Genomic DNA, 140,283 nt, shown 5'->3' with positions numbered 1-140,283 from the left:
TTTCAGCCTGTTCCTACTTTGACTGTTTTCTGTTGGTAAACACTTATTTTTTTAAAATAAAAGTACTTTGTTGTTAGTGAATAAAGATAAAAGTATCGAAATATAATATTCAGAATTAAAAATATTGATGTATGTCCATATTAGAAATGTTTTCCGATATTAGAAATAATATCACGAGAAAAACATTATATAAATGAAATACGGCCATAAACAATTTCTTTCTGTCAAATAAATTACGGATTAAACAGGCTTATTTAGAAACATTCAATCGCGAATAACTGACTTTAAATATACAGAGGTTACAGTATGCTTGTTATGTGATAGTTATCTGCGTTTACAAATTAACAGAATTTTCCGTTTTTATACACATTATTATGCTATAATCTAGGAAACTATGTTTAATACACAAGACATACTACAGAAAGGGTAAGAAAGGAATGTCAGCCATTGTAACTAATGTATTATTGAAAGTTTCATTCATATAGATAATTAATTTTATCAAGATACATTTCTCCAGAAGAAAATTATCGATATTTCTCGTAAATATAAGTAAATTTTATTATAATTTAGATAAAAACTCATTTTTTCCCCACGCATGGCTTCTTTCCCCTCCCTCTTACTCCTATACTTGGAACATTCCATTTCATAATTTGATGTAATAATAACGTTTAAAATGATTCTAAATAAAATATTGACACTTAAAGTAGGTTAATATAGGCCTATATTGTCACGAGTCTCAGGTGTATTCATAAAAATGTAATAATCTATACAATATTACTTTCTCACATGCTCCATGTGTTAAAGTTTGAAGCTGTAATTGAAGTAACATATAAAGAAACAAAATGTTTATATTATTAATAGTTATAAAAGATATCTTATTTTCACGTAGAAAAACAAAATAAGACAGAAGAAACGGACAATCACACGATATCTCTATCCAGGACATTCTATAATTGATTTCAAATTTCTAATGTCGACATACATGAATATTTTTGTGTGTGTGAATATTATATTTCGATACTTTTATGTTTCTTCACTAAGAACATCTTAAAACATTAACTTTTTACCAACAAAAAACAGTCGAAGTAGAAACAGGCTGAAAATAACAACGAATTATAAGCTCTGTTCTGGGGATGTAAGCTTGTTTGTCCCCATCTTTGATATAATTCGTTTTTTTCTGTATTTTCACTCAATTTACGTAAAAATTATTCTATTGTCCTGTTTATAACTAATAGCTTGTCTTTGTTTCTGTTTACTAAATGGAATTTCACAGTAAAATATTCGGAAACTAAATTATAAAAGCCAAACAAATTAAATAGCTTAATGTTTACAATATCCACTTAAAATGGATAAAAGCATTATTGTATATTTATTATTTATTCGTGCATATCGACGTCTTTCGAAGAAATAATCATTTATTGTAGAGTTTTTATAAGCTGAAAATTATTCTGTTGTCTTTGATGAAATTTGTTACAATTTACTAATTTTTACAGAAACATTAAATTTTAAACGATGACATTAGTTAAAATGTATTAATTTGTACACAAACATTAAATTTAAGGCGTATTTCTTGGTGATCACGTGACCGAAAGCTATTTTTATCTTGGCGGGAATTTTTCCACAGTAATCTTTGTCATATCTAATTTGCATATTAGTGATAGTACATTACTAATCTTTATTAAACAGATCTAGACATTTTATATTATTTAAATTTGGCTGGATTAGTAAAATAATTATATAAAAATTTTCAGTATTTTGCAGGAAACTTCAATCCAGATGACGTAAGAGTCATCCATGGTTCGCGGGAGAATTTGCGCGATGATCTTTTTTATATCTAATTTGCATAATTATAATGGAAAATTATTAACCTTTATTAAGCAGATTTAGTTATTGTGTATTAATTAAATTCATCGGTTTTTGTGAAAGAATTCTTTAAAACTTTTAGCGTTTATTTAGAAACTTTTTGTCACGTGATGACATTGGACAAGAGCATTTTCGTTTTGTTTATTGTATACGACAGTTCGCGCCAGATTTCGTAAAGTGCGGTTTAATAATTCTGTGTTTCTCGTTTTTTCGAAGTTCACTGCGATAATTTTTTATTACGTGGATTCATACATTTTGCGTTGATTGCAATGGATATTTTAAGGCATAAAGTTTACTGTGAATTACTTCTAAATTCAGAAAGAAAAGTTGAAAATAATTTATTTTTCGACAATTTGGGAGAACTGATCTTTGTTTGGATGTAAATGAAGGCATGTAAATTTATTTGTGCATATAATTATCTAGTTCTAATTTCGAAACATTTATGGCATTTAGTGTTTATAAGCGTGTTATTTAGACATGTCTACTAATTTAGTGCTAAAACGTAGAACTACGTCAAAGAAGAATACAAACTTTAATTAGCAAGTAGTATCTTTATTAGAAAACTTATTTGTTGGTAGATTTTTTTACATTTAAAGTGTAATTAGATGAAACTAAATGGATGTGAACATAGAAAGTTGAATATGGCAAGAGTAATAGATAAAACTATTATTACATATTACTCGATCAGAAAAATTTACACTTGAAGAATTTTGTTTTGATAATTATTGCCTAGGGTTTATGTCGAAAATATTTTTCAGTTATATTTGTAATTACAGTTAATTCGAATAGTAATGGCGCTTAAATATTTATAGGATTAATTGAAGTTTTCGAATTTTGTTTGAGGAAACTGAGGAAGGCAAGAGTATCGACAGTTGTATAATGAACTAAATTTAAGTAAATTAGTTGATTTTGTATGTTTCGATGTAGTTTTTTATAATATTACGATATACGAACTTTCGATTTTGTAAATTGTATTATACTAAAAAATAAAGTTTTTTGTTATTCTCTTACTTAATGATGTATTTATAATGTTTCTGAACTAAATAATACTTATTAAATTGAAATCCAAGCTTTACAAAGTACTATGAATATTAGAGAAGACCGTTTTACTATAAACTACTATGTCTTACTACGGCTTACTCTAATGTTGACTTTACGAAAAGTAGGTCAGACAAGGACCGTTAGACTAATGACGTAGGCTGTTTACATTTTCGGTTGTATCGGTGCTCTCGCGATAGCGTCATCTACAGAAGTCACACCTACTTTTTTCTGACGCGAGCCAATTAGGAATATTAATTTTTTTAACCAATCAGATGACGGCGGGAAATTTAAATTCGATTTATGTCGATAGATGGTCGTCTAAAATTTCATATTTATTTTAATTTTCTCTCTTTTATTGTAATTTCTCGAGAACTAAAGGATATTCCAAAACAAAGTTGGAGAACCCAACTACTCGTGAAAATTCTACGACTTCACGAAATGGTCCAGGTATTTTATAAGAATTTTTTAACGACTATAGTCGTCCTTCACCACTGCCACTCGATCGCCTTGGACGACTATTCTCGTCCTTCACTGTTAAGAGGTTAAAGAGAACAAATTTATTACTGAATAAGCCACTATACATAGGCTTTTGTGTTTTAGAATTAAGTAAATTACATATGTATTACACATATTACGAAATATTTAAAAATTATTATAAAGATAGGGTTAAGCTCTTGTATACGGACACCGATTCTTTAGTATTAGAAATTCATACGGATGATGTCTATGTTGATTTTAAACATAATCTGGGCAACATATTCGATTTTAGCAACTATCCATCGGATCATCCGTTATTCTCTGAAGAAAATAAAAATAAATTAGGTTATTTCAAAGATGAGGCGAACTCCATGCCTATTTCGGAATTTATCGGTCTAAAAGCTAAAATGTATTCAATTTCGGGAGAATGTATTGAAAAAAAAACAGCGAAAGGTATAAGTAAATCTGTTGTTAAACAAACTTTTTACCACGATCTTTATAAAGATACACTACTTAAGAAAAAGCAATTTCGGCACACACAAACGCAAATAATAAGCAAGAACCATGTAATTACGACGCAATTTCAAAATAAAATCTCTCTTTCAGCTTTTTATGATAAAAAATATATTTTAAGTAACGGAATAGACATGCTATCCTACGGACATTATTCGATTTCTTCTTAGGTATTTAGATTACTTTTCTATCGTCTTTTTAATATTATTCATATAATTTCTATTTTAAAAATGAAAAAATGTAATCATTTTTGTATTATTGTAATCCTTATTTTCGTATATGTAGCTATTTTTTTAATTATTGTAATGAAAAAAAATGTAATCATTTTATTGTAATAATTTTTATTATAACTTTTTTTGTTCTTATTTCTAGGGAGAGAATGTTTGAAATATCAGAAAAACAAATATTATTGTAATCCTTTATTTTGTAAATGTAGTGATTTTTTTTAATTATTGTAATGATGAAAATGTATCCCTTTTTTTATTGTTAATGTAATCATGTTTATTATAATTTTTTGTAATGAAGAAAAATGTATCTCACATTTTATTATTACTGTAATCATTTTTATTATAACTTTTTGCTCTTATTCATAATAAAAAGAACAAGGGAGAGAAAAAATTGTGTCAAATTAATTTGTCGACAGATGGCGCAGGCTTAACAAAACCAAAACTTAAAAACCAAACCAAAAACCAAAAAAATAAAAAATATATAAAAATAAACAAAAATATATAAATATAAAAAAATATAAAAATAAATAAAAGAAAGAGGAGAAAAAAATATATATATATCGTAAAAGTATCGATAAAAACCAAATAGCAAACGGCGCGATCCGATTAGCGACGGACGGTTCGCGCTGTTTGTTATTTTTTTAATCGGTTTTGAAATTTCGAAGGAAAAAAATAATTTAAAAAAAAGAAATGAAGTTTAATATTTTGCCAACAGATGGCACCTTCGAGACTTAACAATTTAATATTTTGCCAACAGATGGCATTGGCTTAACGAAAAGAAAAAAAATATCTTAAATATTAAAGTTATATATATATAATAATATTAATTCTCTTAAATAAAGAAAAAAATATTGATTCTCTTAAGAGAGAGATTGTCGTATTGTAAAGAGAAATCTTAAAAACATAACGAAAAGAAAAATATCTTAAATATTAAAGTTATATATATAATAATATTAATTCTCTTAAATAAAGAAAAATATTGATTCTCTTAAGAGAGAGATCGTCGTATTGTAAAAAAATCTTAAAACATCGTTTCTCTTAAGACTCGTCGATCTCTTAAGAAAATATATAACTGTGGCGTATTCTAAAAATGCTCGCTCACATTTCGCGATGAAGTATATCCGAAGGGGCAACAAAAATGGGCGTGGTTTTAATGTCTACGAGAGCTTTTGGAATGCAAATATTGTAGAAACGCTCGAACGATTCAACGGTTTTTGCCATTTTTAGCCCCTGGTCGACGTCTTTCCCTCGGGAGGTTGAGCGTTACTAAGATAAAAGTTTAAAGTCTTAAAAGTTTAACAAATTATTCCAGAGTCTTTCTCTCTTATACTACTGTTGTCCTAGAGAATTAAGAACTGATCAAGGCTTGCAATTTATTTCGAAAGCAACACAAACATTTTTGAAAATTAGATGCATAGGCTCGAAGCATACTTCTGCTTATCACCCTCAAGGAAACGGTCTTGCAGAAAGAACGATAAGAACAATTAAAAATGTTTTAAATCATTTTTATAAGGCAAACCGTAAGAATTGGTCAGAATTGTTAAATTACGCAACCTTTGCATATAATACCACGTACAGTGAGCCTAGTGGCTTCACTCCGTTTTATTTGGTATATGGTAGAGACCCTCTATTACCGACAGATTTACATTTAAATAGAATCAATTTTGTCGATAACAACGAATTGGCCGATACAAATATTCCTGTCTGGGTTAGGCGCGCGGAGGCCGCTCGTGAAATTGCGTTAGGTTATATTGCTAACGCAAAAGACCTTTGTATGAACAAATACAATGAACGCCGACAATTTCGTGAATACTTTAAAGGACAGCTAGTATTATTGGCTATCCCGAAACAACTACAGAAGGGCAAACCTATAAAATATAGATGTCCCTTCAGAATTGTAAGCAAGCTGAACGATAACAACTATGAAATAGAGGCTATTGATTCTAAACCTTGTAGTAGCCCTTGGCATGATGTGGTCCATGTAGAGCGCCTAAAACCGTTCTACACACCGAAGTTCATCATGAAGTCCCTAGATCAAAAAGAGGACAAGGAATCGACGTTGACACAAGATAGCAGTGACTCCGACGAAGAACCAGAACCAGATGACCCGCGAGATGCAGATTAGAGCACCGACGATCTCCCAGGAACTAAGAAGAAATATTATCTTCATCCTCGAAAATCATAACTGTTATATCCTTAAGAGAAATTGTTACGAGCCGAGACGTCTCGTCCTAAAGGGGAGAGTACTGTAACGGACACTTCGTACATGTGCCTGTTCAAGTGGCTAGTGGCGCGAAGCTATTGTTCGTGGGATTATGACTAAACACCCCTAAGGCAGAAGACCCCTAGCCGAGGCAACGGAAGTCGTTGCGATAGTAATCCTGCGCGGTACGAGGGGAATCGGTAGGTTCAGACGGTTTGTGACTTGGTCCCTTGTTGATAGGACGTTGATGAGTGTGGAGCAAGAACGAACATATACCCCAGAATAGATTCGAACCTTGGGGTACGGACTCTCGAGTATCGACAACCCTGAACTTGTACTTGGCTAAGATTCCCGTTAGCCGTAACACAAGGATGTATCAAAATTCAATACAGGTCCATAACCCAAGCTTACTCCTCGAGATTGTAGACAAATCATCAAGGTTTGCTCCACAAAACAAACATCAGTAAGAAAAATAAAAAAAGAATTAGACTTGCCTGGTAGCAGCACAACAGTGTGGAGAGTTTTAAATACATCTCCAATGTTAAAATTTAGAAAAAAAGCCGTAATGCAACCACTTTCATTAAAGCACAAAAGTGACAGACTTGATTGGGCACAAAAACACATGACATGGTTTGAAGAATGGATTGAAGTTTTGTTCAGTGATGAAAAAAAATTCAACTTAGATGGTCCAGACGGTTGGAAGTATTATTGGCACGATTTAAGAACCGAAAAACAAATTTTTTCAAAACGCCAAATGGGTGGGGGATCAATAATGGTGTGGGGTGCGTTTGGATTCAACGGAACCACATGTTTAGCATTTATAACTCAAAGAATGAATTCAAAGAAGTATCAAGGCATGCTTGATGATCATTTATTGGAAGCTGGACCAAATATTTGTGGACCAAATTGGATCTTTCAACAAGACAATGCCCTTGTGCATGTTTCTAAATCAACAAAAATGTGGTTTAAACGTAAAAATATTAATCTGATGACATGGCCTGCTAGAAGCCCTGACCTGAATCCGATGGAAAATCTTTGGGGGTTGATGGTTCGTACAGTTTATGCCAATGGAAAGCAGTTTTCCACAATTCATGATTTGAAGGCAGCAATTTCAGATGCTTGGGATAAACTTAAGATTGAATTCCTTCAGAATCTAATTGAAACAATGCCTAATCGAGTATTTAATGTAATTAAGTTAAATGGTGGTTACATTGGCCATTAAATTGTAAGAAACTTTTCAATTTGAAACCTGTCCGGATAAATATGTAACAGTTTTTTTGTTTAAGAGTTTCATAAACATTATTTTCAGTGACAAAATGTTAATGTTTGATTAAAATTCTTCTTTTGCAGTGTAGAAACATGTAAATCCATATTATTTTTAATAAAACATTTGTCACTTAATGCAGCAAATTTGTGTTTCACTTTAATTTTTTCGTGTCCGTATAAATTTGAAACACACCTTATTGTCAACAAGAACGATATTTTCGAATTTCTTACACGGAAAAACGTGTTAAGCAGGAAAATTTAACACAAATCTTATGCCGTGAATGCCAAGAGAAAAGAAATTGGACTTCTTATGTGGGAAACCCTCTCAAACAGGAACTTCGTAAACGGGTTCTACTGTATTGTAAAAATATTGATGATGAATTTTATGAATAAATATTAATTTTTTTTAAATTTTTGTCTTTTTTAATACTTTGCTATAAAAAAAATTAGAGTTGATAAGAAAAGGCAATTTAGCAGCACAATACGTCTGCTAACGAAGGATGCTTTCCATGAGTAAATTCGACAGAAAACTGGCATTAAGTGTTTTAAATATGAAGAAAACAAGACATTCTACGTGGTGAGCTGTTGGTCACTTGCAAACGAAGAACGAGCTGATAGCGCTAGATATATTTATTCATAGACCTAATTATATTGCAACAAATGTCTAGCAATTATGCATTTATCAATATTAATTACAATTGTGAGAATCTGGATTTAAAATTCATTTCTTTTTCTAAATTATCAAAATCGATGTAACATTTTGTCACATACATTATACATTTTTCCACTTTTTGAGGGAAATTAAAAGAGGATGAGGAAATACAATTTCCTTTCCCAACCATTTATTTTCTTGGAGAATTCAGACCATATCCGATGACTAAACTCTGAGCTAACCCAACTCACTGTCAGATGACAAGAAACTTCACTCCTCATTGGAGATAAATTTGAGTATAAAAGGGTTTTACACGTCAGACTCAGCGCAGACCCCTTTATACCAGAGAAGCCATAAGAACCTGCAGATCTCCCGATAGAATAGTTGCCATATTTAGTCGACAGACCGCTCAAAATACTATAGAGGATAGTTACAGATTCCTCCATATATTGGAAAGTAGCCAATTATTTTATTTGTGCATGATCAACTTTGGAAGTCTCAATTTCCACCTCCATGAAATGAGTGAAAAAATATATATCTTAGAGGTATTTTACCAATTTGTGTAAACTCTCTCTCTTTACTCAAATTGGTAAACTCTCTCTCTCAAACAAACTTCTTAACTAAAGTTAGAACGCCATAATTTTAGCGTTAGATATTATTAGATTTTGTAATTAATAATTTCTATTCGATATTGTTCAATCCATTTGTAATTTTTTTTATTCTTTTAACTAATTGAATTAGTATTCACTCATTAAATTAGTTAAGTAATTGTTATCTTGATTTTGGTTCAATTTCTTAAAACGGACGACTATCGGACTTACTCACGACTCCTCCCCACTCGACTTATATGCCCTCCTAGCCATCCACTGACAAGGTGAGCGAGTCTTACCGACTGGTTGCCGATAATTGTTCGGTAGATCATCGAACTCGGCATCTCACACAATTGTGAATTTAAGTTATTTTTTAAAGCATTACTAATTTTAAAGAGTATTCATTAATTAAAAAGTATAAAGTTTAAAGTATTAATTTTTAAACTAATTTTAAATAAATAATCATTTCTAAAGAAAAATTTTTAATCTTTATCTTTAAATTACAAACTTTTGGCACTTCTGTCTCAAATAATAAAAATTATTGTATTATATCATCACAAATTATACTTGTTTATATGAATTGCTCACATAATTAATTCATATTTTAAAAATATTTATAAATTTATTTCCAACATATTCATTAAAAAATATGATAAAAATATCTTAACTGTTGTTATATTTTTATAAAAAATAATATATATATTTCTATTATTAGCACTTACATGCAAATTATTTGACTTGTAGAGAGACGAATCTCATCGTCTTTCACTTTGCAGAATTTCACCTCTGCTTTGTAAGAATCTTTCATTGCTGAAATGAAATTATAAGAGAGTTAAAGAACTGCTGATAACTTTTTATACGTAACAAAAGTAAAATAGTACTTTGGATTCTTGTAATATTAAGCATAATTTAAAAACAATTATATATACACTATATTGAAAATTTACGCCCTTTTCCTGCAATATCATCCTAAATATGCATACATAAATACATACATACATATCCTCACGCTCATAATCCGAAAAAGATAAGAAGCAGGCAAACAGTCCTACAAACTATCCCAGTGGTTCCGAATGTGTGCGCCGCGGCTTCCTCACATCGGCGCCACGAAATGTTATAAAATTTTTATAATTTTAGTTAATTTAAAAAATATTGGCTATTTTGCTATTTCGCAAATTATACTTGTTAGAATTTGACATAGGAAGCGTTGGGAAAATCTGGATTTAGCAAGGGCGCCGAGAATCAAAAAAGTTTGGGAACCACTGAACTATCCATTTAGTAACTATTTCCACATTTTCATGTTTAAACATTCCCCTATTGCTTCAGACACACTCGTGCACTTTTCTAGCACACTTCCTCACATTCTCTTTCTGACTCTCTACATTACTTTCAGATACTAATCTACTTGTTCCAACCAAGACTTTCTCGGGCTTCATCTACTGCTCTTCCCACTTAACAATCCCATGTATACTCGATTCAACAGTTCTCATCCTTTTATCTTCTCAACTTGGTCGAACCATCATAAAATCCATTTCTCCAATTTTTCAACCAAATTCTCTTTCACCCCACATGTCTCCAGCACTTGTTCATTTCCCACGTAGTCTGTTCTCGTTGTGACACGCTCATCTCATATGCAGTAATGCGACTTCTGTCATACTCAAGTTTCGTTATTATACATGAGGACAAGAACCACAACACTTTCATAAACAGCCATTTGTGCCTCTTTAGATATCTTTTTATTTTTTCTCTCTATTGAACAATGTGTTTACATTTTTAATATATAAGACCTGGCTGTAAAATCGCCCATTTTTATTATAATATACTGTACTGTACATATTCCAATAAATAGCTCTATCTCTTTCTCTACATTTTCCATTTTCACTGCGTATTGTTGCACCTACTACGAGAATAAGACAATTATCTCTATTCTTCGGATACTACATGCAACTATTATTCAAAGGAGACCATTAACGGAATAAATCCACTAACGCGATTTTATTTTATTAAGTTATTATTCCAGTAACAAAGCCAAAGCCAAAACACTCACACACATAATTTCAACATTCGAATAACACCTACAGTAACAATGACACTATTGAACACAATGTGCAATTTTTCAGTATATATTAAATTTTACAGTGCTCTAGAAGCGCGCTTACTATCAAAGGGCATTGTTTATAATTGTTTATATTTTCTTGCAATTGCGCTGTTTATTACAGAAAGTACAATATTATTATTAACTTACCCCATTCGAGAATATTTTCCACATCTTCTCGACTACAGGTGCTCGGTATACAAATATCCACACGAAATTTTACTTTGGAGTAATTGGCCATTTCAAATAATTTACTCAACGGATATGATTTCTATAAATATAAAATCTATAGAAGATTGCTTTTATAATTGTAAATTTTTGTATAAATACTTACAACAATATCTCTCATCATTCTAAGCATATTTTTAGTGTTGTTATCTACTGGCATATCACTGAATTCATATGAATTAAATCCAATAGTTAATGCACAAAATTTTCCATGTATGGTGCTTAATTTTCCATCGTTTTTTCTGGACTTATCGTCTATAACTTCAATATTCAAGCATTGATCGTAATCCCCGTGTAACCAGAATTTTCCTCTAATTATTCCGAATGGTTTTCCTAAAGAATCAATCACTGGAAAATTCGTTGTAAAATTTACATTATTATTAAGCTTTATACTTCATATTAATATTTATTAATAATCAACATTAATAAATATGAAGTAAATTTAATATATATTATTTAATATTTAATATATATTATTTATAAAAAAAATATATTAACTAAAAAATAGATAAATGTTTTAACCAATATAAATTTGGCATTTTTGCTTCATTTTAATGATTTTAATGTATAACTTAGAAATAACTGAAATTTTACAGAAAACAAGAAAAATGTAAATATTGTAATGACGTTAAATAAAATTAGAAATTTCCCAAAATAGAGGTAATAAAAATTAAAAAGAATTATTATAAAAGTGAGGAAAGAAATACTTATCAGCTTAAACAACAGTGATACATTATAGCTTAATGGAATCCAGGCATATTTGAATATTTGAATCAAGAAATCCCATTGGTTAAAACTAGTTAACTCTGCTAAAAACAATCTAGCAACGAGTTGCTTAACTTTCCCTGCAACATCTAATGGCTCCATCTGTTATCATATTTTATTTAAAAAGTTTTCATATTTTTAGCTGTAATGAAGAGGCAAAAAGCTTAAATTTGAGAGTATGGTTGGGTTTCATAAAGAAATTTGTAAATGCTAATAACGAGTAAAATCGTCATTAGCAAGGTTGAGACCGAAGTTTTAGACGCGAAAACGTGTACGTCGGACGTTCAGAGCCGCTTTCCTGTAAGCCTAGAAGTTTGACAATGGCGTTTGGAATGTCCAGCATGATTCCACTGACTTTCCAAACACCATTGTCAAACTTCTCCGCTTACAGGAAAGCAGCGCTGAATGTCCGACGTACACGTTTTCGCGTTTAGAACTTCGGCCTCAGCCTCGCTATTAAGTCAGTTCCTACTGGTAATAAGGTTCGTTTGTTTTGTTAAGTTATGACAGCACAATGCTTGGGCAATCTGTCTAGGAGAATGCCTTCCAGGAGGTCTTTTTAAAGATAACAGGACCCCTATTCAGGAGCTACAGACCTGTAGCACCGATTTCCTATTTCCTAAAACCTATTGCAAAAACAGGTCTGTTACCCCTATTCAGGCGCTACAGACCTGTTTTTGCAAGAAATCGAAGATATTTTTAGATGAGTCTAAAAATATCTTCGATTTCTTGCAAAAACGCAAAAAAACCGCATCTGCGCCCGTTAATCTTGCACGCCCCTTTCTCTTAACACCTCCATTGTTAACACTCCCATTGTTAACACCTCCATTGTGAAAGAATACACTTCTTTCATCCCCACATGGTATCCACTAAATGTGGTACCCTACTAAAACGCAGTTAAAAACAAAAAATTGCATCTAAAATAGTACAGTAGAAGCTGAGTTCTTTAGGGTAAGTCTTAATTTTTTCCCTCTCCCCCGTGGGGAGAATTTCGAAAAATCCCTTCTTAGTGTGCGTTCTCGTGACGTACCCTAACTGTGTACCAAATTTCAACTTTCAACTCCTAACCATTTGGGCTCTGCACTGATTATTAGTATTATTATGTTAGGTTAAGTGAGATATATTCGGTTAACACCGGTGGCTATGTACTATTCCGGACCAAAGTCAAGGCATAGTAACCAAAACAGAAATTAAAGAAGTGTATCAGTGTGTGTGTCTGTATTCAAGAATTTTCTCACAATATGACATGTATTCAATATAGTGGCCTTCTGTAGTGTGATGTATGTGTTTCTATTCAATTCTAATGTGCCCAGGCTTTTGTGCAGTGTGTGTGGTATAACACCTGTAGAGGAGAGAACAACAGGTACAATAAGCACCCTATCCATCCTCCACAGATGCCTTATTTCCTGGGCGAGTTCTGTGTATTTGCTAATTTTTTCAGTGCATGCGTTTTGTATATTGTGAGTGTTTGGAATGGATATGTCTATAATGTATGTGATTTTATTGTGTTTGTCAATGAGTGTGATGTCTGGTCTGTTGTGGTAAATTGTTTTATCTGTGATTATGGCTCTGTCGTAGTACATTTTGTGCGTGTTGTTTTCCAATACTGTCTGTGGAATGTATTTGTAGTATGGTTCGTGGATGTCTACTAATTTGTGTTTCTTTGCAAGCTCTTGGTGTATTATATTCGCTACTTGATTATGTCTGTGTAAATAATCTGTCTGTGCCAAGAGCTTGCAACCAGAAGTGATGTGTTGTATAGTTTCTGGCATGATGTGACATTTTCTGCATGTGTCATTTGTGAGTGTTGCATCTTTGAGTATGTGTTTTCTGTAGTTTTTAGTATTTATGACCTGATCCTGTATGGCGATCATGAATCCTTCTGTCTCCCCAAATAGGCATCCCCGAGCTAACCAGCTGTTTGACGCAGTTTTGTCAACAAAATCCTGGGCCAGATCAAAAGGATGCCTGCCATGGAGTGCCTTTTGAGCCCACGATTGCTTAATGGTGTCTATGCTTTTTATATGTTGTGTTGTGTCCATATGATGTGAGTGTAAGTTTAATGGTGTGTTATTCGAGTCTGCTAGAGTTACTGCTTTATGTAATTGTGATGTTTCTTGTTTCTTATAGAAAAACTCTCGCAGTGACTGTATTTGTTTGTAGTGAAGGTTAACTATGTCAATCAGGCCACGTCCGCCATCTTTACGTGGAAGGGTTAATTTTTCTGTGGCGGATGTAGGATGATGTTGTTTATGCTTAGTAAGTGTTGTTCTTGTTTTCCTTTGGAGTTGCTCAAGATCTGTGTGAGTCCAATGTATAACTCCAAAAGAATATGTGAGTACTGGAATGACATATGTGTTTATTGCTTTAACTGTGTGTTTTGCATTTAACTGTGTTCTGAGAATAGCATTTAACCTACTTTGGTACTCTTTAATTAGTCTTTGCTTTATTTGTGTATGTTCTGTTAGTTTGGCCTGTTGGAATCCTAAATACTTACAGAACTCATCCTCTTCTATGGATTCAATAACGTCTCCATTTCCAAGTGCAAAATCTTCTTTCTTCAAGATTCCTTTTTCTATGTGAACTGTTTTGCGTTTATCTAGGCCAAATTCCATTTGTATGTCCTTGGTGTATGAATGTGTGATTTGTAGGAGTCGATGAAGTTGTTTTTGTGTGAATGCATAAAGTTTTATGTCATCCATGTACATGAGATGTGACAGTGTATAGTGTGTTCTTTTTTCATGTCTGATATTGTAACCATATTGCGTGTTGTTTATCATGTTGGATAATGGGTTCAGGGCTAGGCAGAACCAGAGAGGACTCAAGGAATCTCCTTGAAAAATTCCTCGCCTAATAAAAATTTGGTTTGTTTGTATGCAAGTGTTACTAACCCTGAGATGTAGTGTTGTTCTCCAGTGCTGCATGGTGTTTTGAAAGAATGCAATGAGTGATGGATGTATTTTGTACATGTGTAGAATATGTAGCAGCCAACTGTGTGGAACACTGTCGAATGCTTTTCTGTAGTCTATATATGCCATGTGTATGTTTCTGTGTTGTTTGTGTGCTTGCCGTAGAATGACTGAATCTATGAGTAACTGTTCTTTGCATCCCCTGTGATTTCTACGGCAACCTTTTTGTTGTTCTGTAAGAATGTTGTGTTCTTCAACATGTTTGTATATTTTGTTTGCAATACAGGATGTCAATAATTTGTAGAGTGTTGGAAGACATGTAATTGGTCTGTATTGTGTGGGGTCTGTGGTATTGTTGTTTTTAGGTTTCATGTAGGTGATGCCCTGAGTAAGAAAATTTGGCATGTCTTGTGGATTGATGATGATGTGTGTTAGGTGTTTAGCTATTTCCTGGTGCAATAATGTAAACTTTTTGTACCAGAAATTGTGAATGTTGTCTACACCAGGTGTTTTCCAGTTGTGTGTTCTGTTAACAGTGTATTGGAAATCATGTATGCTTATTTCAGCACAGGGCATAGTTGGTATGTTGTGCAAGTTTCTGTTCTCCTCCTCGATCCAGCCTGCTTCAGCATTGTGCGTGACAGCACTGGACCAAAGAGAAGACCAATATGTTGTGAGTTCTTTTTCTGTTGGTGTGCCACTGTGCTGTGTATCAGTGTTTGCTTTGTTATTAATTTGTCGGTAAAAGAGTTTTTCATTGTTTGTAAATAATTTATTTTGTTGTTTTCGTAGTGTACATGTTTTGTATTGTTTGAGTCTACGTGCTTTGGCAGCAAGTTTTTGTTTTAGTGTACCAATATATTCTGTGATGCGTGTGTTGTGATGTTCATGTTTTTTATGTGTTTTTATTTTCTTGAAAATGTTTTTGAGCTGTTTCCTTAATTTGGGTGTTATGTTGTTTTTAGTGTATTGTGTCAGCCTGCCTAATTGCTGTCTAATGTCATTTATTTGTGTTTCTATTCTTCTCTGCCAGGCAGGCTTGTGATAGAATTGTGTTTTCTGTGTATTTGTCTGTGATTGTACTTTCAGTCCATGGTGTGTCACAACTGTGACTGCCCCAGCATAAACTAATGTATGAATGTCTGCGAGTGTAGAAATTGAATGAATGTAGTGTGATAGTAAGTGAGTGTTTACATAATTTAGTGTTTTTCTACTTCTTTGACGTGTTGATTTTTGGTATTCGTGGTCGTTGTGTGGGATCTGTACCTGTATATTTAGTGAGTGTTTCCTGAAATATAAGTGAGAGCGTATTAACTAAATCCATGTCTATGTTATCAGTGATGGATGAGGAAGTGTCTGTAGTATCATTAGTGGTAATTGTTGTATGTGTGTTATTATCAATGCTTGTTGCTGGATTATCCTGACAGGTTACATGATCTTCATTAATGTTAGATGTTTCTGTCTGTTGATGTATTTGATCAGCAACCTGTTGTTTGATAAGTTCAAATGTTGTTTGTGGAATAAGGTTGTTGTGTATAATTGTTCTTTTTTGATCAACAACCCTTTGTTCGGTGACAGTGAGATGAGGATACTGTTGTGTGAATCTATGGTGTAGTTGTTGTCTGTATGCTGTCATGTTTGTTTCGAGTTTTGTGATCGTGTAATAATTACGGATGATAAACTCGTTCATTTCTACTGTCCATTTCATCCGTTGGCGTGGTTTTCCAGCCTTTGTGGTCTGTGGATGCATTCCACAGAAACACCAAGGTTGGGTTGCTTCCTCACATGTGTTGAGGGCATTGCAGTAGCCATGCTTGGGCCGGTGCTGGTTTCGCCACCGGTAACCAAGGGAGACTGTGGCCTATTTTTTGAACGTGAGCCTCTGCCTAACCCACGAACGCGGACCTTGTTAACCCGGGCGACGTCCGAGCCAGTATCACACTTTGATCTGGTTATTACCATAATAAATATCTGCACAGAATGTGGGTGTGGTCACTCTTAGCTTCATTTCTCCCCATAGACCTTACTGGCATGGGTGTCCCTACCAGGAGCTTGTGCTCCAGCCTGCATTGCCCTATGGATCAGTAAAATTACTGGGCTCTCCTACCACGACCAGGTGGTGACCATGGGCGAGTTATTATTATTATTATTATTATTGTGTTGGGTTAAGTGAGATATACTCGGTTAACACCGGTGGCTGTGTACTATGCCGGACCAAAGTCAAGGCATAGTAACCAAAACAGAAATTAAAGAAGTGTATCAGTGTGTGTGTCTGTATTCAGGAATTTTCTCACAATATGACATGTATTCAATATAGTGGCCTTCTGTAGTGTGATGTATGTGTTTCTATTCAATTATTATTATTATTATTATTATTATTATCAACTCGTCTCGATTATATATATAGATTAACTTCCGAAATAGAATTATTTTTTCTTTTTACATTTATTAATATATATGAAGCGTGCAATGCCATAAGGTTGTAAATGCCAAAAAACAAATTTTTCAGGAGAGAGAAAAAACACTTTTTCTAATGAACGAACTTTAATCAAATGCTAGAAAAATTATTTTAACAATTTACAGTTTAGAATAAAACATTGGGTTTAATTTCAAACACCTAAGAATGATAGTAAGGAAACAAGAAAAGTTTAAAAACAGGGTTAGAGCCATAACGTTGTAAATGCCAAAATTGTGCAAGTGCATAAAGTTGTAAATGCCAAAAACGATTGCAGTTATAAAATTAATGTTTCTACAGCTGAAAAACAGTCTTGAATACCAAAAACTTACATTTAAATTATTAAACACAATTTACAAATTCAATATCAATTTTAATATTAAAAACTGACAATAATCTATTAGTGACTTGAACTGGGCTGTAATCTTTATCAATAAGGTATTAATTTAATGAAATAAAAGTTAAAACGTATTTAAAAACTTCAAATTTGAATGATTAATGGAAGTCCAAATATCATTTTGAAATATCAAATAATAAAGTGACAGGTTAACTATTAATAAACTGGCATTTAGTTATCCGGTTCTGCTAGCATCTCCTTGAAATAGGTTTGTGCTATTGGATTTAAAAATGGTATCATTTTACCAATGTCAGGTTTCTTCTTTTGAGGAATCCCAAAATGGGAGCGAGCAAGAGGAAGTGGAAGATTTTTGAAATCATCAATGCTAACTCCATTTTTTAGCACATTAAGCCCAGTGCACCATCTTGCTGCTTTACCTCCACCTTTAGCAATCATAACTTTACCAAAGTTATTTGATGAGAGTCTAATTTGGGATGCTGTTGAGATTCCCAGGTCTTTTGTATTCAAAAATGCATGGGCAATCGATTTAAAGTCATGAAATTTCTCAAATACGATGCAGGTAAAAGGGTTTTTGGTCCCTGCACTTTTAATGATGTCCACAAGATCCTTTAGTGTGTAGGCTTTGCATTTTTTCCTCCGTTTTTCAATTAGAGCAAAGTCTCGATCACAGCTGAGAAATGTGTGACCCTTTACAGGGTATTTATGTGTTATTTCTGAAAATACATTATTGGCCAATAACACCAGATACATGGCTATCACGTATTGATTTTTGTTTTGACCAACACAATTGTCTGTCCACAAAGTCAGCTTCTTTCGGTCACCAATAGCAGCCTCAGTAGTAATATAATGGTATATACAGGATGATATTTCCAAAGACCCTCTTCCTCCAAAATTCTCACTCCACAAACACATGCATCCTTTCTCTTTAATTGAATCGTGAATTCCAAGGTTGTAGCATGCCAATTGTTGAGCATAATACATTTCAGTGTGTGTTAATTGTGGTATATACATTTGCTGCTGCAAGTCAAAAGATATAACATACGAATCTGAGGTTTTAGCATTTTTTGTGTCATCAGACATGTCTTTTGTGGTTACTTCAGCTCTGTAATGATGTAATTCCAGTTCTGTTTTTGCTGATGCATCACCAGCTTTTATTCGTACATCAAGGCGGTCACAAGTTGAGCAAGTGTCCATGCGAGGTTTTTGAAAAGATAGATTGAATTTGGTCAGGAAAATTTCATTGTACCATTGTCGAGTAACTGGGGCTTTGCTCCCAGCATACTGTTGACAATATTTCTCAAGCATAATCGAGCAGCACGAGAGCACGCAAGCAGCTCGAGCATAATGACTTTCTTCACTTGAAAAACTCTTAATGTGCTCAATTATTTTTTCTGTCCACAACTGCTTTTCAGTACTTTTTCGCTGGCCTCCTCTTTGATCAGTAGCATCCATTTTTCCTTCCAAAATCTTTTTTCCAATCAACTGAATTTTTTTTGCAGTAACCCCGAATGTATTACACAAAGTCTTAAGGCAAACTCTTATTTCACTTCCACCGGGAAGAAGCAAATGATAACTGAAAGAGTGTTTCCTTCTACTTCCAGAAGGATGGTGGTATTTCCCATATCGTCTCCTTTTTATCATCTGGGGATGAACAAGTCTTTGAAGATAACTCTGTTGCTTATTGTAGTCAGCCAGTTCATAAAATTGTTGGAAGAGTTCCTGACGGTAAGCCAACGTTACGTTTTTGCAAGCGAAGGAACACTTGCATGTCACCTGTAACGTAAACAAAAAGTTTGACAAACTTGTTGGAAACAGTCATATACAAGTTGTTCACCCATACATAGACACAATGACTATCCATATCTTGCAAATCTCAAATCTACGTCTATATTTTTGAAGTATTAAGTCTTTTACTTACCCCTGTTGGTGGATCCTTTCTCGGATTAACTTTCTGTGATATAGGAGAAATGTACTCTAAGCCACTATTTTTTTGTTTCTTTCGAATGTTCTTCTTCCATTTTTCTGCACATTTCTTTCTTCTTTTAGGTATTTCATACTTTAAGGAATTCATTTCACTCGTAAAAAACTCACTGCGTTACAAATTAGAATAACAAAATGATGTAAATGTAAACCGTAACATTTTACGCGCCAAAAGTCACGTGGCTTGCGCTTTGGCGCTTAAAACGTTAGGGCTTGCACATAACGTCATCTTCGAAATATAGCCACTTAGAGCGCCACAATCGCCAGAATATTTTTTGTAGGAAAAAACATTGCATTTAAAATTCATTTCTTCAATAAAACGTATTTTGAGAAAAATGGCATTTACAACCTTATGGCATTGGACGCTTCATATATATATTTCGTTTGTGCAAAATAAAAAAATAATTGCAAACGATACAATAGCCACCATTACTTTTTTGAAAACGGGAAATTTTCGCATTGACAAAAATTCAACCTGGGGCGTCACGCAACGGAGAGAAATTTCAACATTCGATAGGTAAATTTCAATGAAAATGCATCGGGAAAGACCTCTTGGTCGTGGCTGTGGCCGGCGAAGTTTGAATGATTCAAAACCAGCGATACCAAAGATGATTGGAGAATGAGAACGAGACCCGCCGTGAGCGTCGAAGTGATCCCGCTTAGTAGTGAGTCTCCGAGACATAGTCTTGTCCCAAATACAGCGTTGCCGTTTTATTCATTGTTCCATATGATAATCTTACAATATTAATTTTTTATAGAATATTTTATTTTTTAGCAAGGTGTCTATTCATAAGTTTATTTTATTTTCGCTTTTAACTAATACCGTATTTACTCGCATGTAAGACGAAGTTTTTATTCATTTATCATAACTTCAAATTCCTAGGTCGTCCTATACGTGCAAGCGAAAGATTCTTTGCGTTTTGTAAATAATTTTTGCAAATTATGAATTCGCATTTCTTACTAGATGCTTACCCTCTTATATTTAAAAAAGTAAGTATTTTATCTGGGTCATTTGAATCGTTCTTGTGTATTGTCAGAAGTAAAGATGAATAGCAATAGGGAAAACAAAGGTTTTCAATTGAATTCCAAAATCACACGGGAGCAGGATATAAGTTTTACCCATTCCCATGATTATTCGGAAATTAGAATTCGGAGAAACTGTTAAGTCTAATCGACGGAGAGTGGATTCGAGTGGCAAAAAAGGGTTTCCGATTGTCCAGCTTTATGTGAACAAATTATGTTGTCGATTTTACAAGATTTTTCCTTGAAGTTTATAATGACAGTATTTTTGCCGGACAATGTGTGCATTTACGTGCATTTGATATTTTGCTTGTGATTGAACGAAATAAAATTAGAATTGTATTAATAAATCTAATTTTCTTTATTTTGATCTTTAAAGTCACACCTCGTCTTATGTACGAGTAAAAACAGTAATTTCGTACAAAGCATTTATAATTTATAATTATGAAATGAAAACACAAGTATTGTACCGGTATATTTTAAACCACACGAACTACATTCTATTTTATTTAACGTGTAACGAGTTCAACAACGTTGATAGTATGATAAACAAATGATAAGCATATATTGCATTCCATTTTTAACCAAGACTGAATAAAGACAAGACCCACGTGTAACCACGATCCGAAACTGACAAATCCAGTTCCCGCGACTGGTGCTGTTCGCTGTAGCGGCATAATTTAGGACTAAGATTTACCAGGGCTCTAGACCTTTGTACAAGGATGATGAAGCATTTGGTTCAATTTATAACCAAATTCTGAATATTACTTATAAAGGGAAGACATCATTAGAGCAACATCTGGAAACAGATCGTCATAAGAAAAACATTACATCAACTGGAAGCAATGTTAGGATTGAAAAATAGATTGTACCACACAATCCCAAATTAGAGGAGAAGGTTTTTACTACTGAATTAGCATTAGCTTGCCACACAGCCATACATCATTTCAGCATTAAATCTGTAGATTGCACAAATAAATTAAACTTCAAAATTTTCAATGACTTGATGATAGCAACACGAATTTCTTCCGCCGGAACTAAGACAGAAGCTTCGATTACAGGTGTTTTGGCACCCTATTCATTAGAAAAGACATTATAGGTAGAACAGTTTAAAAATATTCATTCATAGGAATTGCAACTTATAGTAGCAATCACAAAGATGCAAAGATATTTCCATTTATAATTCATTATTTTAATCACAAACTATTGGAATTGAATATAAACTTGTCCAGATGATATCAGTCTCAAACGAAAAAGCAGATACCACTTGTTAACAAATATACTGAGAAAAATTAATTGTTCTCAAAAATGTGTTGCTTTTGGGGGAGACAACTGTAACAAATTTTGGGTCATGTGGACATGCAGGAAAAAATAATATGTTTGCATTGCTAAGACAAGACATCAAGCATTTAAAAGGTAGAAAATGTACAGTGCATATTGTAAATAATTATATTTAACATGCTGTAGATTTTTTACCCATTAATATTGAGAGCATTCTTGTAAAGATTTTTAAACATTTCTCTATTTATACTGTCCAGCTTGAAAAGTTAAAAGAATTTTGTTCTTTTGTCGAAGTTGAATATAAACAAATTCTTAGTCATTCCAAGACCCGTTGGTTATCCTTATATCAAGTAATCGCACAAGTATTAGAAAAGTATGAGCCAATAAAAAGTTATTTCTTATCTATTGAGAAGCCTCCAGTTGTGCTTAAATCATTCTTTGAAAACCCATTAAATGAAGCATATCTAATGTTTGTACATTCATTAGTCTACTGTTTTCACCAAAGTTTTTAAAAAATGGAAAAAGAATCTAATTGTGTTTATAGAGACAATGTCTATTTTGGAAGAAGTTTCTGATATTTTAAAAGTTAGGTTAGAAACAAATTTTCTCCCATTGACGTGAATAAAATACTGAAGAAAAATGCAGAATTGGAGAAAGATTGCTAAAATATAAAAGGAAATTGCTTGATTATGTATCAAACTGGAACTGAAATACTTAAATCATGGCACTGTTCAATTTTTGCCATTCAAAGTTTTTAATTGGATGTCATAAAAATCCCTGTCTGGGAGGATGTTATGGAAAGTTGTTGAAATGTTATTGAATATCTAAATGAAAGGAATATCGCAGTTGACGATTCGAAGTGCGTAAATCAGTGTAGTTCTTTGAAAAATTATTTAAAGGCAAAGTCTAATTTAAATGAAAAATCAGTAACTGAAAAACGGCTTGGTTTTTTTTCAGGCAACAGACAATCCGGAATTATATACTGAATTGCTTAAAATTTGCCAATACATGTTTTCAATTCCCACACACAATGCCACCAATAAAAGAGTATTATGTCTGGTGGAATCTCAGTGGACATATGAACGAAACAGAATGGCAATTGAAACAGTAAAAAGGCTGGTGAAATTCAATTTTAACAATCGTAATTGTTTAGAATTTTATAATGAAATCTGAAGAAACAAATAACTGCTTAACAGAGTCAGCACACCAGAAAAATATGATTTCATGCAGCAACCTTAATTAAAATGTGAACAATTAAGTTTGTGTTTCAAAAATACTTTTGAAAAAATATTCACATTTCTAAAGATTTGTATTTAAAAAGCATTCGTATTTGAAAAGGTTCAATAAGAAATCTTTTTTCTACAAAATTGTCCTCCTATGTGTCCTCCTTTTTGACTTTTTCCTACGGGAATTGTTCTCTTTTCGCATCTGGTTATTTGGTAACCCTAGATATCGCGCAAATATTCTTTATAAAGTCTGTTACTGTACCTTTTATATTTTTATAAAATGAACACATTGATTTCTTTACAACTATCACAACGTCGTCCATCTTTAAAAATTACGCGCAGAAATTTTACTGATGAATGCTTATAAAAATTCTTCGTATTCTTTATTTGAAAAAGTATGAGTCACAAAAAAAGCTTTATTTTGGAGTTGTAAAAAATAACAGTTAAAACTTTAAATTGCTGTTTGTAATATTACTTTTGTTATTTTTCATTTTTTACTTGTATATTTTAAATGTACAGGTTTTTTAATATAATCTATATTTTAATAGCATAATTCATTGAGTTGTGATAATTTAGACAGTAAAATTACTGAACTATATTTTCACATACAGTACTTTTTTCTTTGCAAATGTAATATCTCTGACGAATCTATTCTTGGCAGTGCTCTGAAATAAATGCTTTGAAATAAATTTTATTCAAATTCTCTTCCTGGATAAAGTAATAACACCTATTTATTATTCTGCATAATTAATAATACGTAACAAACGTATACAATAATTAAAAATGTGTCTAGACATACATATTTGTTTGGAATTCAAAATGACTTTCGCAACACAAGTTAATATCGCTTTTCAAGGCAACTACACAGCAACTACTTACTAACACTATTCACGTCTGACAAACAGCGGTGTTATTATATTAGTCTGTTTTATTAATTTATTGAATTATTCATTACTAATTAACATATTCTTTAATTTTATATTTTAAATAGTTTACTGATAATAATTAAAGTAAATGTGATAAGCTTCATTATAGTTAATTATTTTATAGTAGACTATTACGAATTATAAGTAATTATAACCAAATTAATACGTATTTACCATAACGTTGTATCTAAATTAATATTATGTATGATATTAAGTATTCACATAGGCATTTAGTACGTTTAATTTTAGAAAGAAATGAAAATTTTTATATTTACGAATATTATAAACAGCATCAATATAAATGTGTATGTAACTTCAGCATTAATAGCTCTATTCATAAAAATGATTACAATATAAAATTATAAACTACCCATTAACGCCGATGTCTTAAATGTGCTGCAAATTAAATAGGAGTTTTGAAATTTTTTTCTTCAGATTTTTTTATGACGTGATTAAAATTAATTTGACAGATACATTATACAAAATTTTAAAATATTCCTCTACATTATTTTTTATTCGATCAGCGTAAACAGGAACAGTGCAAAGTAATGTTATGTTTCATCACTTTCGTACATAATTCAACAACGATTTGCTTAACTTTCCTGGTAACATTTAAAATTTTTGTGGAGCCGTCTGTTACAGTATAATACTTTATTAACCAACTCTTTATATTTTTAGCTATTATGAAAAAAGCACAAATCTTCGTTTTCAGGGTTGGAGTAGGTTTTATATAAAACTGTAAATTGTAATAACGAGTAAAATCGTCATTAAGTCCGAACCTACTGGAGATACAGACGAGCCCTTTTATCACCACACCTCTCGACCTTTAATCACCTAAATTTAAAACGTTAATCCCCTTAATAATGAAACGTCCCTGCAAAATTTCAGGAATTTTCGACAAATTTTCGAGAATTTACCCCTAATTTTTTTTTTTCATTTCTCGACATTTCAAGGTGTTCTTGACATTTCAAGTCCAAAATATAAAAATATTAAGTTGGGTCATGTTTTGACTGATGATTTTAATTTTCTTCTGTTATAGATAGCAACCGAAAAAGTAAAAAGTAAAGAAAATAAGTATATGAAAAAATTCCAACGTTGCAAATTTTCCGTACTGTGCAGACGTGTACACTCACTCTGTGTACAATATAATATAGTACAGATTACTTCTTAATAATAAGCTGTATTGATATCCACAAGTTTGCATGTTTTATAATAACAATATACTTATAAAGACAACAACATTGCTGATAACGTAAAAACAACAACAAAAATCGTTGTTAATTAAAATTATTGTTGGGTCTGTTGTGTTTGCACATGTGAAACTTTAACGACCAGGGCTTTGATCATGTTACACCTACGTGTAGGCGCAAAATTCGGGAATGTCTTTTGTTCGGGTCAGTTGAACGAACAGGACGTGATCGGAGTCCACTGCGGACTATAACCAACCAATTAGCAGTTCTTTGTGAGAAATTAAACGAAAATTTCACGATTAGCGATCTTTCAACATTCAAGGATCCTACAATTATCCTACGCAAATGAGGTGCATTTATAAATATCAACCCAAACGTAACATAATCATGTTATTTTTTCGAATATTACTTGTATATTTTTAAAATTAATACTGATAATTCTCCATTTATTACGACATAATTTTACGATTCATTGGCATTTTTTTATATGAAAATATACACGAATATCTACGTAACGATTTAAATTTATTGTATATTTTTTTATATTATTTTTTACAGATATAAAGAAAATACAAATCTATATCGAGTTTAATATTTTAAGGCATTGCTAAACGTCATTAAAAATCGACTATACCAATTAAGAGCATAAATATGTAATCACTTATATTTACTTGATAATTATTTAAATATAACAAATTTTAATTCACTTACATTGTAGAGTCCAGGCTTTATTTTGCTTTAAATCTTCTAATAAACGCATCCCACCTTCGATACATGAGCGAGAGACGTTTACTTCTTCGGTGATTTTCAACATGACGGGAAGCATCAATCGAGCGACATTACTCGTGACATAATTAAATATATCGTGAATATCGTTTAAAATACGGCCAGCTTTTTCTACGTCATCAGAAACTGCACCTTTGTTCGACCTGGAGGAATTTTCAACAATCGTGAAATCAGCAAAAGGAATTACCAAGACGAAAACACAGACAAGAATTATTCTATTTCTCATGATTTTAACTGCAGAAATAATTCTGAGAATACTGAGCTATTCAGTAATATGTAAATTAATATTTATATTAATTAATATTAATTTCACCAATCAGAAAACTTTTATCGAATTGGAACAAAGTCAATAAGTTTTAACCGGTAAATTTCTTTTTAAAAACACGTTTTTATCGACATGATAAATTTGATTATTTAGTCAGTATTTTTTTCTGTGAAACTTGAAAATCAAAAAAGAAAAATCTTCGATAAGTAATAGAACAAACCAATTAATGTCTTTAAGGGAAAAGTAAAATTTTCAATGGAGTCGGTTTTTTTTTTAACTCTTTTCGCCCTGTGGGCACTAAGAGGGCCTCTTTTAGTAGGCTCATTATGGGTTCGGCCAGGCCCACAATGGGGCGACGGGGTGATGAGGGACGGGGCCCGACATATCCGAACGGACCACCCCCCCGAAAAATTCCTGGGGATTTCTCGACCCATTCGGATTCGATCCCTGGTCCCCCAGAGCGGTAGGCTGCGATCTTGACCGCTCGGCCATCCGGCCCTCAATGGAGTCGGTTAACGATTAATTTGAAAAACTTCGTTCAAGAACCCGCGGCTAACAATTAAACGATAAACTTTAATTTAAACAACAAGTGAAATGGTTTTGATGTTTAAACTAACAATTTTATTTACGTTCAAATGGCAAGGTTTTTTAAAGCTTACCTCTAAAATTCGGATTTCCTTCAACACGTACTTTACATTTAATGTTTTTCGGTTGCATGTTTTAAAATACTTGCTTAATTTATAATTTTTTAAAAAATTACTCTGAATTATTACGAAAATTTCGTGTTTTAATTATTTCGATTTAGGTTTAAAAATGGTAACAAAATCGTCGTTATTTGTTATTCGTAATGCTATTAAACGAGAGTTGTGATGCTTATAAAAATGTATTGTAAAATATAGATTTGTGGTCTGTATAACAAATAATTTATGCTATTCTATATTTATATATTTATTTGTAAATATTTAAAATTTGAATAATCATAAATATCAAATCAGCTTTTTAAGATGTTATGTAACGTGCAAATTTTCAGGAAATAAAAGACAAGAATTTCGCCAGAGGTGGTTAAACATAATTAAATTTAGCAGACATTTGTATTAAACCTACTAAACTATTGTCAATAATATATAGTAAGATATTTAAAGCTTATTAAAGTAATTTTTTGGTAATAAACCCTCTGATAAACTGTTCATAATAATAATCAGAAGTTTTTTTTATTCAAAATTGCTTAAGAAGCCTCATTATAATATAACTGCAACTATTTTTCCATGTCGTTCATAGACATCTGCACTGTTAAACTACATAAACATTTCCTTACAGTAGTAAATTAAAAGAAACAAGTAAAACGGCAAAATCCTATTTGGGACAAGGTGAGTCTCCCAGACATAGCCTTATGTCTGGGAGACTCACTACTAAGCGGGGTCACTTTGACGCTCAAGGCGGATCTCGTTTTCATTCTCCAATCTTCTTTGATATCGCTGGTTTTGAGCGCGATCGTTCAAACTTCGCCGGCCACGACTACGAGGTCGTCCACGATGCATTTCCGGTGAAATTATCCTATCCAATGCAGAAATTTCTTTCCGTTGCGTATCGGCACGTGTTGAATTTTGGTAAAAGATTATTTTTTATTTTGCACAAACACTACTGGGTTGCATCCTACCTTGTCTGTTGACCTCGACCACGTGTTCTGCGTCTTTTGTTCTGTCGGTAAAAATTAATTGAGAAACCGATAATTTCCTTAATTTGGATTGGTTACGCGATATTTACAATAGTGTCGAGATATAATATAAATCGAAGATCGGCACGGCTGTCGAATCGAAAGGTTAACTAAATGAAATAAAAAGATGTGTCTTCTCGTTAGAGTTTAGGAGCGAAGTGAGGTCAAAGGGTGAAGGCGGTGGCGTCCTCTGCCCTACATGTCAAATTTTTATCGGTCCCACGATTTTAGTAATCTATACTAGATAATGTTAAAAAAAACCTCACTTGTAACGACATAAAAGCCTGTTTTAAAGTCATATTTGAAACACTCCGAAATTTACAAAATTAGATTACAAATTTTATTTAACATAGAAGATACTACGTGTTCGGTCCTAAGGTCAGAGTTCACTTGTCAATAACGAAAACATTTATAATTATTCTTTTGTATTTGGTTCAAATCCAGCAATACCACAATTATTTTAATTAAAATTAAATAAATAAAACTGATTTATCGTTTTCGTTTTTCGATTTTTCCCATCTGCGAGGAATGGTAGAGGTTATCAGATTTTCGCCGTCGATGTTATTACATTTCATCGATATAAAGACTCAATACAATTAAATTTTAAATTTGCTGATTAAGTAAAACGTCTCTTCAATCCGAAAAATTATTCGGTAGACTACCTAACAGCCAAATCAGGTTATAAAACTCCTTTATTGTTTTTTTACAGATGCATTTCGAGCTACGTTAACGATCTAGGTAAACGCTAGTATTTGTAGCTCCTCTTCTAAATTAACGCGCAAGCGAGCATGCACACTGATTTGAATTGTTGTTTATTTATTTCTCACTCTATCTGCAACATGATTATTGCTGCGTATATTTCGATTAAATACATTAAATCATTGACAAAAGATAATATTTTGTATGGAAGTATGTTTTAAAATAAATTTTAATCTTTACTTTATAATTAATTATTTAATTTTTATAGGAAAAAATAAGACTTTATATAACCTATATATGCTCATAAAAATTTTTTGATCAGAATCTGCTCAGCAAAAATTTTTTTGCTCAGAGCAGTACTTGTTCCGCTCATCTAGAAAAACAATTCGAGGGAACATTGCCTATATTCTATAACATCATAACAATGCATCATTATCGAACGTATTTTGTTCCGAAAGTTTTTGGCCTTCTATCTTAACTACAAGTGCATGAAATTTGAGGATGATGCAAACGAAGTAAAATCTAAGCATTTAAAACTGATTAAACTTTTCAATAGAATAGAAAAATTTCATTATCTTTTCCTATAGAAAATATTTTATATAACTTATAATAAAATTTATTTATTTTTTATTTGAACAAATAAGGGTAAATAAAATTACTTTTAGTTTCCAGCTTGAGATTTATTAAAGGGCTCTGTTTATCAGCGTATTTACGTTATAGTAGTTGTTAATTTGCTTGTTTGTTTCGATACTTTAGCTGTATTTGAATCAACAGAAATGGACTTTGTATATTAAAACATTTGCGAATAATATATAAATACAGTAAATTTTGCATAGTCCATCACTCGCCAATCCTACAGTTAATTTGCGTGTTACTCCTTGTTGATGTATAAAGCAGAGTGGAACCGATAAACTAACCTACGATATGATAAATAACTTGTAAAACAAATTATTTTTTTTTTACTGTACAGTACGTACACGCATGCAAAATTGAATATTAATAATTCGCCATTTTATTGTACTGAGTATTACAATATAAAAATATTTTCCAAGATAAACACAATTATTATAGATGAATACGGTATGTATAATAATCATCATTTTATATTAGTATATTATGCAATCAGTGTCTTTCGTATTAAATATTATAACTGTACTCATTTACCAAACAAAAATCGGAATGTGCCCGTCAGATATTTCCTCGAAAGAAGCAAAACACGATTTACGGAATTTCAATAATCAAATTTAAAATTATTTGAATCAAGCTTCTAAAACAGGTTTTGTATCTATGTATACTAAGTATATTTGTATTTATTTTATCGATTAAAAAATATATACTGTAATTAAAAAGTATCGCTTACTGCATGAAGCAAGCGAATAGGTGGATTTGTTTATATATTATTGATTCTGCATATTAATTAAATATTGAGACAACTGTTTGCATGCTGAATATAATTACAGCTGTTGACCTTTATCGAGAGAAATTGACTTTGACATATTTAAACTAATTATACGGAAATATCATTCTATTACAAATTTAAAATGTTGCGAAATTCAACAACTCTTCCTTATTAGCACTTGATATGTGGTAAATAAATTTTTTCTTAGAATTTTTTGTATACATTGAAACATTTCGTTTGATGTATCCATTCACAGAACTATAATATCTATAACATATATCTTGTAACATAACTGTACAGTTATGTTACAAGTAAATATAAAAAAAAAAGAAAAAGAAAGAGTAAGACGAAGAATAACGAATGTCATGGAGTAATAAAACAAATAAGATTAGCTTCAAATAACTTCTTGCTTTTTAAGCTTACGTTGTAATTAATTTTCTTAGTTTATAATAGTTAAAAGTTTTTCTTCTCTTAAGATTTTGTGAACAAATGTAAAGTAAATTCGAAAAATCATCATTTATCGTCTTCAAATGCTGTAATTTAGAAAAGTAAATAGTTGAGAATTTCACGTAATATTAAAAAAATGACTTAAAAAACTGCAATCAGCAGAGTGATTTGGCTCATGAATGACAATTACAACGACTCGTGAATAACCTTTACACAATTTACTTATTCCAATCTATTTATTGTGAATTTAAAAAACGCATTTATTTTTTGTGTGAAATTATTACTTTGGAAATACAACTCAGTTTTTATAGTCCAGTTTTTTATTCATAAAACACTGTGAGCTGTAAAATGATGACACGTATGAGTCAATTTTCGAAGACAGAAGTCCTCTGATACTATAATGGGTTACCCTTAAGTAAAGATCTAGTGATGTTGTTTCCTAAACTCCGTCTCGTCGAGTCGGGTTCCGTGTGTATCACGATCCGATAGTCGATTCAGGTTCGACGGAAAGTATACTTCCACACTCAATTCAGAGAATATTTACAGTTTATTTACAAAACAAAATACGTAAAGTGTACAAGTTCGACAACATAATATATACAGGACAACAAAGTATGGTGTCTCACGTATTGGATTGGCCTTTGGGAACTATTAAACTCAGGGGAGGCCTCAGTTAGCTTGTGGAGTTGGCTCAACTGCACTGTCAGTCCAGTCTCTTCACAAACCCATCCCTGAGATGTTTACCAGAGGCGAACACTCGTCGTAGAAAGTATTTTACAATTACACACTACAATTTAGACATATTTTTAAAATAAGCAACATTAAATGCATATTGATGACAAGAAAATAAACTCTAATTATAATCACTCCACTTTCATCTTGATGTATTTCGTAATTTCTAAGTTTTATAAAAAAAAAAAATAAATATTTAAACGTTTGTTGTCTAAAAAAGTAAGTATTACATTTCATATTATATAAGTGGCCAGAAGGGAATTTACATCTACTAATCAATCGAACCTATTCAGTCAAATCATGCTACTTAATGCTTGTAAATCATGTTTACAAATAAAAACCTAGCATTAATTCCAAATATAGTAGTCGAATAGGGACAATTACACCTCTGAACGAGACGGTTAAGACCTTATCGGAGCTATAGAGCGTGCCAGTAGGAGCAAAGAAGTCAACCGTACCTGTACATGTGACCCGTCAAAAGATGCAGCTCCCCGAATTCGGTCGCGCGCGATCACTCAGCTAAGAATACCGCGTTTAACTATTTAGCCCCACTCGACTACGCCAGCTTCGAGTAGCTTAATATTTGTGGAATATTTGATGTTATATATAGTATGAGGCGGTGTGAGGACTCGCACCTACGAGGCAGCCGATGTACGAGCGATATCGAGCACCGTAGCGCACGACTATATATGCGGAGCGGCAGTCGAAATAAACGATAGCGAAAATAATGAGTCACCTATATTTGGAGGCGAATATCTCGCAAAAGGTCGCGTATACAAGTATGGTTCCTTTGAAATCTTTGCTCGTAAGGGGGTCTCCAATTCCGTGTGGGTGCGAAAATTCTCATTCAGTGTTCACCTCTTACCGTTTAACACGCACGTTGAACAGGTAGAGGTAATAACTAATATTTTGTAATTCAACATGACCTTCAGAACAGAAGTTGCTGTCACCTTGAAGTCAGCTTACAAAATAGCTTTCTACTAATTTATTTTTTCACATAAGTCTCACAAGCAATAATTTTGTTACCCTAAAAATTTTATCAAATTGTTTAATTATTAATCTACAATTAATAACTCTTTTAATTTTATATTTTAAATCGAAAGGCGTCATTTCGACAATACTCAAAATATTAAATTTTTTGTTAAACAATAAATTTAATTAAAAATAGGAAATTTTATTGCAATTTAAGTATGGATTTTGTCAGCTTGTCCGAAACTTTGCTACCATTTCTTCTTTATCAGAGCTTCAGTTTATATATTTGTATTTTCTAATGGAGAAAAGTGCAACGAGTTTATAATGAAAGTTAATTTATGGAGAGTAGATTTAAAAATGACTAATACAGAAATAAAAATAATCGAAGTAACTTAATTGAACTGTATACATTATTAAATAGTATAACTTTATACTGTTAATAGTGTTTTAGACATTAATATATTTATAAAATTCTTGAAGTAAACATGATATGAATAGGTAACTGCAGTTTTATAATACTGTTCTAACTACATTAGAAAAGAATATTATAAAATATTCACCAAAGCAAATGTCCTAATCGGGGCCTCCTGCATGTAAGATTTGCATATTAAGATTCGCCTTACATCTATCTGGCTTCTTTTTCTAGAGTAAAGAAGGACAGACAGGCAATCAAGAGGACGATAGTGGAAATTTTTAAGTCTACTACTTTTTCAAATGCAACAAATAAGGAATGTACGGTTTTTTCTTTTATTGCACAGTACTATTTGTCTACATCCACAGAGATACGGCGGTGAACACAGGTTTGAACTCTTTGATAACAACGGTACAAACAGTTTGTATTGCCAATAATATATTAACGAAAACAATCCTCGTGTATGAATCAAATGAAATTGCATTTATAAACAACAATTTTAATGTAACACTTTTCTGCTAATTCTTTGATATTTTTATTATATACTTTTAACTTTATGTTTGTATTTTGCTGCTTATGTCCACGTTAATTCGTAATTTTCTGACATATAACAATAGAAATAAGCACAATTTTCTATACTACGACGTAACTCATATTTATTTCTAATACAATTCTTTACAGATATGTGTACAGTACAAATTTATATTGGGATTGAATGATATGAAAATGGCGATTGCAAAAGTATGAAGATAAACTCGTAATTACTTATATTCATTCGAAAACTGTTTAAATATAATAACTGTTATTCAGAACCAATGTTTATTGAACTGAAATTTTTAAAACATGTAGATCTATAAATTCCCACCGTTGTCCGTCCACGTGTCTTTCCTTAATCTCGAGAACGAAGTTATAAAGATGAAAAACAATATGAATATATATGAAAACCTTTGAAGCAATTAGATTCGAACCTCCGATGCAAAGTGGAAATGATATTATTTCAATTCAAATAATTTTTCCTGAAAGCAGTTAATAGATGAATGGCACGACGCAATTATTAGAGAAAAACTAAGACATACAGGGACATGATACTACTAATTTGAGGCGGAGAAACTGCGTTTTAAATTAAATAAATTAGAATTATAATTGAAAACTGCAACCCGGTTTTGTGCACTGTTCGTTATATTTTGCAATTCTGCCCTGATTGTGCTTTAAATCGCCACCGAGACAGGTTTACTTCTTTCTCCTTGTGTTCCCCTTGAATATGATTACTGCGATTACCCTTTAATACATTTTGACAAACATTGGTTATTATTATTATTAGTAACATATATTATTGGTTAACTGACGATCAGAATAAAACGGATATTTAAATTGTTCTATCTTTAAACTAAGGACAAAATAACTCCTATAATTTTACATATTACATAAAGCAAATTATAATTTTAACATCATTCACAACCAAAAGACCCAGTCTGTGTGTTACGCTCATAACCCAATTATAAAATATTTACAATATTTTTCAGTGTACAGTAATTATAATTACTATGGTTATAATTTCAATAATAACATGTATTAAAAATTTATATATTTCTATATACTACTTATTTACAGGTGGAAATAATCACGTGAATTCACTATAGTTTGGAACGGTGATAAATATTGATTAATAATTTTACTTTACTGCTGTTTTTTTTCTCTATTCCAAGTCACTCAGAAATCACATAATCTAGTATTCATCACAAATATCTTTGATTATGTTAATTATAACTGTTACAATTAACACAAAAAACACGAAATTAATTTACTGTAGTTGGAAACGTAACAAGAAAATTTAGTTCTTATTTATAAAGTAAGTTGTATTAAGCATTTTTCTCCATAAAATAAAAGCATGTAAAGAATTTTTAAACAGTTATAAATAGTCTATTTAAATTTTTATAAAAGTACTGCAATTAAATTACATTCACGTGTTTCAGATTAAGACATTTAACAAAAGTGTATTTAAAAAACATTCTATAAATGAATGCTTTTGGAATTATTCCTTCTCATCTCACTTTATACTTATTATAATATAATAAAAACATCATAATAATTTCAAATAAAATAGTTTATCACGCACCCTGAACACGTACAAGTTTAAATAACAGTTTGGAATTCAACATGACCTTCAGCACAGGTGAAGTTGGAGTGGCCGCTCGAGGCACTTTTCTAAGCTGTGACTTTTCAGTGATGTATGAAGGACATTGATCACTAATAAATATTATCCTTTAATTTTACATGTTTAATTAAATGGCATCATTCGGTAATAGTCTAAATAAGAAAGATTTTGTTAACGAATAATAAAAAATGTTAATTTTAAAATAAATATTAATAAATACAAGTAATTTTATTATGAAGTTCGGAGCTTCGTCGACTTGTTCAAAAACTTGTTACGAATTTTTTTATTACCAGATCTTCAGTTTATATACAAAGGTGTCTCGTACTTCGAACTTAATTCATTCGAAGTCCAAAGTATTCAAAGTTAAAGTGATTCGAATTACGAGGTATCACTATATCTGTTTTTTCTGATGGAAGAAAAGTGAAATTTAATTAAAGTTATTGACTTTTTCTTGATTTTAAACGATTACTTGTATTTGTGGGTACCGAGTAGGGACGACGAGGTCAGACCTCTGTCTAATTTCGGCTAACAAGTCGGAGGTAAGTTTTTCAATTTAAACAGAAAACATGGCCGTCTTTATAAGGTTGTCGTGTGTTCGCGGGCTAACGACACCATTTTAGCATTTTTAATGTCGCTTTCTCTTGTAAATGAAATGTATTATGGTGAATTAAAGTAATTCGTTTTGTTAATATCGATGAGTGCCTGCGTATTTCTTAATAAAGTTGTTCTTAAACGAAGCAAATAGACGGAAATAAAAAATCGTTCGTAACTTTTAAACGGTTGATCGTAAGTAATATTTTTTTAATACCAATCGATTCAGCGTATCAAATTACATTTAGATATGTCTACGTCTATTCGTTAATATGAAGTTTAAGACTATTTTTTTAGCTGGATACCTTTCGCTTTACTCTAACCAATTATTTTTCTCAATGTCGCCTTTATAATCGGCTCGCCGAATATCATAAAGCCATGGATATTTTCTAACTTCGTTTATTAAAGCTTCCGAGAAACTTTACCTTCCGCCATTTTCTAACTTCGGATAAATCTAAACTCTGATTGGTTATAGCTTCGAAGCCCTCATTGGCTGTAGCTCACCGACTGCTCCGACGCGACTACAAATATTTAACTTTTTAAATCTGTCCGACTGGAACGACCAGTCTGTCGACCGACTGCTGTTGCCATGGCAATACGACTAGGAGTCGGACCGGTCGGCCCAGTCGGTCATAGTGTGAAACAGCCCTTATTTGACGGTAGGAATCCCGTAGGGACGGGACTACGTTTCATTCGGTGGAGTGTAGGAGGGAAGGTGGAGTCGTGATAAGGCGATAAGCGAATATTCGAGCAAACAAGACACCATATAACAGGATAACAACAATTTAATGGAAAACAATATATACGTTACAAAAATCTGACATAAAAGGGGTGACATATAAAAAGCTATATATCCCTATCACGCGAAGAGAGAGAGAGAGTTCACTGATTGTCTAAGAGGGTTCCATACCTCTTAGACAATCAGTATTTACAATATTCTGTCGGTCACAAGGATCGATAATTCTTTCAAAGGGAAGGATCGGTAACTCTTGAGGCACAACGTAAAATATTCCCTTAAGCACAAAGGACAAAAATGGACGAGATCGCGACTCGATCTAAATCGATGATAGATAAGGTGACCAACTATACTCATTTACTGAGTTTTGTACTCTTTTTTCGCAAACCGTACTCTTTTCAAATCCTGTACTCTGAAAGTACTCATTTGTATAATTTTATACTCATTTGTATTTCTAAAACATTTTTTTAGATTATTTTATTTCAATTTTATTAATTAAATATTTAAAATTATTTTGACAGTGATTTGAATTTCACGCGCGCATATTGCTTGCCGTTTCCGGCACGTCAGACGACAGGGCAAACACCAGACACGAGCATGCGTAGTATGTACGGCAAAGTTTTATGGGAATTCCCTTTCTGTTTAATTAATTTGAGGTTAGAGAAAACCAACAATTTCGTACTTTTTGTTCAAGTTAACAAGATTTGAGGGGTACAAAACAAAATAAAATTTTATTTTATTTATCTAGTGAAGGTGAAGTTGCATGTAAGTATTATAGAATATTATAGAGTATTATAGAATATTATAGTTCCATTTCATTTTACTTAAATAATATCAGATTATAATATTTATTTAAAATCAAAATAAAAAATATATTACTAATATAATTTTTAGATTATTAATTCAAATATGAGCGATAACAAAAGAAGGAAAAATCGTTTAAACGAAAATTTAAAAAAAGAGTTTCCGTTCATTGTAGTTAAAAATCGAAATGATGACTCCTTGGTTAAATGCACAATCTGCAATAGGGAATTTTCAATTGCAATTCATGGACGTAGTGCAATAACGGCACACATTGAAACTAAAGTACAATTAAAACGTCTCATGACACAGCAGCGTCAACATCCAAACTGACAACATTTTTTAAAGGGAATATTTTGGAACTAATGAAAAAAAAATTGGCAGTTATGGAGGGTACTTTCGCTTTTCACACAAAAATCCATAATCAAAGTTTTCGCAGCATGGACTGCACTACTAAATTATTAAAAAAATTTTGTGACGAAAAATTTTCTTGTGCGCGAACAAAATGTGAGTATATCGTAACCAGCGTATTTAATGAATACTGCAAGAAAATGCTATCAGAAAATCTGGATTCTGTATCATATATATCTATTCTATCAGACGCATGGAATCACAATGAAATAAAACTTTATCCAATTTTAGTAAGGTATTTCGATATTAAGAACGGTATTCAAATTAAGATTTTAAATTTGGAATCAATCGAAGGGGAAACATCAGACATTTTGTCTAATCACTTATTTCGAGTTATAACAGACAACAATTTGAATAAGATAATTTTGGCGCTCTCGGCTGATAACACAAATACTAATTTTGGAGGACGCACCCGTAAAGGTGTCAATAATGTGTACACAAAATCAGAAGTCAGTTAAATCTAGGTCCTCGTGACACGGTGCGAAAATGGCGGAAAACGAGCTTTTGTGTACGTTCTCTCGTTGCTACTCTAGAAGATCTGGAAAGATTTATCGAAAATATCCGAAAGTATTCATGTATCTACGACAATAGGCATCCCGATTATAATAATGGATGCCTAAAACACGCGATATGAACGGCCAAAGGAAAATCCTTCAATTTAGAGAAGTATATAATAAAAAAGCTAAGCTTATAAATGCTGTATATTATCTTAATAATATAATAATAAAAGTCAATATATGAAAGTAAAGATATTACTTTTACTACATTTGTAATTATAGTACAGAGAAAACTCGTAGAATATAATTATTGTCTTTATATCGATATATCACGTATACATCGTAATAGTACTGTCGCCGTAAAAAGCTTCACTAGCCGGAACTCCACCTCAATCCGAACGCAAACGCAAATAGGTCACGTGATTAAAAGCTTTTACGGCGAGGGGTTTTACGGCCCTTTTACGGCTAGTGGAGTCTCGGCATAACACTTCCATTGTTGATGGAAGTGTTAAGACTTAATCCTGTCCCTCTCCCCCGTGGGGAGGAATTTCGAAAAATACCTTCTTAGCATGCGTTCTCGTAACATACCTTAACTGTGTACCAAATTTCAACTTTCAACTCCTAACCGTTTGGGCTCTGCGCTGATTAATATTATTATTATTATGTTGGGTAAAGTAAGAGATACTCGGTTAACACCGGTGGCTGTGTACTATGCCGGACCATAGTCAAAGCATAGTAACCAAAACAGAAATTAAAGAAGTGTATCAGTGTGTGTGTCTGTATTCAGGAATTTTCTCACAATATGACATGTATTCAATATAGTGGCCTTCTGTAGTGTGATGTATGTGTTTCTATTCAATTGTAATGTGCCCAGGCTTTTGTGTAGTGTGTGTGGTATGACACCTGTAGAGGAGAGAACAACAAGTACAATAAGCACCCTATCCATCCTCCACAGATGCCTTATTTCCTGGGCGAGTTCTGTGTACTTGCTAATTTTTTCAGTGCATGCATTTTGTATATTGTGACAGTGGCGTGCCGTGACATTTGATGACAGGGAAGCTGTGTTTCTGTAAGAAGCCGACTTCCAGGGGCAATCCGTTAATTGCGCGTCAGTGATGGTCTAGGGCAGTGTTTCCCAAAGTGTGGTACGCGTACCCCCAAGGGTACGGGAAGAGTTTAGTGGGGGTACACGCTGCACCATGCTTCGGCTGTTCCTGGTCAACAAACAAGTAGTTTACTTTTTTCGATTACAAACATAGAATAATAATAAAAAACTTCGTTACTTCTTAGAGGTTTCGCCGGGTGCTGTGATTCTGTGTATTTCTCCACCCTATGGCCAAGACAACAGTGTCACACAAAAACCTCCAGTATCTACACATTGAATTGTTACAATGTGCGCGTGTGCGTATTTTTAGCTTTTGTGCGATTTTTCTAACAGGAAAGGTTTGTTATGTGCTTTAGTATTAATAAAAAGCTAAAATTGCCGAATAAACCAATTTTTCTGTAGCTAGTTACTACAACTAACAATTCTTAGCAGAGACTTACTTTGACAGTGCTTCTAGAAAGACGAAAATGAGACCTAAAGTCCATATCGCTATATCTAGGAACAATATTTTCCACATAGTCTTCTATTATGGCTTTTTCGATTTTTCAATTGCAGCAGCATATAGAAATGGAATATCCTCGTTATCTTTGGTTTTTGATTTAAAGTATATGCAATTTTTTTGACGAGGGGTACTCAGCATTAAGAAAATTATACAAAGGGTACACAGATGTCAAAAGTTTGGGAAACACTGGTCTAGGGCAATGGTTCTTAACCTTTTTATACTCGCGGCCCACCAAATATTTCATAATTTTTTGTGACCCCCATTTTTTAATAATTTATATTTGATAATTTATCTATAATAAATTGATTTTTTATTATTGCTTTATTTTTTATATAATAAATGTAAATCATAACTTTATTATTTCATTATCTATTTAAATAACATTCAAACTTCACAATTAAACACGAAAACTCATTAATTTTTAACAGAAAATAAAATAAGAAACATGTCGATAAATCGATCCAATGTCGATGCTAAAACTAAACTAAAACTAAAACGCCCACTTGTCGTAAGGATTTTGCATAACTTTTGCAAAAATATTTAAATTTTCAAAGCCTACTATTTTTCCTAATTATTTTTAAAATTCCAAGCATTAATAGTTTCTTAAAATTGCTTTGGAATAAAAGAAGTAAATACTGCGGTGTAAGTAGCATATTTACATTTATTTCTTCTGTACTAACAAAGTTGTATGTAGGAAGAAATACAAAATAAATAAATAAAAACTAAATAGGAAAACTTTATCTTTCTTATTTCACTTTTCAATACGATATTCGGATTATACATCAATTTTCTTTTTATTATATTCCGAAGGAAATTTTGCATAATTTGGCGGCCCCGGCAAACTTCTTACGGACCCCCAGGGCCGCGGCCCCCTGTTAAGAATCACTGGTCTAGGGTCCATTCGTATTCATTTGTTCGATAAGCCAGTAAAAACTGTAGACTTCTCTAAATGTATTTTTAATATCACAATTACATTCCGAATCGCTAGCCACGATATAAGGGCTAAAATTAAAAATAAATTATAAAAACTTACTCGGTGAAATAAAATGTGCGATGGATATACATACCTGGTACAATGTATTGTTCGATTGTATTAATATACTTTTAAAGAAAATTATAATTAAAATATAGCTTTGTAAAGAAACGTACATAAAAATAACATAAAATAGTCTTTACTTTTTAAATCTTAAAACAATCCACTTAGTCAAATATCTCGATACGAGTAGCTAATGGATGGAACTAGTGCCGGTCCAGGTAGGTGTGTAGTGAGTGTGTGCGTGCCAAATCCCGAGGGTGCCGATACCGGTCAATGTCGAATGCCTCTTTTGTCGCATCACTAGTATATCTCAAAGGACGCCACAGGGCTGTTGTAAATTTTAAACGTTTCTCACCGTAGCTGTAAAAATCTAACTATGTTAAACTTAATAGTCATTCGTTTTCTAACTAATTCGTTTTAATACCAGGTGTACACGGAAATCAGTTTCCCACTGTACTGAGCGAGTGATTGGTTCTGTTAAGCTTTTGTTGAAGTAAAATTCTGGCTCTTTCAACAGGGTTTTATTTATGTCCCCATTCCCTAATCTCTTAATTATTTAGTCACTTCTTAAGTAGAAATAAGTCGAAACCAGTTACTTTGTACCTGAATATCTGTAGTCTTGGGAAAAACAGTGGAAAGACAAATTTTTATGACAACGAGATATATAAATCGTAAATTTAAGGAAAATAAATTCTAGAGCTTTTTTTTTTTGTACCATTGTACAGTACGTCTCATTCATTAAATTTGGCTGTAAACGATGCTGCCAAAGTAACGGTTAATTTTTATCACTGTACTAGAATTGTACACGTTTTTTCTGCATCCCCTTAGAGATGGGACTTACTAAATCGTAATATCACCGGTTTAACATCGAAATCCGTAAATAATATAAGACGGGAGAGCGGAATAAACGCGGAATAAATATATCAAATATTTTAATGGAGTTTTTTTTAAACTCCTGTCAACTATACGGAACTATCATAAAAACGTGCCAGTAAATTCCTATCGGTTGGGTTAAGTTATAAATCTAGTCTAGGGTGGGCAACCGTTTTTATAACATAAGCCAGAATAAATTTTACGTTTTTTTCCGCGCCGTAGTAGTTAATAGGGGAAAAAAAGTGAAATTTATTCCGCACGCGGCGCTAGTATCGATGAGGTCGTAAACAGACTAAGCGATACGTTGTTGGTTGTAAAGTACCATTTGTTTTTTCTTTAAACGAAAATCTAATAAATATTTTAAATTTCAAAAATGCCAAGTATGTGGTGCTGTGTACCACATTGTTCTAATAGTGGCGGTCACAAGTTTCCAAAAAATCCAGCATTGCGAAAGAAATGGATTCACGCCGTTAAAAGAGCAAATTGGAAACCAACTTCATCCAGTCTCGTGTGTAAAAATCACTTCACACCTGATCAGTATAAGGAAATTAATATCTTTGGTAAGCACATTTTTTAAAGAATTATAATAACTGTACAATATTTTTTTTCAAGCTATTAGCAATTAAGAAGCTTCAAACACCTCGCTTGAAAAATACTTGATGTTTACATCAAAAGTCTCTGTTTAGTTTTAATATCTAGGCGTGATAAGCCCTAACAGTAGAGGCTAGTTTTGAGCACTTACATAGCATTAATGCTAAGTTAACAAAGGATAAAAAATATATATAGTATCATGGATTTAATTGTTAATTCTTTATGCTAAATGAAAAATAAATAGATTTATTTTACTTTATTAGAAAACATCCCAGCAAAGAGACAACTGAAGGCTGATGCTGTATCAAATGTATTTCTTTGGTCTAAAAAAGAGGCACCTTCGGTTGTGAGCAGACGAGCAAGAAGAGAAAACCGTGAACGCAAAGTTCAAGATAATCATGATGCATGCTATATAATGGATACTGGTACATTAGAAATAGGAGGAGAAGTAATAATAGATGAGGAGGAGGAAAAGGCTACTTGTCTTATTGAAAATAATGTGGCAAGCACTATGGTCTGTGTAACTACACAGACCCATACTTTTGAAGTCCCAATGTCAGTTGAAAGATTTGAGTTTGACAACAATGCTATACATTACTATACTGGGTTAGAGAACTACAATTCTTTCAATTTTGTACTACAAAGTTTGGGACCAGCAGCATACAGCTTAAAATATTACAAGTTTCAGGTTGTAACACTTGCAGTGCCAAACCAGTTGTTCTTGACTTTAATAAAATTAAGATTGAATACAGCAAATTTTGAGTTGAGTAGGATGTTTAGTGTATCTGAAGAAACAGTACGAAACGTTTTCATTACTTGGATCAATTTCATGTATTTACAATGGCAAGAGTTGGATATATGGAGTGAAAGATCTCTTGTTGATACATACATGCCTAGAGATTTTAAAATGAAATTTCCAAATACTAGAGTTATCATTGATTCTCTAGAATGCAAAATAAGCAAACCAAAAAATCCTGTTGCACAGCAGGCTACATGGTCATCATATAAAAATGACAACACATTAAAAGCAGTTGTAGGTTGCACACCAGGTGGTCTAGTAAGTTTTGTTTCAGAAGCCTATGGTGGTTCTGCAAGTGATCGACAGATTGCAGAAAGGTCTTCACTGTGTAAAATAACAGAGGCAAAAGACTGTGTAATGGCTGATAGAGGTTTTAACATTCAGGACTTGCTAATTACTAAAGATGTTGTGGTAAATACACCCACTTTTATGAGAGGAAAAGCACAGCTGAGCAGCAGTTTGTTATCTCGAGACAGAAAAATATCTAGTAAAAGAATACATATTGAACGTATTATAGGAATGGCTCGTACATATAAGATTTTGAGGCAACACATGCATCCGACAGTAACCAAACTTGGCAGTGAAATTATATTTATATGTTTTATGTTATGCAATTTTAGACCATGCATTGTTGGCAGAGATGCTTAATTTGTTTCACTGTTAGTCTAGCTCTATTAATTCTGTATATAATGTTTTTTTCATTCTAGACCCTAGCCTAATTTAAGTTTTCCATTTATAGTATTTTTAAATTTTTGTCTGCTTATAAATTCTAAGATTAAGAATGTATACTAGCATACACAGTAAGGTCTTCATTATGGAACTTCAATTCAAAGTAATATAGTGGTTTTAAAATTTGTACTATAGTTGAATAAATGTTTGTAAATTTGTAAGCAAATAAAAAATTTTAATCTTTAAAACAAAATCTCTTTTTATTATTTAAAAAATTTACCATCTAGAAAAATTTTACATAAACTCAAATTGTAAAATAAAAATAACAATTAGCTCAATTATTTTATAAACTTAATGTTTATAGAACATCTTTTTTAAAAGAGCTGGCTTAAAATGCTCATGGAAAAACATAATTAGTGTTTCAGTCATGTCTGCAATAAATTTATCATCTCTTGGAATGATAAAAACTTTGAAGTCACTTTTTGTGTAAATAAACAGGTGAGCAACTTGTCTATTTGTCACTGCTAATTGACCTTGGATTTGATAAAAATAATCATGATTCCGTTTTAAAGTAATTTTGTCATCAGTACATTCCAAATATGGTACATTTTGCACATTCACAGGAAGTTTAAAACTGGAGTAAGGACATTTAACTTCTAATATTTTATCATCATCCACAAGCCCATCTGGACTTGCAGCTAAGAATGGGTATTTTGGATGAAGAAACATGCCACATTCTTTCACAGGAGTATTTTCAAAAGAAGAATATGCTTCAATTGCTTCTTTTTCATACCTTAAGCCATGAGAAATTGCCTTACTTTTTATTGGCCTACTTGACAGTAACGAGTCACACAATTTTAGTCTGTCTGCTGATTTTAATTTACAAACTTTTCCAAAGTTTGAAGATGTCAAACGCAACAAATGTTCCTTCTTCCAAACTGCACTTTTTCGTTGTAATCGGGTCTCTTTTTCCAAATGTTCTATGTACTCCCTACTTGCTTCAGTTACATGTAAAGCTTTTAAAAACATTTCGGACATTGTGCTTTTGCAATAATCATGATCTGACTCTAAAGCCCTCATGTTTGCTGGTTGCCTTAATTGTAATATCGGTATTGCACAACCACTTTGCATGTTCATTGCCAAATTAATAACAAAGTTTGTATAATCAGAGATTGAACTGCCAGATGGTCTGGGGTCAAATTTCATGTCTTCCAATCGTTTCCTTTTCATTCCTCTCTTCTTAAATAAATGAAATGGAAGCTCACTAGCCTTAATTGGGGAACCTTTATGTTGGCGGGTAGGCTGATGGAATGTTTGCAGAACCTGAGTGCATGTTTTGTGACACTTATAATTGCCTGTTCTTCCGTATTCTTCTATTGCCAATAGTGTTACACATACATGTTTGCAATATGCTTTAGGCCCTTTACCTGCTGTACATTCACATATTGCATTTTCTATATCCCCATCATCTGTAATTACTAAATCTGTATAATATGTGTTCCCCTTGGTTAATTCAGATTTTACATTACCTTTAAAATATGAAAATTTTTTTTCTTTTGTTCCTCTTATTGTTAATAAGAATTCATTAAAATACATCTGCACAGCAGACAGTGGCATTCTTTGATCTGACATCTCCATGTAGGCATCAATTGTATCTATAGTCAAAACTGGTATTTGTAAACTTGGAGAGAGATCCTTATATTCAGATGAATCAGGAAGTTTGAGTTCAGGAGAGCTATCACAGGATATAGAAAAATTATGAGTTTCCTGATTCCTCTCATATGCCAGTAACCTGAAAATTATTGTAAACAAGTTTAATAACTAGTTAACATATGATCACCAATATTTTATTTAGTTTTTTCTGTCTCATTGACAGGAAAGGCAAAAATTATTATTATATATTATATTCTTACCTTAATATATTACATATAATATAAAAATAAACAGTATAAGGTAACTGAACAGTATTGACAAGCACCTAAATATGGCATATATATATAGTGTATGCCAGATTTAGTAAAAGAAAATGGGCAAAAATTCACTTGTACAAAAAGTTTATTGGTGAAGAAATTAGTCTTATTGCATTAAATTATTGAAACAAGTAAGAAGACTTGTGACCAATAAAAAAGACATTTTGATTATATTTATTTTAATTACTCCAAAAATTGTTTTCTCTTGGTAAAAGATTCAGATATATATCTCTTATATTGTCTTAGAACTTCATAGAAAGTAGTTTTGTTTGTGTTGATTGTTGTTCTAAATTACAGTGATAACCTATTGGTACAGTTAACATTTCAGATACTGGTATAAATTGGTTATAATATATCAGGTTCAGTACATGACCATATTCCAAGAGGAAAAAACTTCATTTTAAAGTTTTGACCTTATGTTTTGGTTAGGCAAATGTGAAAAGAATCAATGACAACTTTACTGATCTTTAAATGTTTTTATCGACGAAAAATGTGCATTTTGTGAAATCTTATCCTTAAAACTTTCATATACTGGTAAGTTACCTTATCATGTAATAGTTATAAGGACTTGAAATTATAAATGTAATAATTAACGATAAAAATATAGATGTAGATTATTTTAACTTACCTTTCTATTAAATCGGCTTTTCTACCAGCTAACTTGGCATTGTACTTTTTTAATTCTTCCTTTAATTGTACCGTTGTTAACCTTCCTAAAAAATATTTTCGTTCTTCCATTATTATAAAGTAAGCTATCCTTCGAACGGAACAGCTTGTTTACAACCGTATCGATATGCGCGACACCTATGTCACGTGATCACTTTTTCCCCTATTGACGCCTTCTTTGTGACTCGTAATTTTTTTAGTCTGCAAATATGAAATAAATAAATAAAAAGTTTATACTACATTTATTTCTCTTATCGTTTTCGAAAATTACAAAGAATTGGAAAAATAACTATTAATTAGTTATTTTTCCAATTTAATAATCTATTAGAGATCTCGCGGGCCGGATAAAAACTTTTCGCCAGCCGTAGCTGGCCCGCGGGTTGCCCGCCGTCGATCTAGTCTGCTCGTGATTCGCATAATCGGGCGAGGGTGGCCGAATATCTAGCAGGCGGCTAACAGCCCACAACCGCTCCGGGATATAAAGTCGCGTACTCTTTACGCGTGTGTCGCTTCTACCAGCTAAACCGTGACGTTGGTGCTCTGTAAAGCGCATGTGCCAATGCCTATAATCTGGCTGCTTGGAAGTTGACAGGCAGGCGGCTAACAGCCCACAACCACTCCGGGATATAAAGCTGTACTCTTTACGCGTGTGTCGCTTCTACCGGCTAAACCGGGTGAGGTTGGTGCTCTGTAAACCGCATGTGCTAATGCCTATATAATCTGGCTGATTGGAGACTGACCCGGTTTCGACATTCCTTCCGCCACCGAATTATTCGAATATACAATAGCAATCTTATCGTTTTTTTTTCACATATAGTATAGAAATTTGTAAAAGATACGTAATGCAGTTATAATAAAATATTAATTTTAATCAATTCAAAGTACGTTAAAATATGAAAATTTATATTTTATAAAATTCAAGGGAAGGTCGTTGGAAGGTGGAATCGGCGCTTCCATCGCTTCCAATGACGGCACGCCACTGTATTGTGAGTGTTTGGAATGGATATGTCTATAATGTATGTGATGTTATTGTGTTCATCAACGAGTGTGATGTCTGGTCTGTTGTGGTAAATTGTTTTATCTCTGATTATGGCTCTGTCATAGTACATTTTGTGCGTGTTGTTTTCCAATACTGTCTGTGGTATGTATTTGTAGTATGGTTCGTGGATGTCTACTAATTTGTGTTTCTTTGCAAGCTCTGGGTGGACTATATTTGCTACTTGATTATGTATGTGTAAATAATCTGTCTGTGCCAAGAGCTTGCAACCAGAGGTGATGTGTTGTATAGTTTCTGGCATGACGTGACATTTTCTGCATTTGCCATTTGTGAGTGTTGCATCTTTGAGTATGTGTTTTCTGTAGTTTTTAGTATTTATGACCTGATCCTGTATGACGATCATGAATCCTTCCGTTTCCCCAAAGAGGCATCCCCGAGCTAACCAGCTGTTTGACGCAGTTTTGTCAACAATATCCTGGGCCAGATCATAAGGATGCCTGCCATGGAGTGCCTGTCAAGCCCACGATTGCTTAATGGTGTCTATGCTTTTATATGTTGCGTTGTGTCTATATTATGTGAGTGTAAGTTTAATGGTGTGTTATTCGAGTCTGCTAGAGTTACTTCTTTATGTAATTGTGATGTTTCTTGTTTTTTATAGAAAAACTCTCGCAGTGACTGTATTTGTTTGTAGTGAAGGTTAACTATGTCAATCAGGCCACGTCCGCCATCTTTACGTGGAAGGGTTAATCTTTCTGTGGCGGATTTAGGATGATGTTGTTTATGCTTAGTAAGTGTTGTTCTTGTTTTCCTTTGGAGTTGCTCAAGATCTGTGTGAGTCCAATGTATAACTCCAAAAGAATATGTGAGTACTGGGATGACATATGTGTTTATTGCTTTAACTGTGTGTTTTGCATTTAACTGTGTTCTGAGAATAGCATTTAACCTACTTTGGTATTCTTTAATCAATCTTCGCTTTATTTGTGTATGTTCTGTTAGTTTGGTCTGTTGGAATCCTAAATACTTGTAGAACTCGCCCTCTTCTATAGATTCAATAACGTCTCCATTTCCAAGTGCTTATTATTATTATTATTATTATTATTATTATTATCATAAACTCATCTCTATTATATATATAGATTTGCAGAACTTGGAATCTCGATTATCAAATTATCGATTATGCATGGAATTTTAAGTAATTTTTTAATGGACAAGCAAATATTTGAAGAAACAGAAAATGCTGCTTCATAAATTTGATTATTCATTAACATAATTTCTCTAAAAATCTATTATCCACAGACTTTACACGATTGTAATTTATTGTATAAGATTTTTGAATTATTTAAAATATGTTTAAGGTGGACCAAGCATTCAAAACACAAGCATACAGACACAAAAAAATGTGTTCAAGTAAAACAGATAAAAATAAAGAATCGCTGTTTAAATGTTGACTAATGCTTCCTCTTTATGTTCAGTTCATCACACTACTATATTTTCTACTACACGGAAGTACAAGTGGAAAATAATAATTTATAAATAAATTTATAAATAAATTATTATGAAGGTATTAATATATATATGACATTTTATGTATTTAAACAATCTTTGTTGTTTTCATTTCCGTATCTTATAATATAATCGAGTTGGGTTGATAATAATAATGATGATAATAATAAGCGCAGAGCCCAGATGGTTAGAAGTTGAAAGTTGAAATTTGGTACACAGGGTACGTCACGAGAATGTACACTAAGAAGGAATTTTTCAAAATTCCCCTCACGGGGGAGAGGGAGAGGATTAAAGCTTACCGTGAAGAACTCCACTTCTATTATACTGTTTTAGATGCGTTTTTGATTGAGTTTTAATAGGGTATGCCATGAGAATGCACATTAAGAAGGGAATTTTCGAAATTCTCACCGTGGGGGGAGATTTAAGGATTACCTTAAGAACTCGGCTTTTACTGTACTATTGTAAATGTTTTTTCTGCGTTTATGCGGGAAATCGAACATATTTTTAGATCATTCCAAAAATTCTCAACGATATTTAGTGTTCCATCATATATAAAGTTGATACGGGAAACGCACGCTCATAAGTTCGCTTTATTCGAACTCTTCGTCTTAATGTTCGATTTTATGTTCGAATTCATATTTATGAATGATTCGGGAAGATTCAGCTTATTTTTTGAATTTACCCGAATCTGAAGAAGAACGCAGAAAGAGTTACTAGGTCTTCTTTATCACTTTATTATTCTTCACTTAGTGGTACTACTCACCTATTAGCGATTGCTGTGAATCTTAATTTTCGTTATCCCGGTGTGGTAACCAGATATCTAAAAATTTTCTAATTAGTCTCGGAAGAGAGGGGACCTAATTCTTACACTCTGTGTAAACGGGTAAAATCGGCTATAATCTAATAATCTTAATCTTCGTTATCGTTACTTTTTGCCCGAGCAATGCTGGGCTCATCTGCTAGTATATTACATTTTTCTTTATGTTATGTGATTGTTCTGGCATTATGATTATGTTATGTTTCAATACTTTTAATATTTCAACTTAACAAATTTCAGTTGTTCTACAGTTTCTTTTTGACTTATGTCGTCACCTATAAATTCCCACTGCTGTGCGTCTGTCCTCCTGTCCTTTCTAAATCTCGAGAAAGGAGTTAGATAGATGAACGTCGAGACAAGAGGCAGAAAGATTAGGGACAGGAAACCCCTATTATCTATATACGGATTTCTGCTACTAACCGGAAGTCACGTTATTTCAATTCAAATTTTCGCGTGAAAAGAATTAGATAGATGATCGGCACGACTCAGTTGCTAACGAAAGAGTATGATGAACAAGCGCATGACACCTAATTTGAGATGGAGAAAGTGAAGATCCTTAGGTAATCCATTACGATCTTTACGCTGATTCGTCTCGAGTTTGGTTTTATGACTCGAGAATGTCCGTACGATGGTTCGAGGAAAGCTACACCTCCACACTCAGTCCAGTGAATATTTACACTTTATTTACAAAACAAATATTTACAGGATGTACAAGTTCGACAACATTTCATACACTATGCGACAATGATGTGGTATCTCACATCAGCTTGTCTATTGGGGACTGTTATACTCCGGGGAACTCAGGTCGCTTTTCGGAGATGGCTCAACGGCGTGGCCGTCCTGTCTCTGCACTAACCCTTCTCAGAGGACTTTCTAAGAGGAGAACGCTCTCTCTACACCTCAAAGGCTTACCTAGTGTCAGAGACTACCACGTATCCGGTTTCTCGCTCTTTCTCACCGTTTCTCTCGCCACCCTTACCTTTTAAGGGATTCTACGGCGACCACTTGCGCCCAATCAGGTTCTTCTTTTCCCCTGGGGGCTTCCAAAGACGTCCGCCCTCCTCCGAACAACGTAGCTTACAAACGCGTCCGTCCCTTGTTTACGTTTTACAAGTCGACCAACACGTGGCAAACACATTTACATGTATGTTTATAATCGATCAGCGCAAATCGCAACCGTCAATCTCGTAACGGTCAAATCGTAACGGTCAACTCTTTGATAACAGGTGCGTGTCTGGGAATTGTAACGGATAAGTTACGGCGGCGCTGATCGATTATAAACAAGTGAACACATCATTAGACCCTCCTGTACCATAAACGGAGACGCTACTCCCTTTGTTGTTCCCGGCCGTTTATAGCTCCAAACCCCAGGTGGGGCTAATTATCTCGGTCGCGTGGCTTTTCGACCTACGACGCTAAAAGCGGACCTTTACAGGGAACATATCTGTTAAGTTAAATAAATTACAAATATGATTGAAAATTGTAGCCCAGCATTGCGATGATGTCACAATAAATAATTGTTTCTTTGTATTTACATGTTCTTTTTCACATGTCATTTTTGCCAACTTTTTTGCCAACTTAGGTGCATTTTCTTGGTACACGCGTTAATTAACAATACATTTTTACTAAATTTTACATTTCATCTGTTATTCCATTAGTTTATTCATACACATATGAAAACTATTTTCTTATGTGTAAGTCGGTAATTCCAAACTTTGGTGTGTTACTTTACCACCTGACATTTAACATATTCTTGATGTTGATGTTTATAATTATTAGAATTTTATAAGTGTGAGATTTTACAAATTGAATACGAAACCGGTTGGAAATGTCGTACTATGTTAATTTATTATTAGCCTAAACGTAGGTTATGTAGTTATATTGTCATTTTATTATTGATGTCATATTTATTAAAAAGTATGAAGAGTAACTATTTATTTCGATAGAAACGTCGCCAGATTGTCGCTTTTTGAGTCGTGACGATTCTAGTAAAAGAGCCTCAGTAGGCTATAAATAAATTAATACATACAACTGCACACATAGCAAACAGCACTAAAGATTGGAATTTTTATCATCGATATCGGCATATTTGAAACTTTATTTCATACCAATTAAGCGAAATATGTGAAGAATAGAAAATTCCGCTTCTAATATTTCCTACTCCATTAAGAAAATTATACTTCATAATACATTGCGTGCTGTGCAAAAGAGAAATAATGATTATGTGTCACTTTTATTTATGATAATCAATGAATTTGTTGCTAAGCGACCGTTAGATCGTTTGAAAAAGTAAGTCTTGGTACGTATTTTTCCGTCATCCTAAAGAATTTATTGTAATATCGTCACAATGCCGGGCTGTAGTTTTTAATCATATTTATTTAATTTAAAATAAGCTTTCCCCTGTACATCATACTTTTCCTGCTACCATTAGAGTCGTGCCGATCATCTATCTAACACCTTTCGGGAGAAAAGTTCTGAATTGAAATCACGTGACTTCCGCTAGGCACTGGAAGTTACTGTACAATTCCTCTGGGGCTGCTTCACCTATTGTTTTCAAACCGGCTCTCTCCTTTCATCTCTCTAACTTCGTTCTCGAGATTAAGGAAGGACTGACAGACAGTGAAAATTATACGTGTACAATTTTTTCAAATTGCAGCCGAATAATGAACTCCTGTAATTGTTGCAACTGCATTTATGAACAAAATTTAAAAATTCTCCAGCTTTTCGGTGTAGTTCTTCATGTAACAAATTCTAGAAAAGAGTTTTTGAAAACAGCTTATCACTATTTCGTAAAAACGTTGCTTATTTTTAGCAATATTAATGTGTTATTTTTTATCTTACTTCAAGGAGAAGAAAGAGTACACTATACAGGAAATATTACTGAATTGTTTGGGGAAGATTACGAAATATACTGTTTTATCTGTTTATCATTTACTGTTTTTGCTTACTTTTCTTTCGTCTTGTTTCATGATGAAGAAGTTGATGTTCGTTTGAATGAAGTTTATTGTAATCTGAGTAAAATAGTGCATAACTACAACGACGAAATAATCAAACGTCAGAATGAAATTAAAAAATTTTTCTGTATTATTGTAACAGTTTTCTATGTGATTTTCTATTTTGGAGTCGGATTAGCAATATGTTATATTCTAACTGAAAAATATGCCAACATCCAGGCAATTCATTATATTTTATCACAATTAGAAGTAATGTTCGGCGTTGGATTCACAATTTTCTATAATCTGCTTATTATTGATATTTCTACAATTATAGAAAATGAGTTACTGTGTTTATATGAACAATCAGAAGGTATATTATTAGAGAATGAAGTTGATTATAATTTTGTCATCGGCCGACATGCCAACTTGTGTGACATTTTGCGAGAATTAGATAAAATTCACAATATTTTTGCTGGATCGTTTTATTTATTTCAATTGGCGACAGCGGGACTTTGCTCTTACGTGGGATTATTTGGCAATGGAAACAAAATAATCAAACATACTTTTTTGTTTATTGGAATGTGTTCCTTTGCAATTTTCTTCACTACAATATTATTCGCGACAAAACTAGCAAAATCGGTAAGATTTTATTGTTTTAAAAAATTATGTGTTTTTATTTAACAAATCAATAACATCCCAAATGAACCAATATTTAACAGATAGAATAAGTCATCAATAAACACCTTGAGCTGCTGATAAGCATTAATTTGCTATACACAAATGTTTTCAGTCTAATGTATAAGCCATCATTCTATACATTAGGCTAAAAAAATCTACTCTTATATATCGTATACTCTTATATAAAAGTAAATTGGAGCATAAATGTAGTAATGAAAAAGATGCATACTAATGTATTTGCTATACACTGTTTAGCAAACAAATGCTTCTCAGCAGTCAAAGATATCTATTGATGAATCAATAACACATTTTATTTTAGATATACAGCATTCTTTCGCCTATGGAGCGAATCTTCTTTCATGGAAAAAATCTAAGCGACCAGTTAAAGGTAACTTTCTACAGCATTACTTTCTGTAGATTAAGCGGTAGCAGATTATTAACAGATTTCTCTAAATTATATATTTCAAATAATATTTTAATTTATAAGAATGTAATGTGGTCACCGGCCCCTAAGTTTTATATCTCTGTTTTCGATTATCGTCTAACTAACTCTGTTGTGGAGATTAATAATGGCCTGGAAAATTGGAAATGTACTGGTCTGCAATTTAAAAATTGTAGAATGATTATAAATAATAAAGGCCTACTGTAGTATGTTATAACTATGATAAAATATACAAAAATGATCATCTACTTTCAGATAATTTCTTATAGGAAGAGATTAGGAAAAATTACTCTTGGAGTCACAACAGCCGAAATATTCGTCATCACAAACAAAAGTATTCCCAAGGTAAGAGTAAAGCCTCCAAACATATTTCATTATATATATATATATATATATATAAGCTTCTTCATAATATCATAATACAAATCGTAGTGCCTTGAACCATTTGAACCATTCAAGACTGCTACTGAACACAAGACCTTAATTTATAACAAGATTTTTTATTACGTTGATTAATTCACGTATAAAAAATGTAAAATGTACTTTAAAACACTAATTATAGTACGATAAAATTTTATTAGATTGATGAAAGATGCGAAGCAATTTACATAGAGGTGTTGCCTCCCCAAATGAATTTTTATGGGAATGGCCCCTATTTAGGTATTTAACATTTAATAATTTTAGTTGAGAATTGTATTTATCTTCAAGTTGTCTACCATCTGTCTGGCTAAAAGTTGAAAAAAAATTAAATTGACCAAAGTGTGTGTATGGTTGTTATTATTTAAAATTTGTGTAGTTAAAATAACTTTATGTATATAATTCGTAGTAATTTAAAAAGGAGCATTTTCGCTTTGTAATGTCAATAAAAATATTGCATTTTTGAAAAAATTTAATTTAAAAAAATCGTTTTAATATTGCTTTTATCACTCTCAATATGATTTGATTATTTCTTATACTGTTACTCATTCATATCATTAAACATTGTAAGGTTTTATCACACGTTTCAGACAATTCATAATTTATTTAATACGTAATATTTAATATTTCATTGACCATTATTCCGCTAAGCCGCTCTTCTCATTTACATTCATTTACGACATTATATATATACATTCTCGCGTGATTCTGTTTTGTCGTGATTACTCTGGACCTCTGCACTTCTCTTATTATTTTTCTTTTTTATTGTACATTATCAAGCGACTTCTCTTCGTGTTGGTCTTCTTTAATTTTGCATTACTTCACTGTAAATAACCGCGTAACGTTTTGTTTTATATGGTCCTATAATATCCTTGTAATCATTAACTCTTGCATGAGCTACTCGGTAACCCTCTGGAACACAGCATGGAAGTCATATAACTTGATTTTTCCACTTCCAATCTCAATCATTCATCTTTATTCCCACTACAATTCATCAACCACTTTCCACTTATACCTCACTCCTCTCCACTTTCTTCCAAACTCTTTCCTTATGTTTATACCAGTGAGTGCGGCCATTAACCCCTTTCTCTAAATTAATAAATATTTATTTAAAGCTCTTTTCAGTCAGCCATTTTTAGTCAATCTACCAACATTACATAAAAGCATTGTAACACAACAGCAATTGATAATATAATAAAACCCACATAAAATAGCTTTTTTCCTAGTATATACAGTAGAGAGTCGTTAATCGGAATCAATTGGGGACTGGGGTTGTTCAGATTAGTGATTTGTTCCGATTACCGATTATGTACGAAAAAATACATTAACCTGTCCGATGTTCAAATTTTTCTCCGTTGCGTGTCGCTTCGTGTTGAATTTTCGTCGATTTTAAGCCTAACGAAAATTTTTATAATAATAATCGAGGCTATCGTATCGTTAAAAATTATTTCTTCATTTTGTACAAACAAAATAAATATATTGAAAAATATAAAAACATGAAAATTATAGTTTAGAAGTAAATCTAGTATCAAAAACGTTCGATTCAGCACGACACAGTCCGCCTGAAAATCGTTCCGATTACCGGCGATTCCGATTACCGGTGTTCCGATTAACGACTTTCATAAAAGTCGGGAATTCGAAAAACGAATTCATAAAGTTATGCCTTCTTTTATAAATGCTGTTATACACTATACTTTTCACTTGATAATAACATTAAAATTAACAAAAATGTCTTAAAGATACTATTTTATTCTTTTCTTAATTACGTAGCTGTTGCATTACACTTATCAGTTCTGTTGTTTTCTACCAGTGTACCCAATGGTTTTACTTATGTTATTCCGAATCACTGACATACTTTATTTACCTCTCCATTTTAACTGTTTGTATAATCCACCATTAAAGGCTAACAAAATAGCCTTTTCTATGGTATGCGAAATTCATATTAGTATAATGGTCAATCATATGTTATAAATTACTTATTAAATGAATTATTAATGGCTTTAAATGTATGATATATGCTACATTATTAAGCTAAAAAACGAAATAGTCACATTATGCGTAATTATCACACTAATTTAAACGATTTCTGTGTTTTGTAATATTCAATGATGTTAATGACTAAAAAATGTGTTAAATTATATCTTGATAGCAAAATGATTATAATTAATTTTTACATTGTGAATATTATCAAATACAGTAGAGCGTCGTTAATTGGAACGTCGGTAATTGAAATGGCCGGAAATTGGAACGATTTTCATTCGGACTGTGTCGTGCTGAATCGAACGTTTCTGATACGAAATTTACTTCTAAAGTATAATTTTCATGTTTTTTTATATTCTTCAATATATTTATTTTGTTTGTACAAAATAAAGAAATAATTTTTAACGATACGATAGCCTCGATTATTATTATAAAAAATTTTTCGTTAGGCTTAAAATCGACAAAAATCAACACGAAGCGACATGCAACGGAGAAAAATTCAACACAAAGCCACACCCAATGGACAAAAATTTGAACATCGGACAGGTTAATATATTTTTTCGTACAAAGTCGGAAATCGGAACAAATGACTAATTGGAACAACCCCAGTCCCCAATTGACTCCAATTTTCGACGCTCTACTGTACTATCAAAAAGTATAGCAACGTGTTGCGTAACTTTCCCGGGAGAATCAATTGGAATTGCATGTGGCGCCATCTCATGATTTCTGTTATGAATTTTATTTTAAAATTTCTATATTATTATTATAACACAGCGAAACGCTTAATTTTCAGGATAGAAATGAGTTTTATATAAATTCGTAAATGCTAATAACCAGTAAAATCTTCATTATATCTGACTCCATTCGAGCGATGATATATGATTCCCTCTATCTCCCTACTCCTCAACTTTTAACCACCTAAGCTTAATAGCATTAATTTCCCTAATACACAAATCTCCTTGAAAATTTCCATAAACTTTCCACAATAGCGCAGGAGTCCAGCTTCAAAGAGGGTAAACAAACTTTGCTCTCACACTCAATAACATCTGTACATACAGAAAAACACCGAGAGTGTCTTGCATTTTTCGATGTTTTAAGTACCTCTGAGTCCAAAAATGTAAAAATCTTCGGGGATGATTTTTATCCGATCGCCATAATTTCCCTCAGTTATAAATAATAGCAGGAAAAGTAATAAATTTTAATATTCAATACATAATAGAAACGTTTTTTGTTCAACAGCAATAATATTTCTATATTTCAGTTTTAATATTTACTTCAAAAATTTCGAATTTTAAAAAACAGTTAATTACTTTATATTTACTATAATTCTCATTATACAATTCTGATTTTGCAATTTATTTCATTTAATAGTACAGGGTGGGAAAAAAAGTCACTTAACACCCCTGCTGCAGAATATAGAATGTACCCAAAATAAATTCGTTTATGTAAGGAACACAATAAGGGGAAGACAGATTGATGTGTGTTACACACACGGCCGCCATCTTGATTGAATACCACTCCGAAACTGTACTTGGGAAGGGGGTCGTATGACACATCATTTAACGTCAGAATTTCACAAAGGTCGGATTGCTAAAAGATTTTATTGATCTAGCTCGAATGGTTACAGAATTATGTACTAATTATTGTAATTAATGTAGAATTATGTACTAATGGTTACATAATTATGTAAAAGAATGTACATAATGTGCTCAATGTACATTTTTTGGATACATTCGATACTCTGTAGCAGGAGTGTTAAGTGATTTTCTTTTCCTCCCTGTACTTCACACACTTCATTCAGTGTGTAAAGTACTTTTACCCTGCTAGGGTAGATGAATATCAATTACAACACGTAAATTTTCTTTCCTATTATATGTTAATTAACACACATAGCACTTAATTATTTGTTTTTTTTTTTTTTTTAAATATTACATTCAGCAAATTTCAACTCCCTTAATTTATAGGCCTACTTCAATAATTCTAAGTACTTCATAATTTTGCTTTGACAGATTTCATTGAAATATTTATAAATTTCTTATATAAAATAAATTAACTGTGTACCTGTGATTGAAATTTACATAAAGTTAACTATTATTGAGTATTTGTATTTAAAAAAAAATTCTATTTATAAAAATATAAAATGATAATAAGAATAATTGCATATTATTTAAGTACGTTTGTTCATGATTTACCTTTAGATACTTCAGTCGATGTATTCCTTCTTCTCCAGCATTTTGAGTATCAAAAGAGAGATGAATGCCTGTGATGCTGCTTACAAGTATATAAAAATATGAAAATACGTAAAAAAATTCAACTTCTAATTTTTATTGTTTCTTTAACAATATTACAACTTATAATAAAGTCATTTTTTATTGAAATGTAATTCGTATAAGAATTTAATACTGTATGGATTAGTTTACTGCTTTTGATTATGAGAGTGTGTGAAAGATTACTCACGAGGAGATCTTTGCTAATCCGGCATTACCTACACAGAAGTATGTCGGATTAACGAGTGAAGCACATTATTGAAAGTGTCTAGTCCTAAATGCAATGAACAAACGATCCGTAGCCCTTCGGTACCGATTGTTTTCGGAGGCAAGTGCGCAAATAATACATGAAGAAATGCAATGCATTACAAAGAAATGAAACCAGAGTATAAGCAATCATACTGTATAGTATGCCGAATAATCGAGAGGCCAAATTAACCAGTGCCTGCAATAATTATTTATCTCAGTAGAACGTCGTAATTATTTTTCTGCGTACACGTCTTGTAAAATACTACTGTTGTGTGCTAGTATTGGACTAAATAATTTAAGATGCCACTACCTTCGTGTATATTTGCGTGAGCGGGTACCGGATAGTTCGAAGCCCTCCTCATCATCTACTAATTGACCAAGAGGCCTTTAGAGAAATGGTTCTGTTGAAACTCAGCGCTGGGTGATTCGCATGTGCAATTTACAATGTTTTAAATTATCTATATAAATATTTTCGCTAAGAACATATGTACCAATCAGGAAATAACGTGGAATAACTGTAGGATCGCCATGTTTTAATAATTGGAATAAAAGCAATTTGTCTTTTTTTTGAATTAGTTATTCTCATACAAATGTTTGAAGAGGTAGGCTTTTAATTCGCTTTTCATGATCAATTTAATAATCATACTTGTAGATAAATTAACAACAAAACAAATGTAATTTCCCTATGGCACATTATATCAACACGAAGAATCTTCGTGTTTTTACGAAGAACAAATGTCCTTACTAGGGATTGCAATCCAGCAGTGTTTTCAATCCAGCTGGATTTTTGCTGGACCAAAATGATTCCAGCTGGATTCAGCGCGGATCCAGCGCAGATGTATTTTTGGTGCAATAAAGTGTTATCTATCTATCTATCCAGCAATTCATGGGTTTTTTTTAAAGAAATAAAACATTTTTTTAAAATACTTAAGAAACTTTTATTATTTAGACTGGTCACTATAAATCAGTAAAACTTACACATTTAGGTAGTAAACTTAACTTTGGTTCGGTTTATCACTTGAGATAGAGATAATTAACTTTAAATGTTTAGTTAGATTATAATTATAATGTAATCTTTAACTTAAATAATAGCAAAAGTAATTCTACTAATAAATTTGTATTAATATATTATAATAATGTAAGGACGGATAATCAGTGGTTAAGTGGCTATCAGTCTTACTAGTTTTCTTATATAGGCTCTACATATCAGTCTATAGTTATTTATAAGTAATTTAATTATTAGTGTTAGTAAAGTAGTGAGTAAGTAATTAGTTATTATGACAATCATGAATCACATACATTAATATCATCATATATCTAAGATACTGATACTCATTAATTTAATTAAGAATTTACCTAACTAATTAGTCTCAGTTTCTCACTAATTTTCACAATAAAATTGCCTAGCCTAGTCCACTAACCACTTATAGAATAAAAGTTAAAAACTCTTACTTAATAGAATTAGAGTAGAAGTTATAAAATATTAGTCTTGTCTTGAATAAAATATTTTAAGGGATTAAATAAAATTAAATTAATTACTTCTGTTATTTTTTCACTTTTCTGGAAGTAGGATCTCAAGAAACAAATGGTATTGATGGTGCTGTCTCCCAACCTACTTCTTAATGAATTGCATATATATCCCGCTGCGGAAAAGGCCCTTTCTGCCTCTGCGCTAGTTGATTTCAGGGTCATTAAATAATCATAAATCGTTCCGTCACGTGATTCATTGACATCACAACCGACCGTAAATTAGAATTATGCACCAGGACTAGTAGAGGGATTACTTATTTTATTTAGCGCGAAGACACTTTATTTAGCGAGAGCGGAAAGTCAACTGGCAATTAGATCCGCAGAGGTAAAAGGGCGGGCGGTGCGGTGTAGTGAGGAGGTGTAGCACATGCTGCACTGAACGGCAACGTCACTCTCGCTGCCGAACTATAGCGCACGCAGTAAAGTGGCAACGCCGACAACGTAGACTTTTGCACCATTATTTTAGAAATTTAATTGAGTATTTGCGGATCCGCAGCGCTGGATCCAGCAGGCCGAAGAATGCGCTGGATCCAGCAATTGCAATCCCTAGGACTTACCAATGTAGAAGATAACTACAAGCAATTGGCTTCATTGAAAACACATTGAAAAAGCATATTATATTTAGATATTTTAAAAAAATTTAATTTAATTAAATTAAGTACTTAAATATAAAAATCTAACGAGTTGATTAACTTTACCGGAACATTTGGTGGCGCCATCTGTTACCATATTTTATTAAAAAGAACTTTTTATATTTTTAACTATTATAAAATGGAAAAACACTTCATGTTGAGAGTAGGATGAGTTTTATTAAAAAATGTAAATGCTTATAACAAGTAAAATCGTAATTAAGACTGACCACAGTAGAGATACACACGGTTCTGTTTATCTCTTCACTGCCTCGACCTTTAACCACCAAAATTTAAAAGCATCAATCCCCCTACAAAGCAAACCTCCCTGGAGAATTTCAGAAATGTTCGGCAAAAAGCATAGGAGTTATTAAGCTTCAAGCATAGTAAACAAATTCGTGCCCCACACTCACACGTACACACATACACAAGCACACACACACTAACAATACATACACAAAAAATCCCCCCGAACTTTTTGTATCTCTAGACGTTTCAATGTCCCTCGAGTCCAATATTGTAAAGATGTTGGGAAGGTCAGTTTTTGACCGATCGCCAGAGCCGCGCCGTGGATAACAAGCGCCGCTGTGCAAAACCTTCTCAACATCCTAAAAATAATTTTAAAAATTAAGAAATTAAAAAATAGGAACTCTCCACATGAAAATGAGTTGTATATTTAAATTGCAGAAAAGTAATAGTAAAACATTAAATTTATTAATAAGAAATATGAGGACATTTTTACAGAAATGATACAGAGATGATAAATAACGCGAATGCAAAATAAAAAGATAAAACAACATTACAAAAAATTAAACAAAAATATATAGTGACAAACATTATACATAAAGAAGTCAATTCAAGTAGTACATAATTTACCAAAATTAAAGTAATATTTTTTACATATTTATGCGTCTAGCTTTAGCTGTAACAAAATTTTGGTACATATGGGCTAAGAGGACACCAGTCGGAAATTGTAATTTTTCCGAATAATGCAAGTTTTTATTTTTTAAATTTAAAACAATTGTTAAATCAAGCAATAAATTAACGATTTACAAAAGGGTTAATTTTAATATTTAACAAATTTCAAAAACTGATTACTTCTTACGATTACAGATAACGGTTAATGTTACCTATGGTGTCAAAATGGCGACTCGTCTCTGATTCCAACAAACAGAAAAATCAGTGGGGACCCACGTTCTAACCTAACCTACCCTATTCTAATAAATTATTATAATTATTATCAACCAAATTATTAGAATAGGTTAGGTTAGATTAGAACGTGCGTCCTCACTGTTTCTTCTGTTTGCTGGAATCAGAGATGTGATATCAATAATCATCCTTCTTGCTGTTTTTTCATTTTTACAACTTAAACAGTAATTTTTCTTCTTTTTAGAGATAAATTTACTAGTTTATTGTTATTTAGATAATTTCTTTCAAAAACGCAATTTTGATCGCAATTTCTGACTGGTGTCCTCTTAACCCATAAGTTCCAAATTTGTAATATTTCTTATATCTAAGGAGCCGGGACGGATGTAGATTTTTTGAGGCCTAGTGCTTTTTGAAGTCCAATGGAGCCCCATTTTTATCATTTTTACCAAACCTAACCTAACCTTTTAACTATTTTTTACTATACGATTAAGTGCTCATTGTTAATGAAAACATATTAAAAATGTATGATAATACAGTAGAGCGTCGATAAGTGGAACGTCGGTAAGTGGAATAACCGAAAAGTGGAACGATTTTCAGTCGGACTGTGTCTTGCTGAATCGAATGTTTTTGATACTAAATTTACTTCTAAAGTATAATTTTCATGTTTTTTATATTCTTTAATATATTTATTTTGTTTGTACAAAATGAAGAAATAATTTTTAACGATACGATAGCCTCGATGATTATTATAAAAATTTTCGTTAGGCTTAAAATCGACGAAAATTCAACACGAAGCGACACGCAACGGAGAAAAATTTGAACATCGGACAGGTTAATGTATTTTTTCGTACAAAGTCGGAAACTGGAACAAATCATTAACTGGAAGCACCCCAGTCCCCAATTGGTTCCACTTATCGACGCTCTACTGTAGTTCAATTTTTCTAGGCTATTGACATTTGGAGGCCTAGGGTTTAAGCCGTATTAGTCGCTATGTAGATCCGCCCCTGCTAAAGGAGTCCATAATATTATTTTCTATTGACATAATTGATAAACTCACTAAACGCTCTTGAGACATAGTTGACCGCAAATAATTTTTTGTAAATTTTAATTTCGAAAAACTTTTCTCCTGATGCTACAGACATCGGCAGAGTTAAATCTTTATTGCTTCAATCTACTGATCTCCCTTATAAGTTCAAAGTCCTCTCTACGTTGTTTTAAGAGTGTGAATCTTTGTTTGCTTAAAGCAATTGTTGTGTCTAAAATAGCTAAGTAAAGTAAATTTTAAAATTCAGTTTCGGATCTTGTATTGTTTCATCTGAAGCTTCATAAATAAATATTTTGATTTTCTTTTTTTAAATTTCTGGAAAAGTAAAATTAATTTCAAGATCATTTGCTATTTATTTTGCAGATACAATAATACTTTCAAAATGTTGGTCTGTTCGGCATTTATTTAGTTATTGTAGGATTTTCTATGTTTCTTATATCTTAGGTCGGGTTTTGCATTATTTCGCTTACAATATTTACGAGATTTAAGATTTTGTACCAAACAAAATTAGACAAATAAATTTAAAAGAACAAATTTTCGAAATTAAATTATTAGCTTGTACTCTTGAGTATATATCTTTGGTTTCATCTTCCATAATATCAAAAAAGATCTGGTAAAATTCCTTCAAATTATTTTTAAGTGATTTTACTACTTTTATTCTACTTTACAACCTAGTAGTAAAAATAGGTTTTAAGTTTAAGCCACAAACATGCCTTCTTAATATAACCCAACGTGTCACACATCAGTACGTGAGAAACGTTGGATTAAAAATAATAAATTATATAATTCCTGTATTGCCTCAAAAAATTTACAGTTACAGAAGATATTTTAGCTGCATCATTCACTATTAAATTTAACGAGTAAGCGGCACCTGGAATACAAAAAACCTTTGAATTTATTTCGAGAATTATTTGCTGCAGTCCATTACGTTTACCTGGCATATTTGCACCTTTATCGTAAGCTTTCCCTCGTAAATCGAAAATATTAATATATAATAAATTGAAATAGTCCAATAGTATCTTCTACAGATTGAAAATCTAAAAAATGCTCGTAACTTTCACTTCAGACATTAAAAATTAATCACCAATGTAAATGAAAATTTTTGAAATTTCTAACTAAATTTAATGAAAATGATAAGCAAGTTTTTCAAAAATAGTAATTATACAATTACACAACAATATCACCAATTAATCATTTATATTTATTTTAAGAACGTTTTTATAAAGATTTTTCTTAAAATCTAAAAACAAATTCGATATTATATGATCAATTTTAATCTTAGAATGTGTCATTTAATTCTTAACAAATTATGTTATGGTTACCTTATTTTTATATTTTTACAAATTAAAAAGAGCTCGTTTATATACACTACACTCACTAAATATAAACTGTATAATTTATACTAAGAATTTTTTATTATCTCGTCTTGTAACGGCTACTTGGGAATGAGCTACTAGACTATATCGCTCCGTGGTAAAGTGTGACGTAATTGTCATGTAATGGTAGTTGTAAGCATTTATGATGGTCGTTACGTGGGGAATACGCCTTCCTGGAGGACTTTTAAGGGTAACTGGCCCCTATTCAGGGGTTACAGACATAAAAAAAACCCAAAAAACTCCACTTGGCCAGCCAGTGGAGTTGAGGCGCAAACCTCACGACCAAACTGCTAGTGTTCAAGGAACGGAACCCCTTAACCACTTGTAGGACATTTTTTTTTATTAGTTTCCGTGGTAAAAAAAACGCCCCTGTGCGGTGCACAATCTGCACACCACCATGGCGCCATACTTTCCCTCTGTTATTCATTACAACCTGCAAAGTGAAAATGTTAACTACGTAGGTAGGGAATTGTTAATTTATAAAGAATTAATTTTGGTAAAATAAATTAGTAAAAAGGAAAAAATAAACAAAATAAATAAATATGTATAATATTAATATTTATATAAGCCCTACGTAATCAGTCAACTATGAATACTTTTTTTATATATATGTTACAGTCAAAACCCGTTTTTAGTTAGAACGCGTTTTAACAATTTGAAACTAGTTTATACTGGATGTCTTTGTTAAAACTAGTTTTAACTCAAATTCATTTTTGACTAGCAGTAAATTCTAATTTTAACTAGATAAAACGGGTTTTGTCTAGTTAATTTACTGCTGTACATGCTTTGATTTCAGGTAAAACAAATTTTAACTTTTAACATTAGTTAAAACTAATTTTAGCTACATAAATATGTTTGGAGGAAATAAAGTTATGTATAGTGATTTGAGGGAAGATGCCTAACATTTTGCTTATGAAGGAAATTATAGCGATAATTTGGGTTTTGGAGGCCTCTAACGAAAATATCATATCCTTGAGTATGTTTTTCAAATAAAACTTTGGAGTATATGAAAAATAATTGTATATTGTGTTTGCAATGACGACTTTTTCACTGTCTGGCATTTTAGGCATCTCAACCCAAGTATCCGGGTGAGATGCCAAATGCCATTAGGGTAAGATACCAAATATAATTACATGAAATTAATTTTTGAATATCTTAACCAATTTTAATTTATTGCATATGTAGTACAAAGTACTTCATAGTAAATATAACAGCACAGTATAAGTATTGTTAAGTTTCCGCCCATTCTAAGGTGCTCTATAGCTAGTTGAAAGCTTTTTTCAGTGCAAAAACCTTTTTGAGAAGTCCTTATATAATTTCTATGCATATCCTGCAATAAAACGACAAAACAAAAATTTATTAAAAATAGGCATATTGAAATTCAATTAACAAAAAATAGGCATATTACCCCAAGAAAAATGTGACATCTTTCCCATTAGACGGGATAAGATGCCTAGTGGAGTCACGTATTTCAGCATGTCCGATCGGGATTGGCGGTAATTCACAATAGAAACTTTAAAACCTTAACTGCATCACACATTAATTGTTTTTCGCAATTTTTAATAAATTCTGTTTTAACTTTTAGTTTTAAAATGATTCTAGAAACATTTCGCAACAAAAACTTCGTTCTTATCTTCCTTTTATTCTTCTCAGATGTAGAAAATGAGGTAACGGTAGCCAACTACAGCTTTCCGCATTCAATATTGGCCCAACGATTCATCATACAAACACATAACAATATCTGACGTCACCGTTTGAAAATATCAAAAAGTAGGCATCTTCCCGCTTACCATCCTACTCCAAATCATTCTATATGTTGCAGTCAAAACCAGTTTTTAGTTAGGATGCGTTTAAACTAGTTAAAAATAGTTTATACTGGATGTATTTGTTAAAACCCGTTTTTTGTCTAGTTAAAACTAGAATTTATTGCTAGTCAAAAATGAATTTGAGTTAAAAATAGTTTTAACAAAGACATCCAGTATAAATTAGTTTCAACTAATTAAAACACGTTCTAACTAAAAACGGATTTTGACTGTAACATATATATTGATAATAAATCATTTATATTAGAAAATACTTTATTATGAAATTTATATTTGGTAATAATAAACGTTTCATTTACATTCCTTCTTTATTGCGTTTATATTATTTCATTTAATGTCGTAAGTAAAGATGACGTAAGGTTGGGGACATTAAAGGTATTATTAAAACAATATATTATCTAAAATTAAATAATGCTGACTGTAAACAGTGGATTTTATAGAATGATGGCGCGTGGCTGTATTATAACAGTGACAGCTAGCAGGCACCACTGATGAAATAATAGTTTTTTGTGCAAACATTTAATCGGCATTGGTTTTGATTAATTTAAAATTAAAATTTATGTTTTTATCAAAATCGTCCAGTAAAATTTTGTGTAGCCAAGTTTAAGGATAAAACTGGCTATGGTAACATGAATTTATACAGTAGGTCTTTTATATGACACTGTACAAGTGTACCTAGCACAAACACATTGTTATGCACATTTGTAAAGATAAATAAAATCTTTTCGTAACACTAGTAATAATCTCTCACTGGAAGAATAGGATCTTTAAGAAAACGAGTATTTAGCTGAACGGGCTTTACGTCAGTTTTTGTTTAGATTTTGACTTGTGCAATTAACTAATAATCATTAATTAAGTTTTTGTGCACGGATGCTTCTACGAAATCGTTTTCTGGAGGGGTTCTAGGTTAACCCAATGGGTACGAGGAGGGGCCTAGCAGTTGGGATACAACTCTGTCCCTCTCTCCCTCCACATTGAAAATGAAATTGACTTTGAAAGCGGTGATCTGACCGTCAGCACTTCTACATTGTTTATGTCCATGTATCTTGCAAGGGTGCAGGGGTGCTTTTACTCTGCTTTGTATATAAACTGATACTGCTGTTATTTGCTTTGCAACTGTCAATTTGTGCATATTCATTGTTAACGCTTTACATTGCGATCGGGATAAGCTCTCCCGACTACCATATAATGTAAACTGTATTCTGCTTCCAACCATTAATTTCCATGTGTTTATTGAATACTGGTATTAATCAGAAAAGCTTTATGAACAGGATAAGTCCTCCTGTATACTGATAAACACTTTATCTCATTGTATTCGCACTTACTAATTGTATTCGTTAAGAGTTAAGACTGCAAAACCGATATGTGGACAGGGAAGTGCCCCGTAGCCAGTGGCGTAGCGTAGTGGGGGCGGCAGGGGCGGCCCGCCCCGGGCGGCACTTTTAGGGGGCGGCAAAATTTCAAAATAAATAATAATAATATCTTGTAAAAATTTTTGTAATAAATGTGATTATTATGTTGTAAAACATATATACATGATTTTTTTATTTGTAACATGTACAATACACAATAATGATGATTGTTCTTGCCGAAAAGTTCTTTAGAATTACTGTATATTTTAGTCTTTTAAATTGAGATACCTAAATAAGGGTGGCGGCGAAATTTTCCTCCGCTCCGGGCGGCTGACACCCACGCTACGCCACTGCCCGTAGCATGCTCGGCAACACTGTACATAATGTTCTCATTTGTCCCGTGGGGGGCCCCCGGTAGCTTCTTTTCACACTTTCCTATCTCCCTGTGTTTCCTCTTCTACCTAACTTCTTACTTTCCTAATTTCTTCTTTCCGTTTCCTACAAGGTTAAGTCTGTGTTATAACAGATAGCCCTTCTTATCTTTAACATCAAATCAAATCAAATCGGGTAAAATTTATTTACCTCCTATTAAACATTGTCTATAACCTCAGCAAATTTTGTAATTCTATACCGAATTACGAATTACAGGCCTGGGTGGACATCGGAAAATCACGTGACCAACTTAGTGCTACTAGTCTGTATATCTAGCAGTATAATGTTGTGTACAGTAAATATTCTAGAAAAATTACTTATACAAGAATATCTCATGTCATATTTATATTACGAAGATATTTTGCGTTATGCTTAAACTTTACACATGAATTTAGAGTAAAATTTTACTTTTTTCGAGTTTATATAATAACACAAGCAAAGTTAAGTATTTTTATTTCTTTAATATACTGTAGTTTAAAAAGGTAAAATAAAATATAATCTTCCACATTTCAAATAAACACTTTTATTAGTATTGAAGATTACTTTACAATTACAATACATATATAGGCTAAGATAGAATTAAGAAAATTTCCAACTCAATATAAAATGAAAATAAACATGGTTTTTTAACATTGCATTAATCAATGTTTAAATACATACATTATATAAAATAAACATATTTAACTACATTGTACAATAAACACATCATTTAATACACAATACTTTTTAGATAAAATTAATGTTTTCTTTAATAATTAAAAATATAAATTCTGTTAATTTGATGTTAATTTTTAAATTTTACAACCTAAAAAAATTTATGATTTTTAGTCAAATTTGCAAAGTAATTTTGCAAAGAGATTCATGAAAAAGATTATAATTTAATATATTCAATTAAATAGTTTTTAATTGAATATAATGACTTTTATATGATAAAATTACAGAGCTTGAAAATCTTAATATTTTCATATTCTAATAACTGTTTATAACTGATATAATGAGTTTTAATCTTGTCAAATCAGTGAAACTTTTTCGGAGCCAAACCCTTTTCAGTGGCTCTTTTAATAAAGAAAGTGTACAAAAAGTTTTCTTATCATTTCTATAATTTCTTTTACAGCCACTAACTCTACAACATTTTGACATTTTGAAAAATTTTATATAGTCTGTAAATTCATGTATGTAAATTCTATTCGAAAGGAATAGAAAATGACTAAAATTATTATTTTTAGTTGATATTTCAATTAAAAAAGATTAAAACCAAAATACAATCACGTCGTTAACATTTAGGTCTAACTACAAACATTACTAATGATAAATTTGAAAAGAATACTCACTAAGAGATTATATAATGGTAAAATTTTATATATGAATTAAAACAATAGATCGTCTAAAACAAAACTGCCGAAAAGACTTCTAGTTACTTCTTTTCTTTGAACTAAAATTAACCTTTCGAAATTCGAACGTACAGTACGTGTAGCGAAAAACACAAGACAAGAGACTCTACACGCCACTAAGTTGGTCACGTGAGTAAAACGCGCCCTGGCCTGCCTTTCTCGTTGGCCTCGATACCAAATAGAAGCTTTTGTTTCGGCTTTTTTTCTGGTTTCCTCCTATTAAAATAGTAAAAATGACCGAAACTCCCGTGATATATTTGAGTATTTGAGGTAACTAGTAAACAGCCTGCTAGAAACTCAACTTCCCCCGAGGCGTTCATGTAAATGTCCTGCGAAAATCGAACAGCTATTCTCACGGTCAAAAATTTGCAAACCAGTGTTCCCAACCGTGGCGACTTGTCGCCACAATAGCGACTTTTAGAGGGACGTAGCAACGTAGCGGCGACTGCAAACGAATCAGCCAAAAATAGCGACTTTTGAAATTTTTTTATTTTTATTTTTGAGAAATATAAACTTCTTTTTATAGTTTTCAAATTTGCAGACTTTTCTCTACTTTATAGCGCTCTCTGGCAACGACTATTATTACGATAGACAAAACTGTAATTGTAGATTTTTCTACAGTGTGCACAGCTAAAAATCTGTAAAAGTAACATTTTGTAACAAAAATAAATCTGCCCGGGAAATTTTTCAAATTGTTAAAATTAATGTTGGGGAACCACTGATTAATGGTTTAAGTAAAACTGACAATGAATTATTTAGTTTGAAATGTATAAAGTTTTACGAAAAAGCAGTTAGTGAAGCGTTTAAAAGACTTCAAGTTGAAAACATTTTTTAATAAATATTTAACTTTTTGAATAAAAACGATATTTTTAATGCCAATAAAATATGCAATTTAAAACCAATTACTGAAATTATGAAAATTGACATTAACTTTAATGTCGACAAACTTGAAAATGAATACAAAAAATTAAACTTTATTTAAAATTTGATGAAGCCCCTGATAATACTTATGATTTATGGATCCAAATAGCAGAAACTAAAAATTTCAACGACGATTATTTGTTTAAAAACATTGTACAAGTGGCACAAAGTGCCTTAATTATTCCGCATGAAAACGCTGATGTGGAACGTGTATTTTCAATGTGACTGATATTAAAACCAAAAAAAAGAAATCGTCTTGTAGTTAATTTAACTTCGGCATTGTTAAGAATTAAAATTGAGTTACATAATAATACAAATTCGTGTTATATTAATTACGACAGTGTTTCTCAAACTTTTTGGACCGCGACCCCCCTTCTGCACTTAAAATTTCAAAGGACCCCCGAAGAATGAGTATGTGTCGAAAAACATCCCGGAGGGAAGGGGTTAGGCTCGTATTTAAATATTTATATTGTTTTTATTATTTATATGTGCAATTTATTAAGTAAAAATTATTTTATATATTTTTTATTTTTATTATTTCTAAACATGAATCCATAGTAAATTTATAAAGTATTTGAAAAAAAAATTGATCTGGCATCAATTTTTCAGCGATCCCCAAATATTTTTTACGACCCCCACTTTGAGAATCACTGAATTACGAAATTACTTAAGAACATTTTAAAAAACTCAACTAAACTATGTGTTCATTTAAAATAAAAGAAACTGACACTGACATACAGTAGTCAGAAGAGGAAAGTGACTCTGATTGAAGTCTGTTTTAAAACCTATTATTTTTTTCGTTTTTCCATTTTTGTTTTATATGTATTATAATTATATATCGTTCGTGTTGTTAACAATTCAATTATTTTTGTTAATTGTTTTTTAACACAACTATTATATGTACGATTTTTCTTGTATTGTATCAATAAATTTTGTTTTGTAATAAAGCCTTTCGACGATTTGAAAATTTGCTTTTTTTAAGTAGCGACAAAATAGCGACTTTTCAAAATATCTGTGGCGAAATCAGCGATTTTTATTTTAAAATGTAGCGACATTTATTTACGAAAAGTTGGGAACACTGTGGCAAACACTGTAATCTAACACTAACCGCACGAGTCTCGTCCCTTTTGTGTTGACTCGTGCAGTTAGTGTTAGATGGAAAAAAAAAATACAAATTTAATATTCCTGAAGCTATATTTTATAACTAAAACCATTTTATTTTAAATTATTTTATATTTTTGTAATAGTTTTTCTATAAAAACGCATTTCGGGAAGATGTGATTTACGCGGTAATTTTTGCGTTTTGAGTTTTTTAAATATCGTATTTGATTTTATTTTTAAATCAATATTAATCATCGATAATAAAAATTGGTCCTTAAGAGATAAATAATATAATTTCTGTTCTGGCCAACTTTGGCAATACTACTGATTTTTAGGAACTAATTGCTGACATGAAGAAAGTCTACATAGAATTTTCTAAAAGTACTTAATTTTACCTAATTATAATAATCTAAATTAGCAAAAAAACCACTCTTGCTCTGATAGAAGGAAAAAAAAAAAACAGTGACTGATTTTATATAAACAACACTTCCAAAACTAGAGTTTGATCTCTTAATTACAATCAGATAATATAAAGTATGTTAAATAAACTGATTATCTGTTATGGCAAATAATTATTACAACCACATTTATCTGTAATAAACGTCCTAAAACACCTGGGTGTAGTAAATGAAATACTTTCCATTTTAAATAAATCGACATTTGGATTAATATTATTATAAATTACTTTACGAAATATTTTCCTTTGAAATTAAATAAAAATTTAATTTCAAATGAAAATATTTCGATTTTCCTTTTATGTATGAAATATTAGTTGTAATTTATTTATTATTCTCCGGAAAACTAGATTCTTTGCAAACATAAGATACTTTAAGTTTTTAAAAATTTAAATTTAAAGTTTTATTATACAATAAACAAAGCTGACATATCATTTTATGTCATTAATTAAACGTCTATTACGTCTTGATGAGACATCAAAATTTATCAAAAAAAAAATCTTTTACATATTTAATAAGCACATAAAATTATTTTGTATTTGACCTGTTCTCAGATTTGATAAGTAATTCTGTAGATCCAGGCACAGAATATTTCAGATAGCGCGTTTTATCGTAGAATGGATCAGAAAAAGAAATACAACCCATTTGATTCAGCTGGATTAATCTCTCGTCTATTTTTCTGGTATGTAATATTATCTAAATTCATTAACATTTTAATTTTACGATAGAAATAACTGCAAATTTACAGGTCATTTCATGCCTGTTTGTACATTTTTTAAATAGTAATGCGAAAATACATAATGATGTTTGGTTAAATTGGTTTATTAGTTTGTAATTTGTAGATATATAGACAATCGTTTGGCATCTTCTTTACATTTTAATTAAGTACAAAAAACTTTTGGGCAATACGTGATAGTGAAATTTTTATTTATAAATAATTAATATACAGTTGACTAAGAATTAAGCTTCAAATTAATTTTTTTCGAACATACTGTTTACTCGAATTTTTTTTAAATCTAACTTTTATTTAAATAAATTATCAAAACTTTAGTTACATATTTGAAATATGTATTTAATGTATCAAATAAAATAATTTCTAATTTAAGTCTTTTTTTGTCAATTGAAATTTTATTATATAAATTTTTTTCGTACGACTTTATAAATAACGAAAATAGCATTATCATACAAGTAGTAATATATACAACATAACATTACCACTAAAAACGATTTGCTTACTTACTGTACTCTCCCAACATTGCCTAAAGGAGTGGCGAAAAAAAAAACTAAATTTTCTGTCCAAGACACCATACAAGCTTCAGCTTTCCAGATAACATCATATATGCAGAGCCTAGCACACCGGGAACAGTCACTTAATTTTTCACCCCAGGATTTACTGAAATCATGAATAATATCCATACAATACAATATTGGGCCTCTTTTGTCTATTCCTACATACATCTTTCGCTTTTTCCACATTTATGTTTCCTTTTCTTTTCCTTGTCTTCCACACCCTTTGCTTTCCTCCACACTTATGACCTACAACTTCTTATACACCTCATCTTGCCTCATTCTTTCCATTTTTTCATTTCTATTCTTTTTCACACCCCACTACACCAACACATTTTTCTTATTGATCTTAACTCTCCTTATCACAGTACATACACACAGCGGATATCCTATCTCAGCGGCAATCACTTCGCTCTTATGCTCTATTCCCCGTATCCACGACTCAACCGTACAGAGGGTCAGAGTAACAACCACATTGTTGTACACAGCTATACTTGTCTTATTGAAGAACACGTTCCCACAACCCAATCGTCGTGTGCAAGCATCTCCTTCATTCAAGTATTTACTCGTCTTCCAATTTCCTTGTTTATTCTGCCATTCGTTCAAAGGTTTCACCAAGTAACGAAATTACCTTTTCCATTCAAAATAATATGTTTTGTTTTTAACTCATCGAACAATTGTTCAAGTACACATTGAAGAACCCGAGAGATATCACATAGTGCTAATGCATGCCCATTCTAACAGACACCCTGATACACGCTTTTCTTTTCTCATACATTACTTTTATCGCTTGAAGCAGCTCTCTATTCACACCATACGCATGAAGAAAACACAAGAACTCTCTTTCCATTTGATCATATGCTTTCTCCAAATCCATATACGCAGGAAGAACTCTCTTATTCACACTCAAGTACTTCTCAGCAATGTTTGCAGTCCAACGATTCGATCCATAAAGACCTTTCCCTCTACAATCCCATATTGAGCATTCCAGATAGACTTTCTAGTAATTCTCATCACCTTCTTCATTAGAACTTGTGCAAATATCTTTCCTCGTATGCTTAGCCGTCTCTATAAAAGTTACATTCTGCCTTATCATCTTTTCATTTTATACTGTGTATCGATAATAGCTACTTTCCAATTATCTGGCACCTAACCTTTATCCCAGCACAAGCAAAAGGGGACCATGTTAACAACACATCGCCACGATATTTGAACCTTTCAGTACCTGTTGCCACGTATAGCTTTTTTTATTTTTAACTTGTGAAAACCTTTTCTCATCCGTTATACATTGATCTGCTTACATGCACGACCCTCTTCATTCTCAGGCATATTAACTTCATCCTTATACAACCGGTAAAAAGCTCACTAAAATGCTCTCCAAGTTTCCAATACGGTCTCACTTTACATCAGAACATTCTTATCTTTATGCTCTTTGCTCCCACTTACGCACGACTATCTTTCAGCTGTATCTTATACCTGCGGGTATAAGATACAGCTGAAAGATAGTCGTGCGTAAGTGGGAGCAAAGAGCATAATACCCGCAGGTATAAGATACAACTATTGGTTGTAATTAAATGCAGATTTTTTTGGTCATCCTTATCACAATTTCCTTACATTCATGGTTTTGCTCTTTGTACTTATATTTACTCCCTCCATTCAAACATCTCAACTACGCTTTTTTCTTTCTCTTACAGCATCAGTAACGTTTTCATTCTACCACACAGTGCATCTCACTTGTTTGACTATCTTCACAGTACCACACTTTTCTCTTGTACCACAATCTTCGATGTATCCCAAGATTCTCAGGCATAAGTCTAACATCCATGTTCAGATGATTTACCTTAACAGACTCACTGTAATTTTCACTCCAGAGTATTCAGTTTTCACACGTTCTAATATTTTCCTTTTGCTACTTTTGTGTTTTACTGACAATTGCTGAATTGCTGAATGGATGGTGTTATATTCCAGTCAGTCAGAAATTGCAACTCTGAATGAGCCTGTTAATGTTTAGATCCTATTTCAAATTTTCTCATCACTTTCGTATCGTTCAGAATCCATTTCAATGTCTCATCTTATATCACAAATTCAATCAAAAGTTTTTACTTTAGTTTTCTGGTCTCCCATGTATACATATGGATTGGCTTGTGCTCAAAAAACATATTGGATATGAACAAATCTCTTGCAGAAAATAATTCAATAAGACACTTACTACTGACATTCACTCCATCAGAACAATACCTGCCGAAATAGGACCACGAGTATCCATCACACGCACCTACATGCCCATTTGTATCACCTATAAACGCATTCCTTTCATTCACTTTGCGTTCGTTCAAGTCATCAAGCAAAATCCTCTAGAATTCCCTTTCCTTTAATTATATCAGCCTCAACTGGAGAACACAGTAATCTCCAGTTGAGGCAGGTTCAATCATACAGTCTAGTTTTACTGTCGACCAGACGATTCCATCGTTAATGCATTCATAAGATTTATCATAATTTTTCAGAAAAAAATTATTGAAGAAGCTCACTATTCTTCAAATACTCTCATAGGTACACAGCACGATACGTGTAAAAAGCCCTTCTAATCATTCAAGCACTTGCCCATATCTTTCATTTCAGAAGCACGCAATACCTTCTTTTCATACCTCACGTTTCACAGTTGTTACTCTTTCACCTCAGACAGATACTGAAAATTCCATACACTCTTCACACTAAAAATTACCTCACGTTTGCATCTTTTAACAGAAGGGAAGGCATACAGGGCCCTTTACAGAAATAACATAAAGGGAATGTTAGTCCTTTGTCGAGAGCCTATCCTGAGGACCATGTCACTCTCTTAATTGCACGTAACCTTTATCCCAGCACAAGCAAAAGGGGACCATGTTAACAACACATCGCCACGATATTTGAACCTTTCAGTACCTGTTGCCACGTATAGCTTTTTCTATTTTTAACTTGTGAAAACCTTTTCTCATCCGTTATACATTGATCTGCTTACATGCACGACCCTCTTCATTCTCAGGCATATTAACTTCATGCTTATACAACCTGTGAAAAGCTCACTGAAATGCTCTCCAAGCTCTCCAACACGGTCTCACTTCACATCAGAACATTCTTATCTTTATGCTCTTTGCTCCCACTTACGCACGACTATCTTTTAGCTGTATCTTATCACCTGCAACGTTTCTGGCAGAGGGAAACCTGCCAGTAGCTATGGCTATCACCACTTAAACGCTTAGTGTCATTCAAGTACACAAACCGCTACACCACGCTAAGACAGAAATTCCAAAATGGGAAAAGTATAATTTGCATAGTGGAAAAATCCAGAAACGATTTACTTCAGTTTTCTGAAAAGATTTAAAAGAGCGTTTTCGGCGCAATCTGTTATGATATTTTATTATTAAAAAGTTTTTATATTTTTAATTATTAAAATATGGCAAAAACTTAACTTCGAAAGTACGGATACGTTTTATAAACACATTGTAAATGCTAATAGCGAATAAAATTGTTATTGGAGATATGACACGACTTTTTTATCTGCCCACCCCTCGACAATTAATGACCAAAATTTAATAGCATTAATCCATTAATTATGAAACAAATCTCCTTGCAAAATTTCAGAAATTTTCGACAAAAAGCATACGATGATGCTTTTTGCCTTATTACGCTTCAGTAATGGTAAACCAAATCATGCCACACACATGCACACTAACATCCATACATACAGAAAAAACCTCGAATTATTTTGCATTTCACGACATTACAAGGTCCCCGATTTCACAAATATAAAATCTTCTTCATCGCCATACATTCCCTCTGTTATATATAACAGCCGCGTAAGTAAAAGGAGCTTGCCTTTAAATAATATATTTTAAAGGATGATTACATGTTTAAACATTATTTTCTTTAAAACTTTATACTTTTTAGGCTTTATACAAGCCTAAAAAATATAAAGATAATTTAAAATTAATTAGGTCATCAACCACATTCTGTCATTGAGCGGTTTTTTATATGCTTTTTTGACCTGCATATGATGACAGATGATTTTCATTGACGTTTATTGACCTCATTGAAATGAGGCCAATCAAGAGAATTATAGAACATTAAAAGTTTCTCAAATTTTTCCTCTAACTAGAATTGAAAAGGTTTAATTTTAGATCAAATTTTAATAGTAAATTTAATAGGACTTCTATTATATTATTTTAAAGTGTATTTATTCATATTTATATATATATATATATATTTACAAAAATTCGAAAGTAATCTTTCGAAAAAATTTTGAATGATAATATGACAAACACTATTTTTCATGATAATACACACCACTTATTAATTTTAAATTACCGTATGTCATATTTATTTCGCAACTTTTTTATTTTTATTGTAATTTATTATTCAAAGTACACCGTGCTTGAATGATAACCGACTTTTTGGTAAGAACATTTTTACTTTCCCGACTGTTATATATAATAGAGAGAGAGTATGGCGATCGATCATAAAATGACCCCTCAAGGTTTTTCTATTTTAGACTCGAAACATTGAAACATTGAGTAATGCGCAAAAGTTTGGGCATTACTCAATTTGGACAATTCATATTTTCAGTATGTATGGATGTTTGTGTGTGGGCCCGGGGGGTGATTTTGTTTGCCCTGTTTGAACCTTAATAACTCATGTGCTCTTTGCCGAACGTGTCTAAAACTCTACAGGGAGGTTTGTTTATCGGATGAATTGATGTTATAAAATTTTGGTGGTTAAAGGTCGAGGGGTGGGACGACAAAAAGGGTCATCTGTATCACCAGTAGGATCAGACTTAATGACGATTTTACTCGTTATTAACATTTGTAATGTTTTATAAAACACATCTCTACTCCCAAAATTAAGTTTTTGCCATTTTATAATAGTTATGATATTTTATTAAAACATTTTTATATTCTTAACAAATGGTGCCACCAAATGTGGCCGGGAAAGTTAAGTCACTCTTTTGTGGATTTTTTCTTTATTATCTATTCAGTGGGTGAATTTTTCTATCAAACGTACTGATGCTTGTGAGAACATTTGCCACATTAAAGAAGAGTTACCAAGTAATTAAATTTAATAAACCTCGAGCCATCAACTATATTCATGTGTTTATAGAATTAGAAAAGATGTGTACAATTAAAAACAAGTGCCTGTTATTGTAACAAAAAGAAAAAATAGGAGCCCTAATTACTACAATTCATGAAAATAAGAAAAACGTTCAAAGTGCAGAAATCTGAAATAATAATATGTTATAGGTAAAGCAGGAATTGACAGTTGTTAAATGATGAAGAGAATGACTAGAAGATGGACATTGATGACTTTTTATAATATGATTGACTCTAGTGTGCTGAAATCTTTCATAATGGGAACATTTATTACTTTCAGCAAGGTACAACGCCATCAGTTTATTATAAATTCAGGCGAAAATAAATGTATATTTATTTACCTTTGCACAGAGTAAACGGCTGAATCCGTTGAAAATTTCCAGAAAATACTTCCAAAAAAAACACATTAATTCACATGTCATTCTTTTTTGGACCGTAAAAATAAGATTTTATGTAAAAAATGTAAAAACAATTTACCAGAACAGATATTTAATTTTTATAATTAGAAAATGCTTTACACAGATGACTGATTACACACGTGTGGTGCATTTATTATATGTTATAGAAGTTGGATACATTTTCTTTATTTTATTAAAATTATATAAATATATATTTAAATGCTATTTTATATTGTTAACTAATATCTCTCTCTTAACGAAGTAATTTTAATTTTTTAGAAATTAACGAATATTTATTTATATATTTAACATTTTAAAATTTACAAATAATACGATTTTATTTTCATAAAAACACATTGTATACTAATATTTGTGTTTTTGCTGATTAAATTACAGTGTTGGAAAGCAAATTTACAATAGAACATAGAAAAAAATATTAAATATTTATCATTTAAGATATTACATAAAGATATTTTATTTAGTTAATGCCGGGGTTTACTTACTGATGGAATAATATACACTTGATTTAAACTACTGACTGGCGATAATTTTGATTAATTTAAAATCAAAATTAGCATGTGAAATTTTAAGTTTCTGTGATCATGAGCAGACCTGGCTATGAAAATATAAAATAATACAGTATTAAACTCAACTTATATACCATAAAGCAAACACTAGCACAAGACACATTGTTATTCACATTTGAAAAATAAATAAAATCTTTACCTGATAATAATAATAATCCTTTACTAAAGAAATATATTTTTTATGTTGTCAGAGATTATAATTTTTTACTAATTTAAGTAATATAAATTTTTCTGTGTGAATGACTGTTAGCGTGTGTTTGAGGAAGAGCACGATTTTGTTCATCCAATAACTCCTGCGCTTCTTGTCAAAAATTTCTGAAATTATGCAGGGATGTTCGTTGATTAGGGGAATTGATGCTATTAAATTTTTATAGTTAAATGTCAAGGGGTGGGAAGATAAAGCGGATCCTGTGTATTTCTAGTAGGGTCAGACTTAATGAAGATTTTACTCGCTACTAGCATTTACAATTTTTTATAAAACCAAACCATAGCCTCAAAATTAAGCTTTTTGCCATTTTATAATAGTTAAAAATAAAAAAAAAACCTTAAATGAATTATAATAATTCTCCTGCCACCAAATGCTTCCGGGAAACTTAAGCAACTCGTTGCTGGATTTTTTCCACGAACTAATTGTTGATACAAAGCATAGACAACTGCATAAAATTTTTTTAAAGTATTTAATGTTACATAATGTTTTTAATTTAACAAAAAACACTTCTACTCTGATAGAAGGAAAATATAAACACTGACTGATTTTATATAAACAACACTTTAAAAGCTAGAGTTTGATCTCTTATATCATGAATTAGTTAATCTAGCGTACTTTATATTATCTGTTACTTTAAATAATATTGATAATTACAACCGTCCTTGTCTGTAATAAACAATTAAAAACACACGTATATTATTTTTGACGAGGGTTCCATTTTAAATAAATCGACATTTGGATTATTGTTATTCAATTGGTCATTATAATTCTACGAGAAATGAGTATTAAATCATATTTGCATAATAATTAATTATAATTCTGAATAATTCTATATTATTTAATTTCGATTAAGGACAATTTTTCGAAAAAAGGACAATCGTAAAATATTTCGATTGTCCTTTTTTCTATAAAATAATAACCGTAATTTATCTCCAAACAACTAATTACTTTGCGAATATTTAAAATAATTTAACTTTTAAAAACACATTTAAAGTTTTTTTTGTATTAAAACGAAGTTGTTTATTACTTTATATGATAATTAAACAGCTTATTACATCTTGATGAAACATATATTTGAAATTTGTATTCATCTTTGATGTTTCATCAAGAATTTATGAATACAAATTTCAAACTAAACATTTCCATTTTAAACATACATTCAACTAATTTCCTGTTTGCTATTTTCTCACATCTGATTACTAATTCTATAGAGGTAGACACAAAACATTTTGTGACAATGCGCGAAGCACCCTCTATGCTTCGTCACCACGGGACCGAAGGGTAGATTATATTGCGTCGGCGAAGACTGCAATGACTAATTCGTCAGGACTGACACCACTGTGTCTTCTAGGTAGACACAGAAACCTAAGTGGTCGCTAATTTCGTATTTTCTCCGCGCGAGTGGTCGCGTTGCAGGCGTTTGGATCCGATTCGAGAGATGGCACAGATTGAGGAAGTGCACCAAACACAATTCTAAAAAAAACAAATTTCGTTTATTAAGCTAGTTCTACAAAAAAGTTATCTCATAGTAAGGGTTACGTTTGCGATATTAACTATAGTGTTCGCGAATTGGAGAGAGAGCGTTCACATATAAGGTTCATAGGTACTTGGTATGGGATCTGAGTCGAATCGAAGGATTAATAGAGTTCACCTTTGGATGGAGGTGTGCACATATTCAAGGTGTTCATTGAGGATCACTAAAGATGGAGGGAGGTCACTAAGGTATCCGATCGTTGAGGAAACTCTGACTAGAACAAACTTTCGATGGCGGCGGATTCTCCGAGGAACGAACTGTTCCCTTTTTCGGCGGACGAACTCCTCGTCAGACGGACGAACTTCTCTCGTGGACCAACTGTTGTCGTAATCAGTCATTGCCTTTTATTGAGGGTCCTCCTCCTTTTTCCCCTTGCCCTTTTTTGGTAATGTTGCAGCGCCTATGTCCAATAACAATTTCTTGTCGCCAAGTTCCTGGTGACAAATTCGATGTATCATCTTGAAAGGGAAGTGACTCCACAGAGGGATAAAATCAGATCCTTTACAATTTTAACAATCATGGGAAAATTATAGCAAATTTTTAATTAAATTTTCAGCCGAAAAAGTATTTTTTTTTCTCTCAAGTCTTTTATCTCTCACAATTTTAAGTGCCATGTTTTAACAGAATGGATCAGAAAGAGAAAAACGATCCATTCCATTCAGCTAGATTTCTCTCTTGTTTATTTTTCTGTAATTGTTTTTATGTATATAAATTTATTTAAACATATCAATACATTTCAATTTTATGTTAGGAATATCTGCAATTTTAATGGTCACTACATGCCTGTTTGTACGATTTTTAAACGATGGTGTTAAAACACATAATAATGTTCGCTTAAATTAGTTTATTAATTTCTGATTTATATAAACGATGGTTTTATATTTTATAATATATAATAAAATAACATTTACAAAACCGGGAATTAAACTCACTCAAACTTTGTGCACACGTCAATTGTGCAATCTTTATATTGATAAAAGTTAGTCAACAATATATTAATCATTTACGTTTCAAAATAACTTCTGTATCGAAAACATCCTGTTTATTTCAAATGTTTAGTTTATCAATCTGTTATTTCAATACATTATCAGAACTTTAATCAAATATTTCAAATAAAATATTTTCTTTGAATTTTCTAATGGTAGCTGTCGCGTCAGGCCCATCCTAGTCTCGTGTAAAGATTAATTAATTTTCGTAATCCTCACCTGACCCGTCTTGTTCGTACACCAGGTTCCCTGTCGTATCTCCAAGCAATGAAAGTCTACTAAATCTGTCTTTAGATTTTATTCACACAAAACAAAAATCAACTATTTACATTAATTCGGTTATAAGAGCATTCCGCTATGTTCCCGCGCTTTTGGAACTTAACAACTCCATTTCTTGGTGCTGCCAACTCTCGACAAAAACCAAAATTCCCGCCATCTAGAGGTATGAACGGGTCAGTAGCTGTTTTATCAAGTGAACGTCTCTTCAATCCGAAAAATTATTCGGTAGACTATTTCACAGCCAATTCAGGTTATAAAACTCCTCTACTGTTTTTTCCGATGCATTTTGAGCTAGGTTAACTTTCTAGCTCCACTTCAGTGTTGCAAAATATATTTCAATTATTAAATTGACAAAAAACAACGCGAGTAGATAATGCTTACAAAACAATAAAAACACATTTCATAATACTCTAAGAATCTCCAAAGATTTCAATGGCTTATTTTCCACACCTATACGGCACTTGTAGTCCCATTTACAATATTTTCATAATCTTAAAAATTACTTTAAGGGCGTATATCGTGTTACATCGAAAGAATGTTCACCATGCTACACAAGTAATTATAAATTATAATTCTTAATAACATTTTATATTATTATTTAAAAAACATTTTAAAAAGGTTTTGTCAAGAAATATAAATATACATACAGGTTTTTTTCTAATTAAAAGCATATTATTTTAAAATATCAGTATTCGTTGTATAATCTTTGAACATTCTTCTCATACAAAATAACTTTTCATTCGTGGCAATGCATAATTCTTACGATATAATTTTTTAACTTATCTTTGCACCCTCTAACATGTTGTACCATTACTGGTCGATTGGCATACCATTTGAGACATTTATTAAATTATCACCATTATATTTTATTATCTCTATGTGTTCTTGGAATTTTCGTTTATAAATATTTTTCTCATAGAAATAATATTAAAATCCTACACTATCTATTTGGTAGTTGCTATTTTTCATGTGGTTAAACCAATGGGAATTACAGTTGAACCTCGCTTAACTAGCTTAATTCGTTCCAGAGTCTTACTCGTAATGCGAAACACTCGTTAAGCGAAACAATTGTCCCCATAGAAATTAATGTAAAATACGATAATACGTTCCACGACGAAAAAATACTCAAATGTTTTATGTATAACGTTTATACATAAAAAATTGTACACTGTTAAGGAACGTCAATCATCATCATCATCATCATCATCTTTACTTTTAGCGCGGAATGAACCATCCTGGAGTGAGAATTCGATTTACAGAAACAAAAAAGAAAAAAAATCACAGCTAATATGTTCGATAAACACTCCAAACGATATGCCAAATTCTTGGGTTATGTAACTACTATACTTAAATATTAGAAATTAATTAATTAGACTAGATGTAGGCAGTTATGTTTTCATCTCGTATTAAATTTAATAATTATAAATAGTTAATTTTTAATTCAGACATTTCTAAAATTTAATTTGGAATCGGTCATTAAATTTAATGACCCAAGAATTTGGTATATCGTTTGGCGTGTTTATTATTTAACGGGCTATGGTTGTTGATGTTTATAAGTAATGTGTGTGAACACAAGTTTGGAAAAATATGTGATCACAAGCGACACTAAGATGCTAGCAGAACGAGTACTAAACACAGACTGATGGAGCATGTCGCATGCGCACAATTCGGGACTTCCCTCTCCTCATCACTTGTTGTGCGAAATATCGCTCGTTAAACGAGGCAAGGTTTTACAATTTGTTTTGCTCGTTATGCGAAATACTCGTTGTGTGAGGTGCTCGTTAAGCGAGGTTTCTCTGTATTATGTTTTAATCTTATGCGGCTTCATGCTCTTTAATGCGTAATTCTAAAGCCTTTACTGTTTTTCCTATGTATTCTCTTGGATTTTGACATTTACAATTAATTTTATAAACTATTCCAGTTTTTTTTCAATTTATCAACGTTGGTTTTGTATTTTCCTAGTTTATGAATTTTATGTAAGATTTTATTGGGCAAAAATCGGGCCAAATCTACATTATTCTTGTTTAAAAGTTTAGAATACTTATCATAAAAACTAGTTATGTAAGAGAAGGTTTTGTAATCTTTATCTTTTTTATTTATATATTTTGCAGCACTGAAGAGGAGCTAGAAAGTTGACCTAGCTCGAAATGCATCTGTAAAAAAACAATAAAGGAGTTTTATAACCTGAATTGGCTATGAGATAGTCTACCGAAAAATTTTTCGGATTGAAGAGACGTTCACTTAATCAAAAAATACTTTCTAATTTAGGTAATTTGTCACTTCGGATTTTATTAAGAGGGTAACCCCAAAAGTAAGGTCTCCTGTTTTTTTTTTTAATACAAAGAAACGTTTATACAAAAATAAAGTTCATATCATTTTAAAGCTTGAACATTTCTCTATTTTTCTACATAATCACCATTTCGATCGATGCAATTTTGTAGGCGCTGTAGAAGTTTTTGTATGCCATTGTCATACCTGCTCGCCGCCACGTCGCGGGTCCCATCTTTCGCACATCTTCCGATATTGCAACTTTTCCGTTAAAATCCTATGAATTGTGCTTGGGGATAGCCAAAGAACCAAAATGCAGAGATCATCCAGAGTGATTCGCCAATCTTCACGCATGGTTTTCTCAACCTTCGCGACTGTCTCGTCGGAAATTGACGGTCTCCCGCTTCTTTCTTCCTGGTGAATTTCAGTACGATCAGCTGTAAACTCCCTACACCACTTGAAAATGTTTTTGACATCTATGCACGACTCGCCACTCACTTCCGTCGATTGGCAATGAATTTCAATCGGTTTAACACGACATGGCGGCGAGTTGGTATGACATAGGCATACAAAAATGCATCGACCGAAATGGCGATTATGTAGAAAAATAGATAAATGTTCAAGCTTTAAAATATGAACTTTATTTTTGTATAAACGTTTCTTTGTATTTAAAAAATTAGGAGACCTTACTTTTGGGTTTACCCTCGTATATAAATTTTAACAAACGACTTTATAAATAACGAAAATAGCATTATCATACAAATATTAATATATACAACATAACATTACCACTAAGAACGATTTGCTTGCTTACTGTACTCTCACGACATTGCCTAAACGAGTGGCAAAAAATAACTAAATTTTCTGTCCAAGACACCATACAAGCTTCAGCTTTCCGAATAACATCATATATAATATGTAGAGCCTAGCACACCGGGAACAGTCACTCAATCTTACACCCCGGGATTTACTGAAATCGTGAATAATATCCATACAAGACAATCTTGGGCCTCTTTTCTCTATTCCTACGTACATCTTTTGCTTCTTCCACATTTATGATTCCTTTCGCAGTTTCTCGGCGCCTCCATACTCTCAGAATCTATTTCTCTTTTAGAAAGTATTCTACTTGGTCAGCGATCTTTTCCTTGTCTTCCACACCCTTTGCTTTCCTTCACATAAGAAGTTGTATGTGGTAACATACAACTTCTTATACACTTCATCTTGCCACATTCGCTTCATATTTTTCATTTGTGTTCTCTTTCACACCCCACTGCACCAACACATCCTTCTTACTGATATTCTATGTCAGTGGCAATTACTTCGCTCTTATGCTCTATTCCTCATACCCACGACACAACCATACAACGAGGTCGGAGAAACCACATTGTACACAGCTATACTTGTTTTATCCGAGAACACATTTTTACAACCTGATCGACCTGTGCACACATCTACTTTCATACAAGCATTTACTCGTCTTCCGATATCCTTATCTATTCTGCCAGAAAGCGCAGGAATTTTTAAGTTTCAAAAAGGAAGAACAAAATTGTCTCTCCACAAACCCACTAACCTTCATACATACAGAAAAGAAAATCTCGAATGCTTCGCATTCCTCGCCGTTTCAAGGTGTCCTGAGTCAAAACGTAAAAATTTTTGGGGGTTCTGTTTTGACCAATCGCTATACTTTCCTTCTGTTATGTATAACAGCCGAAAAAGTAAAAAGAGAACACTCAGTATGGTGTTCCAATACATGAAAACTTGCCTCTCAAAATCAATTGTACTATATAACATAATAATGCTATCTTTGCAACTATTTTTGTGTGTGTATATTTATGCAATTGATTCACAATATAACTCCTTAAATGTCGACTTCGTTAGCTACAAATCTTTAATAAACTTTACATTTTATTGCAATCATGTTCACCTATGATGAAATAGGCTAAATTCGATTGCACAAAACACGCTTGTTTAGTAATTTATCAGTAGAAAACATTTATCTGGTTATCTAAAATTCTTCGAAGAGTGCATACATATCAAATTTTGTTACTTTATCTTCGTTTCAGCCATCTAATGTAAATATAAAGTTGTCTGGGAAAAACCTTACAGTAAGCGAAAAAAATAGATAAGAAAATGAAGTTTTATAGTAGATAGAGGTTCTACAATATACAAATCATTCGAAAAATAAATATTATGAATTTAATGTTATGTCATAATACACGTTGTTCGAATTGATACCGAGAAATTTTAAAAGGCTACAAATTAAGTTAGGTAAGAATTATAATAAAAGTAATGTACACAATTTGAAGAGAGTCACTAAATTATGTTGTAAATATCGAAATCTGTGGTTTTTCATAAAATTTCTCGTGTTTCTCTTCAATCGGAGAAATATTTCAACATTATTCAACTTCCTGATATATATTTTGCAACATTCTGCAACATCTGCACCTTCCTGAGGAATGGACTTACGTGTGCATTGTTGTAAGATCTCCCTAATTGTCGCGGTACTCTTTTCCTGACAACTGAAGTTTTCATCATTTCAACACACTTCCCGTGGACAGAACTTGTTCTTTTTATGTCATTACGTTGTTTCGTGATTGAGGATCGCTTGCAAAGACATGGCAAAAGTTTTGCTTCAATTTCACTATGCAATTTGGCTTCACAACACAGTTTGATGCGTGAGAAATGGTAGAAGTTTGCATGCATTTCATATCTTTACTATGTTATTTTAAGTTATCTAGTAACTGTCATATAACACAGAAATTGTCATAATGAATATTACTCAGTATTCTCTGATGTCACTCTAATAATGCAATTTCGAAACTATCCGTTGAAGAAAGTTGTGGGGATCAGGGGTCGTCAAAAATTTGATTACGCAAGTTCAGGGTAGGATCCCTCCAACAGATGTGTTTTGTCGAACACACCTCCGATTTAGACAAAAACAAATAGTTAAGGCGCGATGGTAAGAGTCACTCCGAAGTCCAGGAATGAGCCTCTCAGGAAGATGAATGCAGAGTCAAATACAAATGGAAAAGAAGTTTATTATCAAAAAAGAAACAACGTACTGAACAACGTTATAAAATCTGATTTAGGAAATTGGCCTATTCCTATCTATAAAACGGGGGGAACCTAACGTGGGATATCCAAACTGCGCGACTGACAACATACCAGGAAAAGAGTTGTCTTCTCCTCTCTTTTCGTCTTCTTGTTCCTTTACTTGGTCCTTCACTTGGTCCTTCACTGATTTCTTCAGTAGGTTGGTTGTCTCTTTTTTGGTCAATCTCCTGTCCAGTCAGTCTCAATCCTCTCTCACACTTCCAATTCTTTTTCACTCTCTCAATTCAGTTTCACTCTTTCAATTCTTTCTTACTCTCCCAATTCTGTCTTACTCTGTGTTGATTTCCTCACTTCTTTTTGTTTTTATGTTTTTTGACCAATCATGCTTTACTTCCGGAGTAAGGTGAGGTAATTAGTAAAATGCATGTTTGGTCATCTAGTGGTCGTTCTCTCTTGTCAATGAAGAATGATGTGTGTCCATGTGACATGGATAGCATACCATCTGTCATATAACACTGTCGAAAAAGGGGGAAACGACGTGCATTCCCTCATCTTTTCTTTCTCATGTTGTGAGATTTATAACGATTAAAGCTTAGTTCACACTGAGCGCGATTCGCTGGCGAAAGCGAATAACACGTCAGACATGACGTCGTTTCTGGCGAATTTTACCATTTAGCGAATCCTTTGAAGTTCAGAACCGTCGAGCTTTTTCGCTTGCGAAAAAATTTAGCCACTAATCGTGTTCCCGCTGGTTGTCACGTGGTTATTGTTGTTTTCAAGATGGCTGCAGAAACTTTCTCACGCAATAGAGTAAATGTTGTAATTACGGATTTTTAATATTTCTCTCACCCAACATCGTTTTCTTTTTGACATATCTTTCTTTTCCGATAAATAAACAAACGTGGTTAACGACGGAATACCGGAAGCGGCCATTTTGTTTTCGAGGTGACGTTTTCTCTCGCTTGCAAATGATTGGTTCCTTAAAGTTCGCAATAGCTTTTCGCTTTTGGTTGTAGGGTAAATTTCGCTAAACGAATAAAACTCGTTTTTTGCTTTTCTCATTCGCTTTCGCTATTCGCTCAGTGTGAACTAAGCTTAATTGATAAAATTTTCGTTTTAATTTGTTTCACTAAATTATCTTAATTCGATATTACAGAAAGTTTGGAAAGGGGGGTCTTTAAAATTGGAAAAATAGGCGAAATTCCTTCACACCTTTACTTGATAGATAAACAATTGATATTAATGACTTGAAACCGTGTCGCGCTTGATTCTTGTTGACTACGAACACAATATAGTGCTTTCAACGATCACTTGGCTTTTCTTCTCCCTGTTATTTAGTTGAGACAAGCATTACGTGCGTATGTAGCTCGTTTCGGACCTAATATGCCCCTCTTCAGTCAACTAAATATTAAGACGATGACACTTTACAACCAATGTTTCAGGCAATGGCACTTTACAACTAATGTTAAGAACGTTGGTTTTAAAAACTTTTTAACTTTAAAACTTCTAACTTTAAACTTCGAATAAAATCTGTATTCTTTCCGTACATGGTAACTTAAAAGGTTGCAGGAACCACAATTCACAATGCACTAATCAATACTGAACTGTCTGAATTATTCGTTCGTATCCTATCCGATTCTTGCTTCACGGCACTTCAACTGTCGTGCTTATTAGCATATTCTTTCGTGTCCGAGGTTAACTGATGCGGAGTTGAATTTTCGTGACTATGATTGAAGATTTTGGTGTATATTAATTCATATAATATGTTTTATAATATTTTTAGCCAATTGGCTAGCTAGCTAATAGTTCTTTTTTTATACAATCAGACAGAGTAAAAAAAGTTATAAAATAAACAGAGTTTAGAATACAAAAAAAAATCTGATTAATTAAAGTAAATACATTATTAGAAAAAGGATTAAAATAAAGTAATTAAAACTAAAATTATGCAGATAATGCAGTATAAATGACAATTCATAAATATATAATATATAGATAGATAGATAGATACAATAATAACAAAAGTTTTTTAGAAAGAGAGGATGATGGACTTCACAATATTATTAATAAATACATACTTGTAACTTACTTTCCAGTTGGGTTTTTCCAATAATAAAGAAAGGAAGAAAGAAATTTCTAAAAGAAGAAGATGTGTACAGAACATCAAAATATCACACTTCTGAATACCTTGGGGATTTACTTCAGAAGTAAGTAACTTAATTTAGTTAATTTTATGTTTTTTCTAATTTATGCATAACAGACTTTGAGGCTCATAGATAACATTAATGTGAATAACAATGTAAGGACACACATAAAGTTCCATACCATTTTATAAGTATTTTCAATTGTTAACTATTATTACAATTTTTTTCAGAGAGTGGAACAAGGAACTACAGAAAAGACATTCGAGCATTTTAAAAGCTTTATTGCGATTTGTTGGATGGAAATACTTAATAATACTTCTACTTGCACTAATTCAAGTACTCTAACAACTGATTTCAAATATGTAAAGCACGTATTAAAGCAATTAATGATACTGATTTACATATATAATTTTTTGCAGGAAACAGTAGTAGTTGCAGGCCAAGCGTACTTATTGGGATTAACAACGTATTATTTTGACAACAGGTTGGAATGGAATGAATACAACATTTATTTAACTGTTACAGGATTTTTCGGCCTGACTGCAATTTATGTGTTTACATATAATACTAATACGTTCATGACAGAAGTGTATGGAATGAAGTTAAAGATAGCTTTTTGCTCTCTTGTATATAGAAAGGTGAGTGTTAAATATGTAAATGTAGTATTTTATATAAATTTTATGTGGTAATGCACTGAAATCTGCTGAGAAACATTACACTAATAAATGAAAAATGTGTTGTAAATGAAATTGTTCTAGCATGTAAACATATTAGTAGTCAGACTATATTTCAACATTTATTAAAATTGCTTGTTTCAACGCATTGCGTCTTATTAATTTGATGTTACATGCATGTCAACATATAATTTCTGAATGAATGTGCACTTTAATTCTGCGTTTCAGAAAGCCTCTGAATGTTATCCTCGTGTTATCCTCTACAGCTTACTAATTGCATTTTTTACATGATAAAATGAGTTTGAAAAATATTTAATGGTGAATATTCTTTGCAAAATCGTGAATATTCTATACAAAAAAAATTACGATCAAAAAAATTTGAGAAAATCTGATATCAAACTCATAATATCATTTAGGAGATACAAAATATTTTGTAAAACTCTTCTGATCAGTAAATATTCTAATGCTTTGCCTTGTGTATTTGATTGCATTTTAGTATTTTCACTTTCAGTTTTTAGGCTGTTATAGAATATAACATGGGAAGACCATAGTAACTGATTAAATTTTCTACCTCGCTTTTTTTCTCTTTTGCATTCTTCTACGTTCTTACGCTCCAAGAACCGAAAACCAAAATATAATAATAACTGTACAAAATTCTGTACGTATATGTGTTGATATATTTCAGCATTTATTTTTATTTTGCATTATACCTGAGGACTGGATCAATCAAAACTTTTGAAACTAAGAGGAGTCAATTATAATATATGGAAGGTAGAACTAAATACTTTTATATGTGGAGAACAGTACTATAGTACATATTAGTTAACAATACTTTTACTAATTATTAACCTTTACAGCTGTAGTAAAACTAACTTTTAATCTGAAAATGAAGTTTTTTCTTTTTTATAAAAATTAGTATTTTAAGAATTATTTTTTAGGAGACTATCACAACAAATTAAGCTATATATAACTTTACGTTTGTAATTTTTTTTTCACATATTTGTAATATGTTTCTGTTTCTTATTATTTCTTATTTATTTATAATTTATTATATTTGATTGACTGTTTTGTTTGTTATACAAAGAGTAATAATTTCATATCTTTGGCATGACGTACTTCAAGATGCAAATAAAAACAATTCAGCAACAAGTTGCTTACTTTTTCCGGCACTATTCGTTATAATGTTTTATTTTAAAAACTTTTTATATTTTTAACTGTTATGAAATGGTAAAAAGCTTGATTTGAAGTAGGATAGGTTTTTTAAACATTACAAAGGTTAATAACAAGTAAAATCGTCATTAAGTCTGACCCTTCTAGAGATACACACGACCCTCTTTATCTTCTCACCGAGAGGCAGATCTTTAAACACCGAAATTGAACAGCATCAGTCTACCTAATAAAAAAACCTCCCTGCAAGATTTTAGAAATTTTCGACAAAAAGCACAGGAGTTATTAAGCTTCAATTAGCGTAAACAAAACTGTGCCCCTCCACACACACTAGTATCCATATTTACAGGAAAAAATCCGATTCTTTCTGCTTTTCTCAACGTTTCAACGTTTTTTGTACTCAAGTTCCCTTGAGTACAAAAGTGTAAAAATCATGGAAGCCATTTTTCAATCAATCGCCATACTTTCCTTCTGTTAAATATAACAAACGGAAAAGTAATAAATATATAAATAAAGCAATTGTATTTTACGATCTGAATCTATTGTCTTCTGTGAATAAAAGTATGGTGAAAGTAACCATTTACAACAGATTTTTCTTTTTATTCTGTTTTAGTGGGTTATCTAAATTTGACAAATCGACTTTTCGCTTATTGAAGATTATACAAACGATTATAAAGAAATGAAAAAAATTACATATTTTATCAGTAATATAAAATTTTGATATGCAGGCAATTAGGTTAAGTCCTTCGTCTCTAGAAAAATCGAATGTAGGACAAATGGTAAACCTTCTGGCAAATGATGTCTGCAAATTTAATAATGTAAGTAGAAGATAACTTTTACAAAGTATTATTGTATTTACTGTATTAATACTTAGTCCAAAGGTAAAACAAAATGTTATATATATATATATATAACCTTTTCATTTCTTTACAGAATATTTACTGCTTTTCATATCTATTTACAAATCCTTTCCTAATTGTTGTGACAATACTCGTGTTGTGGCAGTATTATGGATGGACTATATTAGTAGGATTCTTGGTTGTATTTCTTTTCATTCCTATACAAATTGCATTGAGTAAACTATATTCAAAATTGAGGTAATTATTTTAAATTACGCAATAGTGGTATATTTATAAACAATTAAATGAATAATGTATTATTTAATATTGAGATGACAAAAAAGTTAAGATTAACAAAATGATATACAGAATGAATATTCAAAATCGATGATTGATTAGTGCTGTGGCCGAAAACTCTAAGGAGTCCAACAGTGGAGCGATACCCTATGGGCAAAAAATCCAATTTTCCTGGGCCTGCCATTAACAGAAATCCTCAAATCAATTATATATATATATATATATATATATATATATATATGTATATATTTTGGGCGAAAAATAAAATATATATATATTTTTATTTTTCGCCCAAAAATTTCTTCGAAGAAAAATGCATGAAGTCAACCCGATACGTAAGGCCCTCCATTCAAATTTGTCTGAGTCCCATGAAGCTATAACGCGCCACTGGGATCCAAAGTCTATCGGCTCTCTCTTATTGTAAGTGGTGCTTATCTACACAGTTAAACAAAAAAATTATTTTTATTTTTCAACTGTGGCGCTAGCACTACTTTAAATACTATTGGGACTCATTAGAGTTTGACCATGTGCTTAATTCTGTGTCATGTATTTTTCATTGAATCAGGCAATAATGATTTAGTGGCCACATAATTATTACATGGTTTAATGTACTAAATAGAAATTTTATATTGAAGATAAATATATAATGAATAATTCCAGCCTTTCTTTAAGATTGGCTTTAAATGTTAGTTAAATTTATAGAATTTTATCTTATATATTTATGACAGAACATAATTGTTTAATAATAGATTACAAGCAGTTAAATTGGGAGATAAAAGGTTGAACTTGTTGAACGAGATGATTGCTGACATGAGATTAATTAAAATGTTTACCTGGGAATTGCAATATGCTTCATTAATTGAGAAAGTCAGAGCGTATGTTGAACTAAACATTATTATTACATTAATCTCTGTTTGAAATTCGTGTTAATTAATTGTTCATATTTGCAGGAAAGAAATGAAAAAAGTTCGAATGTTTTTATATGCAAGGGGGATATCATTAATATTGTCATATCCTATATCAAAATTATTTACTTCCCTGACATTTCTTGCATTTTATTTAACTGGGGGACAATTAAGTTCCCAAATTGTATTCGTCACCATGGCTTTCTCTTTTTACATCTTGTATAGCACCATTGTTTTCTTTTCTATATCAATTAATCTCGCTGCAGAAATTTTGGTTTCATTGAAGAGACTTCAGGTAAGTAATAGTTTAATTGATTGTTTACGTTACTATTTCTGCGCATTTATTAATCCTAAGTTTTGGCTATTTAGTAACTTAAATCACAAAAGGAACTTTTGTGATTTAAGTTCTTTATTGCTGTATTTGGAGGATATGCATTACGGCATACATGCTGACTCCTCTTCAATCCTTTATTATTATTTTTTTTATATAGATCTTATTCAAATAAATGATAGTACAATATTAAGTTACATCACACACACGGATTACATAAATTATTTACAAAATAATTTTTTTTTAACATATGAATTGCTAATACCTGTGTATGGATAAAAGTACAATTTGGTAAGATTTAAAACAAATTTAAATACACTGAATTAAAAACACGAGTTTAAATTTTTTTCCAGAAATGTTAATATTAAAAGCCCATAAAATCATTATAAAACAATACTACAACACAGTGTATTATAAACGAATGAAAAGAGGGGGGTTGAAATAGGCTCTACCTATTATGAAGTAATGGTTATCAGATCACACTAATAGTTATACCTTCGCTTAAATTCATTTTATTTTTTGTTATTTTAATAATTTTCAAGTTTTCATGTAATTTTCTTTTAATAATATTTTTTATCTTCTTGAGAATTTTAGCCTTCCTCATTACAATGTATGGCAAGTGCTTAATTGGAATAATTATATTTTATTGCGAGTAAATTTTTCCTCATTCTAATTTTTAGTGCCCTTTCAGTTTAACCTATATATTGATATTTTGATTGGCACCTGCAGGAAATTCTATATATAACGTTATTTTGTTGCATAACATCAGTTTTTATAATAATTTTTTTAATATTATTATTATTATATAATGGAGCAATGGTAATATTGTATGGTTTTAATAACTTTTTAACTATTTCCAAAACAATGGGGATGTAATTAAGCTTTTTTTATAGGTGATTTCACCATGTAATGTATTTTTCTGTATTTTTTTGAGATCAATATTGCTCTATTACCTATTTAATTAAAATTTTTATAAATGTGTTCGATTGCCTTATTTTGCTCAACATAACTACTCGTACGTGTTTGAATTTTTGTGATGTTCATGTTAAATCTATTCTTCATATACATAGGTGTACTGGTATAATATTCAACTCGATCGTTCCAGAATTCGAACGCTAAATTGCATAGAAATTCGACCTGTACTTTGCACGATGTTTTTACTTTCGAACTGTCAAAAATCACTTTAGCTGCATAAAAGCCATGTGTTGCATGTCTAACTCTTTTCTCACTCTAGTTATGAAAGTATCTTTTGCATAAATATCATTAAAAAACTTGGCGTTTTTCATTTTTATTAGAACTTTCTTCTTCTTCAAGAAAAAGATAATATATCAGTCAAAATTGCAGCAGAAAACATAAAGTCAACTGAAAACGGAATACGGATGGAGAATGTCAACGTTGCATGGAAAAAAGTAAGACAAAAATACAATAAATTTAATTAATATGAGTTTATTTAAGGCCATTTATACCCGTTGCAATTTATATAAAATACACTCTCGATCATTCGACAAATTCTTCCACAGAGGGGTAATATATTTGAGAGAACCGGATTACTGGGAGTATGCAAGATGGTCAGATTCACCAGCATGACAAACTTATTGGTGATTGCTCATAGAAAACTAAACCGTAAACTTATAGTCCATTTTTCGATTATGTTATCGTATTTTTAACTATTATTAATTGGCAAAAGCTTAATTTCGTGAGTAGGGATGGGTTTTATAAACAAAAAAAAAAAATGCTAATAACAAATAAAATCGTCATTAACTCTGAGCTTACTGGAGATACACATGACCCCCTTTATCTCCCCACCCCTTAACCTTTAACCCTTAACCTTTAACCCCCAATATTTAACTGCATCAATTCCCTAATAAACAAATCTTCCTGCAGAATTTCAGAAATTTTCTACAAAAGGCACAGGCGTTATTAAGCTTGAAAGTAAGTGAACAAAATCGTGTACCCCACACAAACTAACATCGGTGTATACAGAAAACTCCCACTTTTTGCATTTCTTGACGTTTCAAGCTGTCCTGAGTCGAAAACTGTAAAAATTTTCGGTGTTCATTTTTTGGCCGATTGCCACATTTTTGCTCTGTTATATATAACAGCCGGGAAAATAAAAATCTGACGACTTCATCAATAATTCTGTTTAGAGTGAGGTCACCGCGTCTTCTAAAGTAGTTCTTTCATACATTTTTTAAAACTGATAAGCTGCAATCTATGTAGATAAGTATTCCATTCCCTGCGTGTACCACATTACACGGTGTTCATTTTGAATCCATGCTCTAATGTGTCATACTACAATTTGTTATAGCGTTACAGATAAATAAAATATGTTCCTCTCACGAATATAATTAACAAAATCAGCTGTATTTTCGCAAATTTCGGTAAATTATTTGCAATATGTTGCTGTACATTTTGTATATAGCATATTGTACGCCTCCGATTTTCTAAATACGTGAATATACTGCTTTATGATTGCTTGAAACACTTTAGAAAAATCATTTTTCACATTCCAATGAATTTCTCGCATTTCGTCATTGCGAGAAATTCATGGCGTGTAATAATTATTTTTGAGATGCTTATTCTATTTTTTTAAATCTAAAATCTTTACTACTTTATGTGTTCAAATAAGTTCCATTCACAGCACATTAAAATGATGGATTATTTTCAAACAATTTCGTATAATCAAAATACTACTTAAAGATTGTTAGATTAACAGATTTTTCAGAATACCTAGTACCGAATTAACGAATTTCTATTCCACATTCAGTTTTATGACTCGTAACATTAATTAATATTAAAAACACAAGACATGATAATTTTAAATTCTATAGTCATTTATCGACATTTCTTTAAAGAATATGATATTAATATTTTTATAAATTAATTCTTAATTTATTATATTTTTAAATATAATTAATTGAAACTTAATTTTTATGTTTTAGTAAGTTTTTTTTCCTTTTAATAGGAAACAGAACCAACATTGAGTGGAATATTTTTAAACGTACAACCTGGAGAAATATTAACTGTTATAGGTCCGGTTGGATCAGGAAAGGTAAATACCCTGTTTTTTGGGTTGCAATTTAAATTCCCAATGTCTGTTTGTGTGACTGTCCTTTCTCACTCTCGAGAACAGAGTTAGATAGATGAAAGCCAAGACAATGTTTGAAAATAATAAGGAGAGGAGGCCCAGATTAACTATATAAAAACGACCGATACAAAGGGAACTCACATAATTCCAATTGAAATATTTTCCCCCAAAAGGAGTTATTACGTAGATAGATGACCAACACGACTCAATTGTTAACGGAAAAGTATGATAATCAGGGGCAATCCACTAGTAATTTGAGGTGGAGAGCATATATTTTAAATAAAATAAATTAAAAATACGATTACAAATTGCAGTGCGGTACGGTGAATTTAAAATGTAAAACAGAACCAGCAGTAAAATAACTGCTCGTTCTGTTTTACATTTTAAATTCATTACATGATGTAAATTATTTTGAACAGTCTTTAAATTAAGATTGTTTAGAATTTCCAATTTACTGTTCTATGCCAAGCTATAGTTATTTAAAATTTATTTTGTATACTATACTTTTTATATATTAACAGGACTTATTATACTGGAAAATATGGATGCAGATATTTAGTCTTACAGATCAAAAATAATGTTTTTTATTTAGTTCACAGGTGAACTAAATAAAAAATCATATTTTCCAGTATAATAAGTCCTGTTAATATATAAAAGTACTAGTACACAAAATAAATTTTAAATTACGATAGAAAGGACACAAAGGCATAATAATTATGTAGTTATTTCTTTCATCTGTACACATACATGCCAAATTATTTTACCACTCAAATCGAGAACATATTCATGAACACATGTAATACAGTTTAAAACTATTCTGCACATATAATTTAAATTCAAATATTATTCTACTAATCGAGCGATGTATTATTTTCGTTAGACATCTTTATTAATGTCCATCTTGGGAGAGATTCCTGTTACATCTGGTAAAGTATCAGTAAAAGGAAAGATCTCTTATGCATCTCAAGAAGCTTGGATATTCAACGAGACTATCAGAGAAAATATCTTGTTTGGTGAAGAATATCAAGAAGAGAAATACAGAAAAGTCTTGCACATAACGACTCTTGAAAAGGTAAGAAAACACTCTATTCAAATACCAGAGAGACTTTAAATTTCTTACGTCGTTTTAAGATGAAAAGTAATTTGATTGTAACTAAGATTAAAACAACAAGTCTGTCCTAGTTACAAAATGTATCACATGGTTTGAAAGAGTTTAAGAAAACTTTGAAAACTTCTTACGAGAAACCTATAGAATCTGAAGATAAAGTTTAAATTGATACCCTAACAAAACTCGTGAGGACACTGTAGTGAGGAATGGTCGATACAATGGTATCCGATAAATTCGTTGATGCAAAGTGTCTGTATTCTCATATTATGCAGTTTGGAAGGAATTGAGAACTTCAGGCAATCGCAAAATGTTGGTGCTTATAATACATTCTGTGAACAAGTTTGCAGTATTATCTACAGTAATTTGAAGTGTGGTAAACCGCATTTAGCTGATTGGTTTTCTTCAGTAGGAGCGTTTTAAACAGAAAAAATGGAATTTTTATTTACACGTTGTTAATATGCAATTAAGTCCAGTTCATACGTTTAAACGTAATTAACAGCAACCCCTATAAATTCAAAATAGTCCTAGACCAACTCAGTAATAAAGAAGCACACTTCTTAGATCTGAACATCATCCTACCGAATGGGGAGATACGCACAAAGGTATATTTTAAACCAATATCACACCTTACTTGCTTCTTGAACAATTTTTCCAGATATATATGGGGGCTTTAAAAGCTCTTGTTACAAGGGCTTATAAGCACTGCACAGATTTAAGGGATATCATAAAACAGTTTACCAGGATCAGAAACATAGCAGCCACTTACGGATACGACCAAAATACCAACACCTTAGTCAATAGATACAAGCATAGAACACGCCTCATAAAAAAATAATAAACCCACTCCTTTCACGACCGCACCGGTAACATAAAACAAATTGATTGATATCACCTTCAGAAAAGCTATTAGACAGGGCAACAAACAACTTACAAGAGCAACAGTGCGGTCTACGATTTATTGCGTAATGACAAGGACCCAATAGATCCTACTTCGGTCCTAAGAGTATACGAAATACATTTTACTATAGGTCAAAATATTAATATATAGGATACATATCCTTAAACTGCCTACCAGGTTCATGGAACATCGATACGATGTATACAGTACACTGTACAGTACGTACAGGCAAAAACACCACAACTCTGGCTATTATGGAAACACTTCCGTATTTATCACATTTCACAGATGCAAAACTCATTAAAATCTACAGGAATTAACACTCTGAAAAACTCTAGAAAAAACATTCGTATACAAAAATACTGTTAATAACCAACGCATTTAGTTTATTATTATTGTTTATATTTTATGGTATATTATTATGTATTATATATTTTCGTATACTTTATTATTATTATTTGTTTACGTTATATGAATTGTATGTTATTGGTCCATATTTAGAACGCTGTTGAGTTTAAATTTTAAAAACTATTTTAGTATACTGTACATTCGTTCTTGATGATGACTGCATAAATAGTCAAAAATATTAGAAAAATAAAAAAAAAAGAAAAATTCTGGAGCAGGCAGTAACCGTTTTATTTTTGTATTTCTATTACTAATTTTAGGATATAAGCTTATTTCCTAAAGGCGATCTGACTATTGTAGGAGAAAGAGGAGTGATAATGAGCGGTGGGCAAAAGGCTAGAATTAATCTAGCAAGGTGAGTCTTTTGCTTTAATGTTATATTTCTATTACTGCAGATATAACAATGCAGTATGATAACAATATGGGGGTTCACAGGTTTTGTAGAAAGAACTATTGAGCAAATCTCAATAAACTTTCGTATTCATACTCTTCTAATTAGCTAGTTTCGTTTACAAAGAAATTCAGCCAATAGGACAAGTTTTGGCATTGTCCCTTTAATATGCATGTTAGTATATTTTCTAATAAATTCCGGGATTTAATTTAAGAAACAAACTGCAGTAATGTTATTGTAATTACAGCTATTAAATGTTGAATTGATGATTAAATCGAAGATATGCCTCTATAAACTAAATGCATTATACAACATACTCGATAGCTAAACACCGTTCACGTAGTTAAAAGAGGTTAGGAACAAAGCGTTAATAAACAAGACTCTTTAGATAGCCACATAACAAATAGTCACGCTAATTCAGATATGATAATCGAAGTAGCCATAACATTGGAAATGATTAAGTAATCAATTTCTCTTGTGAAAAATGTTGCAGTAAGGGTTGCAAATTTAAGCCTACACTTGAGGTTTTCTATCTTCCATATATGGTCTTCAGACGAATCCTTTGCTGTAGGGCATGATTAGTGAAGTTTTGGAGTATATCATTATTACTGGCATATACGAGCCATTTTCTTGGTCCAGATTAAGAATATTGTTCACAAAAAATAATAAAGGATAATGATAAACGATGAAAAACACATCATATTGTCATTTATGTTAGGTGCAATGCAGTTTGTTGGTAAAAGTATGAATTATCACAAACACTGCAGTGTGAGTATTCATATTACTATTAAAATGAGTCATTGCTCCAAAGAATTTGCCAGGATCACATATCATTAAGCTAGAAGTGTCATAGCAGATGTTTTCCATTTACGACTACATCAGAAAGACTTTTATAAGAGAACTATATTGGTTGGATAACACCTAGTATTTTTACAGAACTTTCCACACTGTTGTATAGGGAATGTTTAATTGCCCTGCTATTTCACGTGCACTATTGGTGCATTGAAAATTTTTCATTCCGTGTTTGCATGTGTTTGACATCTCTGTTCTGGTTTCTTAGAAAAGTTGCAGTCTTAAAAACATGCAAAACCATTTTCCTAATATTCTCAATATTCAGACGTCATCTTTATTATTTATTTTGCACTTGAATATATTAAATTTTTTATATTTATTAATAATATAAATATCAAAATATTTTCTTTTAGTTTTTTAACAAACGCATAATAAGAAAAGCATAAGACATCGCTTCTAATGAAAGATGTAATCGTGTTTTGCTTAAAAGTGCCAAGCTGAAATTACTGTTTCATTGATACAGGAATTTATGAAGAACTGTCAAGAACTTTTTGCAACAATTTTATACACGAAATGCATTAGAAACCGTACCTAATATGAACACCAAGGAGTCAGCAACGGGAAATGTTTCTTTAATGTCTAAATATTACAAAAAAAGAACTTTCCCAAAAATCAAAACCGCATTCACATTACCAAATTTGGTAAATTTCCAATAGTTTTTTACAGTGAGCTCTGAACACTTACTCTGTAATTATATTTACCCATGTACAGTACATTTCCATTAAATGGAAGTAATGCTTATGCGTATTGCTTTTTAATTTTTTTTCAGTAAGTATTCACAAAAACATTATTCAAACATCAAAATAGAAACTGTAGTTACTTTTAAATACTTTGTCTCATTTATGTTGTTCCAAATTGTCCCATTTATGTTGTTAATACATAACATAAATAGCTGCATTTTAATAAACAAGATTCATCATACGATCCGATTAGCAACTACTATTATATTGAAGCGTAAAATGGAAATGTGTACGATTATATTACTTTTTGTGTACATTTTTACAAAGTATCAATACATAACAAAGTCTCAGTTACTTCAGATTTGAGGCTACTCTTGTAGGAAATGGGATGAAAAATTCTTTAAGTGTTTTTATGCAATGCATGATTTTTCTGTTATAGAATTTCTGTCGTATCATTTTCCATTATTGCTAGATGAGCCTCAACAAATCTGATGTTTGGGTAATGTTTTTGCTTTTTGGCACATTGTTAATGTTATGTTTTTATAATTTCTAGAGCACTTTATCTGAATGCCGATATATTTCTCCTTGATGATCCACTGAGTGCTGTTGATGTTCCAGTGGCAAAACATATATTCGAAAAGTAAATAATTAAATTATATTTTATGTATATAATTTAACACAGTTAAACATGTTTTTCATGTTCACAGATGTATAATGGAATATCTGAAAAAGAAAATTTGCATTTTAGTTACGCATCAAACACAATTCTTAAACTCTGAAAGTAAGATTATGATGTTAAATAAGGTATGAATATTTATTGTTTATTACTTTGATTTTATAATTAGTTTTTAACTTATTGAAGATTTTATTTTTTATTTTAATAATACGTCAATTTGGTTATTAACAAGTTAACAGTACCAAAAGAGCCAGGATTGCATTGGATTGGATTGATTACCGAACACAACTCAATCCATTGAAATCCAAATAACAATTTACATAAATAAAGTGAAATTTTTCGAAGTGTAGTGCTATGTTTTCTTTGTTCGAATGAGAAGTCAGCATTAAGATTTAAATAAAACATTATAAATAAGTTATTTTCACTTCTTGCTAAAGCTGAATTAACTATATAAAGTTCATACATATATGCAACATCTGTTATTTTACCTGCTGATATTAGTAGATAAGTAGATTTACACCTGGTATTTAATAAGGTAAAATTTACTTAACATCTACTGATAATTATATCAGTCACTGCCATTAGAGAATCGTGTGTCCAAAGAAATTCGGATCCATAAAATTCTACTATTAATTTTTGAACAAATCTGGAACATCTGCTTTTTGCAAGCTGTCGTATTAGTGGACGATTTTGAATCATTAGACACCGAATTAACGAACTTTTACTATAATGTGAAAAACGCTAAATCTCTTCGGCTATTCCTATAACTGGAAATAACGTATAATGTACAGTACCTGTGCACTTTAAATGGAGTATATTCTGCGCTATTTGGAAAATTACTAATTTGGTCACTACTTTTCGAACCATATTTCTCAATTAAGAACTTTTATTATATTATTTTACATTGAATTTATGTAAATCTACGTAACTATATTTTGATTTGTTCGTTATTATATTTTTCGTTAGTTTCACTTTTGAAATAAATAATGAAAACATGTATTTATATATGTATTTTCATGATATTACAGGGTAAATGTGAATTCATTGGCAATTATAGTAAAGTGGAAAACGTGGAAATGCAAACAAGAATTACATCACAGCAAGAAATCGCTGGAAATGTCGAATTAGAATGTTCACTTTTCAACGACGATGAAATGAATAATTATACTCAAGCTGAGATACATAATCACGTTGAAGATATTAATAATACTAACATGGTAAGTATTAATTTGACTGTTGTCATACTTTCATTGCTTCATTCTTTCAACGAACAGTTTCCCTCACAGCATCTGACAGATGCCATTCTTCTAAACTATTGTAATCAAATCGTCATATCACATCAAACACTACGATTACATCTTCGAAATCCACATTATGTCTACTATTTAGCAATACGAAATACCCCTGAATTGAAAAAAAAAATGCATTTTTGAATTATATGCTACTTTTACTGTAATTTGATCCAAAAACTCAAATAATCATATCAAATTTTAACTCGCTGTAAATAATCTTAAGTTTTACAGATTGACATTGAGATTGATTTTAAATTGCGAGTGACGTGTTAAGTTTGCAGGTCCTGGTAGGAAAAGTTGATTATATTCACTGGATAGAGTGAATGAATCCAGATCCACCACCTAATATAAATGTCAATAATCCCACAAATTGCTTTGTGAATCTGTAAACAAAGCTCCCTTTTCGGATAGAAGTGGTCAAACGTCAATGATAGTGTTTTATTTTACGTGGAAGAACAGTTTCATTAACAACTAGTTTTGTAAAATCTGGTTAATTTAATTTAATTTTTAATTGTTTATGCGATATACTCCCTAAGTTGACAAAAGTCGGTTTTCTAGAATCAAAAATGAAAAAATCCAGAAACGAGTTACTTAACATTCCCCAGCAACATTTGGTGGCGCCATCTGTTATGATATTTTTTAATTTATTTATTTAACTGTTATAAAATGGCAAATAGATTAATTTTAAGGGTAGAGATAAGTTTTATAAAAAATTGTAAATGCTAACAACAAGTAAAATCTCGATTAAGACTGACCCTACTGGGGATACAAATAATCTTATTTATTTCCCCATCCTCTCGACCACTAATCACCGAAATTTAATAGCATCAATCACCTAATATCCAAACCTCCCTGCAAAATTTCAGAAATTTTTGACATAAACACTGGAGTTATTAAGCTTCAAATAGGGTGAACAAAATCGTACTCCTCCACACTAACGTCCATACATATAGGGAAAAAACCCAAACTTTTTTATTTCTCCACGTTTCAAGGTCCCCTGTGACCAAAAACTTCGGGGGGGCTCATTTTTTGATTGATCGCGGTACTTTTTCTCTGCTATACATAACAGATCCGGAACGTATAGAAAACATTTCTCTGTTTTCTATACGTGGAATGAAGAAATCAAACAAATACTGCGTGGACCAACAAAATTTGGCAATTTACGAGATTATGTCGAATGCGCAACTTAAAAGATATACCATCTAAAAATTCCCAATAATATTACCAAAGCATGGCCATGATAACTGATATGGTAACCTTGATAACCATTTTTACATAATAGCAAACAATTTAAAAAGTTAAAAAACTTTAAGTATTATATATTATATATTCATGCTTTCATCATAAAAAATAGTACAACATAATGAACGAAAAATCATGTTGTCAAAAAAAAATTTATTGGTTCATTTGGTTGGAATTGAAATTGGTCCAGACATTAAAAAAGCAAGAAATAAGAAGAATTAAAAAGTATTTTTATAAACGTAAATTTATTTTAAATTTATATCGCGTCAAATCATAAAATTATTGCCTAAAGACTCGCAATGGTTACACTTATACAGTTTCCTGAAAATTTACCATATTTTAGATATGGTATGGTATCTGTGAGATTCCACTGTTTTTTTCAACCAGAACCTCGGAGGCAATTTAAATACTGTACTTTATACTGTATGTTTTACAAGTAAAAAATATTAAAATATCTTGACCTACGTTCCAGCGTAATATAACGGATAATTTATATCATTTTTAAACTGTTTCTTGTAGGAAGCCGAAAAGAACAAAATACCACGTGACGATGGAGTGGGATTAGTAGGAATTTCAGTTTATAAAGAATATGTGAATGCCGGAGCGGGATTGTTTTTTAAGATTTTTGTACTAGTTGCTCTTATTGTATCGCAGTGCATTATAAATGCCAGTGACTATTGGTTAGTCAAATGGTAGGTCCTAACTATTATTAATTTAAATTTTTACATGTAAATTTATTTCTTTAAACAGTGTTTAATGAGAAAAAATGAAATCACTTCACTAATGTTCTTTTGTTAACAAAAATACAATACTTTACGAACTGCCATGAATATATATAGGGAAGACCGGGGCAACTTCGGCATGTTAAGAATAAGTTAAATTTTGTGTAAGAAATACTGCTGTAAACTGAAATAAAAGCGTTGTTTATTGTCTACCAGAATGTAACCTTACCATAGAACTGGTTAAAATCAGTTTGGAAATAAAAATAATTATAATAACAACAACTTTATAAAGAGATAGCGATTGCCGAAGTTGCCCCGTAACAGCAACTTCCGCAACAGTAATGGAGCAAGACAGGGAGGTATATAAATTTGTGTTATTAACAATGTATACGTTGGAATTCACTATTAAAACAAAGAAATACTCTTCCAAAGACCTATTTAATATTATAACAACGAAATACAAGATCAAAGGCATATTTAAGTAAAGAAAGTGTAAAAAAAAATTAATTACGAAAAAAATGAAACAGATAATAAATGAAAACATTATAATGCAAGTTAAAAGCAATATAAAGTAAAATGAATTAGTGAATTCAAATAAACAGTAGAAATAAAATATGCTTAACATACCCAATCTACTTCTCCCTAATACCGGTTAATTTAATACGCACTCACTTCGTTTAACCTTAATATCCGGTACTTCTTGATCATCAAAACGAACGTTTTCGTCCTCCCCGAGGACTGCCTCAGGTTATTCGAACAAACAATACTTCTTGATCATCAAAACGAAAGTTTTGATGATCAAGAAGTACCGGATATTAAGGTTAAACGAAGTGAGTGCGTATATGCTTAACAGCAAATTGTTTAAGATAGGCAACGCTGCCGAAGATGCCCCAATAGTGACGATTTAGAAACATTAAGTGAAACCCTGAGAATAGGGTACTAAGCCATGATCTGGTCACGTAAATAAGTTAATGTTTTATCCTTCTAACAGGAAAAGCAACTTTCGTTATTATGGAATTATAACAAAACATGCCAATTCCATATAAATGGAAGCAAACTATTACATGAAGTTGAATGAAAATGACAATTTACTTGTTAATTCAACTGCGCTTGTTGGAAAAAAATACAAACACCCCACTCAACAAGCCACTAATAAAACTAAACTGCCTAACCTCTAAAGAGAGTCTCCTTTTATTTTGTTTCTAAGAAAATGCGATTGACAAACTTGTCCCGTATGCCGAAGTTTCCCCGGTCTCCCCTACTTATTCCATCTATACTAGTTTACTTGTATTTCATTCTGTTAATGAACTATTAAAACTTTTAAAATAATTAAATAAATACTTGCATGGTCGATGTTTAATTTTCAGGATGAATGATAAGAGAATCCATAGCGAAAATATTTCATTTGAGACGAAATCTTTCTACAACAGCAATGAAGAATTTTATCAAAGTGAAGAATTCAACATATATGTTTACTTTGCATTGATATGTGCAGTATTCCTCACAATGATGCTTTCTGAATTATTATTGTTTCGAATGTTCACAACTGCATCTTCCAAGCTTCATAGAGATATGCTTCGTTGTATTATTCGAACTCCAATATCATTTTTGGATAACAATCCCGTTGGTATGTAAAATGTGTTAGTTTATTTCATTGTCAAGTTAAACATTTAGTTCTATAACACGCTAAAAGTATGTAATTAAACATACTTTTATTATACTAACATAACTTATCTGTTGTTTATTAAAATATAGTACAGATATTCGTTTCGGTTCTACACGGATTAAAATTCTGCTTATTACTTTCCCAGCTCTGTTATATATATAAAAGAAAAGTATGGCAATTGATCAAAAAGTGACCCCTCCGTAGATTTTTACATTTTTGAAATCAGGGCATGTTGAAACGACAAGAAATACAAAAAAAATTCGGGGTTTTTTTCTGTATATATGGATGTTTGTTTGGGGGCGTGATTTTGTTCACCCTACTTGAAGCTCAATAACTCCTATACTTTCTGTCAAAAGTTTCTGAAATTTTCCACGGCACGGAGGTTTGTGTTTTAGGAAGATTGAAGTGTTAAATTTTGCTGGTTAAATGTCGACAGGATGGAGCGACTGGAGATATGTCGCCTGGCGATGTGTGTCATATCTCCAGTAGGGTCAGACTTAATGACGATTTTACTCGTTTTTAGCATTTACAATTTTTTTAAAAATAAAAACCCGTCCCTACTCAAAAAATTAAACTTTTTGCCAATTTATAATAATTAGAAATAGCTTTTTATATTTCATAAAATATTATAACAGATGATGCCACACACGCAGTTTTATATGTTGCCCGGAAAGTTAAACAACTCGTTGCCTGATTTTTTATTAATACATTTGCGTAATATCGAATCTGCAGGTTTGTGCTTGATAAGTAAGATAATCTATCGATGAACAGTATACAATTTTCTACAGGATTAAGCGTCATATCTGACAGTTAACATTAAGAAGTCCGAAACTTACGAATGCAAAGTAATCCACGAAGATATAAATATGTGCATTAAGAACTTAATTAACATTAAGAAGTCCGGAACTTATGAATGCAAAGTAATCCACGAAGATATAAATATGTGCAGCGAAAAGGAAGTATGCATCTTTCGCTTCTCAATATAAATCTGGTAGCATTATAACCGTGTGGAGAGGATCCTTTGATTATTTCCCGTAAACCACGTTCCCAGATGGATAACGTATTCTTTTTGGTCAAATTATACCATCATTTCACGCAAATTCATCATAATATGCGTTCTTTATTACTGATTCCGAAATTCCATCACAGACTTTTGATTCAATAGATTGACGATCAAATTTGCATGCTTCCTGATCAGTAAAGAGTACGTTCTGTTAAATAGAATATTTTATCACCTTGATCATAAAAAATTGCGATTAATCTATTGCATAAAAAATCTAATAGTTTATCTAATTAGTGATCATTTAATAAGACTTCATAGTTTCTTGCTAAACAGATACTTATACCTCTGATAGAAATTTTATTTAAAAGTGTATATAAATCCAACAGACTCTTCCAAACCATTTAAGGGTTAAATAGAACTGTGTTTAGAACCTAAACATAATTTTTTTAATTTAGACATTAATGCTAATTAAAGACTAATTTTTTATTTAGACATAGAATAAATACGTATATTCTACAAAATTTCATTATAAAAATGTAAAATCAGTTCTGTCTAGTGACTTGAACTATGCAGATTGTAATGCGCGGTATTCTTCTTCTTATTATTATTATATCGGCATAAATGTGTTTTAAACGAGTATTTAATTTAATTAATATTTTATATTTTGATATTTTCCAGGAAAAATTTTAAATCGGTTTTCCAAAGATGTTAATAATATGGACGATACGTTACCTTCTATTTATTACCAATTGATAAGAGTAAGTTCGCATTCATTTCGAATTTGTGAAGTAATTTGTATAATATATCTATATATATTATTTATCATAGATGAAGGGTAATTTCTGACTGCAAAATTCACTAAATATCGTTGAAAAGTAGAAATTACGTATATATATGACTCTGTATTAAATGATCGTAACCATGGCTGTAAACCCCTACTTTGACAGACATTGCTGTTATGCAACAGACATTATAAGTTGCAAATTTCTACGGAACATATACATTTTTTTTACAAATTTCTAAAATTCTTTTATTAGTAATAACGTACGTCGTACTGTTCATAAATTTGAAAAATAAATATAAGTATTTATTTCATTAGTAATTTACGTTGTTCTATTTTAGGGATACAGACTTTACATTGGCATGTTTTTGATTCAAGCGATAATATGTCCTTATCTACTAATATTAATCTGTGTTCTTTCAATCCTTTTCTATTTTTTGTGGACTGTCCATAGCCGAGTGTTGCAAAGCATAAAATATATGGAAGGAAAATGTAAGTATCAATACTTCAGTTAATGTAATAAATTTTTGTGCTCTGAACAGCATGGAGATTATTAAGATCGAAATTTTTATTGTGTTTTTGAGTAATTTTCTAGAATAATTTTAAAATTCATAATTTCTGACTTTTTACTTTTTTGGTTGTTATATATAACAGAGGAAAAGTCTGAAGATCGGTCAAAAAATGACCTGCCGCAAGATTTTTACATTTTTAAGCTCAACATACCTTGAAATTTTAAGAAATGCAAAAAATTCGGAAGTGTTTTTTCTATATGTATGGATGTTAGTGTGTATATGTGTATGTGAATGCGGGGGGAAGATTTTTTTCACCCTCTTTGAAGCTTGATAACTTTTGTGCTTTTTGTCGAAAATTTCTGAAATTTGGCAGAGGGGCTGATGCTTTCGTGATTAAAAATAGCAGGGGAGGTGCGACAAGGGGTCGTGTGAATTTCCATAGGATCGGACTTAAAGACGATTTTACTCGTTATTAGCATTTACAATTTTTTATAAAACCAATCCCTATCGTCAAAATTAAGCTTTTGGCCATTTTATAACAGTTAAAAATATAAATTAAAAAAAATATATATAATTTAATACATGAATAGGTGACGCCACGAAATGTTGCCGGAAAAGTTAAGCAACTCGCTTCTGGATTTTTAAATTGTAAATTGTTTAATTTACGCATTCGACATCACGTCGTACATTTCCAAAAATTTGATGGACCACGGAGTATTTGTAGCATCGAAGTATTGCTTATATAGAAAACGTTCCTGTCTTAACAATCAGCATAAAACTTTGATGTTTTCTATTAGATTTAGAGAGATGTTTATTTTTGAATCTGTGTATTAGATTTTTGACAACTGGGCGACAATATCGCATAAAAATATGAAAACATTTTTCTGGGTAGAATAAAGTAATAACATTCATATTTAAATCACTTCAAAATGGAAGATTTGTTTATATAGTTATAAAAAGAATTAGCAGATTACTAATAATACTAGGGAGCCTAATTTATTTACTCTCTCCTGCAAAAGTAATTAACTCTTTTTTTCGTGTCCTTCAAATATAAAGTGTTTCTCTGAATTCACAAACAAACTCCATGTCAATTAGAGTGACTTGAGATAATTTATATCGAGATAAAATTTTATATGTTTATTTTTTGCACCTTTTGATAATATTACAATAAAATGAGCATAAAAAAACTCATTTTCTTCAACCTATGAATGTTTTTAGTATAAAAATGTGGAAATTAATTATGTAATCATAGTTCTGATGCGCTGATGATAATTTCACAATTTTGGAAAAAATAAAGCCCAAACGACTGCATTAATTATCAGAGGAGAATTATTTCTCTTATCCGTTTTTATTCATTTTTAATTATTTGGGCAAAATTCTTAAAAACAATCCTTTTAAGAGAAGCTCTTCTTTTTGCTATATCAAGATATAATCACATGCATAAGGACTCTTGAAACAAACTTTAAATTCCTCATTTCAATACAAGTATTGTTTGCACCCCACAATTGCCTATCATAAATCTCATCAGAATGTCAAATATCTCGGTAAGCTATTTCGGAAATAACTATTTCACACACTATCTCTTTGATATAACACTCTTTAATGTCTTTAGTTGTTGGAATGCAATACGAAGAAACTGTAGACGTATACATTTCCCTGTCTGTCTGTCCTTCGTTTATTTCCAGAACAGAGTCAGATAGATAAAAATTGAAACCAGATATTGAAGGATTAGGAACAGGAGGGAATTTAAATCATCCTAAAATCAGTTTCTAGTAAACAGTAATTTATAAAATACAGTGGAACCTCGCTTAACGAGCACCTCACATAGCGAGTAATTCGCATAAAGAGCATAATAAATTGTAAAAAATGCCTCGCTTAACGAGCTACGTTTCGCATAACGAGTGACAAGAGAGGGGAAGTTACGGATTGTGGGCATGTTCCATCACTCTGTGTTTAGCACTCGTTCTGCAAACATCTTAGTGTCGCTTGTGATCACACATTTTTCCAAACTTGTGTTCAGACATATTACATATAAACATCAACAACCATAGCCCGTTATACAATAAACACTCCAAACGATATACCAAATTCTTGGGCTATGTAAAGGTTATAAGTAAATATTAGAAATGAATTAATTTCACTAGAGATAGGCAGTTATGCTGCCATCTTGTATTAAATTTAATGACCAATTTCAAATTAAATTCCAGAAATGTCTAAATTAAAAAGTAGTTATTTATAATTATTAGACATTCTAGAAGAGAATTAACTGAATAAATATATATTAATTTATATAAACAATTAATTTTAACTTACAATTCTAAAATCTGTTCAATTTCTTACATAAACTTCTTGTGTTAAATTAATTATTTCATTAATAAATTTATAAATGCAATAATTAGATTATAATATATATCAATTAGGAAAGAATCAATTAAATAATTAAATTATATATATAAAAACATTATTTTGCCAGTTAGGAGTCCAGTATTTTCTCATCTAAGTGTATCTCTTTATGGAATTACAACCATCAGAGCATTTCATGCTGAAAGTAAATTTATATCCACTTTTAATGGATACCAAGATAGGCACAATGCAATATGGTTTATTTTCTTAGCGTTAAATCGATGGATTTCTACATATGGACAGATCGTTTGTTTGATAAATATAATTATTACTGTTCTTGTTTTCATCTTTTCAATTAATACAGGTAGGTAATTATATTAAAATTTTCTTTAGTATATAATATAAATAATATTGAATTTATAATTGCAACTGTAGATGATGCAGGAAGCAAAATCGGACTAGTCATGAATTACGGATTAATGATATTTTTGTATTTTCAACTGCTTATTAAACAAACGTCTGAAATGGAATTTCAGGTATACTTTATTTAAAATATTAACAATTACACAAGAAAAGTTTTAAAACACATACTTAAACACTATAAAATAAACGTAAAGCTGAAATGAGTTTAATATTTATCAAATTTTTCAGATGAACTCGGTAACACGCATTGTGAATTATAGCAAATTGAAATCAGAAGCACCATACGAAACGTCACCTGATAAAAAGCTATCAGCTGATTGGCCACAAAAAGGAGAAATTCAGTTTTATAATGTTTCTTTACAATATGCTAAAGATAAAAACACTGTTTTAAAGAACTTAACATTTCGTATTCGCTCGGGAGAAAAGGTAAACATTTGAACACATTCAGGAAACATTACTTGTAATTATTGTCTGAAATTGTTTTATTATTTATTAACTGTAGATAGGAATTGTTGGGAGAACAGGAGTGGGAAAGAGTTCGTTAATAGCTGCATTATTTCGTATGTCAGAGCCAACAGGAACGATTACAATTGATGGTATTGACACGAAAGATATTGGTCTTCGGGATCTACGTAGCAAAATCTCGATCATTCCTCAAGTAAACGATAATTAATTTAGTCGAAACAATTATTTCTTTAATAAGATTTCTGTACAAAATTATCTTTCTTATATAAAACTTCTAATTTTTAAATGAGATAAAATACATATGATACAGATATAAAATGAGTTTATCCACATATGTAAAGCAGAATACGAATTATTTAAGTATTTTATTTAAATTATTTTTTATTGTTTTCTCTTTTGAATAATGGATGAAGAATGGATAAATCTTCGTATATCAACTGCTTAATAATGACTCCTAATTTGTATAATTCAAAGATCTGAATGCATTTTCAAATTCTTCAAAATATAAATAAAATGTTGTGTATAGTTAAAGATTATATTAATATAAAATTTCATTAATATCGGAAAAATGAAATCAAAATTTCTCATTGTACTGTACAGTACATATAGCTAAAACTGTAAAACTTCATCATCATCCTTTGCCACTCTTCACACAATATTCAACGTGATCCAAATCCCAGAATCCACAAGAAAAGAAGATTATTCGTTGTGCAACAACTCTGGCATCATCTATTATTGTAATTTACATAAGCGAAGCTCCTGCCAGTACATGTCAACTGGGAAGTGTGCCAATAAAGATCCTGCTGAGGGCAATTAAACTATTTCACTGGGGTCCTGATAGTATATCTTGTGACATGACAGAGTTAATACAGGCTAGTTCTGCTCACTTTGAATGCAGCAACATGGCATCATTTAGAAGTAAATAATTAAACTCACACTTTGAGTCATGAAAATTTTTTCAATTACAGCATAGTCGCATGGTAACTAATCAGACATTTTATGAAAAGTATTCAATAATTTGCAATTGTCTGGTAATGATTTTGAATTGTTAAAATTCTTCGAGTCGAAATTTCTTTCAATACGTAGCAAGCTGATCCACCGGGAAGAAATAAAAGCAAAATTAAGATGACCGTTGCTACATGAACAGAATTTGTTCTCTGGATCAAAAACAAAAATGATTTTCACACAGAGCTTGCATACAGAACTGAATGCAAGCAGCTCTGTGAGTTGTTACAAAATGTACAGCAAAAATGTACATATTGCATTTTGTAGAAATAAAAAACTGCTGGTAACTGACAACACTGTTCTATAATTGTTGGAATAATGAATTATTATGTTGTTCTAACTAAGTAGTAAAGTTAATTTATCAATGGCATTATACTAATATGCTAACAGTAAGTTTAAATCTCTGTAATTCGAACTTACACAAAAAGTTTTTGAGAAATAAGTAAAAAAGGATTTTCCAGATATTTCTAATGTGTACTCATCAATCCTTTTTCAGGGTAATTATTCAGTACAAAATCAGATAAATTATTTAAATATTTAGCTTTTTCATAATTTTTATTCACTCAATTTAACATGAGAAATCGTAAAGTACCTTTTATTCAACTCTGATTAATACAAGAAATGTGTGTCGTTTTTCCAGGATCCAATGTTATTTACCGGTCCTCTTCGAAAAAATATCGATCCTTTTGATGAATATTCGGAAGAAAATCTGTGGCAATCCATTGAAGAGGTTAGAAATAAATAAATAAAAAATACATGTATTTAAATTTACGCTACTATTCGAGTTTTGAATTTCTGTTTTGTAAATGAATGCATTTTCACATTTATACGTAGAAAATATTTATATACCAGGTGCAGTTAAAAGAAGTTATTGGTAAATTACCTGGCGGATTGTATACACACTTAACAGAAGGAGGGAAAAATTTCAGCGTTGGACAAAGACAATTAATTTGTCTTGCCAGAACCATTCTTCGTCAGAATAAAATTATTGTCATGGACGAAGCAACATCCAATATTGATAAAAGGTAAAAAGATACGAAATATACAGAAGATATTATCTAATTTCAAATGTAAAATTATTTAAGTTAATAATAATTATTACTGCCAAGATAATTGTTATAATTGTTTACATTGTACAGGTGGGAAAGAGAGTCACTTAACACTGCTGCTTCAAAATATAAAATGTGCATTGAGCATATCATGTAACTTGCATAACTCTGTAGCGTTCGAAGTAGGTCAATAAAATCATTCAGAAAACAATTCCTTGTGAAATTCTGACCCTAAATGATGTGTCACATAACCCTCTTCACATTTAGTTTCGGAGTTGCATTAAATACGGCGGCCGTGCGTGTAACACACATCAATCTGATTTTCCCTTATTGTAATGTATTCCTGACATAAGCGAATTAACTTTGGGTACATTCTATATTCTGTAGAGAAATGTTAAGTGACGTTTTCCCCCAACACTCTAGATTATTTTCTAGTCACCTATTGTTTCAGTTTGAATTATAATCATATATCAAATAGCTTATTTTTGAGCATTGAGCAACCATTATTATGATATAATTCACTTTGTCAAATCTGTAACGTTAATAGTATTTGTACATAGATTAATTATAAATACATTAAGGTTTATGAATACAAATGTATTGTATTCTGGACAGGCCCTTCAAACACGAAGTAATAAATTTTCAGTATTTTATTTTGACATGTATGAATTTAATAAAATATGTACGATGTATTTTTAGTGTACAATATACAACTTATCTAAAATATATTTTAGAAGGTATCCAATTGAAATATATGATATGATATTAGAAGATGAAATATGTAAAACATCGTGAATCACGAATCAATTCATGTTTTGCAAATTTCTCTCTAATTTTGAAATTATTTCATTAAATTCATAAATTTTTCTTCTCATATTTGATATGATAAACGGTAATTTTGAAATCTGTGTCATAATTGTTGAACCACTTCCGATAATAACGAAATCTTTGTTTTTTTTTTGCCAACAAAGTCACGTTATCATCTTTTCAACAAAGCCTCAGTTACAGTGTGGGACAAATCCAATACAAGCAAAAAAATCTATCAAAACAATCGACTTTATTAGAGTTATTGGTACAGTCAAGTTCATGTGTTTTAAAATAAATAATAGGTTTATACAAATTTGAAAAACTGGCGTTAGAATAGAATTTTAATAGAATTTCTTCTGAGAAGTAGAAAACCAGCGAATTTATGTTGACAAACCTTTAAAGACAATTGAAAAAATAACTTCAATTTTTTATATAAATGTAAATAACTAATTAAGGATGTGTACTTATATAAAATACTTGCATATATTCATGTAAAATAAAATCATCTGTCATACATGAGGAAAAGTGTAAAACTGACAGAGAAAAAACAAGGACAAATTGATACTTTATGGCTACAACTACGAAACTATTGCGCAATATCTTTCGAAATACGAAGAATTTTCATGGTTGTGTACGATTATATTTAAAAATCTAGTAAATACTAATAGAAAAACAACATTGGAATACCTTCTACGACAAAAACAAGAAATAAGAGGCATATTTTGACAGTTGCAACAACAGCGTGATGTCAGCATCAAAACTTTTGAACTATTCACAGTTAAAAGTTCATTTTCGTGCATCTCAAACAGTGATAAAATTATCAGTACAATTTAACAACAATAAATTTAAATGAAAACCACCTAAAGAATATAAAATCATTGGATTTACTGACGTACAAAATTATATCCTGGGATACAAAATGACAATGGATTATTTTTGATGGAAAAGATCAAACTAGGCGGTCCGGTTTGTGAACTTTCATAATTTGCAAAAAAGTGAAAGGATTTTTTCTTGAAGACAGATGGATGGTGGTTCCATTATGATGTGGGGTGCCATTTCTTGCATGGGAAAGTCACCCATTGCATTCATAAATGGACGAATGGATTTAAAAAATCTTTAGCAGCTAATTCAAAAAACTTTTCTTTTTAATGTGCAAAAATTAGCAGGCAGGTGGTTTTATTTCATGCAAGACAATGCATCTGCTAATTTTTCTCGCAACACAAAAAACTTGATTTTAGTGAAAGATTTCAAACTGTTATATCATCCAACTCGACCTCTATATCTAACCCCAATCGAGAATATCTGGGATAGGCTTTCGAAAACTGTGTATGCTAATTACAAACAATACATTTCAGTAAAATACTTAAAGATTGCATTGGGGGAAAGCACGGATTGTTGTATCACCTCCCACAATCTAAACATGTATTATGAGTATGATAGAATGCATTTCTGAGGATATCCAAGAGCGGAGGTACACAAGATTTGCAGTTACTGTTACAGTTATCTGTAAAATTTTGTTAACTTAAATTACCTATTTTCTATTTTTCGTAAGAAATAATCTGACATTAATTTTTCACTATTCTATAAACAATAAACATACTATTTTACTTTTAAAGCATATAAACATGAACCAATAAAGTTAACCAACAAGTAAACTTAAACAATTATCCTTAAAATTTTGCTTGCCACCGTAATAATGCCACTCTTGTCCGTTTTTATATGGCTGCTTAATATATTTGCAATTTGTCTGATATTTAGAAATTGTTTTCTAACAATTTAGAAGCATAGACTATCGTTGCATCGTTTTCACGAGTTTCTACAATGCGCTGCTTAAATAATGGGAAGGAGTACATCATATTTATGTTTTATATTAAAGCTAATATTTAAATATTATAATACATTTTCTTTTCTTTTTTTTATTTCTAGCACTGATTTCTGCTTACAAAAGATACTTCGTGAGAAATTTAAATCTTGTACAGTGCTGACAATAGCACATAGATTAAATACAATTATCGATTCGGATAGAGTTTTGGTAAGATTCTATTGTTTAATACTATGAAATAAATATATTTTGAAACAAATGTTTTCATATTTCAGGTTCTTGACAGGGGAAAAGTACAGGAATTTGACTCGCCATATGAATTACTAAAAAATGTAAATGGTACTTTTTATAATTTGGTAAAGAACACAGGAGTAACTTCAATGAATGAGTTATACAAAATTGCAAAACATAAATATTATGTTAAACAAAGTATCGTAAAAACAAAATTATAAATCATTGGATCGTCACCGATATGCAGTATATTTTGTAGTCTTGTGTTGTTTTTTTTCAATCCTTAACCTAATCTTTATCCTTGCCGCGTTTGGAATCGATAAACTCTAAACGTTTGATAATATTTGTGAGTTCTACTGTAAAATGCATGTAAGTTATTATATAAATTTGTTTTTGAGAAATTATTGTTTCAAATATTTAAAATTTCCATAAAAGAACTGAATTTTACAGAACTAAACGAGACTATTTGTATTTCAGTTAAATTTTTCATTGTTACAATTAAATAAACTGGAATTTTTATGAAAATTTGGGCATTCGTGTTAATTTCCTTTTTTTAATTAAAATTCATTTGATTCATTGTAAAAACACATGATTAGTTGATTTACATACATCTTTTCGTTTGAAACCGCGTGTACTTTTTGAAACTACAAATCAAAAACCATGTTGAAGAAATCTCTTGTGAAAATGTACTGTACTGTACAATAGAGTATGATAAAATTTTCGAAAGTAATATAGCGCTAGTATGGATAGGTAGCTTCCTGTTTCGTCAATCGCACTGTGTATACATTGCTTAAAAGTTGCTTATTTAGTTATTTGGGTATTTTTGAAATGCCAGTCAATTGTTGTTTGCTTCATCGTCAACCGTAAACATCCAGGTTTAAAATTTCATAAACTTCGGATGATCCGATAAGAAATAAAATAGGAATGGGAAGTAAAGATAAAAACTGGAAAGAAAATCAGTCGATACGCACGTATCTGTAGCAGGAAAATTTATAAGAAAAAAATAATTTTGAATTGTTTAGACTAATAATACTTTACAAGTGTAAATGCATTTTTGTTGAACAATCGAATGGTATGTTATTACATCACACTTGATATTATAACAAACAGCTAATCATTTTAAACCTTTGAAATCTAAATAGTTTTAAACACTAATAACACAATTCCAAGAAATAATAAACTTTTAAAGGTTGAAATTCAAAATGTGGCGAAGAAACTGTCATGGGAGGCGAGCCGTTGACCTTTTTTTTTTCTTTTTAGGCACAGGCCTACCGGGTGTCACTCCTACACGGGTGACACCCGGGGTGGGCCGCCCCCACCGCCCCCTAGCTACGCCTCTGTGCATATATATGAATTCCGAGGTGCTGGAAAGTTTTAAAAAAAAGCTACAATAATTATTCATTCGAAAACTGTGCCCAGTGTATAGACAAAACAATAAAATTACGGAAAATGAAGAGAAGTGAACACAAGAAAAAATTATCTGACAGAGATAAACGAATGGGTTTCTATTTACTAAAATCTGTGTGTCATCAGACTAAGTGATAGTAACGTAAAATACTGCAAATAAAATTGAAACCTACTTTGACACCTGGTCAGAAGCAACAAAATCTTCAATAGGCTAAATTTGTCATGAGCTGCAAGAAGAAGTGAAAAAAAATTTTAAAAAAGTAGAATTTAGATGGACCCGATTGTTATGGATATTATTGGCATAATGTGAAAAGAGAAGCCAAAGTTATAATGAGTAGTCAGTTAGGAGGTGGCATTGTAATAGTTTTGAATACTTTTGGGTTTAATGGGAAAACTGATATTGTCATTGTTGATAAAAAATGAATTCTTCAAAATATCATGATACGTTAAACATTAATTTGATTACATTAAGACCTTTACTTAGTGGAAATAATTGGATATTTCAACAGGATAATGCTTCACTCCATGCATCAAAATCAACTAAAAAACGATATTAACGAAAACACGAAAAGTATTAGACTTGCTTTCTAGAATTCCAGATTTTAGTCCAACACAAAATTTGTGGAGTGTAATAACAAAAATAGTTTAAGATTAAAACAAGCATCATTCTCAAGTAAATCCGTTAAAATTAGCAATTATGGATGCTTGAAAAAATATTGAAGTGAAACAATTGCAAAAATCGATTCAGACTATGTGTGGTTGTGTTTGGTGTTATTCAAATAAAAAGAAGTCCAAATAGATATGAAACAATATGAATTTTGTCAAAAAATATGATGTACTTATAATACGAGGGTAGGCTGATAAGTAATGCACACTTGCTTGTAGAACACGAACAAAAATAAGTGACAAGATCGGGCAAAAAGTACATTAAAGTACAGGTACAATTCATAAGCTTCAAAATCAAATATTTATTTTTCAATATAGTCACCGTTAAGGCTAACACATTTCTCCCAACGTGTAAGAAGTTTCTCATTCCATCAATAATCACCTGGCGTTAATAATCTTGCAAAATGACAACGCTCGACCACCCACCTGCGCGCAACTGGAGAAGCTCTTCAAAACCTGAAGTTTGAACCGATTCCACACCCTCCTTATTCTCCCGATCTTGCTCCTTGTGATTTTTAATTTTTTTTCTACTCAAGAGAGACCTCAAGAGTAATCCTTACACCTCGGACGATGAGATGAAGGCAGCCTGGATTTGAGAAAAGTCGGAAGAATTTTTTAGTGACAGAATGTAAAAACTTTTTACACGTTGGGAGAAATGTGTTAGCCTTAACGGTGACTATGTTGAAAAATAAATATATGATTTTGAAGCTTAAGAATTGTCCTTTAATGTACTTTTTTCCCCGATCTGTCAATATGGATTTTCCCTAACCCATCTGCCCAAGCAGGTGCAGCATAGCCAATAATGGGCAGGAACACTGAGTCATAAATAATACTCATTATTTCAGAACACAATCCCCACTTTGACTTTGCTATCTTTGAGAGTGCATTGAACATCCTGTTTGTCCTATTACATATATATTTGATATTGGGGATCCAGCAAAGCTTGTGGCTAATGACAATGCCCAAGTACTTTAATGATGTTACAACTTTTACACTACTATCCCCCATATGTACAATAGGCAAGGACGACGCCAGCCAATGGGTAAGGGGGGGCAAGATGATGTAAATTGATAGATGATATGAATTGTATGTAGGTAAAATAGAAACGATTCATAAAGTTTTAATCATTTACTATGTACCGGAAAAGAAATATCTCAAATAAAACATTTTCTTTAACTTACAAGACGCCTAAGAAGATTATTTTAATTAAAACTTAGCATTTAAATAACTTTTTCGAATTTCTAGGGGAGGGCAGCTGCCCCTCTGCCCCTCCCCCTGGCGACTCCCTTGACAATAGGTACTCTTTGATATAAATGTGGTGCTCTTGGCTTTGTAAAAATAATTTCCTTTGTCTTGTTTGAGTTAAATTCTAGTTTGTTCGTTTCGCCCCAGTCCTTTATTTTTGCCAGAATGGAATTAGCCTTTACTTCTATTTCTGCCCGAAAGAAAGCCGCCACCAGTACCATTACGTCATCTGCGTACAACACTGTCCAGTCATTTCCAAATTTTTCATTTAAGAATCCGTTGAATAGCAGGTTCCACAAAAATGGGCCCAATACTGAGCCCTGTGGGCAGCCACGAGAAATGTGTCTTGTATATGTCCTTGAGCCAACGCAGAGGGTAGATGTGCGGTCCTGCAGGTAACTCCATAATATATTATATATATAAGCTGGGCACTTACTTTGTTGAAGTCTGAAGAGTACCATAGGCCACCAGGCCGAGTTAAAAGCTCCCGCAATATCCAAACTTAGTCCTAACACATAGGGGTGGGTAGTTAGCAATTCTTTCACTTTAGTAATTACTGATAGAATAGCGTCTGTAGTACCATAGCCACTGTGGAATCCGTATTGTTGCTCATGAAAATATTTATTTTTATCAATAAACCAAACCGTCCTGTTCAAAATCAACCTCTCCAAAACTTTTCCCATAATGGGCAACAGAGAAATGTTCCTGTAATCATGTGGTGAAGTGACAGGCGTGTCTCTGACTTTAAAAATGAGTACAAGTCTTGCCTTCTTCCAGGCCATTGGAAAGATATTGTATTGAAGGCAATAATTATAGATAACCAGAGAAATTTCTGTCGATGTTCCCATATTTCCTTTACAATATCTGCCGAAATTTTATCGAGGCCTGGGACCTTACGTGCTAATCTTTTAATTGCCTCATTAACTTCCAGTGCCGTAGAGGATGGTGGACAAGGGCCCTGAAGAAAAGAGGCAGTCTGATTTCTTATGATTTGCTGTGTTGTGCTGTCCTCTGAAACAATGTCCTCAGGGCACAGGGTATGTAGTAAAAGATCAATGGTATCTTCCATGTTTGCCTCTTTGCCGTCTATTCCACAAAGTCCTGTGAGACAAGTAGCAGTCTTCAATTTGAAAGCACAACTTTTGTAAATGAATCCCCATGGATCTGTAGACGCCAACGAGCAAAATTCAATCCATGATAGAATTTTAGCTTCCTTGATAGCCTGTTTGTAGATGGCTATCGGTATCAAAACGATATTTGTCAAACAATGAAGAAGAAAGATTCTTTATAAACTGCGATATCCGTTAAATCGAATGGCCTGTTAATGTGACTCGTGTAAACGCCTGTAGCGACAGAGTGGCACCACTTTCTTGTTAATAATGGAGTTTCGCTTCTACATGTATTACTTCAAAATGGCTAGTATGAACGACCCGCAGTTGTTTTTATTAGATTATACGGAGAAAGAATATTTGCCACTTGTGGCACATCTTTCTAGCGCAACAATGTGGATCTTCTGTCCGGGGCCTTACAAACGTGGAAAAAAACCGAAAACTGCATGTTGCCAGCTAGTTGGCAAGGCTCGAACCCATGACCAACTATCACTTTTATATTGTGTTATTCACTCGGCTACTGGTGAACTTAAACACAAAAATATCTCACATATTTTTTCTCTTAAAGTAATAAATTTTCCAGTTTTTTTTTTTTTTTTTTTTTGTTAATAAAGCAGACAAATTACAATTTAATCTCATACTTGTTTATTAATTTTCTCATACAATTATAACATTTTTAATTTAGTTATAAAGAATTACGAAATATAATATTTATATAAATTTACGTGCTTACAGGTTGGTGCAACAAATATAATTTCCTAAATAGAAACTTTTATGGGAACAAAATTACAGAAAGATAAGATTCATTATATCCTTAAGTAAATTGCGGGCCTTATTTCTATCCTGAAAAACAATTATTAAATTAGTAATATTATATACATTTTATGTTTTTGTTAGAATTTAAAACATTAATTTATTATGTCATGTATTGTGCACACGTTGGATATAATATTTTTGTGTATTGATATAATAATTTTTAATCATTACATGAATTGCTTTAAAGACAATTTAATAAAAATATATATTTATATTTAAACTCGATAATGAATTAAGGGTTAATACCTTTAGAAACCATTTTGAAAGTGTAATCATTCTTCGCTCGGTGACATTTTACCAGATCTTTGCAGTTCGCTTCTTTGCAGGCGTTGAGCCATGCCAAAGTCCATTCCGAAGGCGTTTCTTTGGGCGTATTGTTTTTGTCCAGCTGCCAAAAGTTGTATTCGTATAATTATTTTTAAAAATTGATTTCATCTTTTAAAAAATACATTATGCGCTTAAATGTACCTTAAAAAAGTCATCATAATAAATCTAGATTAAATTTGGATTCACTTGTCAATAGCATATTAAATGTGTTATAAGTAAAAATGTTCAGGTTTATTCTCTTCTAATGATAGCAAGACCTCAAAATTTCGAAATTTAGTGTCATCTACAACATTAGAAACACATTAAGATAAACTTAAGATTGAATTAAATTAAATTGGTGGATTAAGGCGAAGCAACACGCGGATAAATTGCCAAAAGAGAAAGGAATGTTTTCCTAAGAAATCATTATGCTAAACTACCCCCTGTTTAGGTGTTACACGATAAATTCTCGAAAAACATTAGGTATCCAGTCTGTTGAAAAAGCACAAATCCACAACCGGTAGTAGTTCAGTAGTTTTAACAACTCGGTTGCAGATGGTGTCTGCAAAAAGGAATTTAGTATACTATACTACACACTACACTATACTATCTATACTGGGTACTATCTTCTACACCATAAATACTGAACTCATAATACAGTATATAAGATGGCCTAATAGCCAAATGGTTAAAGTTTTAGCCAAACGAACTCGTGAAAGAGCGAATAGATCGTACCAGGTCGAAAATCCTAGTCATTGGACCAATACTGTTTTGAAGGAGACGAACACAAGCACGCTTGATAAGAAGGCCTACTTACTGCCCACAGAACAGAAAGATAACAACATAGTGTATACAGAAAAATGCTACCATACAGCTTTGACATTTGAACTAAATAGGACAACGAATACCTCAGGAAAAAAAATGAAACTTAAAAATTCACAAATTATAGGAGTTTTCTCTTACATTAAGAATTTTTACCGATTTTACATTAACTTCTTCCTATAATAAGAAATAGTTATTTCCAAATTACGAAGAACTTACCAGAGGCAATTGGCATATAACGTTGTGGTACTTCATACATTAACGCCATTCCTATCAGACAGATGCAAACGAATAAAGTCAAAAATGCTTTAGCCATGTTTTTTCTTGTTCTTCTTTTCTGAAATTCTCTACTCAGCACAGATATATTTCTCTTTATATATATGTGGTTCAAGTGACGTCAGTTTTATCTCATCCAATACGATGCTATGTATACTTATGTATGGATAATCAATAAAAACTTGAATGATAGGAATTTTCTATCATTAGAAAAGAATTTCACAACATTTAATAATTGTTCATTATTGTTTTAATTGATAAAATAATAGTTAATTGATAGTTCAGAGTAATAAATTGATATTAACAGTGGTTAATAATAATACCTACAATACAATTTCGTTAATTCGGCACCCGATAATCTAGCAGCGTTAAATACGTTGCTGATAATACGGAATTGTTCGATAATAAACCGTAATGCTAGTATTCTGCAATTCAGAATTTTCTTGGAAACATGCTGAGATAAAGACACTGGTGAAAATACAACCATGTGTATGAAAAGTCATACTGTATTATACGCACATGAATCATATTGCCATAAAATAAGCAAAATATATTGATTTTAGATTAATTAATAGCAATTAAGTTGATCATAGAGGAACTACAAAAGTGGTTCGGCATAAACAAAGTCCAGAGCCAAACGACAAGGAGACTTCCATCTCCCAAAATTCCTTTAGCTCTTGAATAAAAATAAATTACCAACTCATGATCAAAACGACTGATTTGATCATGAATGGTATGCAAATAGCTAGACACACATTTGATCTCCTGGCGAACCACTTTGTGCCATTGTAGTCCTATGATTAATGTAATTGGTATTAATTAATCTATAATTTATATATATTGTCTATTTTCCATTTTGCTACCGGTAGGCCGTTTCTTCGTAATTTTCCTCTTTTTGAAATATTTAATGATTATTAATGAAAAATAAACAATCTGATAAAATCTTGCTTGATATTTTAAAGATTTTTTACTATTAACTGAATACATTTTGAAAGTGTACTTTAGTGTAATGCAACGCATATACTATAAGCCAGTACGCACGATACATTTATTTACAAAGAACTAAATGTATGCATAAATTATTACATGCCTTTGTTGGAGTAATACAGTAAATATTATGCAGTTAAATTAATCTTCACCATTGTATATTTTTTTATCAGTATGCACCAGAAACTGCAAACGACAGCACAATACCTAAATGTCACAAATCCCCTTTTCACTATTGACTAGCTCAATAAGCTTTACATTTTATTTTCTCTTCTCATTATTGCAATGTGTTTACGACATTTCATTGTAAAACTTGATTGAACGACCTTCCGAGAATAAACACCATGTTTTGACAAATCTTATTTTCTGTGTCTACTATTAATCGTAATTCATAAATGAGAGGATTATTAGAAACTAGTAGGTAGGCCCGGCGTTGCTCGGGCAAAAGTAACGACAACGAAGATTAAGATTATTACGTTATAGTTAACCTTATCCTTTTTCACATAATGCAAGAATTGGGTGCCCCTGTTTCCAGACTAATTAGAGAATTTTTAGATGGGTCTAAAAATATGTTCGATTTTCCGCAAAAACGAAAAACTGCATCTGCGTCTTGCATGTCGCTTTCTCTTAACACTTCCATTATTACTTAACACTTCCATTGTTGAGGGAAGTGTTAAGCCTTAATCCTGTCCCTCTCCCCCGAGGGGAGGAATTTCGAAAAATCCCTTCTTAGTGTGCGTTCTAGTGACGTACCCTAACTGTGTACCAAATTTCAACTTTCAACTCCTAACTGTTTGGGCTCTGCGCTGATTATCAACTCGTCTCGATTATATATATATAGAAATGGCGTATTCCAGGTTGCGTAGATTTCCAAAAAGGAAGGTTTCTGTTTCAATTGAAAGCAATTTAATATGTAGTCTTTTGGACCAAAACACAATCTTCGTTGTGGAAACTAAGAGAGCCTTTTTATCGAACCCATTATTGATTCTGCCAAGATGACAATAGGGAGCAGGATGGTAAAAGACAGAGTTCTCAGGTATCCAGACGTACTTCTTCAAAAAATTCCTTGGGTTTTTTTCGAAAAAAACCCAAGAAATTTCCATATTCCTTTCCGTGGAGAAACTTGGATTGGAAATTCCAAGTCCCCAAACTGGTGGATGCCACTTTAACCGTTCGGTCAACAAGAAGACTTCCTTCAGAGAACATACATAGTAAACTGAGTTATTAGACTCGTGAACGAAATCCGAAAAACTCCACGCGGCAAAACAGTAGTGAAACGCGTACCTGCTACCAGCTACCATTGTTCCTTAGTTTTACCCACTCAGCCACTGATGAACGTTTTATTTGATAATTTCAAAGAGTTGTTCAACAAAAAGAACAGTAATATCTGTTTGTCGAGTTTTTCGAATGATATCTCAATTTTCCATGCATTGTAACACATGAAATGATGAAGTAAGTCTCTGATAATCAAAATAAATCACTGCTAAATACGGCCAACGAACACGTAATTCTAATTCGAAAATACGTTTCTTACAACACTTTGAAATAAGCCTAAATCTTTTTTTTATATTATTTATAAAAACTTTGTGGTCCATCTATCTTGTACTAAGTTGACTCACTAATAGAAAGGTTTGGCGAATACATCGTTAAACTGCAGGTATCATAATTGAATTAGATAACATTTTTTTTTCCTTTGGTACACTGAGTTGTATTTTTAAAAAATAATTTTAAGTTTTTTCTGCAAAAATACCTAAAATTCATTAAAATTAAAAATAAATTAAATTAATTTTTCATAATTATCTTTTATTAAAAATATTATTTATTAATGATTGTCTAATCGTTATTTTCATTTCATTAAAAATAATGATTAGACAACCATTATTTTTAATGGCATGTTTTTAATGAATGTTTTTACTTAATAATGAAAAACATAATGAATTTTAACTGTAATTATTATTGATTACATACTGAAAAAATTGATTGCATGCATTTCCCTGAATTTCACTTTTTTCAATGCTGATCGTACTGTTTTATTTTCAAATCGAATCACATATTCAAGCCCAGAAATGACCGAGTAGATAAAATTACCGAACAGTGTAATGTAATAAAGTGAAATAACAGTCCTGTCGTAGGGTTCGGTAGATGCGGCAAACCGTTAAGCAAGCGAGCGAACGAACAAACAAATGGCTTAACAAAGCAAATCTTACTATACTGGAATTAGAACACTTTCTGACATCATCATGTTCGACGTTATAATTTTAATTTTTTTCACAGAAAGTGAAATTTTTAAATTTTACAACATTGAACTTATTCAAATCATATTAGTCTATATTAATATAATATTCAAACTCTGGATTAGAGGTGGGAAAAATCCAGTTCCTTCCTGGAACTGGAACTGTTGGAACTGATTAAAGTGCTAAACTATTCCGATGGAATGGATTCTCGGGACTGCTTAGTCTGTTGGACTCGACGATTTCTCATCGGTTTGATATATATTTATCTCTCTCTGTTCTTAGCTTTTTGGTCGAACTCATCGAAATTTTCTTGCTCATTCTTTAGTGCTATGAAGGAAATATACACTTCCATGAAATCTGAACGCCTCACTCTTCTCCCGATTACATCTCTTTGGCAATTCGTGATAACCATAACAGCGGTTGGATTAAATAACGAAACTGGTAATATAGTTTTTATTTTAACGTTTAACTTTCTTACATTTTGGCCGCGTAATGCCGCACATATCTACTACTTCACTAATAAAAACAAATGATTAAGAATTCGAATAAAAGTGTAAATTTTCAAAATATCTTTATAAATTTAAAATCTCAAAACTAATTTCGTTATTTCTTAAAGTTCGTGGAACATTGTCAATTAATATTATGTTCAAATACAGATAAAGAGTTAACTATTCCGTTAAAAGCTGTATTCACAAAAGTACAAAATGAAGAGTGTTCATAATTCTGTAATTGGAACTGTCTCTAGTAGTTTCGAGTCTGATGCGATCCCGACCGGAACTAATCACTTCTAACTCTGGAACGTTCGATATTAGAATCGTTGAAAGTACAAGGTACTATTGCATGTTTGTCCCTTATTAGGTGTGCATTCGAATTTTGAAAAAGAAATGAATATTTGATTTCATCATTATAGTTTTATTAAATTACGGATAGTTTATTTACGGAGTTGTCTATTAGTGATAAAACAACTATACTACGTAATGGAAAATTAGGGCATTTGCACATGACTTCTTTTGCCCATATTCTACAAAACTAAGCTAATTATTCTACGTTACCACAAAATTATACTCAAAATACTCCAGTTATTTTTCCTGTTAAATCTTGCATCGATCATACACAAATTCTGCATTGCAATGATCGTTGGATTTCTTCTTATTGCGACAAAAAATGTATTCGTATATATGATTCTTTAAATTACGGTGAAATTTCTACGTAATTCAAAGTATTCTTACGAGGATTGTATTCTCATATTAATATTGACATCTCTGAACTTTTCCAGAATACAGCAACCACCAAGTAGAGTCCATTGCGGTGTATATGCAGTACTTTCGCCGTCTTCTTAGCATTGGGAGTCGAACCACCAATTCGATAAGATCATACATAAATGTGTTCTCATTTGTTAGAAATATTCAATTTGTATGAATCAGCATTTTCCACAGATACTATTTAAAGGTGTTATTGGAAAAATTCAACTTACGAACTTTTTCACATATAAATACATTATAGACGAGTAACTGTTTATAAAGCACACGAAATGAAAAAAACCCAGTGATATCTCCAAAATCATATCTATAAACTTTACAAGTACAGAATCTGCCATCAAGCATGAGTAGATCAATCGTTTTCAAATTATTACCGACATTCTGTACTGTACGTGTAAAACATAAGCCTTAACATACAGGTATGTTTTTAGAAATATCATATAATTCTAAAGATTATTGCAAGTTATGTTGTGAAACTTAATTAGAGATAAATTGGTTATTATTTTTCGAATATCTATATTTTATAAATCTTATATTACTGTATATAAGTACATAAAGTAAACACAGTACAGTATAGCACATTGAAAGTGAGGAAGTAATAAGAACCTATTTATCGGTATGTCTGCTTATTTATTGTAGAAATTTAAAAAATAAAAACCTGTATGTTCGGATGAAAAGGGTTCTAATATATGTAATTTTTCACGGATTTAACGGTCTCTGAGACAAATTTTTTTCGAAAGAAAAGTTTGGATTCCAAGTTGTTCGATTTCTGGAGCGTTCGAGTACCGAAGCAACATTGTGTAGCTCAATATTGAATTGTACTTAACAATTTTACAACAATTATATAAATACAAAATAATATCACAAAAATAGAAATCTTTTGTGACTTGTAAACAGAAACTTGTAATTTTATAAACAAAATAAGAAATTCGATCACAATTAATCATTTCAACAAAAAACTTCAATCAATTGTTTCTATTTGTTGATGTTGAGCCGCAAATTGTGTCTAAAAAATTAACTCAAACAAGGCAACAGGTAATAAACAAGAAAAATAAATTATAAAAACAATGTAATGATCGTTTTTAACAATTTAAATTAGTTCTAACACAAAGTAGTAACACGCCGCTAATGGTATATAAACTGTATTAGAATACTTTCTTTCTGCCATTTGGATTGGATTACTTTTTTACAACTAAATATTTATAACGATATTTAGGAATCATGACTTGTTAATAAAACAAAGAATTATTTGTAATTAAAACTAATAATTTTGAAAAATGATCGTACATCTTTCAAACTATGGCAATTTTGTTATTAACAACATAATTGTCCTTAACGTAGTAGGTGTGGATGCTGTGAATATTAGAACATAATTGTCTATTCAATCACCAAAGAAAAGATGGCCTCTGCAATTGAGAGATGTTTTTTGTAATATTGCTAGTAATTGAAATTAATTGACAACTCAATTGTTTTGATGATATATTTTTTAATTTAATTTTTATATTTTTAAGTAATTTTACATCAAATCTATAAAATGATTTTAGTATAAACACGATTCAGATTTTGCTCCTTCAAATTGTGCTGCATAACTTACGCAGTGTGACTAAAACCTTATTCAACCGAAAATTTAGTCTGTTATTCTAGAAATTTAGGTCATCAAATACGTGGACATTTTGTACCCGTATATGTCACGCTTCGTATTGTGAGCCTGATCGTTAGCATGACCGAATCAACGATTAACTTGACAAACATCTTCATAATACTTATAAGGTGGAATGGTTTCAAAAAAGCATCCATTAAAAGTGTTATCAGAAATACATCTCGGTTAACGGAGTCATTTTACATTTCAAATTAAAAGTGTAATCTTGAAATTAATAACACTGCTTAAATTAGATTAACGTTTTGGTTGATACATAAAACGAAATGTTGTAATGAAACATTTTGACTTTCTGTGGGAAATTTCTTTATTTAAGTGTTAGGCACGTGCAGATAACTCGAAAAATGCCACGTGACCGGTCTCATAAGTTAGGTCCAAATCATTTTATCAATTCGGTCATTTTTGGACTTGAATATGTGGTTTGATTTGAAAATTAAACTGTACGATCAGCATTCAAAAAAGTAAATTTGCTTCCTTCAAGTGTATTAAAAATTTTTTTTATATGTAGTAAGTCATAATTACCGTTAAAATGTGTCTTTCATTATTAATTAAAAACGTGGACAATCATTATTTTTAATGGCATTTTTAATGAATTAAAGATAATTATGAAAATTCGTTTAATTTATCGTTATTTTTAATTATTAATTAATTTTAAATGTATGTGTAGAGAAAGATAAAATCATCTTTAGAAAAAAATCAGTCTTCTGACGACAGAAATGTATTCCAATTATGGTTAAATGCACATAGTCTCACACAGTGTGTCCACATTTTTGGCAAGACGAATTGGGCATAATTTTAAAGCAGTTGATGTACAAATATTTTATACATACAATATACACAAAAGTAGGCTTATTTCTACGTGATATGTCAAAGACTAAAATCTTTGACATATCACGTAGAAATAAGCCTAAAAAGACATTATTTTAGTAATGTCTTTTTAGGGCACTTGCATTTCTCCAAAAATCCTTTATCCCTTGACTATAAAAATGATTATTTGACCTATGATCAAAGCAATTGCTTTGATGGGTGGTAGTGTTTGATCCATTTGAGCACCTGTTGGCTCTTGCCCTGGCCCGCAGAACCACTTTGCACTATTGTACTTCCTGCACGAATGAGTTTATTTAATATTAGTATATTTAAAATCAATATTTAATATCCTTATGATGCGTGTGCATATATAATAGTATTAACTTTCCAGACATAAGGCTGTATTTCGACAGTAGTCTTTAGCATGCCACTTGCCAAGGAAATATTGATTTGTGAAAAATTACAATTACAGATTATTGTACGATAATTTTGTATTATCATAAGTTTCTAAGGGAGCTATCTTATCGAAAGGAAGCCAAATTAACGAACTTCCATCGCACTTGTAATAAATTTATTATTAATAATTCTAAAATTAATTACTTGTTATTTTATTAATTAAAACAATAATGGACAATTATTAAGTGTTGTGAAATTCTTTTCTAATGATACAAATTTTTTATTGATCATCCATACACAAGTACAAATAGCATTCTATTGGATGAGAAAAATTGACATCACACAAATTTCGCGTTTATAAACAGGGATATATCTGTTTTGAGTAGATACTTTCAGAATAGAACACAAAAAACAATGACTAAAGTATTCTTGACTTTATTTGTATGCGTACTTTTGTTTGGAATAGGGTTAATGTATGAAAAACCACCAGCTTTTTACAATTGCCTCTGGTTCGCTGTAATTTGCAAACGTGTATTCATTATTATAGAAATATGGTTAATGGTAAATTGTTAAAACGTCTTTATTTTATGAAAGTATTCTATATTTTGTGAATATGCAAACTTCATTTCTTTCCTGGAAAGAAAGGAACAACATCAAAATAAATAGTGGTAGAAGATGGTGAAGGAAGGGATAGGCATATGGTTAATGGTAAAGTAATAAAAAATTTATATTTTAAGAAAACATTCCATATTTTATAAATATGGAATGTTTATTTTTTCAAACTTCATTTTTTCCTGTAGTATCCATCGTTCTATTTTGTTCAAATAAAAAACCGGATGATAGCTATTTTCTATATATAATGTATGTTTTTCCTTTCTGTTCTGTAGACCACAAGAAAGCCTTTTAATTATTCTCATCGTAGGATTAGCCCACAATACAAGTGGTCGTTTAGTGAGGGAAGTGGTCTGACAACGGACAATCCATATAAATTAAATTCGACCTGGTTCTTATCCATCCCAGTTTCATGATAGTGAATCGGCTAAGACTGAACCGCTCAGTTATTCGGTCGTCATATATACTGCATTATGAGAATTTACTGTTTATAGTGTAAAAGGAAGTATCCAGTATAGATAGTATAATATAGTATAGTACTAAGTCTCTTTTGTAGACATCGACTGGTAACCGAATTGTTAAAATTACTATGCCATATAACCAGAACAAATCGCCATTAAAAAATTCCTAGAGTTTTTGATTACTGGATCTCGTGTCTCCATATCGGCTAAATGAAAAATTTTCTTGAATATTTTTATTTTAATCTACTTTAATTTAGTAAGTTTGTATCTATGCGTTTGTATGTAATTAGTTCGATTGTGATAATCAGAAAGAATGATGCGTATGGAAGTTTAGTATTATTAACTTTACCCTTACATTGGAGTGAAACCCACCAGTAGTGAAGTGAATGAAATTTCACGAACACTTGGTCGTGAATTTTCACCTTGTCAACATGCTGGCCACGTGGAATTTTTTGGATTTTCTTTATGTTAGTAACACCTAAGTAGGTTCCAGTTTTTCATAGAAAGTTCCCCCGGTGGGCACCCCTCTCGACAGATGCGCGATCTGTCGAGTTGCCAGAAACAAATGAACCAAACAATAAACTTAGATGTTTGCGAATTATGCTCTGTCAATCAGTAGTTGTTTATTTAGAGTGCAGTAAATTTAATTTTCTCTGTTACAGTTTCATTTTCACTCACCCGACTCACGTACAGTACAGTACAGTACACGTACAGTACAGTAAAACATTCAGTTGTGAACATTGTGTTTAGTACAGTATTGTATGACTAATTTTTTCATGTAAATATGTTCTAACAAGTGTTTGTATCCAGTGAATAAGTTTATTACAAAGTCGCCGAATTGAATAAATCCGAAAAACTTTACTTTAATGTTTTTTTAATTGTTTTACAAAAATTTACAGACTACAAACAAATTTACATACTCTAAATAATTAATTATTAGTAGTAATTAGTTATAATCTATAGAAAGACAGACATGTCTATCTTTTCGATGATTTCCAGCTGAAAAATAAACTTAATATTAAACACCCGATTAAACGATATATCGTGCCTTTACTTTTCTTATTAAAATTGTATCATTAATCAAAATTAATTACTAGAAAAAATAATAATAATTGCCTAATATTACACAGACATAATCAATACAATTTATTATAATTCTAATTTATATAGTTTCCACTTCTTTGTTTCTTCTTTTGCTGTATTTGCATATACATTATGATGTAAGATGCCAAACCACTGATTATCTAAAACAGTTAAACGTTTAAATAAATAATTTTAGTCAGTAAGTTTGAATTATTAATAATTTAACTTATAAAGATTAACATCGCATATACGTATATAGATACATATTGCGATTTCTTCAATCGCATAAGCAACTGACAAAATATATAATACAATTCAAATAATATATAACATAATTATATATATATAAAGAATTCAATTTTGGAATATAACTTCATACACTGCTTTTGACTGAGTTTATAAAACCGTGAACATAAGACAGTTAATTCATCGCCTGACCATGTGGCTGTCCATTGTAGTTTTTCGGATTTTCGTCATCTATCTTACACCCACAATAAGGCTAGTTTGCCATAGAAAATCCTCCCAGAACTCACTTTTTAAAAATTTTTCATGTATTTCTGTGCCTCATCCCATTAATCCAATTCTTTCCGTCTCGTGGGCTTTCTTCCATTACTACCTTGAATTCGGCTAGCCCATAAAAGTGGGACCAAGTGTGAGGGAAGGGCCTGAAATACCTAGAACAGCAAAGCTCATGAAAAATCCCCGGGTTACTAGCCCCGATTCGATCCCGGATCCCTCAGAACTTAAGCGAATCCCGTTCCTGTCATGGCAAGCCGCCAGCTGTATATTTTACTAATTATATAATGTAGATTTAATTTTAAGAAACTCATAAAAGTTAATTGTATTTAAAAAATTATCTTTTAATATGTTACTTATACCTAAAATTATTAATTGTATGTTCAAAAATCCCTCCTTACCTCTGTTAACGTAGTATTAGTAACAACAAAAGTTCCCAAACAAGTGTATCCAATTCTCGATCTTGTAAGCTTATCTAGCAAGATGTTTACCTAAAAATATATCAGATTTAAGGATTACAAAAGAAAACAAAATTCTTAATTGTATTTGCATTGTAGCTTAGAAAAAAGTTCATACTTGCAACATCTGACGTTGTGGAATTTCAAAAATTGTAATTTCACGTAATGTATTTTGTAACCTATGAGCCTATATTATGTTAAAAAAAATAATAAATATAATGCTCATACTCAATTTCTACTGTGTTTATGACTTACCGTTGAAGATAATATACCGGCTTCTAGAGTAACAACAACGACAACGACACAACAAACGGAGAGATAAGTATAATTATTGCTTCTGAAGTTGGAATAATCTGCATCCAACATATTGCATAAAACAATATATATTGTCGGGATCATAACGAAATAAACACAGAAGATATACAGCTGAAACAATTCATCGGCTGCTTCTATCATCTGAAGAATCTTCAGATGATACTTCTGTACAGATTTCAACATGCGTATCATTTCTGAATGGCTGAAGATAAACTCGAATTGCTGATTTGCTTCATTAATTTTCTTTCGTATTATAACAGATACGAGAATGTAAAAGTAAAGTGAAATTTGGATTATCATGGTTATCAAAATTATGTATGATATGAAAAATATCAGCAATACGTTATAAAAAGGTGAGTTATATTGCAAGTTCAGATAGATTACTTCCTTTTGATGTTTCAATACTGCCTCTTTAACAATTTGAATGTTGACTGCCAAAGAGAGAACATAGACGAAAAAATATTCTAATTTTCTGATGTAACTACAATTAGAATAGAAAGTGGGATTTAGGCAATGAGCACTCTCTAACATCAGTCGGGTCAAGCAATTTTCTAATTTATTTAAAGCGCCTTTTCTGTTGTAAATAAGTAATGTGAATAGAGCAAAAAGAGAAAAATATATTTCTTGAATAAGATGCATATTTTTGTTTATGACGTGAAATACGTCTTCGTAATATTTAACTTTCTGTATTACCTCGAATAGTAAACATGTTGATAAGATTACTATGTCAATTGTAATTATCAATGGAATATAAAACTTGATAGACCTAAATCTATTATCATTATCATGATGATAAAAAAGCCTCATTACTCTTCTAATATTCTTAATAATACATCTGAAACAAATATAGTCACTGTATTGATTATATTGATAGTTTGGGTCGCATTCTATGCAACGGATTCTCGGCATGCTTCATACAGAGTTTTTAATCCTCAATATAGCAAGATCTTGTCTAAAATGTTAGAGAAACGTACGAAGTAAAATCAATTACATGTACGTGCTTCCAAGGGCGGATCTACAGGAGTGTGCAGAAAGCAGATGAACCCCCCTTCTGGAAGTAGTCCCTTGTAAATCGGTGTACCTCAGATAGTAAAACACTATGTAAAACATTGTTTCCTTTCTGTATTCTCCTATAAACACTTTTAGATTGTCTAATGCCTTCACTATACGTCACATGACAAGAAAATGAGAAAAAGAACAGCTGAATAAAACGTTCCACTATTTTAATTCGTAATTAATATGATTTCATACATTCAATGTTCTCGTAAAAGATGATATTCGCAAACTTGTAAATCTGTCAGTTTTCGATGACGAAATGTAATAAATGCATAAATTACTCCGCCGCCAAGTTCATCTCGTATAGAGTTGCCATTGTTGTTTTACTTTATGCTTGATGAATATGAATTGGAAATGTTGCAGATAAGGACAACTGCCTACACTAGAAGCCATCTTGATATATCTGACTTCTTTGTGGTAAGTGAAAGACACAATTTACGTACCCCAAACTCTGATCCCTCTGTAATATTCGAGAAAGGCCCACTCGTTCAACGATGAACACTGGCGCTAAAAACGGTCTGGTAGGATTTCACTACAACTGGTATGCTATGTCCAAAAGTATGCACGTACAGAAACTTTAAGTGGCGCATATTAATGTTGAATAGTTGCTCTTCCGATAAGAGACGATAATATATGCAGAAAACAAACATCTGAGAAACCTCACCATAAAAATGTAATCACATACTTTACAGTAACTTCGAATTTATGAAATAACTAATGAAATGAAGTTCACATATTCGCATTTTCTTAATTGCAAGTAAACATTAGAAAACCAATCAGTGCCGTTTCATAAAATTTTACACAACTACATTAAAATGAGAAGGATTTACGTAATGAACTTAACCAAGGTTAGTAAACATAATCTCTTTCTTAATAAGATTGCTATGTATGTTATGTTACGCATTTTCAATTTAAATTCCATTCTTTAGAAAAATTTCCTACTTTTGTACTTTATCGATATAGATTTTAATGTAAAACATGAAAAATAATGGAATGTAATATGCAATATAGTCAAGTAATTAAGGAAATTTATTCTTGGCATGTAACTTTTACATCGTAATTGCTATACCTCACGACATAAGCTACTTTATAATTCAGTAAACACTACTGTAGTAGAGAAGTTAAAGCAAAATTAATTTTAAATTTAATTTTAGAATTATTTTCTAACCAGCAGATGAACCCGGCGTAGCTCGGGTATAAAATAACAACAGCAAATATTAAGGTTATTAGATTATTTCGTACTTCTAACCCTTCTTCTAAATTATATTAGAGTATTTGATTTATATTCACAAACATTATCTTACGTAAGAGTTTATCACATTGAGTACCCACTCTAACACATTTAAAAAAATTCTTTATGTAAAGTCGAAAAATAAGGAATTTTTAAAATGTATTGGTCACTCGGTATGATAAATCCTTATGTAAGTTAACCTTTGTAGTTATATAAATCAAATACTATAATATAGCAAACATTAAAACGAAAGCCATATAAAGAGTTTGGTTATTTCAGCCTACCATTGTCATGTTTATCGCCATACTGGATGGTACGAAATTTCACAATTTCATTGGTCAAGTAGACACAAATTAAAAATATATCTTAAAATTTTTAAGATATATTTTTTTGCTAATGTTACCTAAGAAACTGTACCATTCACAGCAGAAAATCATAACGATAATCTGCCTGCCAACCAATCAAATTTCGGAAAAAGTGAACCAAGTATTCGGCACCCTGGAAAACCTCTTAAAACATATTTTGTGCAGGCCGGTAACCTCGTATTATGTAATATTCCTATTCAAATGCTACCATTCGCCGGCCCGATAGAAAGAAGGGACTGTTGCAGAAAGGAGTGGAAGTAATTCTGCCAAAAGTAGTTGTTTGCCCCCTCCTGGAAGAGAGGATGGTCAATGACTACTCATAATACCGGTCTAACTATTAATATTTGAAAAGTGATCCGTGTTAAACGGATTGTGATGGCCCCGCACGTAATCGAAATTGCTAACCTTAATATTCGAAAGATTTTATATGACTTGTTCAAATAAAAACAATCTCGTAAAAATGCGAGAATAATTGCTTTAATTTGATTGCTTAGTGTTTAACTTTTAAATAATTATTAATTTTAAAAATTATTAGAAAAGTGTTTAATAATTTTGCAATAGGTTTTATAAACTACGCGGAAAGTATGTTCTTGTATCCCGTTTATGAAAAAATTATTAGGCTGCAATTTGAAAAAATATTGTAATTTATAAATTCCTACTGTTGTCAGCCTACTGTCTGTCCTTCATAAATCTCAAGAAAAGAGTTAGATAGACAAAAAGCAAGACAAGGTGTGGAAAGCGTAGGGATAGGAAGCCCAGATTAATTATAAAGGATCTTCCAGTTTGGAATAGAAATCACGTTACTTTGATTCAAAATTTTCTCTTGAATGGAATTTGATAGATGACCGATACCATTCTATTGCTAACAGGAAAAGTATGATGTATAGGGGCAAGAACATCACTAAAATAATAGAATACATTGTGACGAAAAGTTGCAAATCGGCATTGTGACGATATTACAATAAATAATTTGCTCGTTAGAATTAGTTTGGTTTATTTGGTTACGGCAATGCGACACGTGAGCAATCTGCCGAGGGGGATGCATCCATCCAATCTTTGAGTAGATCCCGTTTATTACCGATTGTAGAAAATCTATAGTTTTTGTTATTTCGATATATCCACAGTCATAAATGTCGTGTCCTTCTCGCAGCAGATAGAGATTTCGTCAAAGTTTCTTGAAATAACAATCCAAGTATGAAAATAAAAATTGCAAGCATTGCAAGAAAAGAATGGCTTCGAAAAATTCTTAACACTAAAACTGTATTTGATTATTAATATCTTATTATTTCGTTTATTAGTTTGTTATGAATTTTATGTCATTTTTTTCTACCTGATTAGATCCAGTTTCAATTCAGAAGATTTTCATTTTATTCTGCTGCAAGTTAAAAAAACTGTACACCTATAAATTGCCACTGTTGTTGTCTGTCTGCCTGTCCAGATTTAATCTCGAGAGCGCAGTTAAATAGATGAATGTCGAGACTATACGTGGAAATCTTAGGAGAAGGGTCCCCCGGTTAATTATGTAATAACTTATCTGATCTATGCAAACTGGGAAAGTCATGTTAGTTCATTTCAAAAATTTTCCTATGAAAGGTGTCAGACAGATAACCAGCATGAATGTATTGTTAAAAGAAAACTATAATGTATAGGGGCAAGCCACTACTAACTTCAGGTGGAGAGCATATATTTTAAATTAAATAAATTAAAAGTATGATTAAACATTGAAGCCTAGCATTGTGACAATGTCACAATAAATAATCGTTCGTTCGATTTAATATTTAATATTTTCAGAATAATATTTTTAACATTTACTCTCGAGTTCAATTACCGAGGTACTAAATCTTTGGGTCTTATTTTAATACAGTATTATTTGGCCTAAGATATTCAAACACGTTTCTTTGATTATATAGCGCACCAGTTGCCGAGTAGATAACAGCACTGAACACTGGTAGTAAGTAGTGGTTTCGCTCTTCTCCAACGAGCTGAAAGCATAGTGTTATAATTTTTTTTAAAAAAATTGGACTATTTTACATTGTGAGGCGGACGAGAAGCCTCTAATAAAAGGTCGACTCCGACGTGGAATTGTCTTATCCCTCAACTGCGTGAGAAAGGACTTTTGGATAAAAAGACACATTTGTATGTATTGTCTAAAAGAGAAATATATTTTCTTTATTCGTAATAGTGTTATAAAGTTTATGTATATAAACTAGGCTTATTTCTGTTATTTATAAGTGATGTGTCAAATGTATTCGCTGGGTGTAAATTTGTGTACCACCGCTCTAAAAGATTAAATACTATCGAAATATTTTAAATTGAAAAAATACTTGTGACATCACACGAAATTAACATTGAAATTATATACGTGAAATGAACATTTTACTGTTCATCTAAAACAGGGATTTCCCTCTAGTTGATTGGTCAATTGATTTCGATAAATTACTCGGAAATTTTTTTGTTGAAATCAATGTTCCCTCTAAGCTGCGCAGCCGCGCACTGCTCAAATTGTTGCCGCGCACGAGAATTTATTTGTCGCGCAGGCGAACATGCACACTGATTTGAATTGTTGTTTACTTATTTCTCACTCTGTCTGCAACATGATTATTGCTACGTATATTTCGATTAAATACATTAAATCATTGACAAAAGATAATATTTTGTATGGAAGTATGTTTTAAAATAAATTTTAATCTCTACTTTATAATTAATTATTTTAATTTGAATAGGAAAAAATAAGATTTTATATATATATGCTCAGAAAAATTTTTTGCTCAGAATCTGCTCAGCAAAAATTGTTTTTGCTCAGAGAAGTATATGTTCCGCTCATCTAAGAAAAGAATTAGAGGAAACATTGGTTGAAATACATGCTTCCATATATATGTATGGAATATATAAGATATTTGTGGCCCACCTAAATACGACTTAAGCGGAAATTGGCATGCCAGTTGAAAACTTCTGGTACCACTGTTTTAGAGAATACGATTTTCAATGAAATCTCATGTCAAATTACCTAAAATGTAGCAATAATATATATATCATAAATTTACCTTAGTTGTATATTCGCAGCTAAATATCTACTC

The 140,283-nt window shown here is 31.5% G+C and overlaps 3 protein-coding genes across 3 annotated transcripts; 2 read left to right on the top strand and 1 right to left on the bottom strand.

Annotated features, from left to right (window-relative positions):
* Positions 1–9,550: 9,550 nt before the first annotated feature.
* LOC136971191 (uncharacterized) lies at positions 9,551–26,298 on the bottom strand. The gene is made up of 4 exons (XM_067265664.1): positions 25,977–26,298; positions 11,262–11,503; positions 11,078–11,198; positions 9,551–9,642 (listed from the first exon to the last, which is right to left on the bottom strand). Exons 1-4 carry the CDS (start codon positions 26,275–26,277, stop codon positions 9,551–9,553), a joined length of 756 nt encoding a protein of 251 aa, XP_067121765.1. The 5' UTR covers positions 26,278–26,298.
* Positions 26,299–41,771: 15,473 nt separating this feature from the next.
* On the top strand, positions 41,772–43,704 carry LOC136971190 (uncharacterized). The gene is made up of 2 exons (XM_067265663.1): positions 41,772–41,958; positions 42,253–43,704. Exons 1-2 carry the CDS (start codon positions 41,772–41,774, stop codon positions 43,434–43,436), a joined length of 1,371 nt encoding a protein of 456 aa, XP_067121764.1. The 3' UTR covers positions 43,437–43,704.
* A 28,451-nt stretch (positions 43,705–72,155) lies between these two features.
* Positions 72,156–117,343, top strand: LOC136971189 (ATP-binding cassette sub-family C member 4-like). The gene is made up of 27 exons (XM_067265662.1): positions 72,156–72,265; positions 89,401–89,511; positions 89,679–89,784; positions 89,868–90,086; positions 92,018–92,107; positions 92,223–92,386; positions 93,175–93,300; positions 93,376–93,625; positions 94,957–95,070; positions 96,627–96,713; positions 97,630–97,821; positions 99,421–99,515; positions 101,637–101,723; positions 101,791–101,887; positions 102,788–102,976; positions 104,813–104,985; positions 106,383–106,642; positions 108,363–108,442; positions 108,807–108,957; positions 111,451–111,684; positions 111,756–111,856; positions 111,972–112,169; positions 112,246–112,401; positions 113,854–113,943; positions 114,066–114,238; positions 116,996–117,101; positions 117,167–117,343. Exons 1-27 carry the CDS (start codon positions 72,201–72,203, stop codon positions 117,341–117,343), a joined length of 3,891 nt encoding a protein of 1,296 aa, XP_067121763.1. The 5' UTR covers positions 72,156–72,200.
* Positions 117,344–140,283: the final 22,940 nt, after the last annotated feature.

This window comes from Centruroides vittatus, unplaced genomic scaffold, assembly GCF_030686945.1.
Source record: "Centruroides vittatus isolate TY-2023 unplaced genomic scaffold, ASM3068694v2 contig_235, whole genome shotgun sequence".
In the NCBI taxonomy this organism is placed as follows: Eukaryota; Metazoa; Arthropoda; class Arachnida; order Scorpiones; family Buthidae; genus Centruroides; species Centruroides vittatus.
Note: the sequence above shows the minus strand (reverse complement) of the source record. Positions and strands in the feature narration are given on the sequence as shown.

Bases quoted from the DNA above. Each gene is read 5' to 3' on its own strand.
- LOC136971191 (XM_067265664.1), bottom strand. From the start codon at position 26,277: ATGAGAAATAGAATAATTCTTGTCTGTGTTTTCGTCTTGGTAATTCCT. The intron at 11,504-25,976 runs GTAAGTGAATTA...CGAATTTTCCAG, and splicing joins TAAAGCCTGGACTCTACAAT to TGATTGATTCTTTAGGAAAA. The intron at 11,199-11,261 runs GTAAGTATTTAT...TTATATTTATAG, and splicing joins GAATGATGAGAGATATTGTT to AAATCATATCCGTTGAGTAA.
- LOC136971190 (XM_067265663.1), top strand. From the start codon at position 41,772: ATGCCAAGTATGTGGTGCTGTGTACCACATTGTTCTAATAGTGGCGGT. The intron at 41,959-42,252 runs GTAAGCACATTT...TTACTTTATTAG, and splicing joins TAAGGAAATTAATATCTTTG to AAAACATCCCAGCAAAGAGA.
- LOC136971189 (XM_067265662.1), top strand. From the start codon at position 72,201: ATGGATCAGAAAAAGAAATACAACCCATTTGATTCAGCTGGATTAATC. The intron at 111,857-111,971 runs GTATACTTTATT...CAAATTTTTCAG, and splicing joins CGTCTGAAATGGAATTTCAG to ATGAACTCGGTAACACGCAT. The intron at 112,170-112,245 runs GTAAACATTTGA...TATTAACTGTAG, and splicing joins GTATTCGCTCGGGAGAAAAG to ATAGGAATTGTTGGGAGAAC.